At 41.8% G+C, this 144,179-nt stretch overlaps 2 protein-coding genes and 3 long non-coding RNA genes across 8 annotated transcripts; 3 read left to right on the top strand and 2 right to left on the bottom strand.

Moving 5' to 3' along the window:
• The first annotated feature begins 30,614 nt into the window (after positions 1-30,614).
• On the top strand, positions 30,615-45,596 carry LOC114011620 (uncharacterized). 2 transcript variants are annotated; one of them, XR_003553604.2, is made up of 6 exons: positions 30,615-30,753; positions 33,039-33,270; positions 35,540-35,661; positions 35,812-35,924; positions 38,563-39,884; positions 42,355-45,596. It is a non-coding gene; the product is annotated as an uncharacterized LOC114011620 (long non-coding RNA). The 2 variants fall into 2 exon arrangements; XR_008747942.1 differs by lacking the exon at positions 35,812-35,924.
• Positions 45,597-45,635: 39 nt separating this feature from the next.
• Positions 45,636-48,859, bottom strand: LOC129784818 (uncharacterized). Its single transcript, XR_008747930.1, has 3 exons — positions 48,192-48,859; positions 46,720-46,811; positions 45,636-46,057 (listed from the first exon to the last, which is right to left on the bottom strand). It is a non-coding gene; the product is annotated as an uncharacterized LOC129784818 (long non-coding RNA).
• A 135-nt stretch (positions 48,860-48,994) lies between these two features.
• Positions 48,995-56,186, top strand: LOC114011619 (uncharacterized). Its single transcript, XR_003553603.2, has 3 exons — positions 48,995-49,159; positions 54,532-54,736; positions 55,415-56,186. It is a non-coding gene; the product is annotated as an uncharacterized LOC114011619 (long non-coding RNA).
• A 651-nt stretch (positions 56,187-56,837) lies between these two features.
• TRIM24 (tripartite motif containing 24) lies at positions 56,838-121,625 on the top strand. The gene is made up of 19 exons (XM_055807495.1): positions 56,838-57,367; positions 81,081-81,199; positions 88,917-89,064; positions 91,364-91,496; positions 92,794-92,910; positions 94,061-94,175; positions 94,861-95,007; positions 97,808-97,925; positions 101,218-101,483; positions 102,127-102,291; positions 103,860-104,039; positions 106,815-106,947; positions 108,090-108,162; positions 110,140-110,308; positions 110,872-111,185; positions 114,249-114,381; positions 115,775-115,849; positions 117,113-117,262; positions 118,563-121,625. Exons 1-19 carry the CDS (start codon positions 56,983-56,985, stop codon positions 118,770-118,772), a joined length of 3,150 nt encoding a protein of 1,049 aa, XP_055663470.1. The 5' UTR covers positions 56,838-56,982; the 3' UTR covers positions 118,773-121,625.
• Positions 121,626-122,597: 972 nt separating this feature from the next.
• SVOPL (SVOP like) lies at positions 122,598-142,934 on the bottom strand. 3 transcript variants are annotated; one of them, XM_055807496.1, is made up of 15 exons: positions 142,825-142,934; positions 140,017-140,145; positions 138,857-138,948; positions 137,735-137,833; positions 137,189-137,260; positions 136,959-137,083; positions 135,454-135,517; positions 133,839-133,964; positions 132,277-132,405; positions 130,557-130,630; positions 127,788-127,987; positions 126,494-126,605; positions 125,326-125,407; positions 123,717-123,806; positions 122,598-123,361 (listed from the first exon to the last, which is right to left on the bottom strand). In XM_055807496.1, exons 2-15 carry the CDS (start codon positions 140,093-140,095, stop codon positions 123,200-123,202), a joined length of 1,506 nt encoding a protein of 501 aa, XP_055663471.1. In that variant the 5' UTR covers positions 140,096-140,145; positions 142,825-142,934; the 3' UTR covers positions 122,598-123,199. The 3 variants fall into 3 exon arrangements, with proteins under 3 accessions (XP_055663471.1, XP_027639889.1, XP_027639888.1); XM_027784088.2 differs by having other exon boundaries at positions 125,326-125,402; XM_027784087.2 differs by lacking the exon at positions 142,825-142,934 and having other exon boundaries at positions 125,326-125,402; positions 140,017-141,730.
• Positions 142,935-144,179: the final 1,245 nt, after the last annotated feature.

The raw sequence follows: 144,179 nt of genomic DNA, 5'->3' as shown, positions 1-144,179 counted from the left end.
GAAAACACACGTGTATTAACACATACACACACATATGCATGTGTACACAACTCTATAATTCTAGTTTATTTAACCCGTAGACAAAAAGATAACACTTGATGGGTAGTTGCTGAGTGTCAGTAGGACAGCACTCCTCTGCAGGAGTGTTGGCTGGGCATGATGCTGTTACTGCCTGGGTGGGGGGATGGCACAGTGCAGGGGCACCTCCTCTCACTCTGCTCTTCTGTGTTCCCAATCTTGGAAAGTGGTTTTTATTATTATTATTATTTCTCCTTTTTTCCTCTTTTGCATTTTCACCGTATAGGGTTCATATATTCAATGTAAGTTCTTTGTTGTCTTTTTTACAGCTTTTTGCAATGCCCTAAAGCAAGCCCTGGCCAGTTCTCAGGGCTGCATTCATTTACTGCCCATCCTTGACATCTCTATTTGTGCTTTTACCTCTGGAGTTGTCCTGTGTCTGTATTTCCAAGGCCTCTATTGTCATCTGGTGGGTATATTCTCAGAAGCCCCTGTCACAACCTGCTCAAAAACCACTAAAAAGAAAAAAAGACACAAAGCCTCACATATTCATTTGTGTCTTAATCCAGGAAACTTCTACTCAGCTTTAAATGCATGCTGAAGTATCTTTTTCAGGATTTTTTTTTTTTTTTTTGTCACTGGAATGACATCTTTTCTTTTCCTCTTCTTCTATGAAAGGATTTTATCTGATCTTTTCTGTGTTCTTTGTGCCTAGAAGCTTCCACAGGAACCTCTTGTGCTGAGAAACATATGTATACATGACTCAAAACCCATCTGCTTCTCTGTCACCTGAAAGACTTTGCACAGAAAGCTAATGCATAATTTATAGTAGAGATTTCTGTCATGTTTGGAAGTTGTAGCTTTTTTGCCTCAGCTCTTCAAAGGGGAAGATGGTTTTCCTGGACCAAGGAGCTTAAAATCTAGTCTTAGTATTGCAGATACCAATTCACATGCTGAACTTGGGCAACATCTGGTCTGTACCTGGTATGCTGGTCATGCAGTGTCTTGAAGGACGTGTCACTCTGCAGCTCCAGCAATGCATGCTTGACTTCTTGCCTACCTAAATTAAGCCTAAGCCTACAGGTCCCATCTGCCTTTATGGGATGCAGTGAAGACACTCCTTGGCAGTCTGGTCTGCCTGGTACAAGTAACCAGTAATATGAATGGGAATAAAAATTGCCTTCGTGCCTATTTTCAAGACTTCTGTAAGCAGCAGTTTAAATGCAGCCCATTGCTCTAGCGCTTCAAAATGGGCTCCTCATAGCCAGCATAGTCGGGTAAGGAGGCAAGTCCCTGGGGTGAAGGTGCATACCCTGTGCAGTAGAAAATGGCATTCCCATTGCAGTGGCATTGTGTAAGCTATGTGGAACAAATATCATGGGCAAAGTGTATCCGGGAGACAAAAAACTTTAGTTCTGGATTGAAGGATGCAGAGGGGAATTTAGCCTTGTCAAGCCCACTTTCTAAAGGGAGGGTCTTCTAAATTGGCTCTTCCTGCTGTTTCACTCATGGCAACACTGGGAATAGGTGTTAGAGCTGGAAAGAAGGTCCCTAAGACTTTCATCTATGTTAACTACCAATGAATATGTGTCTTCAAAAATAAATATTCAGATATTATGCTCTCTAAGCTAGTGAAATTGTCTTCCTTTTTCAGTACAATATCAAGGATGTTTTCTGTGACTCCTCAGTTTGAAAAGGGAAAAGCTCAATAAACATTAAAATAGGTTTCTATCCTTTATTTAGGATTTTTTGAAAAGCAGCTGCCCAGGGTACCAGACCCACAGTGGGTGAAACTGAGATACAGCCTGGCTATAGGGTTTTGACTCTGACTCCTGCTTTCATTATAAACCTGAAATAGATTAAGTGAAATACTCCCCTGTTGTGTATGTTGTGTGCTGAATAATAAAGTGACATAACATCATGTTTTGAAACCTGAACTTGCTCTTCTGGGAAACAACTGCTTGCAGTGGTGTGGGGACATGCGTGAGGGTGCCTGTGTGCACACATTACCCAGCTGCCTATAAAATCTTCTTTCCAGCAACTTATGGTTCTCTATCTATGTTTTAGCCAATAGCTACAGCATCTTTGCCTTTTGACAGGAGTATTTCTGCTTTAACACTGCCTTACTATGTACCACATGGAATATTTTAATGAAATATGACTAAGTATAGATTTATAATATGTACCATTACACATTTGGAAGTCATTAATCATAGAATCATAGAATGTTGGGGTTGGAAGGGACCTGTTCTGGTTGCAGCTGGGATAGAATTTATTTTCTTCCCAGTAGCTGGTACAGTGCTTTGTTTTGAATTTAGTATGAGAACAACATTGATAACACGCTGATGTTCCAGTTGTTGCTGAGTGGTGCTTATTCTAAGTCAAGGACTTTTCAGTTTCCCATGCTCTGCCAGTGAGGAAGTGCACAAGGAGCCAGGAGGGAGCATAGCTAGAACAGCTGACCCGAACTAGCCAAAGGGGTGTTCCATACCATAGAATATACGTGGTTGGTGTATAAACCGGGGGAAGCTGGCTGGGAGGTGGAGGCTGATTGCTGCTGGGGAACTGGCTGGGCATCGGGCCGTGGGTAGTGAGCAATTGCATTGTGCATCAGTTGTCTTTCTTGGGGTTTATTCCTCTCTCTCTCTTTATCTCCCTTTTCATTATTATTATCATCATCATCTTTTACTTTAATTATTAAACTGTTCTTATCTCAACCCATGGGTTTCACCTTTTCCTGGTTCTCCATCCCATCCCACCAGGGGTGGGGAAGGGGGAGTGGGTGACCGAGTGACTGCATGGTACTTAGCTGCCAGCTGTGGTTAAACCATGACAGGACCTTAAAGATCATCTAGTTTCAACCCCACTGCCATGGGCAGGGAACCTTCCACTAGATCAGGTTGCTTAATCCAACCTGGCTTTGAACACTTGCAGGGCATCCACAGCTTCTTCTCTGGGCAACCTGGTCCAGTGCTTCACTACCCTCATAGTGAAGAATTTCTTCCTTATATCTGATCTAGGTCTACCCTCTTTCGGTTTAAAGCCATTACTCCTTTGCTGCGGGCATTTCGGGCGAGCGGGAGTCAGATTCAAATACTCACAGAGTTCAAGATCTGATCCGTTTATTGTACAAACCAGGTAGACTTTTATAAGGCATTCTATAAGCGTGCAATAATGTGGTTGGCTATTTTACAAGCGTATAATAATATGATTGGTTAACAATTGTTTACTGGGAAGATTTCTGTTTCTGCTTGTTCTGGCATGTAGGCTCCTTTCTGTGGTTTCCCAGCTCCTCTTATCACGTCCCGTTGGCCTTGGTTTTGAGCAAACATCTGCAATTTGCTCCTTTTTCTTCATCCCACTGTTCTGGCCGTAACCTCGTCTTATTTCTTCAGTATTTTTCCACTTGCTTCAGAGTTCAGTATAATCATTCAATACAGCAAGAGCCCCAACACTCCTTGTCCTATCACTACATGCCCTTGTAAAATGTCCCTCTCCAGCTTTCTTGTAGGCCCCCTCTAGGTACTGGAAGGCTGCCATAAGGGCTCCCCAGAGCCTTCTCTTCTCCAGGCTGAACAACCCCAACCCTCTCAGCCTGCCTTCATAGGAGAGGTGCTCCAGCCCTCTGATCATCTTTGTGGCCCTCCTCTGGACTCACTACAGCAGGTTCATTGAGGACCCCAGAGCTGAACACAATACTCCAGGATGGGGTCTCACAAGAATGAAGAAGAGGGGGAGAATCACCTCCCTCAAACTGCTGGCCAGGCTTCTCTTGATGCAGCCCAGGATACAGTTGGCTTTCTGGGCTGCAAAGGCACATTGCAGGGTGATGTTGAGCTTCTCATCCACCAACACCCCCAAGTCTTTCTCCTCAGGGCTACTATCCATCCACTGGCCCGTCCAGCCTGTAACTGTGTTTGTGACTGCCCTAAACTACATACAGGGCCTTGCGCTTGGCCTTGTTGAACTTCATGAGGTTCACATGGGCCCCACCTCTCAAGCCTGTCAAGGTTACTCTGAATGGCATCCCTTCCATCCAGTGTGTTGACTGCTTGGTGTCCTCAGCAAATGTGCTGAGGGTGCACGTGTTCCCATTGTCCCTGCTGCTGACCTGGTCCCAATACTAACCGCTGTGGGATGCCACTCGTCACTAGTCTCCTCTTGGACACTGAGCAGTTAACTGCAACTCTTTGAGTGTGACTATCCAGCCAAATCCTTATCCACAGAGGGATCCGTCCACCAAATCCATGTCTCTCCAGTTTAGAGACAAGGATGTTGTGCGGGACTGTGTCAAATGCTTTGCACAAGCCCAGGTAGATGACAGCAGCTGCTCTTCCCTTATCCACTCATGCTGTAACCCCATTGTAGAAGACCACCACATTTGCCAGGCATGATTTGCCCTTAGTGAAGCCATGTTTGGCTGTCAGCAATCATATCCTTACCTTTCATGTGCCTTAGCATAGTTTCCAGGAGGATCTGCTCCATGATCTTGCCAGGCACAGAGGTGAGACTGACTGGTCTGTAGTTCCCCAGGTCTTCCTTTTTTTCTTTTTTAGAAACCGGGGTTATGTTTCCCCTTTTCCAGTCAGCAGGAATTTCACTGGACTGCTACAACTTCTTAAATATGGATAGTGGCTTAGCAACTTCATCCGCTGGTTCCCTCAGGACCCACATATACATCTCATCAGGTCCCACGGATTTGTGCACCTTCAGATTCCTTAGATGGTCTCGAACCTGATTTTCTCCTACAATGGGTGGTTCTTCATTCCCCCAGTCCCTGTCTTTGTTTTCTGCAGCTTGGGTGGTGTGACTGGAGCACTCGTCGGTGAAGACTGAGGCAAAAAAGTTGTTGAATACCTCAGCCTTCTTCATAGTCTTGGGAACCAGGTCTCCTGTTTCCTTCCAGAGATGGCCCACCTTTTCCCTGCTCTTCCTTTTATTACCAACGTACCCATTGAAGTTTTTCTTGTTGCCCTTGACATCCCAGGCCAGGTTTATCAGGGCTTTAGCTCTCTTCACCTGATCCCTGGCTGCTCACACAATTTCTCTGTATTCCCCCCAGGCTACCTGTCCTTTCTTCCACCCTCTGCAGGGTGGAAGGCACCATCTGCCACCATCCTAAATATGAAGAAGTAGATGTTTCCTTATTAGGTCTTTTTTCTCCCTGCTTCATCTTTGGACCTTTCTAGCAAACTGTAGCATACTAATTTGAGCTTCACCAGACCACAAAATGTTCTAAATCACTTTACCCCATCCCAGGTGATTTTAAGCAAGTCCTAATATCATTGTCAAAATGCTTGGCTGTCACATGTGCCATCCAATGGGATAATAACCACTGAAAATATTGCATCTTATTATATTACTCTACTTACAGTTTTCATGACAGTACAAAAATAATGTTCTCAAGCTCTTGCATGAACATCAAAATGCTATGCTCCCTGTCTTTAATTCATCATTTCTGTTATTGCTCCATTGCTTCCCTTGTTTACCATTGTGTCAGGAAGACTATTTCTGTTTTGGCTGTAGCACACACTGTATTTTACTGATGTTTTCATTAAACACTTAACTGGCATGTTTGACTGGGTGCTTTTCAGAGATGTCTTTTATTGGTGCTTCTTTATTAATTTATTTCTACATGAGATAAGAAACATTCTCTGATGGAGCCGAACAAGAGAGCACAAAGGGGGCATGAAACAGCTCTCTACCGCTGCCCTCAGTCCCTCATGCCCCAGACACAGACCATCATCAAGGTGGGGACAGATCATTGCTGCTGGAAGCAGAGTGCTGTGAGGATTCTTCCTGCATTAATAACTGCTCTGTTGGCTCCCTTTCATTATTCCTTATCTGTGCCTTGTGTACATATATTTTCTGGTGAAGACAATATGGGATATTTTTTTTCTCTGAGAAATGAGCTCTAAAAACTTATGTTTGCCAGATACATGGGAGGGACTGAAACATGTTTCCACTCACGCTGCTCTTCCTGATGCTGGCAGCGGTTCACTGATCCCAGTGGTGGCCTGAGTGGTGGCAGGAATGGCCATAGGAGCTGCAGGAATGGGAGCAAAGAGAGCAGCGGGAGGCTGTGCTTGTCTCATGAACCATCACATCTTGCCTTTCGGAGAACACTCAGCATTAAAAGTGAGGGCACACAGAAATTGAAAGCACTTCAGATAACTTCACAGCTAAAATTACTTATGTCTTTTGAAATGAAGTATGTTGCAGCACTGCACCGATAAATAACCTGTGAAGGCCAAGGCAATACTTGTGCTAGCAAAAGGCAGCCACTGTTTGTCAGTGAAGTCCATCTTTAAAAAAAGTTTTGGGGAGCATTGTCTGCCTCGCCAGCAGTATATCATTAGTATGTGTGGCCAGAAGCATAGGGAGAAAAAGCAAAGGACACAGAGAGAAAAAGCTTCCACCATCTTTGGGTTCTAGAGAGATAAATCATATTACAGAATTCATGACATGTAGCATTGCATTGCTCCTTTTGTATTTCCTTCAGCAGTCAGCAATCATAAACCAGCACACAGCTGCTTTGGATTAATCTGATGCTTTAGTGTCTTTATTTTGCTATGATAAAATGATGTTGCTTTGGCATCATTTCATTGAATGACTGTAACAGATCTGGGCAAATTCTGCTTTGCTTTTTTTTTTCCTGTTCAGAGGCCAAACCGAAAAAGCAAGAGAAAAATGTCTTGGGCCAGAATTTTCTGAAGTTTTCTTTGGCAAAATGAAACCAAAAACCTCATCATGCCAAAACCTTGAATGAACCAAAATGTTTCATTCCACCAAAACTGAATGTTTTGTGTTTTGATTATTCTTGTCTTTTTTTTTTTAATTGAATGACAATTTGAATAAGTTACACAATTTTTTTTGCAAACTGTTGAAATCAAAAGATTCGCCATCTTCAAAAGTCTATTCCTGTATTCTCCTTTTAGCCAAGAATTTAGCAGAATTTAACCTGAATTTACTAATTGTTTCCATTTTTCTTTTGTCAAATACACTGCTTGTGGAAAAACATCCCCCAGTACTTTTGCTGTTGAACTGTTCCTTCAATTTTCTTCTAGCCCTATCAGTAAGATATTCTCCTACTTTTACAGGTTTTCTTTTTCTGATGAAGAATATTTCCATTTTGTTCCTTGATGATCTAAAAGTTCCTGCCATTTGCTCTGTGTCGCTGCTAAGATCCTTCACTAGCCCTGCCTTGTCCCCCCCTGCTTATTTTGTAATAGTTACATGCTAACTGGGGAGCGAGGCAAATTCTGTCTGTGCCTTTGTGGAGCAGATGTTGCTGTCAATAGACTTTCCTCAGAGTCTTGCCTTGATTTTTCTCCCCCCACACCCCCAGCCTTTCCCTTTTCATTAAGGAACATTCAGTTAAAGCACAAGTGTGAAACTGTGCAAGGAGAGATGAATCAAAGTTTTATATTTAGATTGGCATGTTGTACGCTCTTGAAACATGCCTTGCCTTGAGGATGCTCGGCTCTGCCAGGGAAGCCCGCAGTCCTCCAGGCGAGAGTCCATCTCTGCCCAGAAACATTTCTGCTGCTGTTTGCTTGTTCCTTGGCCCAGGAGCTTGGTAATCTGGGTTTTTCCCAAAGTACATGTACTTGTGGGCATAGGCCAGTGTAGTGCATCCAGTGCATTTGGAAGATGTCTGTTTTCTGGGTTTATTATGGAAATAAGAATTCTCACCAAGAATTTCCAATGAACTTCTCTCCAAAACCAGAATCTGAAGTTATTTCCCAAGCTCTGCACAATTGATATCCTTCCATCCATCCATTTTTAATCTTCTGCCTGTCCATTATAAGTATCCAGTAAACAGTGTGATTAAAATGAAATTATTCTAGGAGGATGAATGCTGTTCCCAAGGCTTGTAGTTTGCCCCTTCCAACCCTGAAAAAGTGACCCTTTTGAATGAGGTTTTCTAAGTCTGCTTTGTCTGCAAAAATGAGTTTTAAATATTCCTGTAAAACCTCTTCATTTCCTGTGCCATATGCATGAAAATATACTCTAGTTTGTTGGAGAAAAGGGAAGTTGAGGTTTGAAAAGAATGCTGCATTTATATATAGAGTTAAATAGGCTTGAAAATAATCCTTGTAAAAATTTTATCTACATGACCAAAATTAATCAAGATCTGATTGTTTGAAAACTACAGTATGGTATGTCAGTAATACTTTAACAAGCAAAGTAATCAACTGTTCCTCCTACTGTCTAGAACTGATGAAAGAAAAAGATTCTTATTAATTCTACTTTTAAATGCTTGGGAGCCATGTAAATGCTGGTGAGAGCCAGATGGGTCCCTCGATAGCAAGATTCTTTTATAGGATCATTCCTCATTTCTGCAGCTAATACTTTCCTCCCAAGGGGGAGATTGTCCTCACCAGTCCTATTTCTGGTTGCAACGCCACTGTCAGAGGCTGCAGGAATAGTCGTGGCTGGCATGTCATTCTGGTGGCTGCCATGGGTATTGATGTGACACTGAGACTTAAGCCCACCTCTAGTTGTGGTTTAACCCCAGCTGGCTACAAAGTACCACGCATCTGCTTGCCCTCTCCCCCTCACAGTGCGACGGGCGAGAGGATCGGAAGGGTAAAAGAAAACTTGTGGGTTGAGATAAAGGCAGTTAATAGGTAAAGCAAAAGCTGCGCAGGTAAGCAAAGCGGCCAAAGGAATCCATTCACCACTTCCCATGGGCAGGCAGGTGTTCAGCCATCCCCAGGAAAGCAGGGCTCCGTCACGTGTAACGGTTACTTGGGAAGACAAATGCCATCACTCCAAATGTGTCCCCCCTTCCTCCTTCTTCCCCCAGCTTATATATTCAGCCTGATGTCATATGGTATGGAATATCCCTTTGGCTAGTTCAGGTCAGCTGTCCTGGCTGCGTCCCCTCCCAATTCTTGTGCTCCTTCAGCCCTCTGGCTAGCAAGACCCAAGAAACTAACAAGTCTTTGACTTAGTAGAAACATTATGTAGCAAAAACTAAAAACATCAGTGTGCTGTCAGCATTGTTCTCACACTGAATCCAAAACACAGCACTGCACCAGCTACTAAGAAGAAAATTAACTCTATCCCAGCTGAAACCAGGGCATCTCCAAACCCTCGCTGCTGCTGGGGATGAAACCTCCTGCTGGACTGAGGATCTCCACTTGTGCCTGGTGGCTGGCCTCTTCCTGGCAGCCCAGCAGAAAATAAAGGGGTTCGGGATGGGCTGGCCTGAGGAAGTCTGCTGGACCTCTGAACTTGGTCACCTGGCCAAGTACAGCAGGCTTTTGCTTGGATGAAATCTTTGTCTGTAGCTTAACAAACCTACAAGTTGCCTCATCTCTGATACATTTTAGGTGTAGCTACAACCTTTATGGCTTTTCATGTTTTGGCTTTTTTATGGCAATTTTCTTCCATCTCTGTTTATGTCCAGGATAAACATGTCAGCATCCCTCAGCAGGCCTCCTGCAGAGCTCAGCCTGGTCCCTTAGGATGGACTGACAGAGCCACTTCTTGCAGATCCTCTTACCTAACAACCTGTTGCAGGTTTCTCAGGCATCTTTAAAACCCAGATTCCCAAAGAATCTTTGTACTTTTGATTCAGAGCAGTTGGAATGATGTTGCAAGTGTGTGAGAAAGAGTGAGCCAGGCAACAAGTTGCCTCCTGGGATTTTCGGTCATCAAAACCCTGTTACTTTCTTGTTTTATTTAAAAGTGATTATTTCCACTTGGCTGCTTCTGCAGACTTGAGATTTGACAGATGGGGTTTCCTACTGCCTGAGGGAGCTCGGATCCAGGTATTGTAACTCAGTCTTTGCCCGGGCCAAGGCAAATGCTTCATGCCTAGAGAAAGCTGGTGTCTCTGGGAGTTAGCTACCTTGGACACCTTTGCTCGCGCTTCCAGCAGCACTGCCTACATCCCGGGTCGAGTGCTGGCCTGTGCCTGCATGCACTGACCTGCTACAAAGTCCAGGGATGGGGAAGCTGTGGTCCTTTCTGCTCCTTTTCTGCACCTGAAATGCTTTTATTTGGTGAGGGAATAAAAGTTCCTAGGTAATGCGCTGTTATTAAGCTGCAAGGAGGAGTCTTGTTTGAAGGAGAGAAGGCAGATTTTGGGCTATTTGCCCTTCAAAGGGAGGGATTTCAGGCTTGTGTGTGCCTGCCTGCTGCCAGCAGATTAGCGCCCTAAGAGGTGCACTGGAGCTGCAGTGTGAGCTCTCCCAGGTTTGGCAATTGGCCATAGGCAGAAGCGCCACGAGAGAAGCAGAGTATGGGAATCAGGTCAGCCTGATTAGCAGGAAAAGCCTGTCCAGGGATATAAACATCCATATGGGACAGGCCAGCTGAGCCCCCTGGCTACCCAGAGCTGCCTGCATATCAGCAGCGCAGAGCCTTGCCCTGGATGTCAACCGGAACAAATCCATAGTCGGAAAGTGCCAGATCTTGAGCTAGGGAGCTCAGGAGCGGCAATGCATGGAGGGAGGGATGACTGCAATTAAAGGCTTCAGGAGACAGGAAAAGTGCCAGCTGGGTGTAGGGGGGCTTTCACCAGAATGGCGGTGGGTGCTCCTCTGCAACCAGGGGTGCTGGGATGAGTTGTAGAGCTTTTTTTGGCTAGAAGGATCGGAGCAATGCCTGACCAAGGTTTGACATGGATTACTGAGGATTACATGGAATTTGCAAATGCTTTGGGCAGTGGGAAATTTTGGAAGCTGGGACATTTTGACCAGGACTGCAGGCAGATTAGAGTTGAAATTAGCTGGAAGTTAATGGCTGGAATTTGGCAGAACCACATCATGGTCAGTAAATTCTGGCCCCTGAGGTGCCAGAGGCCCACTGCATAGAAAGGGATCCCAGCTGAGTCTGTGGCAGAGGTTTTATGTTGCCTGGGGGATGTTCAAAGAGCCCTCCTACTACACGTTTCAGAAACCTCTTCCTTTGAGGGTTGCAAGCCTGCCAGTAATAAAAGCTGAATATAGCAGACAGTTGTTAGACAAATTGCTTTGGGATTTTACAGTGATGTGAGACTTTGCTCAAAGAACATAAATTGGGACTAATTTTCCCTGGTGAGGAATGGAGTCAGCCTCAACACATTGCACAAGACCTGCCACCTATTTGGGAAATGCATCCTTTGATTTTTGGCTGCTAGGGGTCTGTAAGGTACCTATAGTAGAGAATGTAATAATAAATGCCACAGCAGAGGAAAGAATAGTACAGTCCGAGCAAAACCACAGTAGCAACTGAGAACTAGAGATGCCTCGTGAGTGACTTTTGTCTAAAGAGGCAATGTTGGCTGTTGACTTGCTGTCTTGGAAACACAAAAACAGCCATACCCTCCCAAACAGTAAATTTAGTAGCAGAACCTCTGTAAAATTGCTGCTGAATTAGGAGAAATCTTATATTATCCTGCAGAGCAGGAAATACTATATCAGAAGGGTGAGAAGACAAGTGTTGGCCAACCTCTGCCATGGTGGTGTTGGGAAACCTGTAGGTGCCATCCCTGAGCACTGCTCTGGGTGAGTGGCACACCCTATCTAAACAAGAGCATCCGTGCTTGGCTAGCAGGCTGCATTTGGGTTGTCCGTTCTGCTTGTTTTGAACAAAAGTCTGGACAACAGCAAAGTTGTTCTCAGAGGTGGAGCATCTTAAAAGTGTGGGCACAGTAATGTGTATGTGTGAATATGCACAGATTTGCTTGTTGTCCATCCAGGAAAAAGGTCATTGCTAGCTATAGACAGGGTGCTGCTTCTGCTCGCCTTTGTCTGTCTGCATCTGCCTTACCTTGCCAGTGGTTATTTGCTTCTGTTGCCCACAAGAAGGAGGCCTGGGATGAGGTTATATAACAAGATATTTATTATTACAAGCCATGTGACAGACCTTCTGTTTGGTTTTCTCTTGCCACATTTCTTCGGCTCCATTTATGTGCAGCCAGGCAGTGTGTCTGCAAACAGTGTGGTTGCCATCTCCGGTGCTTTCTATGTGAGCCACCGCATCCATGCCACAGCTCCATCCCTTGGCCAGGGGAGAAGGGCTGTTCCATACAATACCACATTAGTTGCCGCTTTCTTGGCTGTTTTACTTCACCAGGCTCGACAACACTCTTCCTCCACCCCCAGGCAGACTGGGTGCACAGCAGACCACCAATATTCAAGCCATGGATCCCTGTCTGTGGCTCCTGGCACCCACCAGTGTGGCTGGCCAGGATTTCAGTCTTGCCCTGCCTGCATTGGGTAGGGATGCAGGAAGCTTTGAGGGCCAGCACCTTTTTCTCCCCTGGCAGTACAGCACCTACTGTCTTGGTACACTGCTGAGAACTGTCACAAGGCATGTCATAAACCATCAGGGATGTTTACAGGGCGTTGAAAAGAAAAGCATCCTAACCCAGCCATCCACATACTGTGGTAGCTGTCAGGGACCATTTGGCATAGATGTTGTTTGCTCCAAGGCAGAGTGCCAGTGAGGCAGATCCTGGTTCTGCTTCCTCCCTTTTCATTACCATGTCAGTAAAAATCCACTGAACTGGCTCAAACTCAGCTTTTTTTTTCTTAAGCATTTTACAGGGAATTAGTAATACTAACAGGCTATATGCCTAAAAAGGGACCATACAATTATCTACAGATTCTTGGCATGAGACCACGCTTGTAAATAAATCACAAACAAGGAACTGAGTCTCCTTATAAAAGCACTCCTGTGGTGTTGCAATGATAATTATTGCGATCACAAGGGTAAGATGTTACAGACAAATGAAGCAGTCTAGAAAGTCTGGTGAAGAGGTTAATCGAGATGGTTCACCCTGCTCAAATCACATAAAGTGCAAAGTGGTATAATTAAATTCAAAGTCTCTACAAGCACCAGCGCTATGTTGCGTGAAGTTTTGACATCTCTAGAAACACATGATAGAAGTTTGCTAATGTCACGTGGGAAACTTATAGTAAAACTTAGAGCACAAATCATTAAATTCCAGACTTCAAAGGCAGATGTGTAGTAGATTGGGAGACAACAATATAGCTAGTCCAATCTGGTTTTAAATAAATTTATTTGGGGTCTGTAACTCTCTGGTTTCACAGGCCTCTTATGTAGTCAAAATAATGAACATGGCTTCCTGGGCTCTCACCCTCCTGGCCAGTTGTGGGCAAACTTTTATATGTACCAGGCCTCAGCTGTGGGCTTATTTTTTATTACTTACTTTTTCAAAATAAGTTGAAGTAAATTAATTCAACTTTTCATTCACTCTTCTGTGCTGAAATAGGTGAGGCCATGTTGAAATAAACTGAACTTCTGAAGACCATTGTCACAGTCTCTTTATATCTCTCAAATTTACAAAACAATGTACTCTGTAAGTTAAACTTTTCTTTTATGAGCTCATTAAGAAAGAAACACAACAAACAAGGGCTCTGTCCCCTTTGCACAGACTAGTCTGTTGTGAATTCACTAATTCATCATGTAAGTCATGAGGTTTCTCACTTGCAAGTTCTCCAGTTCATAGCTTGCAACTCACAACTTGTAAATCAACTCATGCACCTATGAACAAAATAGTTTCCTAGCTGGTGGTGACAGCACTCATCCTTCCTCCTCAGTCATTGTTCAATGAGTGCTGAACCTAATGGGCAGATGTTGCCTCAGACTAATTTCACAGCTGTGCTGTGTAATGGCTTTGGCCATGATTATCATTCTCACTGGCATCCCTTTGCACTGCTAAAGTGATGCAGAGAAAACAAACTACTCCTTTATTATTTACTTTACCATTATTTTTTGTTTGCTTATGGAGGCATGGATCTGTTTTACAGTAAAGGGTTAGCTTTTAGATATAGAAAGTAACTTAATTCTATGTGAATGTTGACTATCTTGGGCATAATATTTTTGTAGGTAGCCACACACTGAAGCAGCTTATTTTTCGTCGCAGTAAAAATAATGCCACTGTGTCTGAATGCAGCCTGTTCGTCAGTACCTTCGTGGAACTAAAAGCTCACCTGTAAGGGAAGCAGAGTATGGTATACAAGAAAATACAGTTACAGTATGTGCTACTTATTCATGTGTAAGCAGAGCTTTCAGCCCTTGTGGTATGAGACTGTAACCCAGGCTCACATTCCCAGTGCTGCATGGAAATTAAATAGTTTGAATTTCTCTTCAGTGTGTACCTCTGTCATGAGGATCCTATATGGATTTGTTATTGTTTATGGTGCTTTGAAAATTAAAATGCTAGTTATGCTGATGTCACAACTTTCTTATATGTAAGAAAGTTGTAATTCTTACTATATAACTGATACTTATAAAGACTTTCTACTGTTACAGCTGCCTGCAAAATATTTTAGTGCTCAGCCATAAATGATGAATGTGTGACTGTCTCAAGCTTGTAAAACATTTAAAGATGTGTACTCTAGCTACACGCTACAGGAGTGTGCAAAGCCATTAATAGGCGAGGGAGGAGCAATTTGCTTGTAAAGACTGTGTAGGCTTTGGTATTTAAGATCCCCTCCCCAGTCTGTGAAGTTTCCTTGCCTCAGTAGACTGGTGACCTAAATCTGTTGCAATAGGTGAGCATCTGGGAGTGGAGATGGATGTCACCTTTCTGCAGACAGTAGATATGACTGACACAGCTTGTCAGTGGTTAGAGAGGACCTAACGAAGGGTCAGAGTGATGGTGGATGGGTAAGATCCTCTTTTGCAATCTGTGTAGTCTTCCTGGTGTAACACTCAGATGCTGGCTTGTGGGAAGCTGATGTATGCTCTGTCCCTGCATGAGAGCCAGAGCCATATGCCTGTGCTCACCTGAAGCCCTTCACCATGTGCTGGTTCTCCCTCATCATCTGACCTGGGACTCAAATAAAGTCTGATTTTCACTAGGAAATCACACCTGGGAGCATGAGCTGCTGCTTAGGCAGTGCAGGCAATTTGCATGTTGAGGGCGAGCCAAGGCAGAGTCCTGGCAGGAGTGGAGCCACAGAGTGGTGTCCAGTGTCTGGAATTGTTCTGCAAAGCTCAACTAATGGAGCAACCCTCAACAAGAGGCAGCATAAGAAGGAAAGGTAATTTTATTTTTTATGAACCAGGTATCACTTGTGCATGATCATTAGCCCACGGATTTTACTCGTTCATTTTTCCATACTAAGAAGTGTGAAGATCTGTCTGCACGTGGTCTGCCCAAGATTATTTGTGGTGAAAGAGGACAAGGAAAGCTAGTTATTTAATTCTTATCGTGTCTTCTGGGTTGTTTTTATTGGCAAACACGTGGTTAGTTTTTGAATGTGTTTTTTACAGCTTTGAGAAGTTGACAGTAACTGTGAACTGTCTCTCCCACTGTGCCACCTCTGTGAGTCATTAGGCAAAACTGATTAACTCATTGTTCTTTTGTCTCTTTCTGGATCTAGGCTGTTGTATTCAGGTTGCCCTTTGTTTTTATCAGTGTGGGTGTTCAGAGAAACTGCAGACAGTTGTGCTGGGGACTTACCTACTAATTTAGATGCCATTAACTTCACAGAATTATATGTAGGGCTTCTAGTAGGCTGGGATCTAGATCGGTGATGGGCTATGAACCCAGAAAGCTACAGTAAACAGGCTCTGCCCAAGGGACACGTTTTGGCTGGCACAGAGGGGATGTTCCCTACCAGCGGGGAGGTAGGGCTCAATGGGATGCCATAACTACGGCTGGCTGCATGAGATGGCCGTATGCTCCACACAGGCAAGACCACAGCATGACAGGCTGGGAGTGCTGGACCTTTATGTAATGCCTGTACTGCTGTTGTTGCATGGGACACGGCAGGAAGTTAGGCATCTTCTGGTGGCAGCCACTGGCTCTGGCCTGTGGCATTGCTCCCCTGTGGTGTGCTGCAGCCAAGTGGAGCAGCCACCCAAACCCTCATTGTATCCCCCCAGCACTAACACATGAGCAGCAGTGGGAGCAGCACCTCCTGTGGGGCTGCTGGTTCGTTTTGAAGGACCACTTCCCTGACACTGGTTACACAGTGGTCTTTTCTCCTTCAAGCAGTAGGTTTGGACAGGAGGTTGTTTGCTTTCTCTCCCTGCTGCCCAAGGAAATGTCAGGTCTGGCTGTAGATGGCCCAGACTTGCCTCAGAACAATCAAGTACAGAGGTTCACTGTCTTGTCAAACAGCTGGCACAGTATTATTGCAGAAGGAGGGGAAGGGGCCCTAGCTTCACACCAGGATGGGAAAAGAAAATGGTCATCGGTCATTTCTTCAAGAAGAGACACAGGGATGCAGGTTTCCTAAAAAAATAATCAGTCCTTTGTCATCTCACACTATTCCCAACCATAAAAATAAGATAAATGACGTGTCCTTACTAGGAGGTTGGAGACATTAATTAATGTTTGTGAAGCACTAAGTACTATAGCAATAAATTATGTGGGAGATCCTATGAGGATATTACTAATTGTGTATTCAGGGCAGAATTTGAATAGGATATAGTAAATAAGGCGTGAGGCCATGCATTTAACAATGAGAATAAAACAAGCTAATGAATAGTTGCTCATTAAATGTGTGCTCTCCATGTGCACAGAAAGGCCAAAGGTCCTGTGTAAAAAGGTATATGTTATCCTGCAATTAAAGATTTTACACTGCGTATAAGAGCTACAGGTTTAATTTGTCTGGGAAACTTAAAATCAGGCATTTCCTATCCTCTGAGTATCCAGCTTTGCAACCCTAACACTCTTTGAATGTAGGCTTTTATTGTAATTCAATAGAAATAATTTAAATTTTGTGTTTTCTCTGCTTGTCTCACCACAGCTGGCAGTGAGCTCCTTATCCCATGCTGCCTTGGCCATCTGGAACAGACTAAATGGCCTCCTGAATTGCCTTAAATCCCATCACCAAATCCCATCTTCTGGGCTTATTTTTCCCGTCCACCTTTCTCATAAAAGACTCCAGTCCCATTTCTTGACCAAGCCTGTCTCCATTAAACTTCTGTCCCTGTCAGGTCTTGCCTTTCCTTCTCTTTTTTTCTGTTTTTATACCATATAGACATCAATCTACAAGATGTCAATATATCTGCCTACATTTATTAATACGAGATCATTAGTGATTTAGTATTCTGAAGTTTTCCATGTCAGATTAATTAGTTCAGAGAAGCGTTTAGTCCAGTCTAAATTAGGTTTTAATGAAATAGCAGCAAACTGACTTACTATATATGGAAACTCAGACTGACTGTTCTCTTTCTAAAGAAATCTGAATCGCAGTACTCTGCTGAAAATAGTAAAGACAAATAAAAAGCAGAGAATCAGATCACATTCAATTATCATCCAGAAATGAAAACCAAATTAATATGTTTCAGTTTTGTATTGCAAATGTATTACAAATACAGTCAACAGGAAATAAATATCCAACAGTAAAATGGTTACAGAGCAAATGTAGTACTGACACTGGAAGAGCATTGATTTCAGTGCCTTTGCAGTTGTTTAACATGTAGCAGCTGAATTTCACCCAACATGTTCTGTTTGTGAAACAAAAAATGTAAAGATTTGGAATAAAACAGTGGCATGATGATCTTTCTGATCAGTACTTTAAATAATAACTTTTTAAATATATGGTAGACATAACAAGTAGTGCGGGGGAAGTTTTGACATGGGCATCAGCAGGAGGCAGAGATGGCACTTGGTGTCATTTGCCTTGCGCTTCTGCTTCTAATACGCTTTTACTCTAGTTGTTCTATTGGTGTATCACTTTACAACTTTTCTCCACCATTATTTTATGAGATAATCTTGGGGGTTTTTTCCACAAAATTTAAATAACTAAAGCATGTTGGTTCTTCTCATCACTCTGAATTTTTCAAATTGCCACCAACATGATTTCTCTTTGTTTTGAGTAAGGATGGCACAGTGATGCTATTATCTCTGCCCTTCTGAGCCTCCATGGCTTTGCAAAGATCACAGATCAAACGCTCATATCCTGCATTTTTTCCTGGGACCAGAGAACCACTGATTCTTCAGCCACTCTCCTAATTGTGTTGTAGATGAGATTGTCAACCTGAAAAAGGACGATCCATTCACATATCATGTGAATTCAAAATTCAGTTGTATGGTACTCACTGTATTCTGCAAAATCTTTTTCAAAGAAAGTAACATTAAGACAGCATACAGATGAAATTTAAAGAAAAGAAACCAACCCTTCCCTGCTGACAAGCTAATTTGCATTGCTTTAAGAATTACAGAATGAAGTAAAATTATTTTATTGCTTTCTTTCATCATTATGCCACAGTACTAATTATGCTCCTGGTGTTCGAAAGTCTATAATCTATTTTCTGCCACTGAGTTCCTATTTCTTTATTAACTTAATTCTTTAAACACATGCTTTATGCTTCTAGTAAGGACCTGGTAATAGTCTATCATCTTACAATGACACCAATGGGTAAGCCTCCATCCAGTGCAAAGACAGAAATGGCAGAACAATGACTGTAAAACTGAAACCATAGAAAAATGATTAATATTTTCCAGGATGATCAGCATACGCTGCTACAGAGTGAATGTGAAATCATCACATTTTAATATGGAAAACTGATGAAGTCTAGAGCATAAATAATACAAGTTATGCAAGCATATCTCTGCATGCATATAAGACTGGTGTTTTTCAGTGTATGGAAGGCACTATATGTCCTGAAGGATACTTGCTCTGCATAGACTTCAGTAAGAGTGACCTTTCATTTCAGACACTACTTCCAGGTGACTTCAGAAAGAACTAAGGAATTTAAACCAAGAAATGAGCACATCTGTCTGTTCTGGGAAGTGTTAGCAAACTGCACATAAGCAAGCTTAATAATGAGTTTCAAGGTGCTTCCCAATCACTGCTAGAAAGATATACATGAAATATGACTCTGTTCTTGTTAGGAAAGTATATGGTATACTCTTATATAGATAAATATAAATAAAGTTATTGGCATAGAGAATACACAACTGAGGGATTAACCACCAAGGAGAAACAGCCCGTCATGGGAATCAAGCTCACACACATAAAGGGAGTGCATTATGGCAATTTAGTCCAACGGCCAACTGCAGTATGACTGCAGAAACGTTATGATTTAGTCCTTAAACTAACACTGTCACTTCTCCCCGTGGCTTCTAGGGGGCTTTTGGTGGCTGGAGATTTCTGCACAGCTGTCTCTGAGGCATGCCTAGGACCAGAGCTGTGAAAGGTGATGGCAAAGGGTTTGGCCAGGGAGAAGTGGTGAGTTACTGCAGCTCCTTTCCTGTATTTGAGCAAACGGAGGCAAGCTTGGGACCAGGGCTGGAGGTTAACAAATGCTGAATCCATAGGAAATTCTAGCATTAAGACTCAGGCCCTCCTATTAAGGAATATGTTTATGCTTAAATGAGGTCTCCAAACAAAGGATGCCTGCCATCAGTACACTTGCCTAGCAAAATTTAGTGGTGTGTAGTCACAGGCTTATTTGGAGACACTGTCAGACATGACTTTGCAGTCTTTATTTCCACAGCCATATTTTTCTCTTCATTAACTGATTGCAGGTGCAATTCCTGATAAAGCCAGTGGAAATCATACCCAAATGTCCAGCAACAGAAGCTTATCCCGTTCTCTTGAAGCCAATGTAGCAATTTTCCAAGGTCTTTTAATTAAGAATAATCAGGAAGTTGTTGCTCATGTTTTCAATAAGTTGATGGCAGACAGTTTTATATATAAGAACAAACTCTTCCCCCCCACCCGCACCATCCCCCATTAAAGTACAAAATGTCTGGTACTGACTGAAGCAATGCTCAAGTATGGCAGACAGTGGCAAGATTTTGTTTGAAGAGCTTTGTCACTGTCCTTCCTGCCCTAACCGCTACCCTGTTGAAGTGTTCATCCTCCCCTGCACAAAGACCACTAAGTTAGACAAATTATTGCAGTGATTTTGTCATACAAGCAAGTGCTTTAGGCTAATTTACATAATCAGAATAATTTCTTGGGTTTTCCTACATTTAAAGATATTTTGTTTCTTACTTTCTGTCCTGTTGCTAATTATTTTAAAAGGGGTTTTGTAATAGATAAAAAGATCTGTCACTGAACCAGTCATTTTTCTGGCGTGCTACACTGAGAGTAATGCAATTGCTTAAATAAAAATGGTGCAGCTTTAACATCATAATCTAATCACTCATTTCTTTGCCTTTCATTCTAATAATGTAAGACAAAATGAACTCTTGGTAGATATAGTAATACCCCATAAGTATTTCTATAGGATTTATGTTGTCATTTAATATTATTTCAAAGAAAGCAAGACAAAACGTAATTCTTGCCATTTTGCTCAGTTACTCATTTTGTGATTTTTAGGTTTTCCCACTATCACAGAAAAGAAATGATCAAATTAACCATTTTAACAGGCATTTTCTAGTTGCGCATACCTACCATTCATTTAAATGACTTATGAAATCAATCAAACATTGGGGCCTAGTCTCCTTTCCCTGAATAATGACTTCAAGGAAGATCCACCTCCCTCTCAGGGAAAGAATGGATAGCTGGGAATGCTCAGGGGAATAAAAGGGATTAAAGCACGGCACATAAAAGGCTGAGTAGAGGAGTCTTTGAAAATAAATGCAGGCTTTAACAAAAGATGAGAAAGAAAAGGGTACAGAGGGAGCAGCAGTTGGTGTAGATATGGGCAGTGCATACAGAAGAGGTTGCTGAGGCAATGCATAATACCCTGATGGAAGGGTGAATGCGCTGTAGGTGCAGGGTTGTAGGCAGAAAAAAAAAAAAAAAGATGCATTTTGATAAGGGGCAAGGGATGTGCAGAGGCTGGCTGTGGCTAATGGGGAAATGAAGAGACCTGAAAAGGAACCCAGTCTGGAAAATGACACCAATTATCTCAAAATGAAGTGTTTATATTTCCGCTAGTATGCAATGAGTTATTTTTCACAATCACAAAATGATGAAGGTAAGAAAAAGGGAGCTGAGGCCCATATTAATATTCTTAAAATGACAGAAATGATAACCCTTTTCCTTTATCTTGATCTAACTGAAAATAAAAGGCACCTGATTCCTCATCAATCCGCAGTGAAACAAAAATCGTAATATTGCCTCACAGTTACATGTCTTCTGCCTGGATTTGCATTTGTAGCAAAGTGATGCTGGAAATTCTCTTAGAGCAGGACTGGAGTAGGCTGTAGAATTTCTAGTGAGTGTTTACATCCACTTCTCCAGACAGCAAGCAAACATAGAAATGATCAAAGAAGAAGGTAGGTAAGCTGCTGGCTGTTGTCTTCTTAAGTTAGCATCCTCTGAGTTCAAAAGATAAAGAAATAAAAAATACATTGGTTTTAGTCATTTTCTCAGTTTCTGTTGCCAGTAAGCTATTGATAGGTTAAATGTAATTAAAAAGGAAAACAGCAGAACTTCAGTGAAGTAACAGATTTGCGCTGTTGTAGCTGAAAGAATGATTTGACATGGTTAACATTTTTAATTGTCAGAGCTACAAACTTTATGATATGCTAAAAGATCGTCACTGCCTGACAAATTTCCAGTAATGTATATTCAGCCACCTCCAATTATTCAAGTAGCAGTTGAATCACAAGACTTACTCATGGATATTTGGTATTACCCTCCTTCTGAGATTATGTATTGGACCCAGATCAGTCAAGGATCTTGCCACTGTAGTGGCAATGTTTTTAAGCTCTGTTTTTTCTAGGAGTGTTTGCAATGCACTGAGAAGACCTCGTCTGAGCAGCTGGATATCCTTGGTCCATAAGACTATAAGAATGCCACTCTACTTCTAGAATACATTGTTGAGTTTCAAATATTGTGGTGTTTTCTGAATATAGGATACAAATCTTAAAATAAATGTAGCGGATGGGACTATGTTGATGTGACAGATAGATAGGATAACCAGTGGCAGATACAAGGCTTTTGGATGGCGAAGGGCATCATCAAGGTCCTCTTCTGTGAGTTGGTGTTATACTTTCACCATCCTCACATGAAATTTCAGAGCTTATAGCCATGCCCGAGTCAGTGGCTGCCATCCTTTAGAGTCTCGCAGCCTCTGACCATTACTCCTTGGTCACTAATGCCTTTGAGGTGGACAGGTCTACCACAGGCAAAAAGGTTATGAAGATTTCATCTTCCAAACCTCTTTGCTCCAGTAGTGCTGTGGGTGACATCTGGTAAGATCTCCAAGCCTTTGGTCTCCATGACTTCCTAAATTGAGAGAGGGGCTTTGACAAGTTTCATATTCTCCTGGTCCCAGCCTATTGCAGCTACAACCATATACATTGTAAGGCTTTGCACAACCTCTAAAGGAGATTTATGGATTTCACAGCAGATTTTGGTGCAGGGACTCATGATGTGCATTTTCAACAACTCCAGCCTTGGGCTTGGTGGGGATATGTCTACCTCTGTTCCAAGAAGGGAAAGGTTCATGCTGTTAAGGTTTTGTGGGAAATGCCATATACCCTCTGTTGTTTGATCATAAGGCCATACCCTGACAACAAGGGTGCATCTGCAAGGTTTAATCATGCATTTTCTGCATGTAGACTGGAAGCAGGAAGAGCTTTCAGTCATGTCTCTATCAGACAATGAGCTTTGCACAGCACACACACTTGGCTCCAGCACTCCCAATGATCTCCAGTTATGGGTGTCTTCTCAGCCCTGCACAAACTCCATGGGGATGCAGGTGAGTCTTCCATCTAGATTGACCAATGGGGACTGGTTCCCTTGGGGCTGCACACATGGACCTCTTCTCCCCTCTGGGGGCACTGAGGGACCAAGAAAGCAGTGGTGTACTGGACGTTCTCTGCTCTGTACATGAGGGTACATGGAGCAGAATGAAGTGGGGTAATTAAACAGCAATGCCTTCTTGCAATGCCTGTAATGAGAAGACCAAATAAGAAAAGCTTTTGGAGACATCAATGTGTCATCTTCCCTCTTCTGAGGGAAGGGATGGAGAGTTTCTTCACACCCTAGTGCACCCCATAAGGTGGCTTGCTTCGTCCACTCAGCCCTTAGGGATGTGCAAGCCACCATCCCTTTAGCTTACTCTTATTATGTGGTCTCTAACTTTCTCTGCCCTTGTTGCCCCTCCTCTGGTGGCATGATTGTCTGTGAAGGAAGAAGGCTCTCAGGAAGTCATGACGCTGCCTCCTGTGTCATCAGTGCCACAGGCATCCCGTGCTGGGAGAGCCAGATGGCACCGCAGCCCAGCAGGAAGGGTGATGGTGTGGAGGAGGGGTTGCCTGCTAACAGATCCACAAGCAGCAGCGGGAAGAAAAAGCATCAGGGGTGGGGAAGCTCAATAAAGGCTGCAAAGGCAGAACTACACTTGGTAAGGAAACAGGAGGTTGGGCTGGTTAAGGCCTGGAGGAAGGGAAAGGAGTCCTTCAGCAAGGTAACCCTCCCTCCTGCCATTTCCCTGGTGCGGGGCAAGAGCTTCTCCCGTGCTGCTGCTCCCACCTTGCAATGGGCCAAGGGCACCTGTGGGCCCCACTCCTGCCAGGCCGTCACCCGGGGGGGACAGGCAAAGCAGACATAGGCAAGGCCTGAAGGAAAGGCCCAGGATAGCTGTAAGAAGAGGTGCAGCTAACAGAAACAGACTGTCAGAAGCATTCAAATGACACAGCGGGTGACTGTCAGAAGAACTATAGGCGGCAATGCCCAGTGAGGAGGAGGAGCTGAGCAGGGGCTCGCTGTCTGGCCTCAGATAACTGCATTATCATGACATGTCCACATGTGCAGCTCACCCAGGCCCTAGCAATGAGCCAGGCACTTTTACAGGTTAGAGCTGGGCCATGAGGTTTCTGATGCATGCAGTTCCTCTGCAGGAGATTTTTCCTACAGCTTATGGCTCCAGTGCATTTCAAAACACGATAGTCCCCATGGACAGCCTGGCAAAATCCATCCCTTCTCCACAGCTTTGAGACCAGCGCTTTAATCCCACCAGAAATCTTACAGCTCCCCTGTCCCTTTCCTTCTACTTCAGAGATGTTGTAGTAAAGGGGTGCACAACTGCTCAAGTCAGAACTGGGGCTGATGGTAGAGGAGATGGCTGGCATCTGCTCTGTGGGGGAGAAAGCTGAAGAAGTGTCCTTGGATGTGCTGTCCAGGAGCCTGCTGTGGGACTTGGGGTCAAGGTGCCAAGATTGATGTCCAAGGGCTCACATTCCTCCAGACTCTCCTACATGGGGACACTAGATTCATGGAAACGGAGGGCAGATGCTGGCTCAGTTACATGCTCCCTCCCAAAGACTTTCCCAAGCTCCCTGTACTGGGCATAGGGCCAACTGCTGATTATAGTTACCGGCCTGCAAGACTATCTTCATAGTATAATGCACCACTACAGGCTGGGGTTGACCTGTTGGAAAGAAGCTCTGCAGAGAAGGACCTGGGAGTCCTGGTGGACAGCAAGTTGCCCACGAACCAGCTGTGTACCCATGTGGCCAAGGTGGCCAGCAGGTGAGGGAGGTGATCCTGCCCCTCTGCTCTGCCCTGGTGGGGCCGCACCTGGAGTGCTGTGCCCAGTGCTGGGCTCCCCAGTTCAAGGGAGACAGGGAACTGCTGGGGAGGGTCCAGCAGAGGGCTGCCAAGGTAATTGGGGGACTGGAGCATCTCCCTCGTGGGGAAAGGCTGAGAGAGCTGGGCCTGTGGAGCCTGGAGAGGAGAAGGCTGAGGGGATCCTATCAGTGTCTACTAACATCTTAAGGGTGAGTGCCAGGAGGATGGGGCCAGGCTCTTTTCAGTGGTGCCCAGTGACAGGACAAGGGGCAATGGGCACAAACTCTTACAGGAATTTCCATCTAAATATGAGGAAAAACTTCTTTACCTTGAGGGTAACACACCACCAGAACAGGCTGCCCAGAGAGGCTGTGGGGTCTCCTTCTCTGGAGACATTCAAAACCTGCCTGGATGTGACTGTGCAACCTGCTGTGGGTGAGCCTGCTTTAGCAGGGGGTTGGACCAGATGATCTCCAGAGGTCCCTTCCAACCCTGACCGTGCTGTGCTTCTGTGATTCATCTTTGACTTTTTAAGGCAGCCTTGTTCACCACTTCTTTTGTAGGTGACAGTTGGTGGGAGTTTCTTGGCTTTCTGAGATTCCACTGAGTTAGCTTACCCCTTGAAAAACTCTTCTTTCTCTCATGTCACAGGTTCATGGGAAACACAGGGCTCAGGCTGCAGTTGTCTGAATTTTTTGGCAGGTGGAAGAGGGAGCTTCCAGTGCGGTAGAGGAGAGCAGAATTGTGGGGAAGATAACACAAAAAGAAGAATAACGAAAGACATGTTCAGCAAGGTGATTCAACAACAGAAGGCAGGAAAGATGAGAAGGGAAAGGTTTCAGATCTGAAGTCTAGATGAATGAGGATAAGGTACCAGATAGGCAGACACCACTAAAGTGGTTGAGGACTGGCAGCTGACAGTGAATAGGAAGATGTATGCAGTACTTGATTCTGAAATCTCCTTCTGGCTTTGAAGCCACTCTCCTGGATCTGAGAATCTTCTGGGAAAGCATGTACCTTAGCAACATGCTGGAGGTCCTTGTAGTGGAAAGTCCACACAAGGATGAGGGACCCATGACTCCACTGAGCACTGGAGTGCTGTGGAGTAGAGCTCCTGGTTTGGTGTCATCCAACAGGAATCTATTTTGTGCACACCAGCACCAGTTTGAGAAACTAGCCAACATATGAAAAGTAGGGACAGTCTGGGCATTTGCTTCAAAGCTACCCTATTGCTATGAACCGAATTACTAAGGTAGACAGAATGTGATTTAAAAGTACACAATATGTCTGTTCATGGCCATGATCAAGAATTTATATTAGATGCTGTATTAGTAGTAGTAGTAGTATTTCCTTAAGGGTTCTATTTAAAGGTATACGTTTAAAAAGAAGTAATATGATTACTGGTTATTGTTTCTGGCTTTCTGCAACATGGAGAAAACTAAAAAGAACATTTTCTGAACAGGACAGCTCTGTGATGACACAAGGAACTGCACTCATACTTTGCTCTTCTGCCATGTTGTAAATATTTCAAACCCAAGTAAGTTTCTGTAGTAGCTGATAGATATATTGATTTTGCAAGTATAAATCTTTGAACAATGTCACTTGCATTTTTTTTTTTAAAGACCAAATAAATTGAAAGATCTGCAGCCCTAAGGAAGGGAGGAAATAGTAACCATCTGTGAAACTTTATTTTCACAGTAGTGAATTATTCGCATCTCTATTGCCTAAAGGTTAACTTCTATTGATTTCCTAAACCCTAAAGAATACAGTGTGAGCCTTCAACTTTGCAGATGTCTGAAACTCTGCAGAACTGACATGGATAAGTTCTACCATCTTTAAAATAAGATTTTTTTCTAGCTTTCATATAATAATTTTCTTTCATGTTCTAGTTTTGCTAAGTTTAGCTTGTGGTTGAGTATCTCAAACCACCGCCATATGCGTGGTCAGGGCTAGAACCAAACTTCTCCACCCTTGCTTTGCATCTGCCCCACGTGCACCAGCTGTGGTCTGGAAGCTGTGTAACTGTTTTAGATGAAGGTCAGGGGTTATCAGCTGTGGTATGGTGCCTCTCTACCTCCCAGACTGGCCTGAACCCTAGCATCCCTGAGCACACACTGTTGGGTTTGTTTCCATCGGGTCCCTATGCATGTAGCTGTGCCTTTTGTTAAGCAAACTCTGTCTTCATCAAGATTTCAGACATCTTCTATAGCAGAATATCTCCTTTTACCTATCAGACATGCTACTATTAGTCACGTGGTAGAAATAAGCAGGGCAAACTTGGTTTAGTTCAATCTGTGATGTACTATTCGGGAAACCCCAGAACACAGCAATGTCATCCTTTGTTGATAATATTCAGGAAGTCAGTCTTTACATTCAGAATTTGGATTGCCTATTGATTATTGTACCTATTTGCTGGCTTACTCATAGAAACTAGAGATGAGAAAGATGAATTAACATCTTTTGCTCCCTCAGTGCTGAACCGTTTTATTTGATTCTTACCCTAGCCTAGTTTATCAAAATGATAAATCTAGCTTATCAAAATGTGCATTTCATAAAAAATAGTGCAAGTCTGGAGGGTTCACTGTTAAATATTCTTTGTTGCAATATTTCACATTTTTAAGGGTGAATTTATAGCTGGTCACACTTTTTTTCCCAATGAAGATAGGTTATAAAGTCATATCTGGCAAAAGGGGTTTTTCTATAGCTTCTTCCTTTTGTGGTATGACAGTTATCTGCACCTTGTTCTGAGAACTCGGAGCTGAAAAAGACTAACCAGTAAACATAACCGTAGCAGAGATCTGGGCTGCAAAGCAATGCCCTCATAACCAGAAACTGATAGAAGACAAAATTTTATTAGGAAGCTCCCTGTTACAGCAAGATGAGATGTGTTTTGGGGAACCTTTGAAGCTTAGCTATGTCTGTCCTACAATCTATCACCAATGTGGCTGTGCTGTGAAGAAGTACAATCCCTGGTTGATAGAGCTGTGCTGGTAAAAACCTTTAGTGTGATTCCACTGCATCAGCAAAACTGCAAGAAGGATGTATATAGAAATTTACATGTTTGTGTCACTCCACCACTTTATTGAACTGAAGTCTTTGTCCTCCAGTGTCTCTCAGTAGTCCTTTAAGCAGAAACATGGGTGCCAAGAACAATTATTGTAGCTAAGAAAGTGCTAGAGGTGCAGGGCTATTGAACCGCAGCGAGTGAGGCAGAGCTGCAGAAAAGCTCCTTATTGTTACAGTTTGACGTCTCTCTTCCTCCACATAAGTCTATGCCTTTCTCTGCTCACGCTTCGGTGAGTGTCTCTCCCATAGGCTTAAATTCTGCACCTCAGCAGCCAGGAGGTACAGGTAGTAAATCCTGAATGCAGACAAGGGGTGCTTAAGATCAGGAATCAGCCCTCAGGATGAACTGAGAAGCTGAAGACAGAGATGATGGCTGAAGTCTGCCAAGAGCCAGAAGAGCACAGCAGCATGCCAGATCCTTGCTGGATCAGAGTGTATCAGCCTGGTCAGCATCCAGTAAGGGGGCCCAACTGGGTCTGCAGTGCTGGTTTTGTGGTACAATATCACTGCTAAAGCGATTTTACTACAGAACTCCTCTCAAAACTAGAACAATTTAGTTTTACTACAGAACTCATCTCGAAATTAGACCTGCCAAGCTAATGCAGGGCAGAGCCTTGAAGACAAATAACCATGTGTTTATATAGTGCATTTCTTTTTACCAGCAAACATAAAAAAAAAGCACACTGACTCCAGATTACGATGTCAGAGATACATGAAGAATATCTGTCACTATGACAGGATCATAAATCATTGCGCTGGAATCCTGACATGCCTTTTTTTTGCTGGCAAAGTTGTTCTTTAAAATGGGATATAATTAAGTTGCTTAGAGCCACATATTATCTATTTTAAACCTGTTATTTTTCTTATGTGGAAAATGTCAGATGAAATGTATCAGTTTCATTTAATTTTGTTTTTAAAGCAAGCTAGTTAAAAATAAAGACCACTAATATACCACAGCAATTCAGGATGCTGCTAAGAATTGTCCCATATGAAGAAATTATAAGGAAAATGAACCTGTGAGCAATTGAAACAGTGCTGCACATGCACCAGCACACCATCCTGATGTGGAAGACAGATAAGTAGTAAGAGACCAGTATGGCTGCATCCAGAATTCTCCAGTGACCTGAATATCAAAAAGGAAATCCTACAAAGTGTGAAAGTGAGGGCATGTAAGTGAGTGAGTAATAAAGCAGTAGCACAAACATCTAGGGATAAAACTAGGAAGACTAAGTCACAAAATGAGTTGCAAGTCTTCTGGAGCATAAAAGGGAAGAAAAAGACTTCTATAAATACCAAGAATTTAGGGGAAGAGAAGGGCAGAGGCACAAATAACAGATACTGAGTAGAGTGAAATGTTTTATTGTTTACTTTGCTGCATTCTTCACGTGCACATAAACATTAATGATGGGTACTTAACAACGCTATTTTTTTAACAAGAGGAAAGGACATATGCCAGAATAGGGAAAAAAACAAGTGAAAGAATATTTGAATAAATTAGATGTCCACAAGTCTCTAGAGCTTGCTGAAAATCACTTAATACATACTGAGCTCTCAACTTTGAGAATTCCTGGAAGAGTGGATAAGTCACCAGGGCCTGCAGTAACCATGTAGCCTAAGATGGAAATACAGTCAGGATCACATGTCTGATCTTTGGTAATGATCAGAGATTTGACATTACAATATACATCTTGCAAATTATTTTGAAGAAAACACCCATTCAGTTTAAAGACTTGCTCTTTCTTAATTCTTGCCATCGTGGCACATGGTTTAAAAGGAAAAGGAAAGAAAAAGAAAGGAAAGGAAAGGGAAAGGGAAAGAGAAATTTAATAAGCTTTCTTAAATGTGGCATTCACAGCAGGCTCACATTCTGGCACTGTTAAGAAGTTCTTGGCTGCAGCCCTGGTTTGCAGGGTTATAACCATTTCTGCTTTTAAAAATGGGAAATCAAGAATCTAGGGAAATAGAGAATACTCTGCCTAACTTCAATACCAAGAAAGATAATGGGACAGATTATTGAGAAGTAAATGCATACATGCCATGGGAATAGTAAGGTGATAAGAAACAGCCAAAGTGAATTTGTCAAATTAATCTAGTTTCCTTCTTGAAGAAGGCAACTGGTCCAATAGATAAGGAAAAGCAGTAAAATGACTGTATATTGACCCAAGATGTATCTGAGCTTAAGGTTTTTCACACTGTACTGTATGCTCATAAATGAACTGGGAAAATTTGTCCCATTTGAAATCATTCCTAATTCAATCCACTGTTGATGTAAACCTAACACATGATTGTTGGTAGCTGCACTAGGAGGACATTGAAAAGGAATCTTGCACAGCTCCCAATGGATAGGCTTCTGTACGTTTCAGACTTATAGATGACAGAATTAGAAATAATTATATGCTCATGAACTTGGTAGATGACACCATGTAAAAATTTGCAAAATGTGCTCAGGGACAGAAGTAGATTTCGAAAGTATCTGGATGGGTTCTGAAATCCAACATTAAAAATTTGAACAATTGTAGAGTACATTTGGGAGGATGAAATCAAAAGCACAACCACAGAATGTCACTGCAGAGAAATATCTAATGATTAATGAGGGCCATGAATGAGTCAACAGTGTGATGCTGTTGAGGAACAGACATAAATGTAATTCTAGATTCTCTTGAATTGTCTGCTCAAAACAGTAGATGTAAGACGAGAGATAAGTAGTGTGCTCTTCTTGGCACTGGTGAGGCCTCAGCTAAAATTTTACTCTTATTTTACTTTGAAGCACCATAATTTAAGAAAGATATAGATAAGATGGAAACAATCCAGATAAGATCAAGATCAAGAAGGTAAGAAGTCTGGAAATTTGGATCCATAAAGCAAGGCTGTTTTTTTTTTTTAAATCTAGACAATATAAAGCTATATGTGGTTCAACAGCCTTCAAGTATGTAAAAGTTTATTATAAAGAGGGTAGTGATACTTTTTTTCATGCCCATTAAAGATTTGGGCAGAATGTGAAGGATTTTTTTTAGCTGTACTGTAAGAGGTATTATAGTAACATGTTGTAACTAGTAGAAAACATTATCACTGGAATATACTACCTAAAAAGTTTGTATAATCCCTGATATTAATGTTTTTAGATACAGATCAAAGGAACTGCCATCTACAATTATGAAGACAATTGTGGCCTCTCTTCAAAGTTAGGAGATGGACCAGATGAATACTTTTGTAGTAGGTGGCTGAGATCCCTGGAACCATGACAGAGTGTACAAGTTATTACAAGGTAATCCGTAACAGGCTTTTGCTAAGGAAGCATTTGAAAATTGCATGTGTAGCCCTGGACATATTCATTATGGAAGATTACACAGGTTGTTCTCCGGACTTCTTGAAAAAAAACCAACTTGTTTTCCTTTGGTTTTGTGTGGTGGGTCTTTTTTTTGTGTTTTGTTTTTTGTTTTTTATTCTACCTCACAAAGGTTAAGTACAGCTTTGATTAAAAGTATTGAGGAATAACAGACTATATAACCCCTTGAGAGCCCATCCAAGTCTACATTTCCATGATTCATGTGCAAACTACAGTATTTTTTCCGAGTTATCGAAGAGCTTTGCAAGCACAGGTTAACTATTAAACGAGTTATTCTCCCGGGGCAGTAATGACCTAATCGTTTATGATAGTACTCAAATGAGGAATTAAACAAACATATCCAAAATAAACACAGATCAAATAATCTTTGCCAATGGAAAAGGACAGAATCTTGTTTTTGTGCCAGTGGGTCTGCAAAACAACAGCACAGATACAGACCTCGGTAAAACTAACATGTCAGGACTTCTCAACCTGTGAGAAATCCTGAATTTTAGCAATTGCTTTTATTCAAAATTTTAGAATTTTTTCCAATTTTGAAAATTAGAAAAATGGGAATGGGAGATGGGAATGAGAAAAAATGTAAGTGTTCTGAAAAGACTGGAAATTTCTGAGGGCTTGAATTATAATTTAACATTTCAACATTCAAAACCCAAAATGTTGCAGTCATGGTGTACCACACATATATCTTAGGTAGGGGAACACAGTGAACATAGGAGCCGCAGTCCTCCAGGGGACCTACTAAATGCAAACCAGAATTACAGTGCAAATAAAGCAGCATTCTGCAATATGATTTTTTTTGTGTTGGCTCAAACCAAATCTTTTTAAAATCATAGTCCCAAAGGAAAACTGAGAAAAACTAAGGTTTTCAGAAAATGTGCTCTTTGCTTGAAATTCAAAGCTGTGTAAAACTTCTGACAAACTCTAGTCACTACTTAGTATATAAAAAAAAATCTCAAGAATGTTTTCTAGAGAACTCTGTGGTCATCACAGTGCACTGTGGTGTTGACCCAAATATGACTGTAAACACTCGAAGTACCTGAAGTCACCATCATTATTTTAGGCTAGTAAAAAGATGGTCATAAACCTCAAAGATAAGATCAGGGTCTGGACAAAATATGACTTTCCAGAAATTAAAAAATGTTTAGATTTGGTGTTTATTGATTAGGCCACGCTTCAGTGACTGTCTGCTGGTTCTTTTGTTCTTTTAAAAATATACATGACTTTTGGACACCAGAATAATGATTTCATACTGCGTGAGAACATTCTCTTTTGTAAACAAATACTGGAGCTTGTGAATTTTGCTGTGCAAATGGATAAATACTAACCTAATGGATTTGGCTAGCTTCAGGTCTACCATTAGACACCCTACCCTTGCTGTAGAATAGTAAAACACCGCCTAGGTTCAAAGAACCTGGGACAAACCTGTCAGGTGTCAAGGACAGCCTTAATCCCAAAGTGCAGAGGGACAATTAAACCAAACTACCAAACCTCAGCTCATCTGAGCTTGCTTAGGGCAGCCCTGATGAGGCAGGTTCATTGCTAGCACCGATAAACTGAAGGTGGATGGTTTGGTCTGTGGGCTAGGATGTTGCATATAGCCCCATGCCATATGCCAACAGCCTAAAGTGTCTTAAGCAGCTTAAACAGCTTTAAGCAGCTTTGAAGACTTAGACACTTTAAGCTTATAAAGCAGTTTAAGCTGCTTAAACTGCTTTAGGACTTTAACAAGGTCCCCACAATGCTGCTCCTCACCAGGCGAGGGAAACGAAGCTGGCTGCATGCTGCGGCTTCCTTGCCATGGCCTGGAAGGAAGGAGCCAGGGGCTGGCCACAGCCAGGAGCCTGCGCAGATGCAAATAGCTGGTATTTACATATTTTGGCAATGATGTATAAAATAATGAAAAGTATACTCTCTCCCCTTGGTAGGCTCATTGTTTCTTCCTCTTCTCTAGCTACTTCCCTTTCCCCAGCACCTCCTTCCTGTTTTTCTATTTTTGCTCATTTTGCTCAGGCTCTTTCAGTATCTATTTCCTCTCTAATTAATTCTTGCTAAAGAGATCAGTGGAGTGCTCTTACTGCAGCGATACGCTTTTATGAAGAAAACATGTCTTGATTCAGCCTATTCAGTCCACAGAACTGTGCTGGAGGCAACCATTCATTTGTATCACTACTGTTTAAGCTAAATCTAGAATCTCTTTTCTCAAGAGCAGGGCATGAGTTGACAGAAGCATTGTGGAAAAACACAGCTGCATAATCCTAGAAAGTACCAGTGGCAGCCATTAGATTGTCACCTACAAAAGCGCGTAACCAGACGGGCTGGCATTGTTCACATGAAGGAATACAATGCACTGAAGCTACATCGTGTTCCCTGGTGTGTTGGAGGTTTCAGAAGGGATGTAGGGGGAGGAAGTCTGGGGACAGCTGTCCAGAAATATGGGTAAATATGTCTTCCTACATTGGTAATCTCTCAGAGCTGAAAGGACTTTGTTTTCAGTTTTCACTCTGTCTTTCTGAATTTGAGGTGGGCTGCACAAACCACAGATCGTTCTGTTCTTACCAAAGGATGTAACACCCCCTCCCCCTTACATACAGACAGTGGTGTGCAACTGAGCGGCTGCTCAGTTTAGTGGCAATCATCACCATTTAGTGACAATTCACTCTGCCATGTTAATAACTAGGGCTGTGGTCATGATGTACTAGAGCACCTGAGCTGGATGTGATGTCCTGGCTGCTGAGGACCCACTCAGGCCTACATCATTGTGTTTTTCTCATGTTTGAATTCCCTTTCCAGTTCCTTTAGTAGGAACGTACTGCTCTTCTCTCTCATATCCTTCACCCATTTCCTGGGGTCATAGCCTAAATTTCTCAGGCGTTCTCTCTCCAGAGCCCTCAGCTTAACTGGCCCTGTATTTTTCACAGGCTTATGTAGTCCCATTGCATGTAACTTTGTATACATCACACACTAATCACAATTTAGCTGCGAAATGTAACTGTGAATCTCATACTCAAACAGTGTATTCTAAAGACTTGAGGGTGTAAGCAGGAAGAGGGATCACGGTCAGCCTTACTCACGGCTCTATTTTTTGCTGTTTATCTACGTTATGCATTCCTAGATAATGTTGCATATTACCATAGTGTGTATTGCATGCACAGCATGTCCAATGTGGTGTATTTATACAAGCATCACTTAACATTTTCGTTGAGGCTTGATTTATACCAAATGCTATTTTTTTCCAGTAGCCTGAAAGAATGTTTGTCTCCATTTTATTGAAGAAAATGATTTCTAGCATGATCTTTTATTTTTGAGTGATCAATACATTCTAATCCCTTTTTCCATTTATCTAGCTATCAATTATTACTTCCTTCAAAATGTGTTCTAAAACTCTGCATATGATACCAATAGGATCCATTAGCTTGTAAGTGATTGAATGACTTCTGTTTCTTAAATACTGATTTGATATACTCCCGTCAGGTGACACCACTTGTAGTCAATAGGTTTATTCGTAGTGGAGTATCGGAGCCATTGGAGCATGGTTTCTTTGGGTTCATGCCTTGTGTCTTCAACATCCTCCTGGTAGCCCCAGCTCCTTCTCAAACTCCAGCCGGTTCAGAAGGAGAAAAGGCAGGCTGCCATGGGCTTTGTGGTCAGTAGAACAGTGTTAGCTGATGTGTTCAGGCGGCTCTCAGGCTGGAGAAGGTGGCGAGCTGCACCTGCTATTCCATCAGCTTCAACAGTGATTGGGGTCTCACTCTCCTCTAGGCAGTTGCTCATTTGCATCAATGATTAATGATGGGAATTAATGAGGTTAACTAATGTTAATGATGAGGATGGAAAAATAATCCTTTTGAATTCTGAAAAGCTCTATGTAGTCACTTATTCGTAACATATTTTCTTCCAAATATTTTTCTCTACATCTGAGAATAAAAAGGTCCTGTTTGTGTTACGAGAGTTTGGGTAGCTTCAGATCTGAAGGATTTTTTTTTAAATTTGTAAACCAGAAAACATGTAACACCAGGTATCAGGTCATGTATACAGGCTGCAGTTTGGCAGACATTTATGCATATGCTCAATTTTCAATTGGAACTCACCTTTGGCTTCCAGGAAAATTTGGTGTATGCTAAAATTAACTCTGCTGATTCGAGGCAACAGCAGCACTGCATGTTTGCATGTCTTGGTAAATAACTGTGTGTGCGCCAAAAAAATTTTGTTGACCGCGTTGAACTTAGTGAGGCCACACATCTGTACTGATGCGCCAATGGAAAAAGAAATTTTTCAGAGCTGCTGTTGGACCAAATCACCAAGTGCTGGCAAGCTGTGGGGGCCCTGTTGTTGGGCAGATCACCAGGTGTTGGTCCATCACGGAGGGCTACTGCTCCTATTACTGGCTGCTCACAAAGCAAAAATGTAAGGGACAGCAGACTCACCCTGCCTTCCTTCCCCAGACAGCTGTCCTTAATGAGTCTGTAGGATTACAGCTGACCTTGCCACAGGACAGCATGGGGCTTTATAAGCCAAATTGCCACTTCTTCTCCCCCCTCTATCTTCTTCAGCATCATCTCCCAAACCTTGGCATTCCCACCACTGTTTAATTCTTTTTTTCAATGATGTTGTTTATCTGAAATAAACCGATAGTTTATTTCAACTTGAAAAAAAACCAGCTTTTCTTTAAGTTTGTTCCTTTTTTTATTATTTTTATTTTTTTCAGTTTCAGTGGCTAGCTTCTTTGGCTAATGGATGGTACTGTGGATTGTCATGCCTGTGAATACCATTTCCCTAGATTGCAACACCAGCCCAATTCTTTGGCTCTGCTGGAAGCCATCCTAACAGGTGGGTTAAGGTTAAGATTTTAGGAAGAAAGCCAGCATTTCCACTCTACCAATATTAATTTCACACATTCCCTCTTGCATTCTTGGTTCTGTAATTGGGCTGTGCTTCCATCTCCACCCATATCCTGTCTTGACACACATCCGTCTGCAGATGATGAGGGAATGATGGGTAAGCCAGCCAGCCTGCATGCTGAGTCACCCCAGGAAGGTAGTCCGTCATCCGGCAATTAGGACGGAGAAGAAGGAAGTGTGCCAGCAAAACAGGTGATCTAAGCAATGCATTTCACCACACATGCCAAAATGGATATTACACAATGCTGTGCTATGACACAGAAATGTGGAGAAGAGCGTAAGCATGCATTTCCAAAATGGCCTTCAGAGTAGGAATTAAAGAAAAACCAAAACTCAGCCTATTTCTTTTCAAGGACCACTTTAATACCAAAGATGAATATAGCAATCAGAAATGGACAGAGCAGTGGTATAGTATAACCGTCCCAGTGTTTTTGCTCAATTTTATTTGGCTGTCTTTTCCTGTTCATGGAGGCTTGAAAGCAGGCTCACAGATAAATTTATGAGTATGTGGCAATTATGCTATTTGTTGGATCACACATGCAATAAATGGCTGGGAGTAATGTGCTATTAGCCTAAGCACTAATGTCCTCACTGCCTCTGATGCAGGTACCCGCTGGGTTCTGCTGGTCAGGCAGATGGTAATCACATGTAGAAGCGCCAGTCTCCATCACTCCTTACGATAGGCGGATGCTCAGTTTTGCTGAGTTGCTATCTCCTATTTTGATTTTTTTTTCTCAGGATTTTAGGGCTTTTTCCATTAATATTTTTTTTCCTTCAGTCCTTGAGTGACTGCTACCAACTCAACAATTTCACTTCTGTCCTTGTTTCTACTTTTTTATATATATATCTTGCTTGGTTTAAGTTTATGTGCTGTCACTCATAGCCTAGCAATGTTTTTTCAGTAAGGCAGAGCTGGGGTCACACAGCCAGCCTAGGCCTTGTGTACAAATAGTAAGAGTGTGTGAAAGATCGACCAAAATGGTGGGAGGGAGACTGATCTGTGCTTTCTGTCTGACGTATTTCTAAGCACCTTGCTGCCTTAAAAATGTGGACCTTGCCAGATGGCAAAAGGATTCTGAGAAATAGATACTGATATGAGCACCAGCTGGGGTCAGATGTGCTATGTAACTGATGGTATTGGTGATGATGTTTGTAATTCCAAGCAGAAAAGTCTGGGAAGGATGGACTTCAAAGGGAAAATGACTTAGAAATCAGTGACATGAGGCTGAAAAAGAAACAGTGCTGCATGATATTCTGACTTTGACCATGCACAGATTTATAAGAAAAAAAATGTTCACTGTGAGGATAATTAATCACTGCCACAGGTTGCTCAGAGAGGTTTGGCAGTCTCCATCCTTGGAGGTTGTCCAGACACGACAGGATAAAACCCTGAGCAGCCTGGTCTGAGCTCAGTGTTGACCCTGCATTGAGTGTGGTGGATGGACTAGAGACCTCCTGAGACTTCTTCCAGCTTGGATCATTCAGCGATCCTGTGAATCGAGTTACTGTTGAAGCCAAGGGTAGGTGAGGTGAGAAAATGGTGTTACAAAGGGAGAATTCTCAGCACGATGTTTCCCAGTATGACTGAGTCTGTAAAACTTCGCTGCTGCCATCATGTAAGGTGATCCCATCTCTCTCCAGGTCCTGTCCTGGTGTTCCTAGTCTCTCTCTTGAGCTAGTGCTGGCCCTCGTCCAACATCTCTGTGAGCTGTTTCAGCTCACCAACCTGGCAGCAGCTGATTAGTTTTTTTAAACTGGTTGGCTTTCTGCTGATTTAGTTAGCTGAACTATTTCACTAGGAGACAGATGAGCACCACAGCATGAGGAGGAGGTGGGAACATGTGGTTAAGATTGGAAGGAGTTAAGGCTGGGCAGGGCCCTTTCAGTGGGAGTGAGCCATTAAATTTGCCTTGCTGCTTCATGAAACAATGCGAAATGTCTGCAGCAGCTTCAATACAGGCATAACAACAAAATGCGTAAGCCCAGAAAGGACGCATCATAAAGAAAATAAAAACTCAGAAATAAAAATTCTTTAATGCTAAGACTGATGAAACGTGGAATTATAAAAAGGAACATGAGAGCAGACAAATCAGTGAAAAATAATGTTCAAGGAAAGATCAACAGAAACATATTAAAGGCAGAACACTTGAAACTGAAGCTCCTGCCATGGTAGGAAACCACAGATCTTGTTTACCAAGTTACAAAAATCCTGTGCGGGTAGTTTAAACAGGAAATGGGCTGATCAGAAGCAAAGATAAGGAAACATACAACAGAGACAAAATAGATGGGCAAAGCATTGTAAAGAAGTCAGCACCAAAACTCAGCCCTACCTTGACATGACATTCTGTGAACATGAGATGATGTGACTTCAAACAACAGAAGATTGCCACTAGCTCAGCAGTGATGCAGGTAGCAGCGACAACGCAATGAAAGATAATTTGTTCATAGCAGAAATGCTGAAATCCCACGATGTCACTGCAAAAATGATTTAAAGTCATTTAGTGATTTAAAACGTTGTTGAATAAAACCTGGGGGAAACCGCCCCCCCCCCCCAACTTTCAGTGACGTGAAGTTAACTAACTAACTAACGTGAAGTTGTTAAAATATTTGAATATGACACTGGGAAAGTGTCTCTCTGCCCTGTGCTATAGGGGAGGTCATTTGCAGTGGAATGCCACACAAGATGACATGGATGATGGATGCAAAATTGGAGAACAGCCTCTGGACTCAGGCCCAGAAAACTGGATATTCACACAAAAAAGCATCCTGAAATAACATGCTATGACAGGCTTTGCTCATCACTAGTTTCATTGATATTTTTTTTGTTAAGGTTACTTGACAACAGCTTCTGGAACACCTTGTGGAACTACAGCACTCAGCTTGTCCTCCATCGTCATGGCCTTGCAGAGGGATGGATGGCTGCATATGCGAGTGCATCTAAGTAATAGACCAGTTCACTTTGAACACTGGTGTAAAACAAGGGCACGCTTGCTTTCTGTTTCTGTTTTGCATTATCATACATAGCTGCTATGCAGGCAGCACAAGTAGCAGCCTACCATGGGGTGGATTACACATACCTTGGAAGCATAAACTGTGCTAGTAGCATTGTGTTACTGAGCCATAGACCTGAAAAAAGCTGTGAAGATACATAACCTAGTAAAAAAAAGCAAGAAGCCAAACAGGACACAAAATCAGCCATCAAAGCAAACATCCCTGAAATCTTAATATCAAGCATCAAAGTCATGTTAGAAAACACAAATCCTGGGAAAGTAGAACAGATTGCCTGTCCTGTCCATATCCCACTTCTGAGTAATTAGGAAGGAACTGACAGCAAGGATTGGGAAAGAATTCCACCATTTGTACTCATTTCAGCATATAGAAATGCAAGACATTCAGTCCCAGAATGAAACTTAGATTTTAAAAATTATTATTTACATGTAATTACAATGCTAAAATAGTCCCTGGAAAGTAGAGACATCAAAGATGCTAGAAAACTAGATGCATTGGAAAAAAGTGCCTATGAAAAGTCTGAACACTGGGCTCTATCCTCAGCATAGAGTGGAACAGCCCACCAGCTCACCTTTCACCAGCCAGCAGGGAGCACAGGATGTATTTAGTGTGTGTTCTCGGAATGGCAGCCCCCAAGAATCCCCCACGAAACGATCCTGTGTAGACCCGTGTGTGTGCAGCAGAGGATGTTCATTAGAGATCTTAAGAAGAGCTACCTCACGGGACTGACAGTGATCAATCTCAACCGTGTCCACCAGAAACACCAACAAAGGACAGAAAGGAATGGAAAACACTCATTTCCACTGCATGTCCCAGTCTTGCTATTGGAAGAACACAGTAAGAATAACATAAGTGCTACTGGACAATCAGATACGTTCCCCATAACTGCTTTGTTTTCTCTGTGAAGAAAAAGCCTGCCTTCGCTAGCTTGTTTTGTTAGCTGCCACTGGAGGTAATAGTTGTGAACCTTACTGAAGGGGAGGAAAATAAAGCTTTTGCTCTAGAGATGAAGAGAGCAGCTGATGTCCAGACTAAAGCACTCTGCCAAACACTTCAAGGAGCCAGGGGCCTGTTGCCAAGGCCGTGTGATTGCTGCAGTCATGATAGACTGGGGAGAAAGTCCATGCCAAGAAGAGTTGGCAGGTGTGGGACTCAGGTAGTCATGCCACGGTAGAAATTACGTGATCCCTGATTACAGGGATTTTGCCTTTCATGTATCTTCAAAGATATCTGGAGCCTACTGGCATCGTAAGCAATGATGGTTTATTTCTTATTACCCAGACTGAATTACAGATCTTTAATCAAACCGTGTTGCATTAGAGACAGTTCTGCTGTTTCACCATAAATATTTGGGTGTGCAATCTGGTGTTGATCTGCAAGGTGACCAATATCTATAACATAAGTGGTTATTTTTTGAGTGATCTACCAAGTTGTTTCAGCTTCAGCTTGTTAAGTTTGAGCTTAGATCTGAGCATGTTTTTGAGGTGATGCTGTTGATGTAAGAGGGTACACAGACTCCTGTTACATTGAATAAATTCAGGATATATCATCTCTGCTACAATTCCCAGCCATTTTCTCAGCCAAGTTTTAACACAAAACACTATTTCTGTGCTTTTTTTTTTTTTTTTTTAAAAGTAAAACTCTGCAGTCTGTTTTCAGCTTTCTTCTACTTTTCTCATAAAATCAGACCCACACATAGCCCAGATTTCTCAATGGTATCTGGTGAAGTTTTTCCACCTTCTTGTGCTATATATATTCCTATGTCCTGAGCAGCAGCATGTGTCTGTGTTTTGAGTACAGACTGCTGTTATTTTAGATATCTGCCTCCATGAAGGAGCATCAGTGTTTCTTACATGTGTTCATAATGAGAGTTTATTCACTATTTTCACAGAGGTTTAACCTAATTTCCAAAATGAGGTTGTCCTTGTTCTCCAAGCTCCACAACTATATATATATATATATATATATATATATATATATATATTTTAATTTGGGAGCCTGCCCACCAAAGCCCATATGTATTTATATGTATATAGCAGTTGAAGTGAAGAGACTTATTCAGGAGAGGTTCTTAAATGTGTGCCTTCTTTTTAAGTACCTAGTGAAGATGAGTTTAGTGTGCGTTTACACATTTTTCTGAATGGGGGTGCACTGAAGAACAGGCTTGTTTCCTGGAATCAAAACCTTGACTGAAATGTCACTACCTGGATCACTTGGGGCTTTCAAGGCTGACAGCAGCAAGGGGATATAAACCATAGCCCGCACTTGCCTCACCATAATACAAGCACGCATTGTATGCGTTGCATGTAAACATACAACAGTTCCTGGGGTGAGATCATGCTGTAAAGTATCCAGCCTTTATGCAGCAGAAGCATCAAGATGAAGGCCATGAGTCCCAGAACACAGCTGTGACGAAGCAATATCTATGCTATGACATTCAATTTTGTTATATAATTAGAGCATTCAATTATAGACTGGAAGACATACTTACACCGTATTAGAATACTCTCTGCTATAAATGAGGTTGAGTTAATTCCCTAACAGGCCGGACAGCGATAAGAGGTGGAGATAAGCTCCCAGCACCAACTAGGGACAAAATTAAATAAGTGGCATGCCTGCCTGCCCTGCCAGCTCCCACACCCTGCTCCTACGTCCATGACAGCCAGCTCTGCAGTGAGAGCCCCTGCAGCAGAGAACAACCGGGCAATGGACACTTTTTCTTATTATCTGCTAATAAATGATTTCACCTTTGGATTCCAGCTGCAGCTCTGCCCTTGTGCAAGGCTGTCGGTTGGGTGGAGCAGCTGTAAGCCTTAGGAACAGTTAAGACTGTTCCACAATTTCACTAATTTTCTTGGATTAATATTGGATTAATTTAATCTCTTTGAAAACAGTGACTTTTGATATGAGATCTTGTCTCTCTAGGCTGATCTGGCATGTTCAGCCATAACTCACATGAGCTGGAACATTAAGGCTTGTTTTGAAGAGAGAGGGAATGTGAGCCAAGACACAAACACAGGCCCCTATTTTCCTTTGAAAAATATGATTAGCTTTTCATTTTCCTTTTAGGCAGCATTAGGCTACTCCCTTGAGCAAAAGGTCCTTTATGTTTTGTAGATATTTGGGGAAATTAACTTGGCATTATTGTTCCATAAGTCACTTTCCAAATATTCTAGATACAACGCAGAGATGGAAAGACAGTTTGTGACCAGAGCACACAGACTAGAAACAACGGAGATTAAATGCAAGGGCAGCAGGCACAATGTACAAAACAGATAAATCAGGATGACTGCATAGTTGCATTCTTGTTTTTCCACTGTACTAACTCACAGAGAGCACAAAATAAGCCTGTGTAGAATAGTCATATAAAAAAGGCATGCTGGAAGAAATATTTATGTTGTATTAGCATATTCTCTGCTCTAAATGAGTTTGGGCTAATTACTTATCGGGCCACACAGGGATAAGAAGGGGAGATAAGCTCCTAATATCACATTAGGAAAAATTAATTAAACAGAATAAACATAATTTATTTGATTGTGCTATTTCGTATTTCAATTGCTTGACTTAGCAATCTCAGTAATATTCTTCTTTAACAAATTATTTTCTTAAACAGAAAAAAGAAAAATGAAAACAAGCTGGAAAGATGAATTTCATCATGATACCTCATTTTCATCAGCAGACTTAGAACTGCAAAATAAGCGCAGATTTCTGCTACTTGAGCTAATGGAGTGCCACTACCAGTCACGTGTTATCATCCTCTGAATAAAGCACTCCCAGGAGAGGATCACTGATGTGCACTGGTGAGAAACATGAATCAAGGATTTGCTTCTGGGCTGGGGTGACAAGTAACCAGGTAGATGTATACTCCAGATGCAAGCTAACCTGCTGCATCTCCCCCAGCCTCTCACCATCCTTGTCCTTTGCCTGCACCACTTCATCCCAGACCCAGTGTCCTCCTACAGCAATTCCCAGCTGTGGAGGAGACACGCAAGGATCCCAGCTCCTGATCTCCCAATCTGAATAGGTCTTTGCTCACTTCCAGTATGACATTCTTTGCTCCCAGCCTACTTGGCTGGACTGCCCTAACTCCCCAATCCCTCCTCCTGGCCCTTAGCACAGCTCTGGTATCCAGTATGTCCATGTGAGATTTTCTCCACAGTGCATTTGAACAACTCCATCCTCTGTACTCAGAATTTGAACATTGGGGCTGCTGGGACCAGAGGAAGGCCAACTGCTGCTTTCAGTTTGGGTGCCTAGAGCTCTTAGGGCTCACGGTAGCAGATGCCTATCCATAGCAAATGGGACCTTTAGGAAAGTTTGCTGTTAAAATCAAAGCCATCTTTATTAAATGTGCACCGTAACTTTTCATGCGCTTATTTCATGAGGATAAAACCAACACATCCCTGACACAAATGCTATTTTCTATCAGATTTTAAATCGTTGTACCAAACTTGCAAGATGTAGACTTTGTCATGGAAGACACCAGAATTTTTAAGCACAGCTCATTTTCCCCTACAGTCTGTACGGCACGTCAGACATGTCTGAGTTGTTTTACACTAGTTCCCCTTGAGAATGTGTGTCAAATAAAAAGTCCTGAATTATACAATTTCATATTGTTTAGATAGGACAACTGAGTTGATACATTTAATCTCATAAAAAGCATTGTAATATCTTTAATGACCACTATACAAACTTTCATTCCTTGGAGAAGATAAGGAATGTCCTTGCAAATAAGAAAAATTAGATCCTGCTGTGCCAAGGCCTGTGCTCTAAATAGTTCAAGGTGACCAGTGTACTGCTCAGCCTGTTACATAAAGCAATTTGTAAAGGTCAGTAAAAATTAAAGACAAAATGACAGTTTTTTCAAGAAAAGAGACACAATGATAAGCCCCAAGGACTATGCTGAAATGATGTCCAGTAAAGAAGAAAAGTGTGAGACTAGATTTAGCGGGGCAAAATGGATATACTGTAGAGTAAGCGTTGCTGATGGGTAATATCTTGAGTGGATGGGCTATTCCATCTCTCTGGTGCCCCTAACCTTGTGAGTCAACTGCAAGGATGCTTAATTCAACCTAAACTACAGGAAGATAGGTAGACAGTAGGAGCACAGCCTGGCATGATTGTAGTCATATGCCCTATCCCCTGCAGCCAGTCCACCACACCTCTTTTGCACTGAGCATTTCTAATCAACATAAAAGGACTGGGCCAGAAGGGGGAATCCGGGTGGCCTCACACCTCCATTTGCATCGGCTAAATGCTGAGCAACACCTGGAATGAGACTGTCATAGCCCCCTGGTTTGTACTTTTCCTTCCCTCCTTTGTTCTTTCCTTTTTCACATGTGTTTGCTTTCTGTTTAAGAAGAATCTTCTTGAGATGTTAAAGCTATGTCCTTTGAAGAGCTGCTGTGATGCTGTTAATCGACAGCTTCCAAAAAGCTATGTTAGAGACAGCAGGGCACTGCTGCAATTTCTGTGTTTCCCTGAGACCAACAGACAATGTGCTGTGCTGGAGTTTTTCTAGCAATGAACTTGCTATTCAGAGCCAACACCAGAGTGAGAGGCTGAGTTCCCTTCCCCTGCAGTGCTTGTGCTGTCTTTGTCCCTTGTTCGAATTGCCTGCCTCTCCAGGGAAGGACTGGGCTCTGACAACAGCTCCAGGAGCAGTTCCAGCCCGCCTCAGTGAACTGAACAGCTCTCTTTTCTGAAATAAACCCAACCATAAATTGTCTTTCTTACTATCGCTTTAAGCCTGTTAAACAATGGTGTTTTCCTCACATAGATTCTTAACAGCAAATGGAAACTGGAGGTTTTGTTAAAATGAAAGCCTTACTTCTCTGCATTCCACATTTTAATTCTTTTTTCTCCTTATTTTTTCTGTCTTTAATGAAGTGTTTAAAAGATTTGGTGTGGTTCATGTTGTCATGGCAATAAATAAGCTAAGTTTTATGCATTTGAAACCCCAAACCCTATCCCAAAATGTGTCTAGCAATATAGTTTTGTTATGGTGACACAGAACCTTTAATACATTTGACCCTCTGGGTCTATTTATTGTACTGAAATTTGACTCAGCAAAGTTGAATCCCCTTATATATTCTGCAAGAAAATTCATTGTATGTCTGGATATAAACCAATTCACCTCCTAAGCTGCATAATCAACTCCCATCCTAACATGTCAGTTAGCACTAGTGCAGCTGAATGGAAAAATAAATTGTGATGGCTTTATAGAAATGTACTTAATTTCTATGGGATGCCCGGTGAGTATCAGAACAACAGATGGTGTATTAACTACTGTGTCTATCAATACTCTTTCCTTGTCTTAGGTAATATTTTTATATAAGGGGGTGGCAGCCTACTCTCATTGTATGAAGCAAAATTCTTGAATGGATACCCTGAAGTAACCCTGGGGTTTTTAGCTTGTTTTCACTTGATATTTGGGAAACTGTTCTGTAATGACAAGCTCTGGAACAAAATCTAAAAGAGAGGGTATTTTCTGTGTTTAAAAGGTTTCTCTGTATGACTGCAAATAAGAAAATTATACAAACATCTTATTCTCTAGTTATTCCATATTGCCTAATCAATATGGTTTACTCTTCCGTCTTGCTATATAGTCTTGTGTGCAGATTTTATTGTGTCTTTGTTTTGGTTTTTTTGTATGTATATATATTTATTAACAAACAAACCAGAGAAATCAGCTGTTTAAGGATGTGTTGGAGTGAACCACTCGCTACAGGAACATTATATTTATTTCCACGTTCAGGCTATGGAAGGCTAGCCAGGGGATACTTCTTTTCACCTAAACGGTGTAAGTCCATTGGAAAAGACTTAGGGGTTGGTTAAATAACACTTTTATTTTATTTTTTTTCTTCCCCCCCCCCCCCCCCCCCCCATTTTTGTGCTAAACATTAGAATCTGGGCAAAAGAGCCCATTATCATAAGCCATAAACCAGTTCTTTCCCTGTTTTAAGGGAAATCTGTTTGAAACATGTCTAACGTTTTCAATCTCCAGGTTCCTGGTCCAGCCAAACAGACCAGGGTGTTTCTACCTGGGCTATTCCTTTCTTTTCCTCTTCTCCCCATTGAGTTAAACCATGTTCCCCATGCAACCTGAGACAAAGGACTTGCAACCTGACATACAGCAACATCCTTGGCTGAGCAGATCACAGAGAGAGCTCAAACATCTCAGCACTCTTCGGTTCCAAAACACCAGCTCTTACGGTACCCAAAGTGTAGGTGCACATTTGCCTCGTTTCCCTCCCGCTGCCTGACTGCAGCATCTCCAGGCTCTGCCGTGGTGGTGCTGGCCACAGGACTGCAGCCTGAAGAGGGAAGGAATGAAATACTGCTTTTACCAGAAGACTAACATATGAGAGGTAATTGCTGGTTGCTTGTAAGTCTGAATCACTCCATTTTTACTGGCTTGCAATATCACTAGCAGAGTTTCTTTTTTCCTTTACCTTGTTGAAGTGGAAGAGGCCCTTCCCTTTTATTTGAAACATTGGTTTTCTTCAGCTTCCTGTGTTTTCTCTAAAAGTCCTTAGGCATTTTTCTTAATATAGCCCTGTACCTCAGCTACAGCACATCATAGGTAATCATATAAGAGTGTGGTATATCTGATATGACTACTGCATGATTCTAATCTGACACAATCTTGTAACGCTGTTTGGACGTGATTGCTATATTGCAGTCAGCACAGAGCTGGCACAGTGCTGGCAGGAAAACATAAAGGCTGCAACAAAAACGCATCAAAATTGGGAAGAAGGCAGTCAAGTGTGGCAAAACGTGAGTAAAGAAGTACTGAAATGGAATATTACCAGTCAATGCATTCAGGAAAAAATATTGGAAGGTGAAGACTCCTACTGTCTGCAGATACTGGAAATGCCTATACTACAATGAGATGGATTTTTTTTCCTTTTTGATAGAGGAATGTATGTAGGAAAAATGAGGTAGGAAAGTGAAAGAGAAACATTAACAAATGTACCTGAAACCATGAAAGGTGTTGAGGCATCATATTCCAGTGGCAAGAGCGGGAATTGTTAACTCAAGCTATTTAGCATTCGTATCTGGGCAAATCTGTAGAAAATTACAGAATGGAAAACTTTTGCACTGGCCTATTGGATAACCATGAATAATTTAAAGCAACTTCTATCTTGTCTTCTGCAATTCAGTAGACAACAGACTATGGTGTCATGCAGTTTTATCACAGCTCTCTCCTTTTACCAGAAAATCGTGGCTTTTTTTAAGATACTGTACATTTTTTTCAACCACTCCTATTTTGGTTGTTTAATTTTATCAAGGGAAAAAAGTTGTCTTGGTACTGATACTGTTTGGGTCTGTTTTTACATTAATCCTTCTCAGTTTGTCACTCACCTGTGTGAGCTTCAAGGAGAAGCTAAGAAATAAAACTATGCATTTTGTAAAAGTGAACTAAGTTTTCTTAGTTCTAGTCACTGTACTAGTCACTGCACACCTGTGAGTAGGGGCACTAGGACAGACTGCCAGGAAGTACAACTTGGTCTACTTCTAGCTACTTCAGTGGAGTTATGCTGAGCCATATTTGCTGATAATCTGAATTTTGAGTATCCTTGTCATGTTCTTTTTAATACAGTGTAATCTTTTTAAGAGTACTAACTTGGAATAACTCTGTTTTGGTCAATATCTGAAATGAGAATTGTGTCATTAGCTGTGAGTTGTCTCCCAAGACAAAAATACACCCAGTTTTCGCTTGAGACTAAGAAAACATTTGCAATAATCTCCTTATTTTAACCTTTTACTGGATGACAATAATGACAAACTAGAAACTACTTCTGAGCTCCAGCTTGACTTTAACATTGAGACTATCTGCCTGCCGCATACTTTATGAGACTTCCAATTACAACATGAGACATCTCAGTCTTTGAGGTCCTGCACAACATGCCCATGGGACAGGAAAATGCTATTTTTGTATTAATGCAAGAGTTTAGACTTACTAATTTGCCCAGGGAAGTATGTGATATATATAAAAAAAAGTCAATCCAGTTGTCTTTAATTCCAGAAAATGTCTCTAATGGATGAAACATCACCCTTGATCCTAGCTGAAAAGAAATGATAACTTCAAAAAGCACATCAAAATTCACGATACTGTAGATTACTAAGATATTCTTTTGGGGTATGGCTTGTTTGAAAAGAAGTAAAAGAAATAAATTAGGCATTTAGTTAGTTATATATTGCCCACAGTTCTACAGAGTTGTGAAGAAAACAAATCTGGAGTGCTGCATTGCACAACTTCATAATGCTGCAGTTAGATTTTCCCTTGTATTTACAGACTGATTTATTTTAAAATCTATTCAAGTATTGGAAAAGCATAAACATGCAGCTCCACAGATCTGGAGGTCAGATTTCTGTGACAGTAATACATAGCTTCTGCTTACCAAACCCTCCAAATTAGAGTCAAACTCTGCCTGTGTTACTTACTTTTGATTTAGGATGGAAATACACATGTGAGTGAAGGAGCAGGTTTTGTCACAGTATTAGGTAGCTGCACAGTGCTGACACTGCTCAGATATAAACAAAAACATGTAGTAAGGTACTTATCTAAGAGGGGCAGAATATGGCAACGTTCAGTACGAACATTTCTAATTGAGATAGCAGCGCTTGCATGGTTTCATAGGAAATATAACTGAATCCTGATATACAGCTGTTTTTCTCTCCTCACCAGTAGTTCTGAAGGTTCATACCAATGCAGTTGAAGCCTCATTTTGAGTCTTCTATTAATATTACAAGTTTTAGATAAAGTAAGTCAACAGATAAAAAGCTGGTATCAGTCTTAACCGCTTCAATTTTGCCTGTATGCCAGCATGCAGCATTTTGGGTTCTGCAAATCTCAAGTCCTACTATTTGCCACACCAGCATAAAGGAGAAAGAAAAAATTTTAGCATGTAAACTTTCCTCTCAGATCTGCCAAAGGGACACAGAGAATGGCCTGCCCTGGTCACGTAACACCCTGAATCAGTAGTCATCCATTGATCCACGTGAACCACAGATCTTACAGCTAATCCTTCTTTAGCCCATTGGTATAAGGGACGAAGATAGGTTGACCTTGTAGAAGAACAAGGCTGACTTGGTGGAACTGTTAGTATACAGATAAGCGGCCAAATTTGGCAATGAAACTGCAAGCATGCGAACAGCTCGTGATGAGCAACTGCTTTGCTGCACGTAGGCAAATTCCAAGGCGGAACTTGGGCAGATAAGTGATTGTATATAACCAGCACTTGTGTATGTAATAAATTATCTCATTTCTTCACTGACTTGGGATCCTTGCCTTCATATGCCACACACTGGTACTGAAGGAGTTGGCTGGGGAACTGCAGGGTCTCTCCAGTGATGGCCACTCTGTTGGGGTATCTAATGAGAGAGAGACTGGATGGAGCCAAGAACCACAGGTGTGCATCTCAGCTCAAAATAGAGGAATAGCTCTGTTACCTTATGTATTCTTTTCTAGTTTGTAAAATACTGTTTCTGATCATAGATATAATTCCGAATCACCCCTTTTTTAAAGCAAGAGGAGGCTATGCCTGAGGAGCTGAAACATGGGCATCAGGGTAAAACCAATGCTCTATAACCATGGTGATGGGACAGTACAGTTGCCACTGGCATAGTCATTGACCTTAAAGATTTTCTTTCCAGCGGTCAACAGAAGGATGATAACCCCCTGCCCCACCAAAAAAATGGAACACAAAAACCAGTTGTATTTGTAATTTAGCCGTTCAATGTTCTTGTAGACCATGACTGAACATTTGGGCAGGTAAGGTGGTATCACTTTACCACACACTGTTGACAAGAGTTGTATGTCAAATCGTAACCCCAGGGAAGAATTTCTCTACAGCTGGAAACTGCATGTGGAAAAGTAAAGGCAAAATGAACTTTGTCCGTCTCCCACCCTTCTGCCCCAGATGCTAACCAAACAGAAAGACTTGATAAGGAAATGCTCTTAGATGTTCAGTATTTGCCTAGATCCAGAAATGCCTTGTACTAACTAAGAGTAAAATGTGGGGTTTAGAAGCTGTTTACCTAAAGTTCATATCTATCTATCTATCTATCTATCTAATCTATCTATCTATCTATCTATCTATCTATATCTATTCCCTTTAATTTCATTATCATATAATACCTAAGAATTAATACCATAAATAGTGTTGACAGAATGAAAAAAATTGAGAGGCTTGGGATACCTCATCCCTTAAGTCTTGGGACTTAAACAAGTCAGAGTGCTGCGTTTCCAATTGCAAAGGTGGCTTTCAGAGCTGAGAGGCCAGGTGAGAGCCTTGAACTTTGTGTACAAACAGTCTTGATGTCTGTCCAGGCACAGATGGCCAGAGGGTTCTGAAGGTGTTGTTCCAGGTAATGCAGCCCTGTGTCTGTCCACTGTGGCTTTTAGCCAGGATTGTGACTTGTTTATCCTCTATTTCATTGTCCCATCTTCTTATTCAGGGCTGTTAGAGAAGCTGCATAATAAAACAGAGGAGTTGTTTTGGCTCCAGCTAGTCCTGGTGTCTGTTGTCCAGTGGGGGTTTGGTTTAGTTGTGTGGAAGAGACTTGGGACACAATGAGAGGGGAACTCTAAATAGCTCAGAGGCTTTTTAAGAGGTGAACATTTTATTTACTAGCTAATTGCTACTGCAAATAAAACTTTCAGTAACCAAGATATGGGTAGTGATATCTTTCTGCTAGGAAATTTGTAGCACACTCCTTTGGCTTCAGTTGATGGATTTTGAATTTTCTAACAAGCTTTGCTTCATTGAGAACGAAGTCTGTGAAAGTAGCAACATGTAAAAGCAAACCAACCTTTCCTATTTTCCCTGTATTTCCCTGAACACATGTTGTATTCAGAGTTCTATCTCCAAACAACCTTAGAGAAAGTTTTCTTTTCTGCTGTTTTTTCCCTGTTAGTTCAGCATAGCCAACAGTGAAGACCTTGTTTACATTAAGCAAATGTGCAATGATGCAGCAAAATCAATTTAGTCACACTGATGCAAATCTCTCATACAGATGTAACGCCTGTGTGCAAAGTAGGGCATTTCTGAATATACACAATATTTAAAATGAAGTGAAAGAGATTTTATTCTTCCCAGATGATTCCCTAATGTGCTTCATATAGATGCTCCTGAAAGCCTAAGTTGAAGGAAAGGGACTTTCTAGTCAAAATATAAGGGTTCATTAGGAGTATCATTGGTCGTGAAGCAATATCATGACCTTTAGTTGGCAAGTTGCAGTAGCTTAACAGTTAATTTAATACCTTACAAACAAATACCCTTTACATTTAAACTGAGCATCTTTGACCTTAAAATAATTGGGAAAATAAATATGTGATTGCATAACTGCATTTTACAGTAACTTTTCAGAACATTAGTGAAAATGAATGTATTTTTGGTCCTGGGCTGTTCTTAGCAATTTAATGTGATCTATTGTCAACAAGAGGGAAAACAAACCTCTGACACTTAGTAAGAATAAGTATGAAACAAAATGTACCTTACTGTGGGTATTCAGCCAAAGGTCTATGGGCCAAATATGGCACAGGCTGTGAATGTGTTACTGAAAACTAGGTGGGGTCAGCAAGTGAGGTGACAGTAGGAATACCAGTAATGAGGTAATGACTGTTTTCCTTTGCAGTCTGCAGAACTTTGAGGATTTTTGGTTGGTTTTTTTTCCTGGGTTTTGGGATTTTTAAATAAAAAGACTTTGGAAAATTGTGAAGCTGGAGTAAAAGTAATTTGGTAAATGTCTTTTAGGTGTTTTTTGGGGAAAAAAAAAGATTCCAAATACTTTATGTTGCAGTATAACATTTATTTAACATAGTAATAAATGAATGGCCAAAATCCAAACAAAATATTTTAATTGAAAATATAGTTTTTAATCAAATCCAGACTGTTTGGAAAGCTTGTCTTTATGAAGTATTTTAAAACTGGGGATTTTTTTTCCTAATCCAAATGGAAGAACATTCTGAAACTTGGTGATCTTCTATTAAATGAAATTTTGACTCTTCTTAGAGCTAAAGCCTCACACTAGAAGAATGAAAAAAGATGTCATATGTGGCTTCCTTTCCATGTGCATTCACCTAATACCATCGCTATTGACGCTGAAAGTGACTGGTTTTTTTCCTCCTCCACCCTCTCTGAAAAAGAAAATGAAGTTTAGGGAGTCTCTTTTCAGGAATGAAGTCAGGGTAAAATCTCATCCTGATGGGCTACAGTCTCCCAATGGAGCCAGCTGAGAAACACTGTTCTGTAGGTCCAAATACTCTTTGGACCTCTCCAGAAACATACATCAACAGGAGTTGGCAGTGCTTCATTTTTCCTAACAGCAGCACTAATGCTAACAAGAACCCGAGTAGGAAACCCTCATCAGACAAAGAGACAGAGGCAAGGGAAGTGCTTACGCAGGTAGGGAGCCAAACACTCAATTATTACTGCATTTCAAATCCACAGGTGTTACAGCTATACCCCCTACTTTGTAATTCCTGAGATTACTGAGATTTATCAACAGAAACTGTGGCCCCCACTGGATAATTTCTGAGTTCCTTGAAATGAGTCTAATACCCAACAAGGTTACTTGTGCTGCTGCAGAAAGGTATTTCTGGCCTTTTACGTGTTAGAAAGAAACTGGATGTGACGGATTTGGAGCTGCCCTGTGATAATTTAGGAATATGGTCTGTTGACCTGATTACTTGGATGAACGTCTGAATTTAACTCATCAGGAGTTGGCTTGCAGCTGCACTCTTAAATTATTGCTGGGCCGGTCTGTACTTGCAACCCTGGGGTGCCCTACTTCCACTGAGGCTGCACAGCCGGCAAGCACCGAGACCTGGAAGGGGGAAGAGATTCGGTTTTGAACCACAGTATTTCTGCAAAGGCAGTCCTAGCATCCTGCTCATCCCTAGGAGAGACGTAGGTCTCCAATGGTCTATTGGGGATTAGAGATGGGACCTGTAACCAATAAAACAATCGGATAGACCATTGTTAGGGGACATTAACCAGGATGTTTTTATCTAACACTGGGTATTCAGAACTGGTATGTTGCGTCGACCCTTAGGCAAGCCCCTTTTCCATGAAAGGGAACCTAATGGGATGTCGCCCAGGGTTAATTTACAAAAGCGCGGTGACTTCTCTGAACATGAAACTAATGGGAAGCTGTAAAGTGGTAGTGTTATTGCATAGTTTACAGTGGAGGCATGTTGGGTGGAGCACTGGAAACATTACAGGGTGGCTGGCCCACTCCAGGGTGTTGGACCCAGCCTCACCTGTGGTGAGCTTCCAGCTGAGACCAAGCTGGTCAAGTGAACCACCTCTTCTTGACTATGAAAGAAGAGTGCCAGTGGTTATTTGCCAGGTCCTGAAGAACTATTTGACTTGGGTAAATAGCATATATAACGGAAGAAAAGGTTTTGTGTGTGTGTGCACGCGCATGTGCGCGCGTATGCGTGTGTGTGTTGGGTGAGTGAAGTACAGAAAACAGAAAGTGGAAAATCCTAAGAAAATTACTTGAACCAGGTTTCTCTCTCTTGGCTGAGAGGACAAGTAGGTAGCTACTATAGCTTTATGGGTTCTTGATAGTGGAGTGCAAAAAGGCAGCCTACAGGCCTAAGCCATATTCTAGATTAATTCCTAATTCAGCCATCATAGCTAGGGAGTCACTATGTCAATTCACTGCTTATTCCAGCTGTTTTGGTGTGTAAATGTCTCCTTCTTCGCTGTTGCCAGAAAAATTAATATATTACATCTTCCTAACTGTGAATTTCTAATGTATCCATCTTGCCCCCAGTGAACATCTTTTCTATTTAATGGATTTCACTCAATGGCAAAACCAAGAATATATTAAGACATCCATTTGTCAAGAGAAGCCAGATTAGTAAATGCTATATATTCTGGGGCAGATCCTCACAGTGACTGCTTCATGTTGCTGGTAGTGAATTCTGGCCAAAAAGCAGCTATATCTACCTCTTGGATGACAACAGTGGCAAAAGCATTTTTTAATGATACAGACAGAGTGCTGAGTCTCCTCCACCACTTCCTTCACTGTTGCCACATGAAGGATAAAACTGAGCTGTCTGAATCACACTGCAAGCCGTGTGGCTTTGTTTTGGTCTATGAAAATACTTCCAAGAGAGACTTTAGTGTCACATGGCTGTTTTAGGAGGAGGAAATGCACATGCTGATGTTTAGGAGTAATCCAGGAAGAGTTGCATCTTGTAAGGCCGAGTGACTGACTACTAGAAAATCTAGAAATACAGGCAGAAGACAAACTGAGCTAGACACAGAAGGAAGAAATCAGAGTCAGCAAGTAAATGCTGAGTGCAAGGAGCTCCTAGTTACGAGCCTTCTGTTGAGAAGTTCTGCTGGGCCGTTGGCAGCCATTCCTTCTGCTGCTGGAATTTCTGAATGATAACTTTTTTGTGGAGTATGTTGCAGGAATCTAGTTTACAAATAGCAAAGATCTAGACTGTGGTCACAAAGTGTATATCTAAACAGAAGGCAAAATGTTGGAGGAATAATACTGCTTCTGGAATTTGCTTTAATTGGGGATGTCCAGAAGCAGCAGAGGATTTAGTAAAACTCACATATTGTGAACAGAAGTAACAAGTAGCATAGAAAGCTCTTGAAATCTTATATGAGTGTGGAAAAGGGAAGGAGAGATGAAGTAATCTCAGCTTCTGATTGTTTCCCGCAGCTAGTCAACATCATTTCCATGCTTTATAAGCTGACTCTTTACCTGCTTGTCACCATCTTCATTCTTTCTCCATTGGTTTGTCTCATCCCAGTGAAACACTGGAGAACCCAACATGTCTTCTCCTGACAGAAACTAGACAAAACCAGCAGCTGTTTTCAGACTGAAGACAGTCCAGCACGTATCGGCCATGGTGGGTTTGTCTGCATCACCTTTTACAAGCGGCCCCAAGCCAGCTCTGCCTGGGGTCCCTGTGGGCCAGACGCGGGGTAGCTGTGGTCCTGAAGCAGTGCACCCAGGTAAGTATAATGGGGTGCAGCATCTTTCATGGGTTGTTTTCACGTTTTGTCTGAGCAATGCAGTTACATATAAAAGCTTTTCCTTCACTCTCTTGTCTTCATATACGCAACAGCTGGTTATCTCTGGACGGTTATTTCTGTGCCTCCCTATGCTTTCTCCTCCTGTCCTGAGTAATCCTAATATGATGCCACTAACAGGAGGGAGGGCAGGGCTATAAATTCAAATTCAAATTGTGCAAGTTCAAACATTTATTTTAAATCAGATGCTGTTCAGATGCCCTGCGACTACAGATTTTAACGCACAGTTTGAGTGAGCTTTGCAAACATCCCAAGCAAACAAACTTTGCAGGAAACATAATTGTATCATTTTACTAATCTCTGGGACACTGGCTCATGGGGATCCTCATTTCCAACAAAGTGTCTGTTCAGATCCTTTGGAGGGTGATCTTTATACCATTAGATAATATCTCTGTTCTCCTGTGTTAATACCAATTGCAGAAACAGCTTATACTAATTACAGAAACCATCTAGTTTAATAATCTTATGACTTGCTATTGATCATATTTGCTATTAAAATTGATCAAACATAATTCAGTTATCGCTTGTTCCCCCATAGACCTATTCTAACGGCATTTTTGATGCTTTTTCACTTTATGGAACCTGTACCTTCCTCCTTAGCTTTGATTCCTGAACCCGTTTCATCATTAACACTTACATGCTCTCCGCATGTTAGCTCCCGTCACAAGGAATTGTTAGAACATCACCGCAGGGTGTTGGATAACCAAGCCACTGTGTGTGGGATCAGAGAAAGAGGATGCCAGGGCTCTACCCTACCACTTGGTGACTCTCAGCAAAGGGAGAGAGGCAGCTGGACTGGCAGGCAGAAGGTGTGCTTCAGGAAACTGCTTCTGGTGACATTTTTTCCCTATGCGTTGGCATGTCAAGAGTTGAGAAGGCATGGCTTGTCCCCTCTGTTTGATATTCTTAAGCAGGGAATGACATTTACCTCTTTAAACAGTTTCTCATTGCAAAGCCAAATCCACTTCCCCACCACCACCCCAAAACAACCTGTAGCATAGTTCTCCTGTTAATCACGGTAAATTGTGGATGTGAGGCACGCTGAACCATGACAGTGCTCCCGTACGCAGTTGTTCTGTGCACTGAAGAAATAAATTTTTCATCATGTACGGCTTTTATATGCTCCTAGTTATTATGGGTCCGATTTTAGGGTCTTGATGGGATTACAAGGAAGTGGGAAGCACTCTGCCTGCTCTGGGATTTTAAGTGCAGACATCCGGAATATTCTGAGGAGCTTTGAATATTCTAAGGTTTACGATTGAGCTGTGACCAATGTGTCAGCAGTGCTTCATGGCTGCACGCGTGCTTGAGCTAAAGTGTTCAGTTTAATAAAATGTTGCATCTGGACGAGAATTTACTTTTCCATCGCACTTTTTTGATTTTACCCATCGCCAACTGGCTTCCATCGGGTCATGTAGCATAGATGTGATCTGCCAAACTGAACGCGGGCCACAATTTACGCACACAGGCACCCGTACACTGCGCGAGGGCGCAGGGCAAGCCCTTGGGCGACCTGCCACGGGGGCGAAGGCCCCTCACCTGGCCGGGCCCAGCTGCCGCACGCTGCCGGCCGCCGCGGGCCGGACCGCCTGCCCGGACGACAGCGCGGCCGTCGGGGCGGAGGCCCGGAGGCCCCGGGGCTCCAGCGAGGCTGACAGGGAGCCGCTAACGCCGTGCGTGGGGGCCGGCGCGGCGCAGAGCCCCGGCCACTGCATGCCCTGCGGGGCCCCGAGGCTGCCCCGCCAGACAGCCCCCGACAACCGCCCGGGGAGGGGGCGGGGCCTCTCGGGGCGGGGCCTCCTGGGGCGGGGCTTCCGCCGGCGGCCGTCTGGTTCCTGTGGGGGCGGGGTGGGAGAAGCTCTCACTGCACGTACGCGGGGGGCGTGGCCCCGAAGGGGGCGTGACGGGGCAGGGCGGGGCGGCGGGCCCGGGACAGCGGGCGGAGCGGCGGGGGGGGGCGGGGCGCAGCGTGGCGAGGGGCGGGCCGCGGGCGGCCGTTGGCCGTGTGGCGCGGCGGGGCAGCCTCCTCCCGGGGCAGGCACACAAACACCGCGGGCCGCGCGGGGCGGGGGTCGGCGCGGCGGAGGCGCGGGCGGGAAGCGGCGGGGGCAGCGGGACCGCCCCGCCTCCCCTCCCTTCGGCGTTCCGGCAGCGGCCGGCGCAGGACAATGGAAGAGGCGGCGGCGGCGGCGGTAGTAGCGGCGGGGGTGGCGGCGGGGGCGGCGGCGCCCTGCCCGGCGGATCGAACGGGGGCGGCGACGCTGAGCGGGGAGAACGAGGCCGAGAGCCGGCAGGGCCCGGCGGAGCGCGGCGGGGAGGTGGCCCCGCTCAACCTGTTGGACACTTGCGGCGTGTGCGGGCAGCCGATCCAGAGCCGGCGGCCCAAGCTGCTGCCCTGCCTCCACTCGGTTTGCCTCCGCTGCCTGCCGCAGCCCGACCGCTACCTCATGCTGCCCCCCGCCATCCCCTCCTCGGCCGCCGGCACCCCGAAGGAACCGCAGCCGCCGGCGCCTCCCTCCTCGCCCGTCTCTTCGCCTCTGCACTGCACGCCCGGTAAGTGGCCCTTCTGCCGCCAGCCCCCTCGCCCCGCCCGGCCCGCGGCCCCCCGTAGCCGGGGGTGCCGCTCCTCCGCCCCGCGGCCCCCCCGCCCGCCCCCCGCGGCCTGGGGCGGTGGGAGCGGCGCGGCGGAGCCGGGTGCCGTGGGCGGGGTGCAGGTGCCGGGGCACCAGCCTGCCAGGGCGGGCTGCGCTCGCTGCTCGCCAGCGCCGGGGCTGGCGGGGGACTGTGGGCTGGTTTTGTTTGTTTGTTTCATTTTTATTGTTTTTCAAATTTCCCACCTCGGAAGGGAAGGCAGTAAATGCACTTTCCCAGGGCCTCTGGATAGAGAGGAGCGGTGAGAACCGTCCCGTCCCCTCCCCCCCCCGCCCCGGCGCCGGGCCCGTCTCGGGGGCCGCGGGCGGCCCGGGCAGCCTCCCGCCCTCGGGGTGCCCGTGGCGCTTGGCGCCCAGCGGGGCTTGCTTTTTCCTCTTGCGGGCGGGTGGCTTTAATACTGGGTGGTACGAAGGAAGAAAAACGTAGAGAGATAAAGGACTTCTTTTGGTTTGGTTTTTTTTGTTGTTGTTTTTTTTTTTTTTAGCGCTGTTTCTCGGCCGGCAGCCTGGGCTCACCTGGAGGGGAGCCCCGCAGGTGCCGCCTCCCTGGGCGGTGACAGGTGCGGGGGAGCGATAACACTTGCCTGTGTGACAGGCGGCCTGGGCGGACCTATTAATTAATAAATTAACGTAAAACTTACTTGTTTAATAGTTGTGCTGAAGGGGGAATGCCGCGGGGAAGTTTTGGTAAGCTCATGTGCTGACATAGCAGCTGATGTCGATGTGTTTAAAGAAATACATCTTGCTGTAGAAGATGTGTAAATAAACTCTTGCAATCTGAAAGTACTTCCCTAATGTTTTTCTTTTTTCCTGGCCCGTTTAGGTGTAGGGGGTCACTTAATTTTGTTAAAAGCAGCTCCATCTTAGAAAAAGGTGCAAACAAGCATCCTCTAGTGGAAATGTGTACAGATCCTGGAGACGCTTAATAGAATAGAGAAGTTTGGTGGAAATTGAGCTTCTCCATAGGTATTATGTGGAGGCTGCGCTTACTGGATATGTAGCGGGGCTCAAGTGAAGGATTCTACAGGAAAAAAGGTTGGCCATTCTTAAGCAAGTATTGCCCGTTGACCTTTTAAATACATTTAGGAAAGCTTTACCATCCCACCAGCAGTTCTGACCAGAAAGATTACAGCTTGACTACACAGTGCTTGCAGTAATTTGTAAAGGAACACCTTGAGAGAAAGAACTGTTTGGGACAATTAGAGAGACAGCCTTGGCTCAGAATATCTGAGAAGCTCCTGAGTATGTTGTTAGCAGGATATGCTGAGCCGCTTCATCTGCATAGATGTCCGTGTTATTTATTCAGTCGTTAATTTTAGCATGTAACTTATGTAGTGGCCAGACTGCCTAGTCAGAAGTCCCAGAATGGGAAAATCTGTAAAATCCAAAGCCAGTACATTTAAGCTTGGTTGATTGAGGAGATATTGGTCATACATCTACAAGTGTAACTGTGAAGTTCTGCAGGGGAGCAACAGAAAAAGCACAAGCTTTGGTGTTTGATAAGATATTTGAAGATGCGATACTTGGAAATGAGAAAGGGGGCAGAGATGCAGCTAGCTCAAGGGTTGCAATGTGGACTGAGACAACATAATCATCATCATCATGCAAGTTTTGAGGTCATGAACAGCATAGCTCAATTCCCAAACGTTCTGTTTAAATATAGCAGAAATAGGGGTCTGTAGTAGAGTAAGGAATGAGATACATCATAAGAATGAAAAGATCAATGCTATTCAAACATCTGCTTGAGAGGACAAATAATAGATGAAAGAATGAATCATAGCAACAGTAAACTTTTAGCTCTGTTCCCTCCTTTTATGACTCTGTGAGTTGGTTCTGTGTGAATGAATGATACAATGTATATTCCTCCTTGTTCTACAAATGTAGATGTACTGGTTTTTTTGGCGACATTATTTTTACAGTCAACTTTCCTTTCAAGTTATTGTCATGCTTCCACACTACCATCCACTGTCCAATAGGAAGAAGAAACTTGTATAGGTCTCACACTTTCTCTGACATGTTCTTTAAATCTCTTCTTGTCATGGTTTTGGCCCAGTTAAAATCGTAGTGGCTGTGTACTGGCTAGCTAAGGGGTAACTTGATGATGTGCATTAGCTGCCGTTTTCCAGCAGATAGAAAAAACTTGTAAACTTAAGTTAGGATTCAAAGAAAAAAAAATGTGTCGGTGTCTAAAGCTGATTATATTGAGGAAAAATGTTATGGCTGGAGGAGTTCTTAAATTCTCAGAAGATGGAAGGAAGGTCAGAACAGTGCAAATCTGTTGTCTCTTCTGGGAATATGCTGTGCAAAATGTTTGAGGCATGACTTGAAGAAATAAACTGAAGAGTATAAGCTTAGAAAGTTGGATAGTAAATGCCTCTCATGAGGTAGATTATAAGATTATTGTTACTAAACTGAAGAAAAAAACAGCAAGGAAGCTATTTGTGCTGGAAGGAATGTCCAAGGTAAGGAACACAATGGAATCATAAACTATGAAAAGCTCCTGGAAGATAAGCACACAGAGTGCTTAGCACATGTGCTGAGCAGTAAGATGCTGCAGAAAATGAAGCCTGAACAAAGATTGGTAGAAGGGAATCTTGTCTCCTACAAAGGAAAGGGTGTGATTTGAAAAATGTTTCACTGAGCTCACCTTGAGGAGTGTTGTGCTAATATCAAAATCAACTGAGAAACAGGTAGCTAAAGAGGAACTGAGTTTCAAGTATAATCTGGATATGCTTTTTGTCTTCAGTTAACTGTTTCGAAGCAGAAACAGTCTTTTGCTTTACTAGAACAATGCATACCTTTATCTTCCAACATACAAACAAGTTTACTTGGGAGAATGTTGATGCTCTTTCTGTAAAGATAGTAACAACTAATAAAGGAGTGCTGTGAAATTTTTTTAACACTTAAGGATCTAGAGTGAATTAAGAATTCAAGTGTTGCTCACTTGAATATGAGGTTCAGCATGGATAATGTCTTGACATTTGTCTTTGCCATGTGGAGGAGTTTCTGTGGTAGATGCCAATCAGTATTCCTCCTACAAAGGTAGGCTGGTGGTAAGGCCAGTTGGCATGAATGTACTCTATACTGCCACATGAATTCAGTTTTGAAATAAAATAATTTCTATAGAAAATAAAACCTGGTGTTTCTGATCTCTCTACCATTCCTGTAGTTTAAGGTGTTGCAGAATCAGCTGTGGGCCAGACTTCCATCGTCTTAGCACTGGGGGACTTGCTGCTTGTTTTCTGAATGTCCGATAGCAAGTCACTTGATGCAGGTGTTACTTTTTTTGTTGCATTGCCAAAAAAATGGGTTGTCAGGTGCAGAATGTTACGACTGCAGGGAATGCTGCAAGAGCGGGTTTGTAAATGTGACATTAGCTTGTGAGCAAACATCTGCAGATGCTGCTACTAAGCATCTCAGCTATGTGTGTTTTCTTTTTGTTTCTCAAATGGCCATTCTTTACTGCTTCATTGTGCAAGTTGTAACTGGTGCATACAAGAAGGCTGTTACTAGAAATCCACCATTTGCCCAAATTTTGTGCTGGGTGGCACTTTAGTGACTAGTTGAGTAGTAGCCTATACTTAGTTAAAGGACAGCATTCATAATGTGGGAGTGTGGACATCACAGTCCTCTTGTGGAGTTTTTGAATGTGAAATGTACGTGAAAACTGGAAATCTATAGATTGAGGTTCTATTCCTGTTCAAAACTATTTAAGTTGCAAACATCCTTGTTTGTTCTTTAGCACCAATTTGTACATGAAATAGATTGGGAACTGGTGTGGGGGAAAACTTGTGAATGCAAATACATAGCAAAGTTTTATGTAGTTATCATGATTAAATCTTACTAGTGTCAATACCAAAAATAGAGGGATTTTTTTTCCTATGTTTTGACTATAGACGAACCTACTAGCAAACAAATCTGTAGGAAGCTGTTAAAAGCATGTAATGCTCAGGCACTCCCAGGATATAAATTCTTGGGGAGTGTCCAGACTAACAACTCAAATATGTTCAATACTTGCTGTTAATTACAGAATAAATACTTCAGAATTACTAAATAAGGATTTCAATGATGTTTGTTTCATATTTCAGCTTATTAATGTCCAGAAATATTTGTTTACCAGTACAGTTTGGAGGTCTATAAGGCATGGAATGAAGACCTAACCCTTGATATCCCCTCTTGTATGCGGGTAGCATCTGCTGTTTTATTATGTCCCACAGTCAGTCCAGATAACTTTAAACTCTCTCAGACTCTTATCTGATATTGATATCTGGACTTTCCAATGTCATCGCTTTATTTGACCTTGAAAATACAGCTTCTGGAATTAACTTAAAGTTTCTTATTTCTCTGTATGTAACATATTCTTTCCCTCTTTCAGTTTGATAATGATTACAATCCTTGTTTGTTATTTTGAAGGATATAAAAGGTTCTTTGAGGCTTCTTATGAAGATAAATTTTTCTTCCAGATCATAGTAGTCAACAGACTTAATTTTTTTTTAAATCTACCTGCTACATACAATTATTTCCATTTCATCTTTCATATTGCCACTTGCTTAAAGTGAATTCTATCTTTGCCATTGCAAGGAGTCCATATTTTATTTATATGAGTATACACTCACAGCTGCACATATGTAGTCGCATCTATGCATTGTTTCACAAGTCTTGATAGCACCACAGCAGAAATAACAACTAAATTGTTTAACTTCTAACAAACTTAAGGACATGTGGGAGTGCTGATATTTGAAAAGAATGTTATAGAAATATGTATAGGAAAGATATGCCTAGTTTTCATATTGTTTTTAATCTGTGCTTGCTTTGAATTGAAAACTCCCAGAGATTGTGTATGTGAAAAACATCTAGCATTGTTACAGGTGAAATACAATATTATTGTTTTGTTAGCCTGTAATGGACATACCTTTTGGCTAAAAAGTTGTGAAACTAGTAAAACCTTGAAATATTAATCTGGACAAGGTTCTTATTTTTCTAACTGTAGCACCCTTCTTTTAGAAAAAGGTATACTTTCAAGATACATATGTTGGGATAGGATATTAATTGTACAAGTGCAGTTTGAAGTAGAGGATATATTTGCCAAAAATTCCTGCATTCTTTTCTACCAGGAATTCCACAAAAATCTGTAGAGGTACCTGTGTGGCTTTTATTAAGGTGGACAACTACACGATGCTGGAAGACTCATTAATCATACTTTCTTTGATATATGATTAATACAAGCATCTAATATATGCTTATTATCTTATATATCTACAAAGTAGCATTTTGAGGGTAGATTAGATTCATTTACATTCCTGCTTCTTTCACCAACAGAAAGGTGGAGCTGAAGCAATCAGAAACATTGGATGAGTGTTAAAAACAACTTGCAGTGATGTAGCCAGGTTCATTTGAATTAGAAGTCTTTCAGAAGTTAGGCTGTCAAAGTTATAAAAATAGCTGAACTGTTCTGTGATTTTTTTTTAAGTGAAGATTTAAATCCTCAGAGGCCAACCTGTTCTGTTACAAAATTGTCTTATAATGTCGCTGGTAAGCAAATGGTACTTTTAATAATGGAAAGGAATCCTAGATTGTAATGTAATGGGAGAGGAAATATATACAAATGTATTAAAAATTCTTAGATATATATCTAGTTGAAAGTACATTGGGTTGTTTTAATGCATATGATAGAGATCTCTTAAGAAAATAACTTGTCAGAAGAGCAAGGGAGAATAGTGGTGCATCTCTTCATCAAGCGGCAAGTCGAGGGAGGAGTGCGCTCTTTGGGCTAGGTCATTCATAGGAGAGAAATGTGCTGAAAAGCTACTAGGCTGTGCAGCAGGCTTTTAAGTTGGCCTGCTGACTTCCGTGAGTACTACAAAGTGGCCACATTCACTCACTTTCACCCAGTTTATTAAATTTAAGAAGTGAATTTTGTTGTAACACTTGATTCTGAATGTAGTGGTGTTAAAGAAGCTGGTCTTTTGTAAAGGAAAAGCTTTCTGCCAGGGTTGTGTGAGTTTATGTTAACATGCTGTAGGTGGAATTTCCATGTTATTTAGTGGAATTTCCCAGTAATAGCAAACTTGCGGAGCTGGTATTTTGCCCATTATATCTAATTTACAAGACAGGGGAAAACCAAAACAAATTTGAAGTGAATTTTAATGTGAATGTATTTCAGTATGAATAACTGACAGTTTATGAAAAATCTGTTATTTCTGGAATTGGTAACTTAGACTATAAGAAGATTTTTACAATAAGATTAAACAATACAGTATTCTTTCACTGCTTTCCTAACAATAATATATTGGTCCAGGCTTCAGGTGAATATGGCCCTGTAGCTTGCATTGTGGACCTATGCAGATGATCCAGCTGAACAGAATACTAGTAAAATCTCCTACTGGACTTACTATTTCTTATTTAAATTTTATCTGCTGTAAAAGTTTAATGATGCATTCTTTTTTATTGGGTTAATGTAAGGGTCACAGGAGAATCATTTTCATAGAAAAATTCCAGTGATGCTGTTAAAATTTACCTTAGCAATTTGGTAGCTACAGTAGTTTAGTGTTTAAGCTACATGCTTGCAGCTCAAAGGTGCTTTGAAGATGTCAGTGTCATAGTTGAACTGACAAAGTATCTACTTTTTTTTTCTAGTGGTCAAAGAGAATGTATAAAACCATAAATGTTTACCATCAAAGAACACATGAAACAGTTGTGTGAAGTAACTAAGGAAATCACACCATTCTTAACAAGAAATGGTCTTGTAAAGTCAGGTATGAAACCAAAGGTTGAGCCAAGGGGTGTTCCTAATTACTTGATATTGTCCCTCCAGTGCCTCAAGTAAATGCTTTTCTGAAGCTTTTATGTGGGAGAAGGCTGTATTACCTTGCATATGATAGAGGACTGGTGTTGAACAAGCTTTCTAGTTATTTTTGAAGTTTATTGGTGGGCTATGGAAAAGAGGAGGATCGTAAGCAAGGCTCGGCTGTTTGAACTGCACTCATGGCTTCTGAAGTCCATTGTTTCTAACAAGCATTTGGGTCATGGGCACAACCTCATTTCAAGAAATAAATCTGCAACTCCAGTGCTAAACCCTCTGTAAGTGGGAGTACGTGGACAAGAGAACTGAGCCTATAGCTTTCTGACTGTAGAAAGATTCCTGCTTCTGATTAATAAGTAAGTTGCCACAGGCAACCTTTTTTTAAAAAATGGTAGGTTCCCCTTTCTACTGCTAGTTCCTCAAGTGAATATAGTGCAATTTGAATAAAACTAGACTGTAGCTGAAATACCCTTTGAGCTAAAATGTTTACATATTTTTGAAATGGGACTCTGTATTTTCCCAGTGAGCTGACACATCTGTACTGTACATAGTGAAAAAGAAACAGGACTGTCAATGTAAATGGTGACTTGGAAAACCCCCCATATATTTTTCTAGGATGTCTACTTGAGGTCAGAAAGCATGCAATAAACTTAGTTCACTTAATATGCTTCATTCATGTTTGGGCATCTGCTATGGAGTCAGAACATGGTTAAGGATGTGTGGAGGTGAAGTTTGTTGAGCTAATGCTGTAAGCCAGCCTAACAGAAGTTCATGTTACACTTGGGCTGCTGCTGAACTTGCTGTCATGTTACTTCTAACACTGCTGGCTAGGGGAGGGAACACTGGCAGCTGTGCAGGGAATGAGTAGGTGGGAATAAAGAGAGGTAGAGAGCTGCAGACTACTGGAGCTGGAGATTAAGACATTTTAAAGTGGGAGCAAGGTTCTAATTTTAAATGCAAGGTACAGTGCCTTGATAAAACAATCCAGCATCAGAGCTCTGTTACTAGAAATGAGCAGTATGCAAGATTGGCCTGCACAGCAAAAGTGTGAATTGAAACGTAACATTTTTTTCAACCTGGACTCTGCTTTAAAATGAGTAAACTACTTACTGAAGTAATGAAGGAGTGTAAATTACATGCCCTCCTAGTCAGTTGGTTTAAAGAGAAGTGGATGTAGTTTGAATCATCTTTGCAAAAATTATGTGACTTGTAACTATTGTTTCAACAGTTTTCAAGTAAAAGTCAGAATTCATAGCATTGCCCAGCCCCATAGTGGTAAATTAGGGTAGCGGGCAACTGGTCAGTCAGAAGCTGAGATAAAGACAGTCTATTTAGCAGGCAAACTTTGTTGAATAGATTTAGACCCATGTAATGATTTGTAGTGTCTGGTAGCAGGACCTCGGTAATGGTTAAATGTCCTGGGAACTTTGCTGCCTTGAAGATTTCATACTTTGGGGTTAGATTTAGCTCTTTTGAGTGTTTATAGATTCCCAGTTTCCAGCATTAACCTTTGCTTGCTGAAGCAGTTGTTTTTCAGCCCTCCGATAAAAAGATCGGCAGCATCCAAACCCCCTTGCTTTCTAACCTTGCTGAAGTGGGGAGCTAGGTGCAGCTGGGTAAGGAGTCAGATATAATAAAACTCAGTAACAGCGGGGTATTCTTTACTGCAGCACGGGGGATAGCTCCACCATAAGTGCTCCAACAATATGGCAAACCTTTAGAGACTATATGCCATAAACTTATACATATTCATAAGATTTCTGAGAATGCATTTACATATACATGAGATTTTATTGAACTCATGGGCATATGCAAATGCATGGTCCACATGTGCAGCAGTCTTCCTTGCTGGTCTTTGGATGGTCATCAGGGTCTTCAGGTGAAAGCTTGCAATCTTCTTTACTGTGCCCATTGATTGACGTTTATTTCTGCAAACTCAGCTGTGGGATCAGTAGACCATATCCTCTGAGGCTATTGTTGCCATTCTCTTGTCTACATGGCCCTGTGTATTGTTTTCAAGATTGAGTTGTATACCATGAGAGTATCTGGGTACCCCCCCTTATCTTACACCTCTCCCTTATCTTTTGTTCAACTAAGGTACTTACAACATCTTCCTTGTTTCTGGGGCCTTAATCCTTTTACCTCAGTAGCTCTGTTACTTGCTTTTGTCTTGTTTGGGTGGGGGTCTTTCACTGCATGTAAGCAGCTGTTGTGTTGTTCAGCCCATGAACTGTTGAGTTTACCAACGAGATCAGGGGTCCTCAAACTTTTTAACCAGGGGGCCAGCACATGGATGAAGTGGCAGGCCGGTGGGGGGGGGGGGTGGGGGGTGGCAGGGGGGTTCTGTAAATACCGGGGGCTGGATTGAGGACCCTGGGGGGCCGTATCTGGCCCACGGGCCGTAGTTTGAGGATCCCCGAACTAGAGGCTACTTGGCCTTCAATAGTTCTGTTCTCTCTTCCCATCGCTAGTAGTGAGAGGGGACTAGAAGAGTGTAACCTGCTGGCTAGCAAATCTTTGAAACCCCCAAAATAATTTAAATACTTCCATTTTTAGTTTAATCAAATGTTAAAGGCACTTAATCTCCTTTGAGAAGCTCTATTTAACTTTTCCTCACTCCCTTCTCTATACAAGAAATCAAATGTAGATTCAGAGCTCATGCTTTAAATCTTGCCCAAGTATTACCTCAAAATAGATACATAGAATTCTTTCCTGGGATAAACATAGGTGTAGTTTGCCTCCTATTGTCTACCTGAATGTGAGTCCAGAGATACTAGCAGCTCTTTCTTCCAGTACTACACTCCAAGTTGTAAAATAGAATGGTTATTCCCTGCTTCATAGCAAAGGCAGAATCCGATGTTGTGGAAGTATTTGGAAGAGCCTGACGTGGAACGTATGGGAAGGCCTGTGGTCTTCCCACATGTAACAGTGAAGATTACACAAACAAACAAAAAATCCTAGTAACAGGGTCTTATTTTACATTTATTTGCCTGAACTTTTATTTGTATCGTAAGAATGACCTGCAAGAATTGCTCTTATCACTCAATAAATGTGTGTTGTGTAGGCTGTGGGGACTGGCACCATCAGTAAAATTGTGTGTATCTTGATGGCCCGAGCAGACTTAACCGATTCAACTGCCAATTTGGACACTTGGCTTTTTTTCTTTGAAATGGACTTATAACTGAGACCAAATACAACTTGGAAGAAAAGTCACAGTTTTAGCTCGTATTTCTTCTAGATTATTATCATTGCTGTTTAAACTCAATGGGGCCAAATATCTAGTCTCAAAATAGTCATTCCAGAAGCTGTTTTGGTGAAATAAGACTTTTTTATATGGGCATCCCAAATGGATTGAATTGACAGTCCTCTTCCCTCCATTCCACCCTTTGTGCAAGAGCTGAATGTAGTCTGGATTCCTTAAGAAGCTAAATGCTATTTTTACATCCTTTCTAAGGTCCGTTTAGCCGCAGTATTATTGTATTGTGTTCCAATCTGACTCCATTTATTGTGTGTGTTGTGGGATTTTTTTCCTGCTCCCAGTTCTGTTGGGATGAGACCAGATTTAGCAAGGTTTTCTTTGGCTGTCTTTTGACTGATTTAATTTTTTGAGAATACATTGTAGGTGCTATGAGCTGCAGGATGTCTGACTTCAAACCTTTGCCAAAATAGCTGCTGTTCTGCCCTAAAGTTGTGGTTGGTTTTTATTTTTTTCATTTGCCATTATGCCAGCCTAGTAGGTTAAGAAACTCGATGCCATGTTTGAAGCCTTGTGGATATTCCTTAAAAGTAAAGTAGGAATAGAAGTATAATCCTAGCTCATTCCCAAACTGGTATTGAAGGCAAGATGTAATCTTTCCAGAACTTTATCATCTAAACTAGTATATGACCAGTCTTTCCAGGCAATATGGCATAAGAAGGTAGAAGGAGATCAAGTAAATCTAAAGGACAGGTAAATGATGCTTATCAAGACCAGTTTTGGTAGAAGACTCATTTCCTTAAAGCTTCATTCTTAGTACAGAAAGCGTCATGCTGGGAAGGCACCTTTGAAGGAACTCTTCTCTGGTTTGGGGAAAATTAGGGAAAGCATAGGAAGACTAGATTTCTTCAGTGGATGTTCATGTCAGCCAACAGGGTCTATCTAGCTCATGGTTTAGTTATCTACTGCAGCAAGAGAGAGTATCAGGAGATATGTAATGGGAACACAAGCAGTATCACTGCCTCTGTAACCTGCTGTTTTCTGAGAGCTGTAGGGCAGCTGTTTGAAATCGCTGTCATTCTTACTTGATCAATCAGTGCATCCCTTCAACCCAGAAGGAATATGTTCTATTAGTTACATTCAGTAATTTTCATATTAATGCAATGTCAGAGTAGAAGGAACAATGCTGCTTCTTAATTAATGCTGGTTCTTGGAAGCTGTATAGTCTATGTGGATCTCACAGTGCAGATACTGCTCCAACTTTTTGTAGTCTCACGGTTATGTGGGAACTGGAAAAATCTGGTCACCTTGCTTTTTAAACCCTTACAGAAGTGCTGTGGGATACTGGGAACACATAAGAGAGGAATATAAAGTGAGTTGACTTTTTATTTCTGTACATCCTGTACACCTGAAAGTTTGATGCTTGTAACTTGCAGATAACTTGGAGGGTATTCTCCTCTCTAATTATTTGGTTTAGAATACTGGGGGAATTCTTGCAATTAAACTGGATGCCCAATAGTGGCAAAGAGTATTACTGTACTTAAAAACATCCATTTCTCTCCAGTATGATTCATCTGACCAGGTGTAGACATCTACTTTTAGGATGAGATGACTCATGACCTAACTATATTACCTAGGATTGTATTGACTATGAATGGAACTTCATGTAAATGAACACTAAGATGAATCCCACTAAAGATATTAAAATTTGGCAACACTGCAAGGAAACTTTATCCATCTTTCAAATGCCAAGTTTAACTTTAGGGACTCACTTCATTATAATAGATCAGTATTATTTTTCTGCTGCCATTAAGAGTTACTCTTTCATAGCTGCAAAAATTCATGTGACAAGCTTTAGCATTAAACAGCTTTTGAACATAAAAAAAGTAGTCAGAGTAGACTTGATTTGGGAATCTTGGGGTTGTTTTGCTCAAAAAATTCAAATGGCTTAAATCTTTGCTTTTTTTATTCCAATAATAATGACTTGCAGAGCACTCAGACCTATCTGATGGATACTACAGGAAATAATACAAAAAAAAAGGTGCTACTTGACTCATATATCAGACTGGGAATTTTCATTAAATACTGTGTCCTTCATTGTCTTGGTCCCTGTCAACAGCAAGCTTTAAAAAAAAATAAAATTGAGAAATCCTTAAAATATTTCCAGGTTAATAATGAAAGTGTTTGTTACATATAGACTTGATTTCAGCACAGATTAGAAATGTACCTTCATAAACATTCAGAATTTATTGATGAAGACATTCAATTTATCTTTTTTACTGTTGGGGATCTAAGTCCTGGGCATTGTACTTGTATGGTAAATGTGCTATTATAATATTGTCATTGAAGAATATATTGAAGAGATACTAATTAGCCAAAAATCTATTTTTTTATCAGATTGCCCTTTCTCTTTCTTCTCTCCACCCCCTCAATAAACATAATTACTTAAAGGCAGAATCTATTATTCTACATTAGCATATTATTTCTATGTACTCTTGAACATCCATTCCTTGCATATATAATTTATGGATAAAGTTGATGGAGTCTTCCATCATACTTGTTTGGTGCATCACTGTAAGCTATATTTTGAGATAGTTTGAAGGAAACATAATAGAGGTATCGATGACTTCTGAACTCTAAGTCTGTCCTTGAGGAGAACATCAAAATAGGTATCTATATAGCAGAATACAGATGGGTGCAGCAAATACTGCAGTGATCAAATTGATGACTCTGAATATGGACACTGACGTGATTTTAACTCACTTTTGGAGCTGCAGACTGCAGTTTGTTTGGGTACTGCATAAGAGGTCTTCTGTGTTCCTTGGTTGTGATTTCAAATTCCTGGTGGAAAATACAATAGCAAAGATATGTGGAATAGAGTAGACAGGTAAGTTAAGATTCAGCTGTCCAAACTGGAGTATCTTCTGCTACTTCTGAATTTCTGTGATGCCTGTGATATTAAAAAAAGGCCTGGCAGATGGACTGCACAAACCACAGGAGATCTATTTCCTTCTGGAATAGTAGCTGGAAGCCAAGCAGGGTATCCTCTTCAAATTAGGTATGTCTGTTTAGGCACTTGAATTGCTTGCCTGAGGCTAGTGGCTTGAAAAATGAGGGCCAAGAGGCTAGTTTCCCATGTTCTGAGAGGTAGTTTTCAGTTATTGAGTGGTGATCATATTGAGAATGGGAGGAGACTTGTAAAAGAACAGATTGCAAGGGTGTTTTTGAGCACTTCAAGAGAGGGTGTAACATGAGCTTTGCTGAAGGCCTTGAATTGCATAAGCATTCCTGTTTTGGATGAGTTTTCCTGAAATACTCTGATTAACCTGTTACCTACTGTTGTTCCCACTACAGCTTCCAACTTGATTCTCTTAATGTGGTCCAGATTCTTAAAGTTATTTTGCAAGGCTTTTTTTACCTTCACATCTGCTCAGTGTTGATGGAACATGATGGTGTCTAGGGCTAAGTGGAGGAAGTGGGTGAAACAGTGAAGAGTGTCACGTGCTGGAGTATGTTTTTCATCTTTTCAACACAGGTTTAAAAAGAACTAGCTCCTTCAGTGTCTTCCAGAAAGGCTTGGCTCTTTGGCTTGTGACTGGCTCCAACTGCCCCAATGATGATCTCCTTACCTACTTTTCTATAACTTATCTTTTCTAATAATAAATGCATTGTACTGCAGCTACTGAACTGTCAGCTGATAGCAGGTGAGAAGTCCAAAAGATGAAAACTAGAGTATGAAATTTCTTGCTATAAAGGTATGACTGCTGTCTGTGTCATGCTCACAACTCTAAGGCACAGGGTTCACCTCCTTAGAGATTCTGGCAGCAGAGATTCTGGCAACAGACATTTTTTACCCTGGTGTTTTTTTGGTTGGTTTTGTTTTTGTTTTTTGAAAGAGTAATTACAACATGCTAAAATGCTGTTATTCAGAGAGAAAGGTATTCATGCTAATGTGCTGCTATTCAGGGAGAAGAGTATTAATTTCCTTGTTCCAGAAGCACATGGATACAATGGACTTGAGCACTGTTGGCAGGATCCTCGAGTGTCTGCGAAATAGTGTTTTGGTAGAATGTATGAATCTAGACAGCATTAAACCTACTTTCAAAATGCTAGCAATTGAAAATTAAATATTTGGCTGCTTAGGGAAAACGATGCAAGAATATCACTGAATCTTAAAAATCCTTGCATCTTGTATGCTTGATTACATATGTTGGAAATACTTGAAAGAATGTATTTTAATTTTGATGAAAGAAATGCTTATCACAGCAGTGACAATTGGCATAATTGTTGACAGCTTCTGCATCATTGCTTAAGCATGTTCATTGCAAGGGAGTGAGGTTTTTTGTTCTTCATCTTGTACTTAAATATTGTCTATCCCACAATAACAGTGTTTCCCTTTGTTACCATTATGAGACTTAAAATTGTGTTGTTGAAGGAAATGCGTTGGACAGTCTTGGACGTGAACATAAACTCTCCTTTCAGAATTTCTTGAGGTATTCAGAAGTGGCTGGAGAGTCAGCCCTTGTGAAACTTACAGTTCATGAAGTCTAATAGGCAGTACCTGAAATGTTTGAAGACTGGGCACATACAGCAAAAACAATGAACCATTTCACAGAACAGCTGAAATATTTTAATTCAGCTCTGCAGTGCTTTCCAAGAAAGTCAATGCACTGCAGCATAAAAACTGGCCTGTAACACTCTTCCAGAGGGGGGATTATATCTAGTAGTCTTTGTCTAGTTTTCATCTATTTACATTTTAAAGGGTGGTAAACAAAGCATTCAGATTTTAATAAACTTAGCAGCTAGATTGCTGGTGGCTTTGAATGCTTACATTTTGGCAGTAGGTGCCAGTTTCCTTTTGAGATGTGCTTGCTTGTTGGTTTAACCTATCTCCCCTCCACTAGCAGCAGCAGGCTGTCAGAACTAGATAGGAGCAGCTTTTTCTGGAACAAACTGGTTTGAAGAAGTTGCCAATTTTGCAGCACCAGTATTGGCTTAATGAGAAACAAGAGGAAAGCAGTAATTATTTTTAAAATTGATTCAGACATTATTGCACAGGATCTTGCCTCTTGAATTATGTTTTCTAAGTGTTTGTTTTTAATAGGAAAAACATGACCTGTGTAAATATAGCCAGTTTACCGTCAACCCCATGCATGTTAATGAAAAACCTTGCATGTATTAATGGTGTCTATATACACATCGGGAGGAGAAAAGATTGTAGGTCACAATCGAAATGCCCTAATTTTCTGTGTAGTTATGCAAAAAATCTTATTGCTGGTACTGTCTTCAGTCTCTGACATACCTTCTATTAATGTTAACTAGCCTGTCCATTTTTAAAAAAGAATTAACTGTTTGTGTGACTTGCTGTTAGTATTTTCTGTTCTGAAATCTGTATAGTTAAAATTTCAAACAAGACTTCTGTAAAACCAAGGAAAACTGCATTATGAAAGCCTAATTAATTTATTCTGTAATGACTGTGTCATTTTAGGTAAAATTAGTTGCTTCCAAGGACTCTATTTATTAAAGAGAGCTGTTTTTCACTAAACTAGTGGGTTTTTGACCAGTCTGTACTGAGGAAAGGGAACCCTTAAGCTCTCCATTTTTAGTAAAGCACTTTGCATCTACAAACAAAACAGCCCTTTTGGACCTAGAGATGATTATTCAGTGGCTTTATGAAATTGGCTCTGAAACCTGTTTGCTACAGTGAAGACACAAATGAGCTGAAACTGGGGCAGACCAGAGCAGTCACCTCCTATTGTCTTGGGATGCTTCAGTAGTCTGGAATGTACTCCCAGGATATTGAGAACTGAGCTGGAAATAATACAGTATATGCTGTAAATCCACTGGTCTGAATGGCTTGAGACAGCACTGCTGTGGATGCAGCATGTAACTTGTGAGGAAGAATAAGAATGCGCCCTGGTTCCCCCTACACATCTAAAATGCAGGCTAGTGTTCTTTGAAGAGACACATGCATTGTGAGCCTGTAGCCAGTGAGAACTGTTAAGGTGGAAACTAATTCTTTTCTCCATTTAATCCTTGTCATATTCCCTATTTTGGCTCATTGCATGGCAGCATAAATCTTTGTGTTAGCATGGGTTAGAAATGAATGGGAGGGGGAGCCAGCATTGTTATGGGCCTGGTTCAAGCAAGGTCTGAATGTAAGGGTCCACAGCTGCTTAATTTTTATATGAATGAGAGCTGCTTCTAAAAAGGGTGGAGGTCTTCCCCCTCTACTCCTACTTGAGAGCCATGTGCTTTTAATCCAGCTCACTATACAGCTGCATGAACAACTATCCTGGCACAAAGGAGTAGATGAAAATGTAGGATCTTATCACTTACCATCCCCATGATAATCATGATGGTGAGTATGGAACTTCTCCCAGGTTAAGTAATATGTTTTCGCCTGCCTGCTGGAGACTCTGGAAATGCATGCTCCATTAAAAAAAGTAATAAATCTTATGGGACTATTTTGACAAAAATAAACCCTGACACTTGAGAACTTCGTTCATCTGAGAAAGAACAAACAAGTAAGATTTTTAAAAGCATACTTACTGCAGTGATTTTATATCAGACACAAATGGACACATTGGAAATACTGTTGTCAAAACTCCATGGACTGCCCACCTAGACTTAGGTTCTCCCTCAGATTGCTTGAGTATGCAGAGACAGGAGGAGAAACAGTTTCAAGCCTCTCTTCCTTCTTGATAGACAATGGATTTCTTTGGTTTATACCTTTGAATGAAGATATTTATGTAACAATTGGTTATTAAAAGAGAGAAAACTATGCAATTCTTGTTAGGACTCTTATATGTGAAAATTTCAGTCCATGTAAAATGGATCTGTTCTCAGAGAAAATCGTTCTAATGCGTGTTATCTTATCCCTTGCAGTTTTGCCCTTTTGAAGATTCAATAAGTGATAAGGCTTTAGAGGAACCTTAGCTACTTCTAAAAATACATAGGGTGTTGGGGTTTTTTTTGTGCTCCCTACTTCTCAGATTTTTTTTCTTTTTTTTGGTTTGTATCCACTAAACCTTGCCGTGCTTCAGGCCCTAACATACTGAAATTTTCAATTATTTTGCAAATGAATCCTGTGGGGTTTTCTTCCTCGCCCTGCATTTGCCCCATTGTGACAGGCATTACAGGGCTGGAAGAAGTTGATTGCATTTGATGTGAATAATATGGATGACAGAACCAGAAAACCTTCCTACCACTAGAGAAAACGAGGTTCTGTAGGAGTAAATATTCTAAATTGATAGGAAGGACGGCAAATCAGCTGGCAACTACTGAAGCTTGACAAAAGGTTGAAAGGGAAACAGGGTTTGAAACAAACAGGCAATTGGGGAAGGGTAAGTCCTGTGAAAAACGGGACATCTGGCTGAAGGTCCCAGGTTAACTACTCCTATAGCTGCTCTAAGTGTGTTGGAGTCCCTGCTGGATCCTCTGGTGTTTGTTTCCTTTAAACTGCAGGATGTATACGATAGCAGGTGATGCTACTTCAGGCAATTTTAGGAAAATATAAGGTTGCCCAATTCCCCATCCCCCACACACTAGGAGGAGTAGGAAAAGTAGCTTGATCTCAACTTGTTTCCTCTTGTAAGTAATACTAGATCTGGTTTTCTCAAATATTCCCTGTGTCTCCAGAGTGTACTGCAACATCTGAAAGGAAATGACATTAAAAATACCAAGCGTCAACTCTTTATGTCTGGCAGGTTGCTATCATAGCAAGACTTCTTGCAGAGAAGCTTCAGGAAAGAAAATTGCTGTTTGCTAAAAAATAACTTGGTCTTAGAAGCCTCCTGACTATATTGTTCAATTCAAACACAATTATCTCAAACCTCTTTAGAGCTGATTGGGTCAAGAATTAGTTGTGCAAAGAACATTAATGTAGAATTAGAGGTCTTCCTTACCCCTTGTTTAATTGGGATAAACAGCCTCAGCATCCAGGAATGTACTTAACCTGAACAGTGTTCACCAAAATGCTAATCTGAATCTGATGTTGTTTCTGATGCTGCTGCATTATAATTGCTCTGACAATGTTTGATTAAATATAGTCTTTTTTTGTCTTTTGTTAAAATACTAGTTTTGGGCTGACTTGGTAATGTACTTGAAATATATATATTTCGTATAGCAAATATCAATTACAGAAATAATTTTAAGCATTGAAATTTCATTGTATTATTCCACAGGGTGTGGGGTTTTAACATTCTGTGCTGCAGCTTTCTGGATCTTCTCTTTGGCCTCATTTCTTAAAAAAAAATCCCAACTGTTGGTATTTGGGGGAAAGGGGAGAATGAACAGCAAAGCAGGGGGATTTTTTTTTCTTTCCCCTTTAAAGTGATAATGTAGTTTTGTTGACATAGTATGCTTCTCCTTAGTTTCATCAAAGGATGCATTATTTTCTCTACCAGTTTCTATAAGGAAATCAACTGAGTGGCTTTTAACATCTTGCTACTCAGAATCTGAATCTTCTAAAACAGACCATAGTATAATACCTAAGGTTCTCAGCCTTGAAAGCAGTGAAGTAAATTGCATCACAATTCAGGAAGCGGGTGTCTTGAAACAAGAGGAAGGTAGTATTGGCAATAAGATTAAGCATGGTTAGAAAGGTATTGCAAGATCGCTTCCAAACCTTAACACTTAAAAAAAAACCCCAGTTTGATTCATTATAACACTAGGAAAGTATCTTGCAGAGGGACTAGATGGAGGAAATGTTAATTAATTCAGAGGTTAATTTAGGAATTGCATTCTCTGCATGCTTAAGGAACAGTTTAAAATAATTAAATGTTAATGTTCATTGGTACACCTTTTTTCCTCATAGAAGTGAATACATACATGGAAAGTAGTAAGAAAATGCTGGGGCTATGTTAACTTGCCTTTGTATTGAATTCCTTCGTCCTGCATGTTACTGTAACACTGAAATATAAGCAAAAATGTCTTACAAAATACTGTTGTCTTTTTGGTTGTTCAAAAAAAGTTAGTTAATTGCTACAGCACCAGTGGTGTTAGCAAAAAGCTTGTATGTGTGCTCCTATGTTTGCTTCAGCCATCTGTCTTGATATTATTGGTTAGTTATGGCTTTAAACCAGCCTGCCTCTTTATTCACCAAAAGAAGGCAAACTCCTCTTTTAGGTCTGTTAGGAGGCTGGGGGGAGCAGTAATCCTTCTGTGCAGTGTTGTGTTTTGTTACTGCCATAGGACCTAGGAGGGGATACTTGTCCTTGGTCTGAGTTAAGCCTTTGTACTGGAAAACTGGATGAAGAAAAAAGGGTTTCAGACTATGTGATTCCTTTATCAAATCATCACTGTACATACAAAATATTGTAAATAATATGATTCGAGATAGGAATAATCTATTAAAACTGAAGTAATTAATATACTGTTATTTATTGTACACTTTTCATTTTTTTATTGTTGGTACCAGAAGACTGGCATGCATCTACTGGAGTTTTACTCTTTTAAATAAAATTTCTGTTAAGATACTGTAGTATATGGTGTCATCCAGCAGACTAGTTTGAAGACAATGACACTCTCTCAGTACTCTTCCAAGTGTTTTTTACTTGGGAAAAGGAAGAAGCATGAGATCTGTATAGCTAGCAATATTCTAAACTGGATTAGACCTCCAAAGTGGTACAGATGCTGTAATTGGCATGAAGTTATATATTCTCTGCATCTCTTTAAGGTTGCAACATGACAGGGCACTATCTTCTCCACATAAAACCTGCAAAGTTATATACAAATCAGTATCTCTTTCAGATGTATTTCATTTATCTTATCAAGATAGAATTCTAGTGTAAAGCATTTAGTCTTAAAAAAACCAAAACAAATGCCCCAAACTGACAAACAAAATACCCAAGCAAAAAAACCCAACAACCCAAGGCCGTTAAGTTCTGTCCAGGACCATTGAGGTCTGTCTTGAGGGCCAGTGTGTGGTCAGCTAACCTTGGCTGGCTGCCAGACACCCACCAAGCTGCTCTCTCCCTCTTGCCTCTCAACAGGACAGATAAAGACAAGGAAATTATTTATCAGTTACCATCATGGGCAAAACAGTTTCAACATGAGGAAGTTCAATAATGTTGGAGGGTAAGATCGAAACACAAAAATAAAAATAAACTTTCCGCCTCATATCCCTCTTCAACTTCATTCCTGGCTTTGCCTCCTCCCCTACTTGAGCAAGGATGTGGAATGGGAGTTGTAGTCAGTTCATACCAGTTCCTTTCTGCTGTTTCATCCTCCATCTACTTGTTCCCTGCTCCAGTGTGGGGCCCTTCCCATGGGATACAGTCCTTCAAGACTTTCTCCAGTGTGGATCTTCTCCATGGGGTACAGTCCTTCAGGAACAGGCTGCTCCAGTATGGTTCCCCTACTGGCCACAGTTTCTGCCAAAAAACCTGCTCCTATGTAGGTACCCCTCTGTGGCTTGTAGCTCCTGCCAGGAACTTGTTCTGGCATGGGCTTTCCACTGACTGCAGCTTCCTTCAAGGCATATCCACAGGCTGCAGCGTGGGTATCTGCACTGATGAGATCTTCCACTGGCTGTGGGGGTACAATCTCTTTTGTCATGGCCTTCTTCATGGGCTGCTGGGGAATCACTGCTCCGGCACCTGGGGTACCTCCTCTCCCTCCTTCACTGACCTGGGCTGTTTCTTCCACATTTTTCTTACTCTCTCCCACCTGCTGGTCCACAACATTTTTTTACCCTCTCTTAAACATGCACGCATAGGTCCAGGCAGCATCACTGATGAATTCAGCTTTGGCCAGAATTCAACAAGCTGATTCCATCTTGGAGCTGGCTGGAGTCGGCTCTGACGTGGGGCCAGCTCCTGGTGCCTTCTCACAGAGGACACCCCTGCAGCTTCCCCCTTGTCCCTCGTTACTAAAAGCTGGACATGTAAACCCAATGCACCATGTTACTGGACCAGGTCTTATTCTAAAAGAAGACTTGGCACGTGACAAAAATTAAATGTTTTGTGTCATCTTCAGAAACAGATGCTGAATAAATCCAGTAACTTTTCTGCACCCAATATTTCTTGTTTATAACTCTCTGCAGTCTGGTGTTTACAGGTGTGTGCTTGTAGGGTTGTGCTGATGCATTTTAGGCTATAAGCAACATAATTAACACGAACTGACTTAAATCCCATCAGATCTGCAATAGTTGACAATTGTCTAATTTGTATTGGATGAATGGCTGAAAACTTTTTGTGGCCTGTGTATAGTTTTATCATGTTATACAAAAAGCTGCATTCTGTTACTAGTATTGCAAAGTAAGAATTACTTGAAAATTACTATTTCTAAATAAAACTTTAGTACTTAATTATGACAGTTGAGCCTGATGTCAGTAGAAATGCTAATGTAGGAACAGAGATGTTTGTCTGTGAGCTTTGCTTAGTTAGAGCACGTGTCTTTACTTGAAGATAATCAGTGTTCTCTTTTAAACTGTGAATACCTTGTTTTTGTATTTATCTGTTTTCCACTTAATTTTGAAATACTCATTGTTCTTCCTCTTCTGCTTCTCTTTGCAGAGGAAGCTCTGAATTCTGGGTCCGTGTTTTCAGTTCAAGCTGTTTGTAAACTCAGACTAATAAAACTGATCTGTTTGAGTGGTTCCATGTTTAATCTTCAGTGATGGGGTTGGCCCCTTCCCATCGTGCTGCTTCTCATGTTACTTGTCGTGTTGCTTCAGTGTAAGCAGTAGTGCATTTGGTCAGGGAAGCAGATTGGGGGCTGCAGGTGAAGCTTGAGAGAGCAGGAGAAATACATCCACACCTGAATCAGTTTGCCAGTCTCATCCTCTGTCTGTACTGGGCTCCCCAAAACAGGCAAAGACCAACTCAGTCACTCGTGCTGGCCCAGTGCACTGTACTTTGTTGGGGTCAAGAACAAGCGGTGGTGGAACAGAAGGTGGCTTGATATTGACGCTGTTGAAAAATGTAAAAAATAGTCTTTTTTAGTAAGTATGTAGCTTGACAATTGTAAATTGATTTGCTTAATAAAAGGAGAAATTCAGTACATGGGAGTTCTATTAACTACCTGATGTACGAGGATTGGATTTCTTCATTATCCTTCATGACAATGATATAAAAAAATGTTACAAGATTTTTAGCCAAAATATAGAATTTGTATATCAAAGGAAACTGCACAAGTATGTATTGATGTGCAGACTAGCAAAATGGCAATTGTAATAAAACCAAGCCAAATATCATAGCCTTTCACATAAAAGTGAAATGCCTTCCACACAAATGGAAAACTGCTGGCTAAATTTCCAGAATGAAGAGCTGCTTTGTAGTGTGTTGGCCAGTTAATTCTCTAGCATGTATTGGAAGAAAATTATGAAAGAATTATCTAAATCTTATATGAAGCACTTACAGTAAGGAATTAAGTTCTTCTGCAGAAAGTGAAATATTTAATAGTTTCTGTGCTTCTACACTTTATTGTAAAAGTGAAACAGGAACAGAATTAAGCCCACACTGGTTTAGTTAAACATGCAAGTGCTGAATTACATACTGGTGTTATATTCATTGGATTAAATGGTGCCTCTGATCTTTTTTAAGGCCCTAAAATCATGCCTCCTCTAAAATTCCAGCGGTAGGTCTAGAATTTATCTCAGTGGGGACTCATGTGACCATGCTACTGTAGGCTTTGCAGGATGACTTCCACGTCCTAAGTGATTATTTCAGCCCTACTTAGTTTCAGTTCCTTTCTGTTTTCAGTGGTAATGATTGTGATAATTTTTTTTTAAAGCAAAATGTTAATGCCTAGCATGTCAGAGATTTTTCTTGCATGATAAACAAGTATCAGTGCTAATAAGGCATACCGTTTTCTGCAGCTAGGAAAGGTGGCTACTTTATGATGTTTATATAGATATTTTCTATTTCAGTCTAGTATGCTCACTGTTGAGCCCCAAGTTTTGAACTTGTCTTTGTCTTTTTATTCTTTTGAGAAAACTATTAATTTTTTAAACCTTTGTGTTATTGGTTCTCGGCACTTTCTTCAACCTGCAGTCTAAGTATGCTATTGTCTTAGGATTGTTCCCCAGTGTGTCTTGCAGAGGACAGGAGGGAGGGGACCTTGCTTATTTATTCCTGTCTTTCTTGCTTGCTTTCCCTTGCTTAGTGTGAAGGCAGTCATGATGTTAATACAGGTCCGTTCATCCTCTGTACAACTTACCTCACTGATTTTGAATTTATTACGTTTCAGCTTCTTGTATTACATAGTTGGAAGTGAGTCATGTCACACTGCTGGTGTGTATGCGTGTGTGTATAATACCACTCAATATCACTAATTAATCCCAACACTAATAAATGTTTACTTTAATCCATTCTATAGCAACAAATTGTCAATGGGAATACATTCCCTTTAAAGAAAAGGAATTAATTTTCTGTAAGATGAAGGCAAATCCTTCATAGGATTGAAACAAAAGGTGCTTGAGCTTGTTTGAAGGAGTACATAATCAGGGAATAACAGGTAAAGGTTACTTCAGTGATAAATGAGAATTAGCTTCTTTTTTCTCACACCTTATTGACAGGACAGTATTAAAACATCCTTTCAAAGTACTTATCCTTGCAAGCTGTTTTTGATGTTGTTTGATATATATATTTTATTTTTTCTTTCCCCTCCCAGTCGGTGTTATCCGCTGTCCAATTTGTGGTCAGGAATGTGCAGAGAGACACATCATAGATAACTTTTTTGTGAAGGATACCACAGAGGTTCCCAGTAGCACGGTAGAGAAATCAAATCAGGTAAGTGCATTAACATGTAATCAAGTTAACACCTTTTGGATGAGTATGCATATCCTTGGCTTCCTGCTGTGTAGCCTTTTCGCTGTTCATATGCAGAAAAAGACTCCAAGTACTTAGTCATCACATGGGGTAGCTACTCTAGAAAATCAGTTTCAACCAATGAAAATTCATGTGAAGATGATGTTATCTTATTCTGAACTATTTAAAATGTTGATATAAAATTGCATTGTGATAGCAAAAGATAAAGGTAAGGAATAGGTGTTAGAATGGGAATTTCTATACTTTGGACAGGGCACTTGAAGCACTCTTTTTAAGCAGAGACCTGAACAACACTGTCAAGAGATCTCAGTGTAAAACGTAATCCTCTAGTTAACTTTATTTTTCTTATCTCAGCACTGACAAAACATGGCACTTAATAGCTGGAGAGCAGTTACTAAGCAAGAGGCTCAAACTTCTAGTTGGGGAAGACAGTATATTGTAGGAGTTTCTTGTTTGTTTTTTTTTCTGTAGGCTGCCTCTTCTTCCTTTTGCAATCAAGTAATAGCCACTTCATAAACCAAAACCTGCTTATCTGGAAGAATAGAAATACTGGAGTTTTTTCCTTATGATGGTTTTTCAGGAGGAAAGTACTAGTGTGGAAACAGTACCAGATGAATAATCACAGCTGCGTAGGACCACAGTTTAGCAGAGTCTGGTATCAGAATATTGCATGTCTTCATTTTTAGCTGGTAAGAGAGTATCTCAGGTATCTCTTTACTAATAAACTTTGTATTAAACTCCAGGAACTTACTGTGAATAATTCAGCCTCTTTATATGTTCCTGCATTCTTCATAATAACAGTATGAAAAGGTTGCTGCCAATGTGGCTTGCATTTGAACTTGTCCGTTAACATTTGAATGGTGGTCTCTTTTTATTTTGAAAATACGTTTTGTTTTTTTTTTCAGTTTCCTCTTTTAGGGACCTGTATCATTGGCTTTTGATCCATTTGTTTTGGGGCAGCTTCTTAGAGGTCTTTTATTGTGTAGTCTGCTTGTTTCAAAGCTTAGCTGAAATTTGTGTTTACATATATGAATGGATATGTCTCTCCAGAACAGATTAAGGTACCCACGCAGGTTTGTGATATCAGCTCAATGACTATTAAAGACATATGTTGTCATCATCTCTGGGAAGGGGGAATTAAGTTATGTCTTAAAAACCACTAAACCATGTTTAGCTTATAAGGGATTTTGCAACTGGATTTCTGAGAAATTATAGACCTTACCAGAAACCGAAATTTAGTTGGGAGTCTCTGGAAGTATAAGCAGTGTTCTCTTAATGCGGGACAGTTTGAAGTTTGGGGTTTTTGTGTTTGTGTGGGTTGGTTTTTTTTGTTTGTTTGTTTGTTTGGTCTTTTTCCCCTTGGTGTTGCAGGGAAACATCTGAGTTTTGGAGATGGTTGTGAGATTTACACAAAGTCTCTCAATACTCTGCTAGTAAGATTAAGTGAATAGTCCCTGTTGCATAGAAAATTTGATCATAAACTTTTTAGTGACTTTAAAATTAGGAAGAGAAACAAGATAACAAGTAACTTTGCTATGTAGAAGCAGTCCAGAATTTCTCTAGGGGCCTGTGCCATAACCTCTGCTTAGATATATGAAAGTCCTCTAAGATACTGCTTTGGTGAGTCATGATAGAAGTAGAATTATTTTTCCTGGGTTTAGTGACAAAGTTGGTTTTTTTTTTGCTTCCTCCCACATTTTTTCTGCTTTCTGTGAAAGTGGGGAATTGAGGCCTTTGAGACTTGGGTAAGGAACTGAAAATTCAGGAAGGGACCTTTATATTATTGAGGTTCACCATAATCATGTTCAAATTGAGTGTACTTCAATGGGTTATAGGCTATCAAAAGTTGGAATATCCACCAAACTCTGTGATGCCAGGATAAGTCAGGTGCTTCCTTGGAATTGAGGAAGGTGTCTTTTTTGTTTACTACTGAGTCCTGATCTGCTGGAGAGAGATACAGGGAAATTCTGTGTATTTCAGCAGCTGGTTTGGAGTCATCCACTGTTGAGTGGTGTGAGCAAATGTCAGGAACGTTCTTCAAAGCATTTTGTGTTTCCTTAAGTTCCCGTCTCAGACATCCATCTTACTTTCTATTCCATATTTGTTTCTCTCTCTCCCTAAGAAAAACCAGCAGGCTTGCAGTCAGAAAGCACATCGGTTCTTCAGCTAGGTTCCCTGGCTGAACTCGGGCTACATTCTGCAGCAGTTGATGGCAGACCAGCAGACATTGCTGAACCGGCAAAGTAGTACATTCACGTGCTTTTCTGCTGGCTTGCTTTTTTTTTTTAAATGGAACTATATGTTTTGTTAGATGCCTGAAGTGAGCGTGTATCTTACCTCTTGGAAATGAATGCTATGCAGTTCAGTTTTGTTTGAACAGATTTATTTTGGTATGATAGTGAAGCTTTTTGGACATTCCTTTGTAGTTTGACATTGGACCATAAAAAAAAAAAAAAAAAGTTATACCATTCTGTAAAGCTGTCTGTTGTGGAACAGTAAACTTAATAAGTTAAACAGATCAGTGTCCTGTTCAAGGGGGGATATTATGAGGTTTAAGGATGATACATGCATCTAATTGGCCTGTTTTGTTTTGTCTTTGAAGAGTAAAGAAAGAAAAATTGCCAGTAGCAAGATGGGCAACAGATCAGAGGAATTAAAGTAGAAAAGACACTGAGGTTTGTAGGAAATACTGGATCAGAGATCATCCAAATTCTGTCAAGAACTTTGGCTGTTTTATAGAAATTTTCTACTGAGATGGTTAGTTTGGCTTTGATAGTCTGGCAGCTTTTGCAGAATGTTTTAGAAATTAGACTTAGCAGCAAGCCATGGGTTCTGTGCAAGTGATGTTGTGGCTTAGTCCATATCTATGACTAGCCTGTATATGTTTGTTGTCAGGAAGGACTGGGTTTTTTCAGTTCGAGAGACTCAAAAAACTCAATGTTTGATTGTTTCAGATGTAAAATGGTAATAATGCTATTATAATTTTTAGCATACTGAATTAAAACTTTACAAGTGAATGACGTATCATGGAGCCTGGCATTGTGGCCTGAGAAGTATAACTGGGACCCATTAAAGTGCCATCCATCTGTCTAAACTCCTGCTTACCTTATCCGAGTCTTATTTTGGCAGTTCAGTATCTTACTTAGCTGTGCTTTCTAGCAATGACTACTGAAAACTTCAGGAGCAAAAAGGTAAGCATAAAGAAAGCATAAAACTCCCTAGTATGTGTTCCACAAGGGCTTTCCTAGCTAGCATTAAAGAGAACATTAAAGAATTTGCGCTAGCTATTAGTGTAGGAAGCTTTCCAGAAGAGAAAGAGACTAATGGGAAATGCAGTTGTGGTCTTCCTATAAGTAATGATTGTAGGTTGTGGGCAGCTAGGACATAAATACTTCAAAAGAACAGATTCTTTATAATTTTTTTCACATTATGATTTATTGGAAGACTTGCAAAAATTATTGGATGCTAAAGAGAACTTTGCAAATAAAAATTAATTATACTTAATTCATAAGAGTGAGCAGAAAGGAGTTTCAAACCCAAGACATTACTGAAGCAAATGCTGAATTTGAATAAGACTAAAGGGTAGACAAGAGAGGAAAATTTAGGAACTTAACAGAAGAAAATTGTTTAATGTGCATGCAAAGCCATGAAAGTAAAAATGAGAAGTTTGAGATGGATGCAGAACAGAAGATCGTAGTGATAACGTTGATGTTGCTGCAGCATATTGAGCCAGTAGTGCATTTTAGTCTAGGTCCTTATTCTCATAGCTTCTGTGTCCAAAAAAGAACATGCATAAAAATATTTTTGATAGTAAGAACACTTGCTGTATCTTTACCAGGATCTTTACTGACCTGAGAGTATTAAATGTTGTAGTAGGAATGAAGAACAGTTGGACTTTATGTGAGATATTGGGAATGTAGTAACAAAAGGCCTGATACTAGATCTGGATACGAAGACGGCAAGTCTGACTGGCATAATAGAGTGATTAATAAGGACAATTTAGAACAAAAAGTTTCTCTAGTTTAGTATGGTGCCAGAGTAGCCACTATGTATTCTTGCAAAGAACAACTAGTGTGCTGAATAGCTTATGGAGGCTGTAGCTGTGGCCAAAAGGTGTTTGAAAGCCACTGGTTTAGGGATGTGGGTGATGGACTCCAGAAGAGTCACAATATGGTTTTGTTGTGCTTCAAAGAGAGCCAGCTGTTGATGAGATGTTGGGGAAAGGAGGAGATGTTGATCAGGGGTCGTGCGTTTTGAGGTATGAGCATGTGGTTCATATTTACAGTTACATATAGGTGTGAATGTCCCAAAAGACAGGTGCTGGCTTTTATGCTTTTGTATGTGCCAAGAGGTGGATGTACAACTATTAACATTGCTGGTTTTTGGATCCAACAGGGGAAGACATTGCATCTAATTTACACTGGTGAAGTTTGGAATGTTAGTTCACTGAATATTCCTCTGGACTAATTTGCTCTCTTCCTTTGAAACTCAAGAAACCTTTGCTTGCTTATTTAATCTTTTTAATACTCTATTTAATTGGAAGAGTGGTTGGTTACTACAGTAGCAGAAAAGACAGTTCTATTACCTCAACTCTTGCATATAAATCTGTTTCTGAGTAAATATACAAGCTTTCACAGCAGAAAAAGTAGTACTTACCTGCAACATGCTGAGTAATCTCAGCTTTCATTAAATTTGAATGAAGGCTGAATGAACAGTTCCCGGGGTTATAAATACTAAAACTAGTAACTGAATTAAATATAATTACATGGGAAACTCAATTAAAAATAAATATCTGTCTAACCAGAATAAAGGCTTACAGGTTAACTAGGGAGAGTTTTCTTTGAAATCGCTGAAGCACTGCCTGTGTGAGTCACAGAAATAAAGACTGAAATAGGTTTTGTAGGAGTACACCAAATATTTGTAGTAATTGTACCTCCATGTACTTTAGCTATATGACTTACTCTAATACCTAGGAGTTCTAGCAAAATCCAAGTTATCTTTGAAAATGCATATTTCAAACAAGAATTAAGTAGAAGCAAATCTAGCTAGTTTCTACCTAGAAGGCATGGCTATTTTGACAGCATGAGTTATGGTGTCTATGAAAAATTTTAGAGATCTATCTCTCTCCTACTTGATGGCTTTGGAAAGTATAAAGATAGAATATGTGTTTTTGGGACTACAAAGGAGAAGTTTCAGTTCACTTGGCAGCACCTGATTATTGGTTATTGAATCACAATCTTAATCTCATTCCAACTCTAGCAGGTCAAACCAGCTGAAAAAGAACCCTAAATCATATTGAAAAAAGAAAACAGACTAAGATCTTTGAATCTGGGAGGAATGAATTCCAGAAATCCTTTGAAATTACTTATATGCCCTGGCATGTTTATCTGCCTAAGGTGACCTGGAAAGGCTGGTGGTTGTGTGGCACTTTTTATTTTATTGGGTTGATGCCTTTTTCCTTTTAATTTTTTATTTTTTTGTGTGTATGTGTGTGTCTTTGTTTTGCTTCTTTGACTTAAAGAAAGCCTGGAAGACTTTTTTGTTGTTGTGTTTTCCTTTGCTTATTTTGTCTTCACTGTTGTTTTTTTTACACTAGAAAAACAAATACCTCGTCTCTTATTCTCCACTCTAAGTTGTGAAAACACCTCTGGGTATCTGGGAGCGTAGCACAGTCTTACCTCTCTGGCAACAAGACTGATTTTCAAACTTCTTTCTCGTCCTGCAGTATTTCACTGCCCAGTCAGCAGCGCTGATGTAACTGATCTTTGGATTACAGTGATGTAATCAATCCAGTTTTACACCACAGTCTTGCAGACAGTTGCATTGGCACACCTGAGGAGGAGACAGTTGGAAAAGGAGAAGGGAGGGAATTTCTCTCATGATAGTTTCTGCCAGAGAAAATACGACATTGACATAATGCTTCAGTGCTACTTGCTTGCTCTATTTTTTTTTTTTCAAGAAACTATGCTTAGCAAAAGAATACTTTTTTTTTTCAAAATGAAATGAAGGTTTAAAAGCAAGTAAAAAAAATTCAATTTCCTGATTACAATTCACTTCCTTTAATTGCTTTACTTCCATTTTCTTGACTTTTTATGGTGTCTGGACTTGGATATTTCTCCCCAGTCAACTAGTCTGTATAGGACTAGAATTTTTATTGTTGATAGAAGAGGTGAAAGAAAAAGAAAAGCCAAACAGAAGATAAAAAATATTTAAGAATATTTTTAAGAATAGAACTTTCAGGCCTCCTTTTCGTAAAGAAAAGAAAAAGGGGCACAAGCCCAACTTCTTCCCCTTTGCAGGTCACTTTTAGTGAAAAGAACTGCTTCAAACTGCATGTGACAAACAAGAGGGGTCAACAACCCTTGTGTTGTAACTTCATTTCTCAGAAGATACTTGCTTTGAGAGGTAATGTGATCCAGAAGAATAAGCACAGCACTGGGAATCTGCAACTCCTATGTCCAAATTCCAGTTCTGTCAGTAACTTGCTATGTGGCCTAAGGCAAGTTTTGTGCTCATTTTCCTCTTTTTTTGGAAGGGAAAAGTGGGCCATAGTTCTACATATATATTCTCTATCTGCATAGGATGTAAATATTTGCTTCCTCTTTAACTTGATCTGTATTTATCTTGTGTGGGTACCAAAGTTAGATTATTTTTTTTAAATCAAACGGAAAAATAAAATAACATCTAAAATTTTCTCCTTGTTGCTCTTGCTAGCAGAATTCTATAACTATAATCTGTAGGATACAGCAATTTTCAGATATTTTAAGGCTTTTGTTTGCAGCAATGCTAAATGTTGACGATGGATGGTGGTTGCCTAAACAGACATCTATGTAAGGCTGTTCAGTATTTTTACCACCCAAACCCCCTTGAAGGTATGACTACAGAGGCATTGTAAAGGAGGATTTAAAAATGAAAGTAGTGTTTTGAACATGTGGTGTTGTTCATCATTCCTAGTTTTCAACCTGTTGTTCAGATTGTGGATCCATAGGAATTTTTTCTTGTGTGTGTATTGACTCTGTGCAGAGAGGTTTTGGTCTGCTGTCACGTTTGTTTTGCTTTATTTATTTTTTTTCTAGATCTCTTGGGTGTAGTCCAAAGAGCCCCAGGAGTTAACAGGCCACAGCTTGAAAATTACTAAACATTGATCGCAAAGTTCCAGGGTAGCTTTACTGATGAGCTTAACTAGAATGTTACCTTTAAGTGGTGATACAGAGGTTCTTGAAAAGAAGCTGTTCAGTACTGTGTGTTCCTCCAGAAACACGGAGCTGGTGAACAGGAGCTAAAATTAAAGCTTCTGTGTGAACTGAGGGAGGCTTCTAAAATCAGAGCAGTGCTGGTAGTTTTCTGTCTTTAGTAAATATTTTACAAAAGCATATTGTAGATAGTAAACATTATATAGCTTCCAAGCATGCAGTGTTGGGCAGAAAGTAACGGTTTGACTTTTATCATGTCAGGTAACAGTTTTAGAGTAACACTGACAAAATGACCACTTTCTTTGAAAAGTCACGTTCAGTTTCTTTTATGCAGTTATTTATAGCCTTCTTGTACCTTAGGCAATTTTCCATTCTCACTTCACTGTTTTCTGAAAACTCTAAATGTGCACTGATGGTATATGAACAATAGCTTGTACGTATATTCCACATTTATTTTAACAGCTACCTTTTCTTCCTCACGTTAGGTCTGCACAAGCTGTGAAGACAATGCAGAAGCTAATGGGTTTTGTGTGGAATGTGTAGAATGGTTATGCAAGACCTGCATCAGAGCTCACCAGAGGGTTAAATTCACGAAGGATCATACTGTGAGACAGAAAGAGGAGGTATCTCCAGGTAACACACTTGATTTATAATTTGAGAAAGAATGTGTGTCTGCATTGGAAAAATGTATTAGACTACCACATTTCTTTTTAAAGTGATAAATTTCAAAAATTGCATTCCTTAATCATAGTAAATATAAAAGGACAGATTCGTTCTGATATAATCCTTTGGTACATATGAATTAGTGGAACCATGTTATTTTTCTGGGTGGTAACGGGTATGTTTTAATAGTTTCCTGTCTCCCAGTCACTTGTTTCAACTTCATTGCTGAAGGCTGCAAACGTTTGAACAAAATCTGGTGTTTCTTTGGCTGCTGCCCATCTAAGTGGATCTCTTAAGTGATCTAGCTGACAAAAGAGAAAACTTTATTTTAAGCATTAGATGCATTAGAACGTAACTATGGAAAATGGAGACTTTGTCACGGCTGGGGGTATGACAGCTGGTTTTTTGATCAGGAGTGCTGCATAGTGGTAAAAACCCCTACAGACTGATATTTCATAAGATTTCTATGCAAAGTTTTAAACCAATAAATACACATAGATTTTTCTTTCACCTGGAATGATTGCAAATTGCTGTCTAGACTTTAGAGATCAGCTGCAGAAATATACTGCTTTTATGCATTTGGCTCCTCCAGGTTTTTTTTAGAGGTCAAACAGATGTTTTATATTAACTTTTTTGTATACTGTAGGAAAAGGAACACTAATAGGTTATATTTTTTCAGCACTCTGATAATAAAGCATCTCTGTTACTAATGAAGAGTGCCAGAATTCATGTTTTAGCTAAGCATATTTTAAGTTTGAAATATTTTGCCTTAGCAATCAAAGAGAAGTATGTTATGAACTGGGGTGTTTTTTCTTAGTAGGATCTATGATAATTCAGGTTGGAAGGGACCTTGGGAGATCATCTAGTCCAGCCTCCTGCTTAAAGCAGTCAGCTCTGAGGTCAGATCAAGTTGCTCAGGGCTTTAACCATTTGGGCCTTGAGAATCAACAAGGATGGATGTGGTGTGCAGTACAGCCTCTCTGAGAAATCTTGACTATTCTCATGGTAAAAAAGGTTGTACTTTTATTAACTGAGAACTGCTTTTGTTTCAGTTTATGCCCATTGTGTCTTGTCTTTTTAATGATACTGTAGGGCAATTATAAACATAGGATGCTGACAAACGTTCTACCGGTCCTAATAAGTCTCTTGGACTTGCACGATTTATCTTGGAAATATATACGTTATTTTAATAAACTGTTATATATTATTGTAAATGGATGTATTCTAAATTTATTTTCATTCCACCATATCTAGTCCTGTGAGTTTTATATATAATGTGGGCTTTCGTTTCTGTAATCTTTATTGCTCAAAGGGTAGCTTCCAGTATGATACTTTGGAGATATACACTATGTTCTGTATCCCACTTTCAGATGTGGTTAATCAAAAATGAGTACTGAGTGTACTTTCAAGAGAGGACAATAGTAGTAGGTAGAAGTGTCTGACTGTTAGGCTGAACATGACTTGATGGTAGGGATGCTCTCTGCACATTCAGGCCTCTGCGGAGTCTGCTGGTCAGTTTCAAAGAATTTTGACTGAAGGATACAGTTCTGAAAAGAACTTCTTGCAGGTTTCATGAAAATAAGTAAATTAATGGGTATAGAAAAGAGAACTTGCTGATCTGCAGTGAAGGATGGGCTGCAGTGTGAAGCTGGTTTTCATTACAGACTAATGTAATACTCATGAACTCACTGCCCAGTCTAACTTAGAAGAAATTAGGCTTTGTTGGTGAAATTGTTTAAAGAACAGATTTCACTTTTATCATCTGGTGGTGTTTCCTATGCTCTTCTGTGTTTGCTCACTAGAAACTGAAGTGAGACCTCTCACCCTGAAGGGACATTAGTAAAGTTCTGGTTAGTATAGTCTGTATGTTTTACAGTTTTGAGTGCCTGTGGCTTGACATCCTCAAACCCCCTTTCACCCATTTGACTGAGAAAGACAGAGCAATGAATTAAGTCAGCAATATCCTCATTTCCATTTAAGAAAGGAACTTGCTGATTGTGCAGCATCTTTTGCAACTGCAACAGTACTGACTCTCCTTTTGTAAATAGTTTTGTGGGGCTGTAATAAGTTATGGTAAAATAGGCTCTAGACATTTTCCCCGAGAGAGGGTGTTAGCTCCATGCTTGATCAAGTGAGACAGTGCAGTTTTTGCTTGGAACTGTTACATTTTTTATTAGTGGCCTAGCAGCATCTACGTGAGGAGAAACAGGAGAATGCAGATCTTTAATAATTTCAGGGGACTGAGATGACATCTTTCTTTATTCAACAGAGGCAGTTGGTGTGACCAGTCAGCGACCTGTGTTTTGTCCTTACCACAAAAAGGAGCAGCTGAAGTTGTATTGTGAAACCTGTGACAAGTTGACCTGCCGAGACTGTCAGTTACTAGAACACAAAGAGCACAGGTATCAATACAAAGTGTATGCTTTATGCAACTCACAGGAAGACAGCTTGAAGCTGATTGTAGCTCTAGCTGTATAGAATACAGTCAGGTGAAGAGAGTGCAAAATAAAATTTCTTGCTCAGAAATTAAGCCCACAGAAAAACAGAATTGTATCCAAAAAAGGTATGGCTGATGAGTATGTGGTAGTTCAGAGTAAAACCTAAGTCTTCCACTTGTTAGTCTGGTGGCTTAGGCACAAGACCTTTCTTTACTGTCACGTTGTTTGGATAGAATTTGTTGCTGTGCAGCTCTTCAGAGAGTCCTTAGAAAGCACAGGGGCTGTGTTATGCAACGGTACACTTATGTGTAAATTCTCCGTTTGTCCTTCAACAAGATGATTACATAACAGAACATTAACAAACAATTTCAGAACAGAGCAAATGGGCATTTTTTCTGTGAAGAGCCCTTTAAAAGGAACAGTAGACCTAAATTTGGCTGTACTATACTTTGACAACACTATTTACAACACTCAAATCTTTGAGTTGCTGTTCTTTGATCATCTCTTACTGGCCACAGAAGTTGAAAAGCAGGATTATATACAACTTCTGAGTACAAGACAATAATCTTGCTGGTTAATGCATATGGTAGGGGGCTGGGACAGAGGTACTCAAGTTAAATATTAATATGCTCGCTATACCTGATGCAACCACCCAAAGAACTTGCTTGCCTGACCAGGTCAACATCAACAGGCAGAGAAGTGTTAGCCAGGTGCTCCTTGGAACAGGCTAAACCTTGCTCTGGCAGAATTGCAGTCTTTCTCTTCAATTCTCCTTTTCGTAGGATTTATAACCATTTTAGAATGTGCCACCTCTTTTTTTTTCTCAAATTGATGATGATTTCAGTTCCTTGATTTAAAATGTTGCTGACTTCTACTGACTCAGCAATATCGCTTCTTCTATTTCTACATCCTTATCTTGCACAAATAGCTTACATGCACTTTCACTTACAAAGTGATGACTACAGCACAACATTAATTTTTCTTTTGCTAAATGCGGGCTATGGTCATGCGATGTCCCTTCATGTTATGAAAACCATAAATTCTAAAAAAATTTCTAAAATTACTATATACTTTATACTATAAATTCAAATATGTTATAAATAAAATATATTGGCACTTGCTGACACATGCTTCCATGATGACAGTCAAATTTTGGACTTAAGCAGGATCTTTGTTCAATAAAAGAAGGCTTTTGTAAGGCACTCTGCTTTAGCAAGTATATCACACCTTTTGCATGTATAAATACTGTTTTTTACTGCAGATACCAGTTTATAGAAGAAGCTTTTCAGAACCAGAAAGTGATCATCGAGACCCTAATCACCAAATTGATGGAGAAGACTAAGTACATAAAATATACAGGAAAGCAGATCCAAAACAGGTATGTATCAGATTCTGGGGTTGAAACTGACAGAGAGGGCGACTTTGTATACACTGAAATTTCTTGAAATGTTTAGATTAGTGCATTTTGTATCTCCTTTTATACTTCCAGAAGGATAAATTCTAAAATCTGCAGTTTGCTGAAGTGACTGCTGCCTGTTTAATGAACTTGGTTGTGTTAGGTAACTCTTTTGCTCAGCCTGTGGGCTTAATGGGCGGTAATATCTTGGGTGCAAGAAAACAGCTTGGGCAATAGAGACTGTAGAAGGCAGTCATATTCTTCCCCACCATCAGCACACTTATTTTCTTAGTGTAGAACCCTCTAAGAAAGCGAAAGGTTATGACTCATGTTTTCATAATGCTTGTGAGACATATTTGAAGATTTATGTAATACTTTTATGCTTGGGGCTTTATTCACTCAGTACTACAAACCTAGGAGAAAAATAAGTCTGTAAAATGTGTGCTGCAGTAGGTCTTTGTAACTGCTCCTTCAGCAGAGTTCAAAGGCAGGAAGGTTCAACACAGTATGGGATGCTGAGTGCAACTTGAACTCTTCCTCTGTCTTTGCTTGTCTTTGAGGGTGGTAGAGACGTAAAAAAAACCAGCAGGCGCCCTTCTCTTCTTTTGCTGCATCTAAGTGGTTATTCTCCCTTGTGTCTTAGCAGTAGTGGGTTTCACAGTATAGATTATGCTTTGCTGTTACACATTTGAGCACTGCTGTTGAAATAGCTAAATTAGAAGATCTTTTTATTGTTTTTTGTTTCTGGAGTGCCATTCTGCTTTAGATGGAAAGTACACTTAAACAGTTTTGATTGCCACAGACCATTCCAGAAAGGTGCCAATTAAAAATCAAGAATTTCAATTACAAAGAGCTTTTAATTTTTTTCAGATGTCAGTAGTTTTACAGACTTATGGCATTAGAATTTGCCACCAGTTAATTAATTTTATAGTAGGTCACTGTTACTTGCTCTTTCTGTTTCTCTCAGTAGTTTTCCTTACTATAAGTGTCTGATGGTATATGTATTAATTGGTGCATATGACCAAGAAATATTGTAGTCTTAGCTACAGAGTAGAGGGTGGGTTTTTTTATACTGTTGGGAGGGTGAGTTTGTGAGCTAAAAACCATTATTTTCTATACTGTCTACTTACAGAATTCTTGAAGTGAATCAGAATCAAAAGCAGGTGGAACAGGATATTAAAGTTGCCATATTTACACTGATGGTAGAAATAAATAAAAAGGGAAAAGCTCTCCTGCATCAGTTGGAGGTAATTTCATTTCAATCATAAGAGACAAAATATGTCAATCTTAATATTTTTTTGTGTGGATTCACATTAAAATAAAATCCATTTCTAGCATTAACCACCTGTGCATGTCCTGTCAGAATTCCAAAGTGGAGAGATGTCCCACAAACCATTCCAGCAAGTGGGATTTTAGTGGGGGAGGGTTTGGTTTTGGGGGAGTTGTTGTTTTGTTTATAATAATCATCTGTGTTCCCTGCTTTGTGAATCAGGGCTGTCTCTGAGCCAAGTTTCTTTCTCCATGCTTTTGCAAGTCATAATTCTGTGTGTCATGTATGAAAAGTGTTTCCATCAGAATTTTTCATAAATTCAGTAATCCAATAGCAAATCAAAGGAGAGAATTGTCTGGAATGGATAACTGGAAAAATATTACCTCCAATTGTGTTTTAAAAAGTGTATGTGTGTATAGAGAGGGGCATATTTATGTATATGAAAATGTGTCATAAGAGAAAATAGGAATCTGCACAGAAAGTCCTGACATCTTGAATAAATGTATACTGACGTTTCTGTTTGATAGCTGCAGTCAGGGGGCAAGAGTGCTTTTTAGAAGAGCTAAGTGAAACCACTTGATCATTGTGAATTACAGATATGGAAGCTATGTCTGTTAACTGTAAATTGAACACTTTGACTGGAACTGCTTTTCTACTTGCAGACTCTGGCAAAAGAGCATCGGATGAAACTTCTGCAGCAGCAACAGGAAGTGGCAGGTCTCTCTAAACAGCTGGAACATGTCATGAATTTTTCCAAATGGGCAGTTTCCAGTGGGAGCAGCACCGCACTACTGTACAGCAAACGCTTGGTAAGGTTAGGAAGGTAGCTCTCCATTTACTTAAAGACTACAGTTAAGGCAGATACACATGCACATGCTTGTCAGTAATAGTAGGGAATTAGACTTTTTAATGACTTTCTACTAACTGTAATATTTGTATATAATTTTTCATGGTTTTCTCTTAAACATAAATACAGAATGTTTCTAATAGTTCAGCTTTCTGGTCATGATTCATACAGCTCTATGTTCATGACCATAGAATTGCTGTAGATCTGCAGAAGTAGCAACAACTTTTGTCTGAAGTGAAAACCGTGAAGCTGTGAAACACTAGGAGAAATGTTGTGTGTCTTACGTCATCACTGAGGTTCTTTTCAGTACTTGTTACAGCTGCTGAGTTCAGAGAAGGATGGTATTTATATATTGTAAAATCTGATATCCAGCACATTAATGTAAAAAATAATGTATTGCTTTGTTCTGTCATGCTTCTTTCCCACTAACAGTCTTCAAAAACTGATAAAAATTAAGTTGAGGCTTTTGATTTTTCATGCAAACAGTTATGACGCTAAATGTTTCAATGCTATAATGACCCTTAAGATCTCAGTGCATGTGCTCTCACTAAGCTGACTGCTCATGATGAACAGAAATCCTAAAAGACTTAAGATAAAAAACAAACAAAAAGCTGACCATGATTTGCCCAGAGATTACTAGGTTGTACAAACCTGATGACGGAAATCTGTGGCAATATTGAGGAAAGACACTAGATCATTTTTTCCAGTTCCTATAACTGGATCACAAAGCTTTTTCTTTATTTTCTCATTGATTAGTTGAGAACCCACTGGGGGATGGGTTTGTTGGTTTGGGGGTTTGTTGTTGTGTTTTGGTGGTGGTGTTTCTTTTTTTTAATACTCATTAAAATGCTGTAGGCTAGAGCAGATGCTGGTATATTATTTGGTTTTAGTGGTGGTGTTTCTTTTTTTTATACCCATTAAAATGCTGTAGGCTAGAGCAGATACTGGTATATTACTTGGTTTTATCAACTTCAAGTAGTTAAATTCATTGTCCCGCCTTATGCTGCCTCAGCAATTCAGATTTTTTAATTGAATAGAGAAAAAGGGTATCAAACTGAGTCATGTTGTTTATAATTGCTTAGTGTTGCTGCAAGGACTTCTGCTATGTAAGAAAACAAGTTATATGTTGCAGCATCTTAATTTTCTAAATTATCATCATACAGTTGAAGAAAAAGATCATCTAGCCCATAAAGCCTCAGCAGATGAGAAATATGTTTCAAAAGAACAGCTGAGCTTTAGGCAGCTGATTTTTTGCTGAAAGTAGGTGCTGCCTGGGAGTTGAGTAGCTAACCTGTCTGTGGACATCTGGGAAATCTGTTCCTGAATAGTGATGCATAGAGGAGCATGTGAGACTTTTGCTCCAGCATATTCAACCACTTGAAACTAGGAAGGAGGAATGCTCAGCAGACTTAAATGCAGACTTACAGCCAGGAGGCTGTGTCAACTTCAGGGAAATAGCACACTAAACTGTTTGCAGAAAGACATCGGTTTCCCAGCCTCGTCTTCTAGCACAAACATAACACCAGTAGCTACCACTATTACTGATAGTCTAGTCATGAATTTATCTACAATATATGTGTGTGCACAATAGGAGAAATATATGGAACGAACTATGACAAGAACTGTGTGCAACTGGTATTGGTGACAGGACAAGTGACTAGAATTTCTGTAGTGTAGTATATATGATTCCGGTAGTGTATGCAGAAATCCCAGGAAATCTATATTCAAAATATTAGTGCACTTAAAATTTTCCATGTCCATTAAAAAAACCTTAAGTCTAAATGTTTTTTGTATCTGATCTAAAACTGACCTGCCTAAAATTGAAAGAAGAAATGCATAAACTGGAAGCTCTTACAAAACTGGTGTAAAAGATAACTAGTGTCATTTTAAAGGGGTAAGATGATTTTGCCAATATGTCTCTTGACCTTTTCCTGGAAGTAATCTGTTATTCAAGAAGAAAAGTATTGCAGTCTTATAAATTTTTTCTCTATCTGCTCTGTGTTATTCTAAAATTAGTGCCTGTGTTAGATTTTTCTTACGAAACAACTGCAAGAAAATATTTTCTTTCTAGGAACTAGATAAATACTGAGCATTTGGTAGAACATTTTGCTTGTGTGATGTAATCGTAGTCCAGTGCTTTGGAACCAAGGAGTTGTAAGAGTCTGAAAATATCTTTGAATCTGAGAGTTTTCAAAGACAAAGTTTATAAAATCTATTCTTTGACTCTCAAAGAAAACTTAAATTTAATAAAAGGGAAAATTTCCTGTGATGATACTTGTTCCCAAAAGGATGAGATACTTTTATTTGAAAGAAAAATGAAAGAACTAACATAGGTTTGGGGGGATACAGCAATGGTTATGTGAATCAGTAAGAAGAAACTTCACTTGCAAGTCGTTCAAGTCATTCAATGTAATGACCAAATTTGTAGAAGGATATGTATTTCTACAGTAGAGGAGAAAAAATGATTTTTTTTTTGGCAGTAGTTGATTGCATTTTAAAGCTATTTTAGGAATAAGGGAAAGATGTTAAGAATACCTTTTTTATTTGTACCTTGGACAAATGTCTCTATCTTGCACCTCAGTTCTCTGGGGGCTCATTCAGAGCTTTCTGTTGTTTTCTAGGGGGTGGGTGGAGTGTCTGCTTTTTTGTTGTTGTTATGGTTTTGTGTTGTGGGGGTTTTTTTCCAAGACCTCTTATGCTGTTTTGGTACGTGGCTCCAGCCTCAGAGGAAAAAAAAAAATCTTTGTTTGTTTCTGTTCTAGATTACATATCGACTACGGTATCTTCTCCGAGCAAGGTGTGATGCTTCACCAGTGACTAACAATACCATCCAGTTTCACTGTGATCCTAGCTTCTGGGCTCAAAATATTTTCAATCTAGGTATGATAAAACTTTATTAGCCCTTTGGCATCCTTATCCTATTTGGGAAGCAGCTTTCTTTTTGTGACAATAAGTAGCCTTCACACTATTCATTTCTTGGTTTACTTTGTTAGATTTATTTCCTTACCTGCAGAAGACATTTGAAGAGTGTTGTATGGGAAAAAGTATTACTTATGAATACTTATGATAAAGTATTAACAAACTTACCTTGCTTGAATGGCATATGTGATGGTCAAAATAGCAGCTTTCAGTTTCCTGGGCAATACACATGTCCTCTGCCTTCTGAAACAAGGAACATAATCTATAACTCTACTTCACATCTTAAGAAAGGATTCCAGAAGTCAGTCTCATTCTGCATCTTCCAGCTCTTTCTTCTACTTCAGCCTCATCTTCCCGAGCTGAAACCCATAGCAGCAGCAGCAGCATATGTTCAAGAGCCCCGATTTGCTCCCTTATGCTGAATAATAAGCCTTGGAGGACTGAGATGAAAGGAAAGAGAGAATGATGAAGAAGAATAGGGAAGAGAACACTACTTTTTGACAGTTTCCTGGCTTTTAGATTGCCTTTCCTGAAGTTGTGGGGTGGAATTCAGGAGAAAGCATGTTTTTAGCAGAGTTGCAAATGTACTTCATCTTCATTATCCTAAGAGGTTTTGATCTAGTCTCCAAACTGGTCTTCACATTTATCTTAACAGCTGCAAGTTGCTAGGGTTTTATGATACTGATGAATCCCAGAACCTGGAAACTTTTCAGGTAGCCTGCTTGTGTGATTGCCTGAAAGCCTGAGTTTAATGGAGATAAGCATCCTAGGAACTCATCAGCTTAAGAGCAGGAATTAAAGCTTTGGGGTCTTTTTGAGGATTTTTACTGCTGTCATGCTTCCTTTCATTCTCCACTGTTACTTTGATTTGAGTTTTTCTGTCATCTGTAGAATGCTTTGCAGGATACCTGTGGGACGACTACTGCCTTTCATCAGAAAGTGCAGTGAGCTCTACAAATGTACAGAGAGGTGCAAATGCACATTTCTCTACAAAGGCAGTGAAAGAAAGCATTGTGGCAGTGCTTTAAGGCCAGCAAGCACCTTTCCCCATACACCAGGACATTACATGGTTAGCAAGGAAATTCTCCAAGTTCCTGCTTTGTAAATAATTTTCTTTGGGAAAGGAATCTAAAGTGAATCTCTTGTTCCCAGACATTAACTGTCAGGCTGTGCGGTGATAACTGTGAACTGCTGATGAACTGAGACCACGCTTGTCAAGAGAGGTCTTTTTCTTGTGTTTGGTTTTGGGGCTCTTTTTTGTTTATTTAATGAGCTGCCTAAATGTGTTCCCTTAAATTCTGAAAAGTGCTGCAATAAAAATGGCACCTATATCAATCAGCATAGGAGTGCTTGTAATTAAGTGATGGATAAAACCAGAATACATTTATCTGTCTGGTTTCAGAAATCACAGCCTTTATGCTGTTACATTTGTGATCAGACATGTTCAGTTTCTGTAGATGAACCAGACTGAAGAACCACTAAAGTCTGAGTAAAGAAACAGATTACTTTGGGAATGGCTTGAATTCTAGTTAGGCTGCCTGTTGTTGACAATATGATTAACATCTCTATACTAATAGGATAATTGTCTTATGGATTTCAGAATGTATTTAAGAAAAATCACAACATTTCAACTGTTTTAATTCCACAAATTCTATGATAGCCCACAGTTTTCTAGAATAATGGAAGGGAATCATTCTCTGTAGTACCTTTGGGTAAGTAGCTATACCACAGATGTTAAATCTGGAAATATTTTTGCAATTGTAATTAGACTTGGAGAGAACAGAATAGAAGTGCTGTATGGGTTTGATAGTTGAGTGTAGTACAGTCAATACCGTTCTTTTTCAAAGTAACTCCTTTTCTAGAGAAAGAAAATAAAACAGATCCATCTTGACTGTAGTGAAATAAAAAATACAACTGTATAGGGGAAACAGTATTATTCATTTGCATTTTTCTTTGCTCACTTTATGGGAAACATTGACTAGACCTGTTACAGGATTAATGAAAGGTATTAGGCAATAGGTTGGTAGGTATTTTCCATTTTGTTTAGCATATTTAATATTTTTGTTAATGACTGATGTGGTAGAACCTTAATTAAAGTGTATGCAACACCAAAATTACCAAGTGTCAATATGAAAACAGTATTGTTGATGTTAGCTTTCTGCCCTGCTCTGCGCTACAGTAAATTGGCTGGCCTAGACTCCCTCTGTGCCTGTGTCTAGATAGGGACTAGAGTCATGCTACTTGTATAGCTTCTCAGCTCTTGAGATGAAAAAGAGGACTATAAAATGCAAGAAGTTTTCTTGTTCAGATAATCTACCCCAAAATGAGCCAGGCTAAACTGCACAGGATCCACAGAAACTGATGAATATGAGAAGTGGCATAGGGTGATTTCAAGTTCTGCTGTAATAGGGATTGTCAAATTGTCATGTGGCGTTGCCCACCTCGTGAAATGAACTCTCCTGGGAAGCAGCCTTAAATGTCTGGGAGAGAAGAGAGTATGAGGTGTCTATCTCCCACTGTATTGAAAAGCTGTTGTGCAACCTTTTACAGAACACTGGAATTTTTGTAACTCTTGGTCTTGGACCACAACTTTCCCTACTTCACTCCATTTTAAGCGTCTTTGTCTGTTCCTGTACAAACAATATGCTATTCCACTGAATCAAATCAACTCTCTTCTAGTTGGAATTCATGTTTCTTGGATGAGGTAGCCTGAATTTTACCTGAGTTTCATGTAATCACACTATATATCTCTTCAGATAAAATCTCTCACCCAGCATTAATCTCTAAAAATTAACTGTCCAGTCAAATTTCCTTCTAAGTCAGTGGAGAGAGAGAAAGCATCTCCTGGACGTGCCCATCACATCCTAGAATTGGTGGGGTGTGACAACTGAGAGTATCATTTCAGTATTCCACGATGTTGACTCAGAGGCCAGAAGGAATCACAGTACCTTTAAGTTTTATGATACAGTTAAAACTTTTTATCAAATGATTGGCTCAGGATACTCTGTCCCATTGAAACTTTGTTCCCGTGCTCTTCTGGAAGCTATAGAGAAGGCTACAGCACAAGACAGTTTGCTATAAAATGCAACCGTTTTCTTTCAGGCGAACAAAATAAATGGAGTCTCTATCTCCCATTTATCCATTCTTTACATTACAGTAATGAATGATGACTACATGATATAAAAGGAACTAACTGTGAAAAATAGCATTTCTGTTAACTGCTGTATTCTGGTATTGATTTTGTTTAAACTAGGTTCTTTAGTAATTGAAGATAAAGAAACCCCACCACATATGCCCAAGAGCCCTGTGATGGAAACAAACTTACAGCCACCAGGCAGTTTACCTTCAAACCAGCTGTCGAAGTTCCCAACGCAGATAAGCTTAGCTCAGCTCCGACTCCAGCATATGCAGCAACAGGTTATGGCTCAGAGGCAGCAAGCTCAACGCAGAGCAGGTCCAGTAAGTTTACCAAATCCAAGAATGCCAGGAGCCATGCAGCAGCCTCCTGCTTCTCATCAGGTAGGTTATGACTATTTCCAGAGAAGACTCTTTTTTCCATGGCATTGAAGGAAAAAGTAAAGAAAGATAAGAACAAAAGAAGAAGTTAAATCTAGATCCATAACTTCAGACAGCATCACCTTCAGCACATGTCTATGTAAATGGGTTGGGTAACATTTTCTTTGCTGAGAACTGAATGGGCATTTTAAACTTGTCTGGTAAAATGTGTGGTAGCACTTAGCCTGTTTTTGTTCGTAAAAAAAATCATATGGAATCCAACCATATATAGTACTGAGCTATACTTTGTATTTTCGCCAAATGATTAAAAAGTGAATCTGCTATTAATTTTCTTCCAAGGCTTTTTTTGCATAAAACTCTGTTATTCTGCTATGTAACTTTCAAAGTTGGAGATACTCTCACTGGCTCCTGTGATGTAGCTGCATTTATTATACTAGAATAATTCAAAACCATCTACCAGGTTTTGTTTTTAACATTGAAAATCAATGTGTAGTGTGATCATTCAGATAAATGGTATGATCCTATTAGTTTGCATCTGATTTGTTAAAGAGTTTCAGAAGTTTAAAAGGCTACTTGGAGTTGGTAAAAATTTCTGGAACATTGAATAGATGTCAGCTAACTTGTAGAATTGTTTGTTTTCATGCAGGCACCTCCGCGCTTGATTCATTTTCAGAATCATAGCTCCAAGTCCAATGGTTCATCTCTTCCTGCACAACAAATGAGATTTCCCCAAAATCAGAACCTACCACGGCAAGCAATAAAGCCCAACCCATTGCAAATGGCATTCTTGGCACAGCAAGCTATAAAACAGGTAAAGCTTCTTTCCTTTTTTCACTTGCCTGTAGAAAAAAAAATCAAATGTGCTTTTTATCATCTTACTTTTATATTATGTTTCTAGAGTGCTTTTCAATTAGAACAGAGACTGCGTTTTTCTCTATGACAAGATACCCACGGTTTTCTTAATGAGATAACTGTCAAGTTTCTTTCAGTTTGACAGTTCTAAGCAGCTGAAGCATTATGGAAGTGAGCCACTGTGCGTACTGTGTAGGTGTTTCTTTCCTTTGTTTGCTATTACTGTGATTTCTGGCTGCTTGTGCAAAACTTAATATGGCCATGGTCTGCACGCTACAATCAGTGAATAGACAAAATAGAAAATCCCACTATTTAGCTTGATGTTACTGACTTCACTAGGAACCAGGTAAAAGCTTGACTAAAAAGCTGTAGCTGCCACCATTCTCTAGAGTATGCCAAATCTGAACTTTTGCAGATGAGGAGAGAAAAGAAAGTCCACAACTGTGGGACCTCTGCTGTGTAAGACTGATCAATACCCAGCTAATCAGCAGTTGAAATGGGGCAGAAGAAGCAAAAGTGTCATATGTTTTCTGGATGTTCAGGAAGGCAAATCTTCATTAAAGAGCATATTAACACATGAGGAGTTAGGTATGTGGAAGGAAAGAGAAAACCATGTCACTAGAGGTAAGCAGGCCAGAATCAAATGAATCTGATCTGTGACCTGAGAAGCAGAGTAACACCTTTCATGTTTGCAATGCTTATGATGTCAGAGAACTAATTCCAACTAAATTGAAGCAAGCAGTACAGTATCTAAGAGAACCTGTAGTGACAAAAACTAAGTCATTTCTATTCTGTGCCTCTGAAAAGAAGATTGGCCTGTCTGCAAGCCTTTCTTTCAAGTATTTTCATTATCTAGTAATTTCTTTCTGAAGCTAGAAACCAGTAAATAGAATGACTGACTAAAAAGGATTTTAGCAGAGTCAAATTTTGCCTGTGGTTGCCATGAAATTCCATTAAAGTCATTGAAAACTGCATATGTCTAAATGAGAAAGAAATTTAGTCTGACTTGACTGTGCACTTCATATCATGGTGTTAAGCGTATATGTGGGTGGAGATCCAGCCAGCATTTCAAATTCTTAATCACTTTAAGTTGTTAAGGGAAGCACAACATGAAATACTTGATGCCATCCAAGTGACACTATAGCTATTTACTTAATAAGGCACTGGAGCAGTTGTGCATTCAGCCTATTATCTGTAATGCTTTTATTTCACTAAAACTGTTACATTTCTCCCACAACACTGTCGATGCAGCATAAAATATTAATAGACACTTAACATTGAGATACAGCTTTGAATTCACGTTCATTTCTTCTGTGAATAGTTTTCAACTACTTGTCATCTCCCTTTGTCTTTTAAGATTGGTTCTTGAAATCAGATAACTTCAGAGTAAATCAGGATTCAGCTTCCTGAACCAAGCTGCTTGTTTAACTGCTGAGTTAGAACTGGTATATGCAATTGATGTGATCTGTTGAAAAAAAAACCCCAAACAACAATGCTGAATTGTGGATTATCGTCTTTTCTTTTTAGTGGCAGATTGGTAGTGGACAAACTTCAACTGCGCTTTCAACTGCAAGCAGCACAACATCTACTCCATCCAGCCCCACAGTCACGAGTGCTGTAGGATGTGATGGGAAGACATACGGTCCCCCTGTGATAGATTTGAGTTCTCCAGTGGGTAGCTCCTACAATCTACCATCTCTTCCTGATGTAAGTGTAACATAAGAACAGTTTTATGGATTCTATTTGAAGTAAGTCTTAATGTTTGTAAGAAGTAGAAACATTTGACTGAAATTCTTGCTCTGCTTGTCAGAGTGAGGCAGTTCCAGAAAACAGCGATGCAGGATTACCTACGTGTTTCCGGCAATATTCAGAACTCTTCTGGGAGACAGCAGTTAGGACAACTAAGAAAAATAACTTTGCAGGTTGAAATTGTAATTGGACTTGTTTGCTTGGATGCAGTATATTTGTCCCCCGCCCCCCATAACGATGCTAAAAAAATGCGTTAGCTTAGCTTTCTTTTACCAGTGTGCATAGATAGCACTGGTTTGCTGATGTTATTTTTATATCTTTCCCTTTTGCTACTTTTTTCTTCATGTTATCTTCTAACATGCCTGTGAGCCAGTGATAGAAGGAACATCATAAGATCATCTTTCCTTAAGCTTCTAAACTTCTTTTCATAGTTTCTTCTGATTGGTGTTTGTCAGAGATCCACATTAGAGCTGCTGAGTTTTAATTATTTGGCTTCATTCTTTCAAATAACTGCCAAGCCTATTTTTGTGGTCTAAGGTTTTGTAGGTATCTGAAACGTCATGGTTTTCTAGTCATAACTTGCTGTTAACTCCTTGTGTCTCCTAGCTGTCTTGTTCTCACCAATAAACTCACAGATAAGCGTTGTATTTTCTAAGAGTACATACAGTACAGAATCACAGTATCTGTCAGGCTTAAAAGGTGAACTACACAGCGCGATCATAAAACTATGTGAGACATTTTAGCATACTGATTTTTGTGCACAGTATTGTGAACTCTTCTACTTCTATATGGTTGTTTGTGCTATTAAGATACATGGCCCAAATCCCTGTAGATATGCTGACCTAGCAGAGACTTCTGCATCCACTTCAGCTAAGTCTAGCTTTTAAATAGAAATTTCAGTGGCCAATGAAGTTGATACCAGTGGATTTTTGAGGCATCTGGTAATTGAGAAAACTGATAGCAAGGTGACCTATTTTCTTACCATAAATCTCATATATATTGCAAAAAACCCTAACATTTAAAAAGGTCATTTCTCTTTATCAAACCAGAATGTGTAATTTTTACAGAAAGTTAGAATGGTAAATTGGGAGCCCGACAGTTCAGTTGTCTGGCCTGGGCTGTGGGTGGAAAGAGCAAGTGTTGGTTTGCTGTTTGCATTTTGAGTCAATATGCATAGCACCTGCCCAGAATGTATGTGGGACAGAAAGAACTGTCACAGAACGGTCAGGGTTGGAAGGGACCTCTGCAGATCATCTGGTCCAACCCCCTGCTAAAGCAGGCTCACCCACAGCAGGTTGCACAGTCACATCCAGGCAGGTTTTGAATGTCTCCAGAGAAGGAGACCCCACAGTCTCTCTGCAGAGCCTGTTCTGGTGGTGTGTTACCCTCAAGGTAAAGAAGTTTTTCCTCATGGAAACTTCCTTTGTTGCAGTTTGTGCCCGTTGCCCCTTGCCCTGTCACTGGGCACCACTGAAAAGAGCCTGGCCCCATCCTCCTGGCACTCGCCCTTAAGATATTAGTAGACACTGATAGGATCCCCTCAGCCTTCTCCTCTCCAGGCTCCACAGGCCCAGCTCTCTCAGCCTTTCCCCACGAGGGAGATGCTCCAGTCCCCCAATTACCTTGGCAGCCCTCTGCTGGACCCTCCCCAGCAGTTCCCTGTCTCCCTTGAACTGGGGAGCCCAGCACTGGGCACAGCACTCCAGGTGCGGCCCCACCAGGGCAGAGCAGAGGGGCAGGATCACCTCCCTCACCTGCTGGCCACGCTCCTCCTGATGCACCCCGGGGTCCCACTGGCCACCTTGGGCACACGGGCACACGGCTGGCTCGTGGGCAACTTGCTGTCCACCAGGACTCCCAGGTCCTTCTCCGCAGAGCCGCCTCCCAGCAGGTCAGCCCCAGCTTGTGCTGGTGCGTGGGGCTGTTCCTCCCTGGGGGCAGGACCCTGAACTTGCCTTTGGTGAACTCCATCAGGTTCCTCTCTGCCCAACGCTCCAGCCTGTCCAGGTCTCGCTGAATGGCAGCGCAGCCCCTGGTGTATCACCTGTATCACCTGCTCCTCCCAGCTCTGTATCTTCAGCAAACTTGCTGAGGGCACGCTCTGTCCCTTCATCCAGGTCATGCACAAGTAAGTTGAGCAGGACCGGACCCAGTGCTGATCCCCGGGGAACACCACTGGCTACAGACTTCTGTGCTGCTGGTCCAGCCCTCTGAGCTCTGCCATTCAGACAGTTCTCAGCCCAGCTCGCTGCCCACTCATTTAATCCACACTTCCTGAGCTCATGTATAAGGATGTCCTTTGAGGTTTTTTCCAGTCCTGTCAAACACTGGTGGATTAAGGTATATTGCTTTTATAGAGTGTATATATAGAGTATATGAACATGTCAAAAGAAAGTGTGGAGATAAGAATTCATCTCTTACTTCAATGTGTGAAAGCTACCTGTCTGATGTAAGCCTTCTCTGTAGCTGATGGAGAAAAATTGGCACTTACAGAATCATCTGATCTTAAAATGAAGCACTAGATTTGGGCATTTCTTTTCTTTTTAGAGAAAGTAAGATGATCTGTTTTAAAGTAACGGCCTCAATTTTTGGGTGGCTAAAGTTAGGCGGAATGCCTTTTGGTTTTTATCTTCAAAATAACAGTATGGCAGAGGCATGGAGTGGGATTTTGTTGTGGGGTTTTTTTCCCCCCTCTCAACACTAACTGCTTCCCCTCTCTTCCCCGTGTTTTAGATTGATTGTTCAGGAAACATCACACTGGATAACGTAAGGAAGGATGGCACGGCAGAGCAGAATCAGCCAAAACCCCCTTTGAACAGAACTGTGCAGTCACCAAATTCATCGGTACCATCACCAGGCCTCTCAGGTAATTGGAATGTGGTGCAATTTTCTGTTAAGTATTATAATAGAATAATCTAATGCAGCCATTTAAACAATGATATCAGAATTAGTTACTTGTATTTTATATTGAAGACAAGAAATATGAAAATGAAGGCAAAGTTGTAGAAATCCTCGTAGGAGGTAAAGAGACTATTTTAGCATTGTGAACAAAAGGTAAGTGCCCAGATCTTAAAAAAAACATGGAGGGAAAAACAGCAGATTTCAGCAAATTGCATAGAAATCCATAGAAAAACGGCAATCTTAGGGGTACTCCAAATGAAAACCTAGAAGCTGTGGTAAGAGGCAAGTATTTAAAAAGCAAGACAGGATGTAACAGGAGACAGTGGCTACAAATGGTGACTTGGGAAGTTCACTTTGGACATTAGAAAATTTTTTTCACTGGAAGGGTAGAGCAGCACTGACAGAACTTGACCAGAGAAGTTACTGTTATGTGTAGCTAAATGTGGTAGACTTGAAGGACCCAGGGGATTCCTGTCACCGTGCCTGGTGGCAATCAGCAGCTGCTCCTTACTCCCATTTCCTGATCTGATCTGTAGTGAGGCTATGCTCATGTAGTGAACATGAATTCCCAATAAGCACTCGTGTAACGTTCATGTACTTGCATGGCATTCACACACTTGGGCAGATTAGCTGAGACAGGAGGATAATGCATTCACAGACAGCCCACTCTGGTTTCTCAGGACCAGTGCTCAGCAAAGATGTCCTTCACAAGTCTTTCAGCTATCTTGTCCCCAGACCTTTGGTCTCTCTCATACCTGGTCCCAGACTTCCTACTTGCTGGCTCATCTGGCTTAAAGTTTCCTAGCAGATCTCCTAGAATGTAATAAGGTAAGACAAAACAAACTGCAGCAATCAGGTGGAGTGGTCAGCCAGGCAAAGGTACTGACCCGTCAGCCTGCTTACATGCAGTGCGCCCTTTTTTAGTCCTCTCCTTCCCCCTATTATCCCATGCTTCTCATCCTCTCATAAATTTGTTTAAATGAGATATGGGTTAAATAAATGACACTGCAGGAGAAATTTTCCCCAAAACCTGTTTGAGTTCTCTGAGTCAAATCTCAGACGTGGCACAGAACTGTGTTTTGTTCTAATCTGATTCTTCTATCCTAGGAGGAGTCAGTGTGACAAACATACACCCTCCAATTCGTTCACCCAGTGCCTCCAGTGTTGGGAGCAGAGAGAGGTAAGGAAAGAGTGGGAGAGAAGAAAATGTAACTTCCACCTCCATACAACATGCCTCAATCTCTTCTCTCATTAATGCATATAGAAGTCAATTTGCCTCACTGACCTGGTTTTGGCTGGGATAGAGTTAATTTTCTTCCCAGTAGCTGGTACAGTTCTGTGTTTTGGGTTTAGTGTGAGAATATTGTTGATAACACACTGATGTTTTAGTTATTGCTGAGTAGTGCTTACTCTTAAGGACTTTTCAGTTTCCCATGCTCTGCCAGTGAGCAGGTGCACAAGAAGCTGGGGGGGGACACAGCCAGGACAGCTGACCTGAACTAGCCGAAGGGATATTCCATACCATAGAACATTATGCTCAGCATTTATAAACTGGGGGGAGCTGGCTGGGCGCAGCCAATTCCTGCTTTGGGACTGGCTGGGTATCGGTCAGTGGGTGGTGAGCAGTTGTATCGTGCATCACTTGGGGGGTTATTTCCCCTTCCTCGGGTTTTATTCCTCTCTCTCCCTCTCCTCTTCATTACAATTCTTGTTATTATTTTTACTTTATTTCAGTTATTAAACTGTTCTTATGTATACCCACGGGTTTTACCACCTTCTGATTCTCTCTCCCATCCCAGCCGGGGGGAGGAGGTCATGGGGAAGTGAGCAAGCAGTTGTGTGGTACTGAGTTGCTGGCTGGGGTTAAACCATGACACTCACCACCTCTGTTAACAGGCCAGGCCTGATGGTTATTACAGCACTCCTTGCATTCAAAAAGTATTAATTTAATTTGTAATGTATTACTAGCACATTTTAAAATGTTTTAACTCTGTAAATGATGGCTAAGTTGGTGTTATTAAAAGTATGCCAATTCTAAATTAGGTTTCAAATTTGGAAAAATCAGCTAAAGGAAAAAGTTGCATGTTGAAAGTCCTCCTGGAACTATAAATGACTTCAGATTTAAGAAACTAATGTTACAAAGAAAGTTATTAAGAATTTTCTGCCATAATACAGTTAGTTAAGTGAGCACTAGATAACTACTGTAAGTCTACACAAATGTTTTTTATCCCTTAGTGATGGAATATTAATGAACAAATAGATTTACACCGTGTTGTTTGAAGAGTGCAGATCCATTAATGTGTTCCAATAAATTAGAGCATGCATCTGACATGAGATTAATTTTTCATGCAGAGAAAAATCAGATGACATCCATCCTACTTTAATTGGAAATGCAGATGCTTTTTAATATAGAATACCCTTTGCTCTACTCCATTTATGTGGTAAATTCTGTGAAGGAGTCTTATGAAATGATTAAATATTTGAAGAGTCTTTTACTTGCATTTAGAAAATGATTCTATCTGCTACTGCTTGAATTTTATTAGATCTAAAATTCTTTGTTATTATGAAAAAAAAAATAAGGTGGCATTTTTGAGGTTGATTGTCCATTCTCATCCTACTATGACTAAACACATGATGCAAGACAGATCTAGTTCTAAAAGTAGGGCCATAGTTTAGGCAGACCTGCAAGGCTGTGAGAAACTCTTCCAAGAAACTTTAAATATGTGTTTTATCTAGCTTGTTCTATTGTGCAGTTTGCAATGATCAGTTCAGCTCTGGAGAAACACTGACCTTCCCCGAAATACAACTGCGTCTCCTCCAAAGTGGGTTGATGTTCACTAGCAGTGCTTTTTTGTCTATGACGTAAAAGAAATGGAGATTATCTCCAAATCTTGCAGTAACGGGAAGTCAAACCATGAATAATTCTCTAGTTCTGGAACTGCACCATTAAAATTTTCCCTTTTTGTAATGCCTTTAATTTGTAATGTAAATAAACTTGGATGTTGTACTCTGTAATAGTAATACTGTAGTGCTCAGGATTCAAAGCAGCAAAATGGATTAGCATCCTGAGGTGTTGGAAAGCATCAGTGTACAAAAGGTGTCCAGGTTTGACTCTTATTATTTTCCATTTTTTCCTGCCTCTTTCTGTCCTTTACAGTTCTGGCTCCTCCAGCAGGCCACCAGGAGCTGATTCTACACACAAAGTCCCGGTTGTTATGTTGGAGCCGATCAGAATTAAACAGGAATCAAGTGCACCAAATGAGAACTTTGATTTCCCAATTGTTATAGTGAAGCAAGAAACGGATGAGGAATCCAGGCCTCGAAATGTAATATTAACAGTTATAAAGATCTCCTTTCTATTTGGAGGGTATTTTGCATTTATGAGGAATAAAATAATTTATTCATAATCTGTTTATTAATAATCCCCTGTTCTTCAGGGGAAAACTATAAAGCTAAGTAAAAAGAAGAGGTGAAAGTCAAAATCAAACTAGCTCTTCTGCCAGTTCAAATAATTAACTGGTGCAATCACGCTGCTTTTATCCATTGAAAACCTAGGCAGGCAGGAAATAGCTTGTAAACATCATATTTTCGTGTGGTGCTAGGAAGTGTTTCTAATCATCGTGCAGTAATACACTTAAATAAGGTCGCTAGACTTTGGGGGCACCACAGATTAGGTTTTTAATTAGTAGAGCAGTAAATAGCCTTTCATAGCTAATTTCTTGTGGTTAGTTATCTGATGTTATAGTATGATAGTAATTTTTGCATGCATGTTACAAACTTGTATGGCTGCTTGCATGTAAGTTTGTTATTCTGGTCAGTTTACTTGTTGTTGGGGTCATGTAAATGTGCATAAACATTACAGCCTGGCTTCCTTCGTTTCTTGTTACAGGCCACCTTTTCAAGAAGCATACTTACTTCGTTGCTGTTAGATAGCAATCATAATTCCACTTCTGATGAAGCGGTCGTAAGAACAGATGCACCAGACAGCACAGATGATCAGCCAGGGATACTGCAGGAGAACACACCCAGTGGGAAGACAGGGTGGATAGGACCCTCCCACATTGGGGAGGGCAGAAAAGAGGATGATCCCAATGAAGATTGGTGTGCAGTATGTCAAAATGGAGGGGAGCTCCTTTGCTGTGAGAAGTGTCCCAAAGTGTTCCATCTTTCTTGTCATGTCCCTACATTGATGAGCTTTCCAAGGTAATTATGACCCCTTTAATTCCATCTAAACTTGCATTAAAAGACATAAGCTTTGCATTGGAAAACCCAGTACAAGAAGTGTCAGTCTCAAAGGAAGCAGTATCGTCTTTGAAGTCTTGAATCCAGAAGTTTTATTAACTGGTGAAAATTGGAATTTATATTGAAACTTCAGTTTAACTTTGTTGTGACTGCAAATCTATAATAAAATTCTTCACTAGTTTGACAATTAAGCGAGATCACTTAAATCTAGGGCATCTATTATTAAAACTGGGCCACAGAATTACCAATCTGTCATAAAATTTTTTAAGAGTGACAGAAAGGTTTTACATAACAATAATGATAATGATAATAGAAATATCTAAGCTAATATCATATTAAATATATTATTTACTATAGTGCTAAACATGACTATACTCCAAGCATCAGATGTAGTGACTGACGTCTTCTAGTAACATCTCCTTCGATGCTGAAACAAGCAGTAGGCTTTCTTGATTGGCTGTTACAAAACAACTACTCAGTTTCTTGAGTTTCAAAATAAAGTCTTAAAATAGGTTGTGGTTATAAGCATTACTGACATTTGCTTCTGGAATTAGTGTCTTTGATTAAAATAAATGGCATTTAGCAATGTTCCAACTTGGAAATGCCATGCAATAAGCTTATTAGTATTAAAGGATAAAAACATCTGTCATAACATGCTCATTGTTTAATGCTTTTATAAATATTAGCTTTACTTATTAAATATCAGCATAGTTTGCTGATGTAATATTTGGGTAACAACTTAGTTTCATACATTTATCATCTCTGTGCTACTCTGAACTAGCATACTTCCACAAGTATACCTGCTCTTTTAAATGTCACTTGAAATGGCATTTCAATGCCATAATTTTATGCCGCTATTCAATGGCATAAAATGTTGTTCTTACCTTTTGAAACTTTAGAGTTGATATTTTTTAAAAAAGTAAAGGTTGACTATGTTACAGCTTTGAGCCATAAGCAAAACTCAGTAAAGTTACAGTAAACACGTAAACATTTATGCCTTTCTGACAAGACAAAAAAAAATCTTTAAGCAGGTAGATAAATATGTATTTACAAGTCTTTGTTTTTATTAAAATTAAAGCTTCAAGAATTAAGTCTTTAAAATGTCTCTTTTTTACTGGATTGTTCTGTGGAAGCTGAAATGACGATGTCTAGGGGCAAGGGAGCCAAAACCAACTTTTCTGACAAGTGTTCAGATCTGTAAGCATACATATTAATTAATACAAGTGCGTGTTTTCCTGGGCTTCAGAACGACAATTAGCTTGTTTCCTCCTGGCTTCATATGTATGAGGTTTTTGTTCTCATCTTTGTGGATTGGTTTGGGTTTTTTTTTCAGCTGTAGCTGTCTGCTTAACAAACTTTGGTCTCTTAGCATTAGTTCCTTCAAACACACAAAATAATTCCTTTTTTGTTACGTCAGCAATGTCAGGCTACTTCTTTCATAATTGCTTTTTGTTCTTGCTTCAGGTGAATAAAACGATTTCATAGAATCATAGAATGGGTTGGGTTGGAAGGGACCTTTTGTCCAACCCCCTGCAATGAGCAGGGATGTCTTCAACTAGATCAGGTTGCTCAAAGCACCATCCAACCTGACTTTGAATGTTTCCAGAGATGGAGCATCTGCAGCGTCTCTGGGCAACTTGTTCCAGTGTTTCACTACTCTCATTATAAAAGATTTCTTCCTTATATCTAGCCTGAATCTACCTTCCTTTAATTTAAAACTATTACCCCTTGTCCTATCACTGTTTCCCTATAGATTCACAAGGTCACTGCATCTTTTTTTCTTCACTCCAACCCACCACACTCTTCCTGATTCTTGGATATTTAAATACGTCATTCCTCCATCATTCCTGTGTTTCTTATTTTCTTCTGTCGTAAGATCTTTAGATCATGGCCTGTATCAATTTTTGTATGTCTACTACATCATTTCTGTGATACTAGTCCGAGCACAGGGGTGAAGCTGTCATATAAGTAACTTCATCAAGTTAAGACATTAGAGGGTGTAAGTCTCTGAGGTAAAATGCCCTTTAACCACTACTGTATGCTAAAACTAGCACATGGTGGAAGTCTTGGGATTACTCTGAATAAAAAACAATAAGATTTTTTTTTCTTTTAACTTTAAAGGTCTTCAGCCTTACTATCGAGATGAATTAAAAGGCGCTGCAGAAACTATTTCCCATTTACAAAGATGTTATTATAACACACCTCTGAGTAAACACATGCAGTTAGATCGCCTAACTGGTTATTGCTGAATTCTTTCTGCAGTCTCAGAAGTACAATTCAGCCCTCTTGTGGTTATCTGCAGCCATGCAAGTTGCTTTGTTTGTGGAGAACTATATTAAAAACATGGACTCTTCATACATTTTTCAAAACTGGGACGTTCACAAATTGTAATAGAGAATCAGTGACTGTAGCTTGCAGAAATAATTTTTTCATAATATTAATGCTGTCATTTAAATTTATAGGATTTTCCTAGACCAGCTGATATTATCAGGCACATCTGGAAGTTTTAGGGACTAAAGAATTTCCAGTTTTCAAAAAAAAATCTTGTCTAGGGTGATCTATGTAGAGCAGTAATATGTTGTAGATCAAGCTTGTAGAAAGAATATATAGTTCTTGCCATATCAGATTAACACTTTTCCTTCTGTTTGGCCTATATGATTCCTTCAGTCTGTAGATAGGAAACAGAGCTCTTAATACTGCTTTGCTTGAATCCTGTATGCTCAAGTGGAACAGTTCAGTACTGACAAAGATAAACACCATCTGTCTATTATGAAAAACCATTTTTTCTGTTATGACATCACTGATGATGCCTGTGGCATTAAAAAGGAAACAAAGTTCTAATAAAGCTTTTTTTACCAGCAGTCTCTGCCTTTTGTAGTGTTTAAAAAACCAGCAAGGACAAAGCAATGCAAGGCAGAAAAAAATCACCCCACAAATGAGGAACTGACCCAGAAATGTGTTGAAAGCCTTTTATCAAGAGCGTGCTACGCCACTGAGGTCAATGTGTCTGTTTGTCTTCTTTAGCGGAGAGTGGATTTGTACGTTCTGTCGGGATTTGTCCAAGCCAGAAGTTGAATATGACTGTGATAAACCTGCTCAGAGCTCTGAAAAAAGAAAATTGGAAGACACTGTGGGTTTGGCACCGATAGACCGTAGGGTAAGGCTAACATGAGTACTGTCTTGCTGCCTCTTGTATTCTGAAATGTATGCATCTTTTAAAAAGTGATGGCAAAAAAGGAGAATTAAACTCTTTAAATAAGCTCAGAGATCATAACAGCTTTCATGCTGAACAACACATGCTTGGATGTCTGAAAAGTGGTTGTGATCTGGGACTGTGTTCTAGGAATTGCCAAGTGCTGTTCCTAACAGAGCTCTGGTACACAGTCACATTGCATTGAGAATTTTTTTCTTTGTGCTTTCCAAATTTGACATAGATTGATGTTATCAACTAATGGTTTTAGTCTTTAAAGCACTTTATCAACATCCTTTTAAAAAATCAAGGTGGTTCTTTCTCAGTGAAGATATACAGAGATGCAATACTGATCCTGCAGAGATTAACACAAGTCTCTGGGAATAACTGCTATCCTTCGGCAGCTTTGAATGTTCCTGGTGGACAAGCTACAAAGCAAACAGTGGATCCCCAATTCTTGTCTTTCCCTAAAAATTAAAAGAAAAAATGGTGCCTTTGAGCAGACAGTTGAACTGCTTGACAGAATCATTTGGAATCTTGGCAGTTTTGGAGGGGGTTTTTGCCTTTTTTGATTTTTCTTATTTCTTCGTAGTTATTATTATTCAAAACTTTTTTAAAGCAGTTTTGAGCTGTATTGGAAACTTTCAGCAGTGTATTACTTGGCTTCAGTTGGCAACTTGTGTAAATACACTGAAATTATTGTCTTATTTGGGGTCTTAGTCTATCTGTAGAACCATTATTTACAAGTGCTGCTATCTGAAAGGAAAAAAGCTAGCTCTGTGCGTATTTTGCTTTAAATGTAAGCTATGAAAATGTAAGTCCTGTAAATACTCTGATAAAGGATCAGCAAGCTTAAAATCACACAAAAACTATTTTTAAAATCTCTTTCGAGGCCTAAGATCTGGTTTAATATATTTGAATACACAAAGAAAAGATACACCTTCCCACTGCTAAGAAAAAGCACTGTAGGCTTTGCAGTTATCAGAGTGGTTATACCCAGATCAGGAAAAATATTATTGCTGTCTCTGAATATTTGTAAAGCACTAAGAGCCACGCATGCTTTTTTATTCCCTGGAATGTATGCTGGGCTCAGCAAATGCTGAATAACACTGTTAGTAACTTATGAGGTTTCATAGCATGCATTTGAGAGTTGATAATGATGCATCTATTGCAGAGAAGGAATGCTGTAGGCCACTAGTTATGACTGTTAATCTTGCTTCCAAATACAGTTTCTGTGCTCACTTTTCTGCTTATGGCCTGAGGGAGTACTGAGCATCTGTTTCATATTTTCTGTAGTTTATTTCAGAACAAATCGTGTAGGATTCTCTAATTACTTGGGTATATATTTTTCTTGACACAGAAGTGCGAAAGACTGCTGCTCTACCTCTACTGTCATGAAATGAGTCTTGCTTTTCAAGATCCAGTTCCTCTCACAGTATGTACCTCACTTTCCATTTTATGTTAGTAGCATAATTGGCATGTTTCTAATGGCATTTTAATGTCCTATCACAGTGCGTTATCAGAAGTCAAGTTTCCCAGACATTAACCATATTAAACATGTTCAATTTTATTGAAACTATCTGAAGGGGAGTTAAAAGTTGAAGCATTACGTGAGAAGGGGATTAACTATGAAAATTCCCTAAGAAAGAGACACAAAAAGTGAGTTCTAACACTGTCTGCTGGTCTCACAATGCTGAGTGATACTACTAAAAAGGTGAATTGGGATGCATTTGGGTTTTTTAGAAATTACCTGATTTTGAGTATTAGGGTGCTCCACAGTAGTAATATGAAATTGAATTTCTTACTATTAACGTGAAATTTATTAGCTTAAAATGGCAAACAATACCTGGGTACTTTAGAAGTCCAAGGATGCACAGAAGAGTTACCTGTGTGATCAGACGAAAAGTACCTCTTTTATGTTCTTCAAGACAAGTCAATGTGAAAAGAATTCATTAATAAATAACGTGCTCCTATACACCATTTCTACTCCATTTGAATAATAATTTTTCCAAAAAACATTCCACAGAGTCTGATAATAAGAAATGGCACAAGAGATTGATTAATCACATGATGGTCATGTATTACTAAGTGCAGGTATTATAGCATTTATCTTAAAATGTGAATCTAGTTAAAAAATACTATCATTGGCTATCGTATCATATTTTCTAATTTTTAATTATTTCTAAAGAAGGAATAAACCTTAATCCTACAACCACAATTTGAGTGCCGAAGTCATTGTTATCACTGAGATTTTCCACCGTTTCCAAGGACATATTTCATGACCAAAATTCTTTTTGAGCAACCCATGTACCATCTTTCTTTGAGTGGGTTACCAAAGTTATCATACGGTAGTCTTGAGAGTGAAACTTAATAGTTGTCTCATTTGACTACGTCCAAAAATAATGTCCAAATCATTTGCTCTATCGTATGTAGTCAATGTAGGTGGGGTTTTTCATTTGTCTTTATTTTATTTTAAAATAGGCATTGGGAGGAGTATATTTTTACCAGCAAAACTAGGATGTCACTGTTACTCCAGGAACTGTTTGCATGTATGTTGAAAGTACAATTGTTATATCTTACAATTGTGCTTTGAAGATGAGACTAAACCTTGCCTTCTTCCTCAGAGCTAAAGGTTTGTAAAACAATAAGTAACAATGATCATGACTGCATTTGTTAAAAAAATTTATTCTCCATTTAGGTTCCTGATTACTACAAAATAATCAAAAAGCCTATGGACTTGTCAACCATCAAGAAGAGACTTGAAGTGACCAATTCATTCTACACAAAGCCAGAAGATTTTGTGGCTGATTTCAGACTGATTTTCCAAAACTGTGCTGAATTTAATGAGGTTAGAAAAGTAGATACTTTTACCAGGTTTTGTAGGCTTAGTTGCTTTCCAGAAAATTGCAGTGGGGGTACAACTTACAACACGATTTATTGTGTTAAACTTACTTTGATGATGAGACTGCAGTGAAAACAGAGATCACATTTGAAACTACTGTGGTGTTAGATGACTATGCAGTGGAGATAGAAGGAAGGAGGATTGTAACAAACGTGGTTGTCAAGCCTTGCATTGGAACAGGCTGCCCAGGGAAGTGGTTGAGTCACCATCCCTGGAGGTATTTAGAAGACGTGTAGATGTGGTGCTTAGGGGCATGGTTAGTGGTGGACCTGGCAGCGCTAAGTTACCATTCGGGCTTGATGATCTTAAAGGTCTTTTCCAACCTAAACAATTCTACGATTCTACGTTAGCTGAATGGCAGGACAGCAGCTAAAGAATAAGAAAATTGTTTATCATAGAAGTTAATGGTGGGCATTTGATTTAAAAATTGGTTTAGTCCTTCTTGCCTCAGATCTTAAATTCAGCGGGACTTTTATTCTGGGAAGGTTGTCCTCACCCTTATGATTTCTAGTTGCATGTTGAGTGATTGCTATTATTCCTCACTGCACATAAGGAACACATGGTGAAAAAGGGATGCAGGTACTGAGTGGACCACAAAATGAGAGAAAATTATTTTGGGAATAAAGGCTTCTCTAAGTGATTTCAATGAGGTTCTCATGCAGTCACCCTTGACAGCTGGGAATACTTCCTGTCATGGTGATCTCTGCTTCAGGAAACTGATCAGCCGTGGTGGCTATGAAAGACTTTAGGACTCGGTAGTCTTCCAGGCTACAGTCATCAGCTATCCTGGTAATATTTTCACCGTAATTAAAAGGTCTGTAAGCTTGAGAAATTCTAACATTTCCAGCAGTTATTCCAAAACATTTTAACAGACTGAAGGCACACCTATATGTTTCAGAGCATAACCCAACTTCTGTTTCTGGGTTTATTTTTTTCAGTCAGGATTCAAGGGGGTTTAGAATCTCTTTATATAGCTTTCAGAACCCAGGCAGTTGCCTTTTGCAGTTGTCTTCTGTGATGATCCATCAGAGAGAACAGTCATTGGGGGTGTTGGCCAAAAGATCTGTCCTCATCCTCTGTTTTGCAGGCCTGTGCTCTTTGGGAAGGTGTGTTCCACAGGTGCCATCCTTACTGCTGATTGTCTTGGGGTTTTTTTATGTAGTTTGTAGAAGTACCTAAAAGACCTGATGTGATCTAAGTATAAACCTATGTTGTGATGCATTGATGTTGTTAATTCACCCAACAGCCTGATTCAGAAGTGGCTAATGCCGGCATGAAACTTGAAGCGTACTTTGAAGAACTTCTAAGCAACCTTTATCCTGAAAGAAAGTTCCCCGTACAACCCAACTGCCAGAGTGAAAAAGATAATCCAGAACTTACTGATGATTCAGATGATGACTTTGTACAACCCCGGAAAAAACGTCTCAAAGGAGAAGAACGTCAGTTGCTTAAATGAACTGCATGTGTTACTACAGAACACTTTTTAAAAACTAAGAGTATTTATCACTGTTAATTGTGAAAAGGGGAAAAAATAATGACTGCTTTGACTTCTAGGTTTGTGGATATTTACTGGACTTTCTACCCCTTATCTGAAACACAAATTTAATGGAGACCAAGGCAGGTGGAGAGCTTCTCTGAAGTTCCAAACTTTCATCATACTTCTGAACAGCACAGAAATTGCCATTTGCGTGGGGTGACAGCTGTTTAACTTTACTTTGAGGAAGAAAAGAAGTTTGTATAGAATTGAACTTCAAAACATTACATGGGTTCAACATGTGGCTTTCTGAGTTTGAAGAAAATGTGATCGCACCAGACTTTTAATTTTACCAAAGGCATGTGGCTGGCCATAATTTGATTTCTTTGTACTGTATTTAACACAAGCCATGAAAACAGATGGTGTAATGTTATTGTCCTGCAATACTGACTGGTACAATGAAAGTGCAGTTGCCCCCAAAGAAGTTATTGGTAATTTCAAAATGTAAGGGAGAGTGTATTAAAAATAACTTAAAAAAAAGAAAAAAGAAAAAAGAAAGGAATTTCTTTGAGAGTTTTTAATGGAGGAAGTAAAGGACAGAATACTTTGGTTTGTGCCATTTTTCTCACCAGCACCAGCAAGGAACAATGGTATTCTTGTACTATTTCGTTTAAGAGGTGTCTTAAGTTTAATGTACCTCTATTTAATGAAGTTGATGGCAAAGTCTCGAGGGCAAAAACATTTGCTTGCAGCTATCAGTCAGTCTTTGTGTATGTTTAGAGAAAGGAAAAAAAGCATCCTTTCCATCCACAAGCTCTTGTTTTTTCAAATTGTTAAATAGGTCATTGCCAGAATGTAACCAGCATAGTTATTCACTTGGAAGTACATGAGTTTGAAGAGGAGGAGAAAAAAGAAAGATACTGCTTTTCAACCCTTCGTCTGTCCCTGTTAAAATCACCAGAAGGTGAGGGAAAATTACCTTTGTTGGTTTTTTTCTCTCCCTACTTTCCAGAAGCATTGACAACAATATAGATGGTTGTATCTGCCCTCAGAGAGTGCAGTTAGAGAAGTACTTGTGTATGGTTGCTTCAGCTGTTGGTTTATACCCTTCATTTACGTAATCTTAAATGAATACTGAGTTCTGGGGAGAGCAGGCAGTCTTTGGATTAATTGAGCTCTGATGGTGCCAGAATTTTGCAGATGGAATTGTGAAGACACAAGCCTGCTTTTGACTTAGCACTTTTGACATAGCACTGATGTGGTGCTGTGGATAGATCATTGAAGACACTAGGTACAAGTGCTGCTTGTGCCTCCCTGCTGTGTACATATGCACTCAGAAAAAGCCCCTTTTTTTTTGCCTTTCACCAGATGAGATACTATCCACCTGCCTTTGTCATAGGGTGGCACTGCACACTTAAATGTAGCGGACACTTCAAAAGAACACTCAGTTGTGTCTGCAGCAGGCCTTTGATGTAACTTTTGAATGCCATGATCATGTGGCTGATTTTTAAGCTGTCCAGAGTAATCATTTCTTTTCTTATTTTTCTTCTTTTTTTTTTTTTTTATGGAGTGGGGGTGGGGGGTTGGGAGGGCATAGTGGAAAGTTTTGTGGAAAGTTTTTATTACCTCAAGAAAGTTGCTTGTAGCAGGAGTTTTACCATCCCAGAGTACCAGAAAAAAAAGGGAGAGAGATGAAGCAGCAGAAGAGGGTGGTGAGGGAGACCATTCTAACAAAACAGGTGTGATCAATACACACTACAGTAGCACAGATTTAAGAAATAAGAAGCACGGCCATTGCGATATTTGAAGTCTTAAATATCTAGGAATGCCTAGGAGTCCTAGATACCCTGTCACCAACTTAACAGTGCTTCCAGAGGAAGGTGCTGTGTGTTTCTCTGTACTGTAAGTTGCAAGCACAGATTTTTTAGGAGGCTTAGTGCATTTAGAGGTGAAGTTAGACACCTATACAGCTTCACAGTCAAGTTGTTCTCCCAGTGGAAAAATACTGGGGACAGGAGTTGGAGATGTACTCTTGCAGTTCAGTTACTTACCTGTCTGCTGTAAACTGTTTGTTTAAAAATGTCTGTTTAAATAATCCGCTGGAAAAGTTTGACTCGACTTCTCATTTTGTGGTCCTGAATATCATCCTAAAAATCATCAGAAATTGTCACTGCAATGAATTTTGAGATGTTAATTTTAACTACTTTAATGGAGATGGTGTACACACAAATAGTTGAGGAATGCTATTTTGTTTTTAAAGGAAAGTACTATATTCTTTCAAACTGCTATGGCAAAGACCATATCTACGTTGTGTATTTCCCCCCCTTTGCCTCAGTCCACTGTTTGGAGGGTGGTGGCTGTTTTCCTGTTTGTGTGTGTGTACTACTAGTAGTAGTCTTCATCTCACTTCACGAGACATGTAGAAAGCATCTATTAATTGAATCATAAGAAAAGGAAAGTCCTTGAGAAATTTACCATTTCCCTATATAAATCATAGCTCTTACACTGTTCAGTTGCAATTTTTAATAATGGAAATGGTATGGAGAAGCAATCAACATCAAATGCAGCTGACAGGAAATGACAGATTCCAAAGGTTTATTTTTCTTCCCTACCCAATCCAACATCAAACACTTGCTTTCATTTTACTTGCTAAAAAGGGGAAAGAAAAAAAAACCACACATAAAATTAGTAACATGCACATGAAAAACAACAGAAATGGATACAGGGGAAAATAGTATGCATTGGATATGTCCAAAAGGTCTCGCCTCCAATAGGCAATCCCTGTGACTCTGAGAGTAGACTAATGCTGTCTTAATAAACTGAAACAAGAGCAGATATGCTTTTAAAATGTCATTGTCTAGCTTTCACAAAAAGTTACTTACATATTTCTTTTTATTTAGTTGGTTCATTTAGACCTAGTTTTAAAGAACACATCTATTGCCTGGAGCCTTAGGACTAAATATTGCCATGTTAAAAGAACTCTCACATCATGTATGTAAATTCTTGTACGGGTTGAATGACTGTACCGTGTGAGACCCTTGGACAATACGTTCAACAGTTTTTGCTGCATTTTTTTTATTTTTCCATCCTTTGGACTTCTGCATGTAAAGGAGAGCAGCTGGAGCTTATAATGCTTGTTTGTAGCAGGGAGGATAATAATGCTGTCGAGTTAAGTCCCCAGGAAAAGGGGAGATCTCATTAAGGAATCATTACACTCCCATTTATCTCGACCATTGTTAGCCAAAATTAATCCAACTGGAGTTGAACCAAAACTTTCCTTTTATGTCTAAAGCAGTTTTAATGAAGTGTCTTGCTTAGTAATTACTGTAAATTCAACCATTTGAAGGCCTAAGTGGTGCTCTGCCCTCTGTGCATGGGGTTGAATTTCACTCACAAGGAAAGAATAAGTTGCCTTGTCCATTTCCTTACTTAAACTTTGATTATTCCGCCCCCGTCTTTTATGAAATACCATATACACATTTTAAATGACATAAAAACATAAACGATAAGCATTTCTAAAAGACAACCATTTAAAGAAGCAGGCAATTATTAATATGTTCCTTTACTGAAACCCTAAGTTTAACTGTCCCATGCACCTTGGGGAAACCTTAGAAGATGTGACCCAATGAAGTGTGTTAACTGTGCATGTGTGTGTGTGTGTATATATATGTAATATGTGTGCTTGTATAGATGCTTTTTTGAAAGTCTGGTTCTGAAGGCCACATAAAAGTTTGATCAAACATCTGTCTTGCTCTAGGCTGCTAAAGAATGTGGATTATCTAGCCCATCGTCTTCTGCTTTATACAGGTAAGGCTGCAGAACAACAGGCAGTGCGATGTGGACAGGCTGCGTGCATAACGTGAAAATTTCCCTGCTGGTATATCTGAATCTAGAATCACAGAACTGCTCACCACCTCCTGTAATTAAAGTAGTGCAGCTTGTCTGTGGGAGACTGACTGGATTTAAACTTTCCCCCTTAATCTTTGTGCTTAGTGTTTTGCCTGATTGCTTTATAGGAAATGGTAGCCACAGAGGCTTAGCTAAGGAACGGATGCAGCTGGGGCTTTTGTCTTGAATGTGATGGAGAAATGGCTTTAGTAGTTTAAGGTCTTGTATGTACCTGCTGTCCTCTCCCTGCAGCACGGGCAGACCACAGTGTGTGCCTGCAAAGCAGCAGCTCCAGGGCAGGACGGGGGATATTAGCAAAGGGGCTTACATGAGCTGAAGCTTAGCACGCTCGCATGGGCTGGTTTGTTCTGATATGAGAAATGAGCTGGGTCACTGGGATAACAGCACTTTAAGCTGCTGCAACAGCACGTTCCTGTGCTTGCCTGTCAGGCCTTATTCTGGCTTATGAACCCTCGGGAGAGGTTGGTTTGGATTCTGGCTGAGTCATCATCTACTAGTTTCTAAACAGCGTTTCGATACACAGGAGCTCCTGGAGGGGTAATACCAACCTGCAGTGCCCTGCCCTTGGTCTCGATGGGCAGCGTGAACGCTGAGATCGCACAGACAATGCACACAGAGGAGAAAAGACACAGGGCCCCAATGAAAGAAGCACTCATAAGAACCTGCAAGCAAAAGAACAGTTCAAACATCAGTTCAGTGGCATGGGGGAGGCTGGCAGTTAACGGGGAAATAAAGTGCGCAAAGGGTCACAAACACCTGAGAGTCTTGACAATAGAAAAACAATGTCTTGTCAATTCTAAGAGCTTTCAGAAAATAACAAATACAAGCAAGCTCAGCTTTGGGATTAAATTTATGCAGAGCTACATCTGGCAAAGACTGCTAAGTACTCTGTACCAAGTTGGGAGGGGGAAATTGATTGTGTCCCCCCCCTTTTTTTGGTGAACTTCAGGGGTACCTCTCTGTGTATTTGATAGCAATGATCAGCACATTGTTCAACAGTATCAAGCGTGGTCTTACTTGTGATATAAATGGGGCCACCATAGCTCCAACACGGCACAGTGACCCACTTGTTCCCACCCCCAGTGCTCGCATCGTGGTGGGATAAACCTAAAATAGTCCAGAAAGAAATCTAATTAGTACAACAATCTATGATACTTGTCTTTATTTTTTTTTCTTTTTTCTTTCAAATTTTTCTTCAGAAAGACTCATTACATTATCAAGAGCAGCTAGCCAGTGGGATAAGACATGAATAGAAACAAAGACTTCTTTTTGTCTCATTTGTGCCATTAAAATCTGCCAATTTTTACCCCAAATAAAGTTTTAGGGCAAGTCAATCAAAGCTGGATGGGACTCCCCTGCTGTTTGCTTACCACCCCTACTACTGCCTTCCTCCCAGCTGTGCTGAGCAGCTCACACCAAAGTCACAGAGGATGGGCTGAGTGCTAAAGGAAGAATTCAATTTATATTGACAGGCCCTGTATCTGGCAAGTAAGAATAAAGGATATTGTCTGCAGTCTTCAAGACTGCCTATTCATTTGTATCAGCGGCACTCGTATTTAGAAGGAGGAAAAAGGAAAACAGATCCCAGTAAGAAATCTCCAGGCTTAGAAGAATGGGCTTTGTGTATTTTCTTTTTCACATCTCCCAAATTCCTGTGCCAATAAAACACTTAAGTATGTGTTTTGCTTAACTTTAATTGTCCTGTTACTATCAGTAGATTTTAGCAAGTATACTCATGTAAGCCTTTGTTTAAATATTTTACTGGGCCAAGCCAGTGGAGGTAAGGTAATTCAAGAAGAATCCAGGCTTGCAGCCAGAAAAGGGATTTCCAAGCTTGGTTTTGATCACCGATTAAATTGTGAGTAGTATTGTTTATGATATGGCTGTTGCAGCAATGGTCTTTACATCAACAGCATCCAGTTCAGGACTATTAAGACACTTGGATTTATTCAGGCCTAGTGCATGCTTAAATAATATAGTGTACTATTAAAAGAAGCCAATACAGGGAGCTACTTCTGTTTGCTTTTTATCACTTTACTCAATCTTCAAGGCAATACAATTAACTTCACACAATTGTTTAAAGAAAGAACCACCAAAACCCCCAGCAATGCATACTTAACCCACAGAACTCATGGGTCCAAAGCTGTATGAAGGACAAGCGCTCTGAAGGATTAAAAAACTATTTGCAGACAGAGCACATCAATTTCTATTAAGTAAGTCAAAAAAATCAAATATAACCACATATACTACCTCATAGTACTACATCAGTCCCTTAAGTGCTGGAAAAGGTTCATTTCAGCGGTAGCCTATTTTCTAACTGCAGGGGTTGGGGAGAGGGAAGATTGTGGGTTTTATAAGATGCTGGTACACAGCATCCTCAAAGCCAACATTTTGTAGTATCTGACCAACAGGTGGCTCAGCAGGACATTCCTCTTCCATCTGCTCTTGACATCTCCAACTAATTTTCTCATTCCTTCTCTGACCTTGCATATAAAACCGTGGCCAGGAAGCCAAAGCTACTTAGTTCAAGAAAGGGGACTTAACTAGTCAATAAATATGGCAGCATTCCTTGGCAAATGACCTTTCATGCCCCAGAGCAGCTTAACGTACTTTCAGGAGGACTCACCTCTGCTGTGTAAATGTAGATGGTGTTGAAGTTTGCTGAAACCAAGGCGCGCAGCATGAAGAGAAACCCAGTCACGCCTGTGCTGGAGAGAAAACCATGTGGAGCAAAGGGTTAGTATCACTGAATGGTGATCAGCAGAGTGGCAACCTAGTACGCGCTCTATGCTAAGGCTTTACCAGCTTAATATAAGGGAAAATATAAAGAAAGGTTCATTGCTGACAAGTCTTTCCTTAGTTCGTTGGCAAGGCACATTTGACTACAATCTATTGCACGTTAGGTTTCCTCCGGGCCACTGAAGGGGGAACGATCTGTATAGGACTGTAGTGGCTCAGCTCGTGCCCTCAGCATTGCAGTCGTCTGACTCCCAGCCCAGCCCTCGCTTTCGGTTCCTCTATAAATCCATTGCAAGCACATATGATGGCCAGGCTCAGTTTCAGGGAAAACTGCAAATAATAATAGCAGTACAGAGGCCAGTGCCTTACTGAGTAACTGTAAGCTTCCTTAATTCAGTTTAACGACTGTTTGCAGCCTCCCGCTCCAGCAGCCAAGCATGGCAGCCAGCCTCTGGGACCAGCGGCCCACAGGGCAGGCAGCAGGGTGTACACGGCTGGCCAGCAGCAATCAGGCTACCAGACAGTTTAGAGGAAACTTCAACTTGAAGCCATTCCGATTTTCAGGAACCATTAAGCTCTGCCAGCTTGAGAGGGTCTTTCATACCCCTCTCGACACTCAGGGCAACCTTTCTCTTGGTGCCTTGAACTCCTTTTGAAGTGCCCAACTCTACAAGTTAGAGGCGATATACGTAACATTGCCAAAAAACAAAACAACAACAAAAAAACAGGGGGGGTGGGGAAGCAAAGGAAAAATATGTCGTCTTTCTGGTGGATCTTATTCACATGATTTTTAGTTTTCTAGGCTGTGCTAGAAAGCAGCTTGTTGTATGCTTCAGGGAAGCCATGTGGGCTCAGTAACACAAGCGAGCCCCTCTGCATCCTGCTGCACCATGGCATCTCCTCCCGCTGCTTTCCCAGGAAGAGGAGGGAACCAGTCAGAGGGTTTTTTTCAGATGTACAGGAATTACTGGCCTGACTGGTGACATGAGAATACCATAGGTACTGCCCTCAGCATTACATGCCCACAACAAGACCCACATACTGATCCAGACTACCTTGAGGTGCAGATGTTGAGGAGTAGAAAGAATAGGGCTGTACATCCCATGGTGATACACAGGCTCAGTCGTCTTCCGAGGAAATTGATGCCAAGAACATTCAAAGGATTTACTGGAGATGAAAAGGAAAACCATAAAATGTTAGCTAACTGCCATGGTTGTCTGTCTTGATAGACCTTACAAAGCATGCCTAGAAATTACCTCTCTGCATTCCCAGCACCAGCCCAATGCTCTATAAAATGGACAAACACTATAATTCTCTTCCTGTACCCAAACCCTGTAGTTTTCCCCATGCCCCTTTTCAGTTTGTCCTTCCCCTCAGAGGATGGAGCCTGTCCTTTGCTGAACTTGCCCTGCTGTACTAGGGCAGGACACTAATGCCTGTCCTGAGCCATGCGAAGAAGGCACCCACTGGGTGAGCACCGCAGACCTGGGTGGTTTTGGCCCCTCTGGCCACAGCCCAGACAAATCCTGGGGCCCCGAGCATGCCCCACTGAGTTCCCCCATGAGCTGGGAGGCACCTGGGGGTCCGCTGGGCTGGTCCCAGCCTGGCTGCACCTGCAGGACCCAACACCCAGTCGCTTTATAGCTCAGTTGCCAAGACATGAACCAGGGCGAACATCCACCTCGCTGCGGCAATACGAGACATGCACAGAGCGCCAGGCTCTTTCAGCGTGCCATGTGGGTGCCTGTGGGCCGTCCTGCCGTGCCCCAGCACTCCCGGGCAGGCTGCACCAGGAAGCATTTTGGTTTGCTGTGGGTTCCCTGGGCGCTTAGCTGTCCTTTGCTGTAGTGCTCAGCACAGGACCTGCTCCTGAGGCCACCACCTCTTGGAAAACAGGGCACTTGGGTGGTGCATTCAATTACATCAATCTATTTGCAGTCCTTGGTTATTTCTGACTTCAAAACCTGCATGTCTGGGGATTTGGGAAGCTGACTTGGTTTCACTGTTAGGAGAAATTTCCCCTGGAGTTTAACCAAGACTGTTGGTACATACTAACTGCAGAGGAGGTCTGTGGCCCTGCTGTTGGAAGGACCCGTGCTGAAGGAAGGACTCTGATGCGTCTGAATTATTCACCTGGGGAGCAACGCCCTCCCTTGCCCCTTGCCACCAGCTAATGGCCTGTGTCCCAGACCGTCATCTGAAGAGCTTGTGCCTGGCAGTTGCCAGCAATGCTGAGGACATTTCGACCCCTGGCACTTCACTAAGTGTATGCACAGCTAAAAGCTTTGCAGTGAGTATTGGCTGGCTCTAAGAAGGGAATGGCAGGGCAGGGAGGGGAGAAGAGGTTACATGCGATCTCTCCAACTGTGCTGATGATCATGGTCTGGTAGGCGGCTGGCCCAAACAAGTGGCAATGGCAGGGGCTGTGGCTCTCAGGGTCATCACCAGAGTCCTGCAGCTGTGGTGCAGTGGAGCCACAGACGAGGTCCCGCTCCAGTAACTCAGCGCTGGCCAAGATGACGCCGTAATATGCGAAAGCTATGCCAAGCCTGCGGGTGGGAACACTGCAGTGAGCAGCAGCAATGACAGGGAAGGTGAGGAAAATGAAATACAGCAGGTTTTGGGTGCACTGGGACCCCTGCTGCACACACCAGCTCTGTGTGATGGACCACCTTAGCTGGATCCCAGCAGTGACTCAGGTACCCACCAGGTCACCGGTCACTCCACCCATGGCACACCACCACCACCTACACCCATGCACTGCTCTTCCCTGGGGGACTCCATTCCAGCTCATAGTTTATCTTTGTATCGGGTTTGCATGGAAGGTTTTTGGCAGAGAGGGGCTACAGGGGTGACTTCTGTGAGAAGCTGCGAGAAGCCTCTTCTGTGTCTGATGGAGCCAATGCCGGCCAGCTCCAAGACCATCAGTGATGGTGGCAGTGCCTCTGGGATAACATATTTAAGAAGAGGAAAGAGTTGCTGCACAAAAGAAAGGAGTGAGACTATGCGAGAGCAACAACATTGTAGACACCAAGGACTACGGAAGGGCAGGGGGTGCTCCAGGCATTGGGGCAGAGCTTTCCCTGCAGCCCGTGGTGAAGCCCACGGTGAGGCAGCTGTGCCCCTGCAGCCCATGGAGGCCCACGGTGGAGCAGATCCCCACCTGCAGCCCATGGAGGACCCCGCACCAGAGCAGGTGGATGCCCAAAGGAGGCTGTGACCCCATGGGAAGCCCACACTGGAGCAGGCTCCTGGCAGGACCTGTGGCCCCATGGAGAGAGAAGCCCAGGTTAGAGCAGGTTTGCTGGCAGGACTTGTGACCCCACGGGGGACCCATGCTGGAGCAGTGTGTGGAGAACTGCAACCTGTGGGAAAGAATCATGCTGGAGAAGTTCATGGAGAGCTGTCTCCTGTAGGAGGGACCTCACACTAGAGCAGGGGAAGAGTGTGAGGCATTGTCCCCCTGAGGAAGAAGGAGCAGCAGAAACAACGTGTGATGAACCAACCACAACCCCCATTCCCTGTCCCCCTGTGCTGCTGGCAGGGTGGAGGTAGAGAAAATCAGGAGTAAAACTAAGCCCAGGAAAAAGGGGGGTGAGGGGGTGGGGAAGGTGTTTGTAAGATTTCTCATTATCCTACTCTGATTTGATTGGTAATAAATTAATTTTTCCCCAAGTCAAGTCTCATTTGCCTGAGTCAGTAATTGGTGAGTGATTCCTCCCTGCCCTTAACCCACGAGCCTTTACTTATATTTTCTCTCCCCTGTCCAGCTGAGGAGGGCAGTGACAGAGCAGCTTTGGTGGGCACCTGGCATCCAGCCAGGGCCAACCCACCACCTTTTTGCTTGCCCCTTAGTGCTGTTTCTTGCTCTGCAGCAGGTGACGGGCTGTGGTCACGCTGGGGAGAGCTTGCCCCTTCGGTCCCTTCCCTCACACAGGGCTGATAACAGAGACATTTCCAAACCACCCCTTTCCCAGGGGATCAGGGAGTCTCAGTGTCAGGCCCTGATGCTTGCAGCTCACATGAAGCAACTGTCCAGGGTTTTTTTTTAGTCCTTATCCTTTCTGCCCAGGGATTTTCAGAAGTTTTCATTAACTGGCTGGAGAGGCTCCCATCACACCCTGGCTGGCTGTCAAGAACACAGCATTGGTGATGGCAGCCTGGCTATGTCATTATCAAGTAATTCAGCATATGCCTAATCATAAGCAGGCCGAGAAGTAATTTTCACTTTTTTATCCCCTGGCAGTTTCAGAAATGAGCAGCAGAATTTGGGCTAGGAAACAAGCTGCCCGGGGAGGTGGGGGATGCTTGGGACATAGGAGGTGGGAATGCAAACCCAAGAACAGGCCAGTAACTCCTGGGAGGACTAGGAGAGAAAGGAGGATAAAAAAAATAAGATATTTCATAACACACAAGTTGAGGGGAAAAAAACAAAAAAATCAAGGCCTGACTTAGCAACATTTTGGGTCAATGAGTTCCCACGGACCTATTATTTATACATTTCCACTCCAGACAGCAAAGCCAATGAAACATATATTACCCTTGCATACAGCAACCAGGAACATTGCATATGAAACCCATCTCTCTTCAATCTTAATTTTCTCCAGCCAGCAGCACTGCTAACAGTTAATGAGTTTCTGTTGAAGCCCTATTTCACTGATGCATTGGCTGGCAGGCAAAGGTGGTGCACTTCTCCTCTTGGGAAGAACAAGTTTACACCAAGAAGGGAATTGGAGCTGCGAGCACATCACTGGTGCATGCTGCAGGCAGGCACGGGCGTTCTGCAGCCCTCACCTGGCCCACACCCCACCTCCCCTGAGCCACCCTGCCCTGAGGAAGGACTTACGGTGTCCTGCACCATCCTGGCTGTCCAGCCCTTTTCTGCCTACATTGACACTGACTGACATAGGGTCTGTGGTCAGGACAAGCCTAAAGATCACAACAGCCCAACCCATGCCCACGTAGTCCCCCTCCAGCTGCAGGGATCTTCAGTTGCCTCCTGAGGCAGAAGTGGTGCCCTGTAGTAGCAGAGTCAGTGGGAGACTTCTGCTCCCTGCACACGTTCAACTAAGAGAATGAGCTGACAAGCAAGATAAAAAACAAAAAGACTTTTTTTACCATATGATCCATATCTGCAAAGTGGTTCTGAGGTATTTGGGGTGGATGAGGTCCTTGAATCTTCCTCTTCTTTCCTGCAAATAGTTTGATAGAAATAGAATTTTTAAAAAAGTATCATTTATGTAAGGGTGAGCGTTCTGCAGTAGCAGCTGGCACCCCAGGCCCCCAGTGGCAGAGACAGACTGACAGATGGTGCAACACAGCACTCCATCCGCCTTCGGGAGAGGAAAGCCACTCTTCCCAAAGGATGCCCACGAGAGGATGTGGTGCAAAGGAAGAAGAGAACACCCTGAGCACTCCTGGCCTGCACAGGACCCCCTCAGCTCCCAGCAGACTGGCCCCAGCATGACCATCACAGTGCTGGAGGGTCCCTGTTTGCTGCTGGGCGGCCAGCACTGCTGGGGCTGCTGGCAGCTCCCGCTGCCCCATGAGCAGGGGAGAGGTGCCCAGCATCCCCTGCTCTGCCTGTGGGAGTCAGTTTGTGGCCACGTCTTGCTGAGAGGCCTGAAACGCCAGTGAGCAGAGACGAGCAGGCACTGCAGGGCCCTGCCTGCCCTGCTGCTCCCTGAGAGCCAGCAGCATCCCGCCAGCAAGGGGAGATGAGTTCATAGGGATGGTTTGGGTTGCCTTTACTTTTATTTTCCTCATCATTGGTTAAGCCTGAGAGGGTGCACAACTAACTAAAACCCTTCCCACAGCCAATGCGGGTCCATTACATAAATTCAATGAAACTACAGGGAAGCTTTAATCCTAACTAATTCCAATACAATAGCACCATCTTGCATGAATTGCTAAGGACAATGCTTGGTGCCTGTGGGATTGAATAAGCAGCAAAGAGGTCCAGGAAAGGGGCTTAAAAGAGCTGGAGAATAATTTTGAGGCCCCGGACAACAGTGTTGTTCAGTCTTCCTCTCTTGGGGGTCAAAAAAGCCACCTTAACAAGTCCTCCCACCCTGCAGTCAGCAGGGCCCGGACTGGGGGTAAAAGGGAGAAGCCTGGGGGGGGATGTGTGTGTGTGTCCTGGTCCCCTGCCCCTCTCCTGCCCCACCTGCAACACTCACACATGCTTTTGGGCATTTTGGTCCAGTAGCAACCAACTCCTGAGCTGCTCAGCTGCTTACAGGTGGAAATGGTGGTAGCTGTGAAATGGCCTCTCCTGCCTTGACCTTCTTCTGCTGGTCTGTGGCTCCACACTCGGGGACCTGAGGTGCTGGGACCTAGCAGACAAGCCCAGCCAGGGGCTGGGAGAAGCCTCTGGGAGCGGTGGGTTGACTTCATGGCAGGGACCCTTGCAGCCTGATGGGTCACATACCTGAGAGGGAGCCTGAGGAGCAAATCCCAGGTCTTACAGCACAGGGGACACCCCTTGGGGGTGGATGGGCAATAAGGAAGAACATGCTTTGCTGGGAGCACTTTTTGTGGTAAAGGAAGCAAATATTTTCTCAGCACATTATTTTTCTGAGCAAACACAAAGAATGTGAAAAAAAAGCAGAAAACTCAATTCCATTTTGAGGTCCAAGATTACTGTCTTTCCAAAAGAAAAAAATATATCTTTATCATCACATTCAGTAGCTGAAAATAGTTTGGAAAGAAACCAGGCAAGGAGGGGGAGAGAGACAGAACAAGACGTGCTTGGGAGTCCCGCTCCTTCCCCAAACCCCAGATGCCAGCAGCCCTGCCTGGGACAGAGGGGCCAGGCAGTGCCATGGGCTTGGCTTACCTTGGCGGGCTCCCTCAGCACCCCCTCGGGCATCACTGCCCCGTTGGTCTTGGCTATCCTCTGCAGCGTGACCAGGGCAGCTGCCACATTTCCTGTGGACACGTTGTACCGCGCCGACTCTGGGATGAACTGAAAGCAGAAAGCCTTTCTGTGCCTCTCTGTCCATGCAACCCTACCCAACAGCTTCCCATCACACCGAGGAGCCCGGCCAGGTTAGCACGGGGCACTGCCTGAGCTGCAGCAGCCTTTTGCCTGCTCCCCTCCCCAGCCGTGCCCTGGGACATTCCTGCGTGTCCCAGCTCCCCACACCCCATGCTGGGGGGACTCACCCTGCCCAACAAACCCATTTCTTGGTACAGATCCCAGGGGTCTGCTGCTGAGCCATCTGTGGCAAGTGGTTGTGAGACTTGGAAGCCAAAGACACAGGTTTAACAAAAACAAGCCTTAACTGAAATTCTAAAATGGGATTGGGGCACGTGGCACTCACTCAAGCAAAAGCTTTGGAAGAATCAACAAGGCCATTAAAGAAAAGGAAGAAATGTATGAAATGTAGGATCTAAATCACTCATCACTATCATTTGCAACATTCAACCACACCTGGTGTTCTTTTAAAATAAAATGCCTTTTTATTAAAAGGTGGCTCTATCAAATTACAAACCATTAAATCTGTATCATCGAAATATGAATTTAAGACTTGCTTTCTAAAGGCACGTATGCTGACTGTGTCTTTTTTTACTTCTGGACTAAAAGCTTTTGCTACCTATTTTTTTTCCTGGCAAAAATAATCAGGGAAACCAAACATCAAAGTTATGCGAGTGGACATTCACAGCAAACTTGCATTTGACTGCCCAGGTAACACCCCAGGTGGACTCGTGCATTTGTCCAGCTGCAGGAAGGGCACTAACATCTGCACGGCTTGCACCAGCCACAGCTTAGCACTGCAGTGCCCACGAACACTGTAAGTAGGGATTTTCCACATCACTCCCCACAAATAAGACAGTCGTCATGTCCAAGGCTGATACTTCTTAAGCATGAGTAAACCTGGGGAAGCCAGGGTTGACCCTGACACCCATTTGCCCTGTCAGCACTTCAGTGAAGGCTTCTTTCCTCAGTCCTAGCAAATGTAAAATCTGAAGAGGGTGTGCTATGGCTAGAACCAGTCTGGAGATATTATTTGTGAGTTTTTGCACACCCTGCCTAGACCATCTTCCTCTCAATGCCTGGCCCATCACCACAGTCCCCTGGGTACCGCTGGCAGCCTGAACACTGGAGTCTGGGGTGCTGGAGGGCTACAGTGGGGCAGCAAAGCCAGCGGCTTTGCAAAGCGAAGTAAAGCCAAGCCGCCTCCTGCAGGGTGACATCTTCCCACCAGCTGGCCTGCAGCTCCCCCCAGGCCATCAGGACCTTCCCAAGCCCCCTGGGTGAGAGGGCTGTGGTGGTGAAAGGAGGACACAAAGACTACCCCAGGCTTGCAGGGGGTGGAGGGTGATGCCTTTTGGTGCCTGGGGAGACGCCACGTTGGTGGCAGTGCAGCAGGGAGCAAGGAGAGTAGCTCTTCTTACCTTGAACACCAGTATGAGAAGAATTCCGGGGATGGACGCAGTTCTGATCAGCCACCGCCAGCCAATGGTTGGGTTCACCACCGATGCCAGGCCAATGATTAACAAGGATCCTGCCAACCAAAACACCTTTCCAAGAAAAAGGAAGTGGTTAAAACATGAACACATGACAGCATTTTTTTTTCTTTTCTTCCCTTCCACTCTAGTTCCATGGATAAGTGGGGATCTGTGCTGGAGAGCACTGTGGTTCAAACTGAGCCATCCTTACGGTGGTCAATCTGAGAAGCTGAGCTTGGGTTGAAGGAAAGAGGGAAAGACAGACAAGGATATGGGAGAGGATGGCTGAAGACAGTCTTAATCAGCTTCAGATGAAAACAGGTAACTAGCTGTGGCTACCATTGTAATTAAAGCCACTTCTTTTGTCCTTCCAGTCACTTCTCTGCCAATGTTCACACTCATGAATTTTCCTCTTGCCTAAAACTCTGTGGGGAAGCAGCAGATTTACAAGCACTGAAGGCAAAACCAAGCCACATTTCCACTGCAAGAAGTTGGTGGGTCTCCAGTGGACTCAACGCCAATTTATACCACCAGAGAATCAGGCCCCCGATCTGCAAGTCCATTCCTCCCTGAAGTTCACTTGTTGCCATCAGGAGATGTGCCCCTTTCTGGGGGACCACCCAAGGGAGCTCAGCCAACACAAAGCACAAACAAATACATAAAAGCCACAGAAAATTCATGAATAATCTGCAGGCAGAAATAACAAATGTCTGGGGAGAAATACAAGACTGTTTTTCTTTATAAACCTTTGTGTTTCTGACAACACTTTGGTAACAAAGCCCTGGGATCAAACAGGCAATATTACTTTTTATTAAAAAGTAGTATTTTATTTTTATTAAAAAACAAATTAACCCTGCCACTAAGACCATTTACAAACACTTTTGGTTCAACAGTCAGATGAATTAATGTGCTCAATGAGACCTCCACAGATCATTTGCACATGAAGCAAGTGCCCATTGCAGAGATCTGGAGCAAGCAACAACCAGAGTCACGCTTGCTGTGGTTTTTGCCCAGCAAGCAGGCACAACCCTCCCAGCACGTCTCAGGCTGAGTTTGGGGCTATCATGCTAGCCCTATCCTGCTCGAAGCCCCGAGCCAGCCCTGAGCAGGGACAGGAGAGGGCACAGATTATAACCTCATCTGGGAGTCCCCTCATTAACCATTTGTTCTCACCAGGGGTCCAAAGAGAGGAGGGAATGAGCCCAGGGCTGGAGGAGGCTGGAGGTGCCGTTAGCTCCAGTGCCTGCCGGCCCATCAGCACCGGCCCCGCTGAAGTGGGTATCACCGTTATTGATACAGCAACTGAGAGACTGGGTGTCAGCCATCACTCAAATTCCCCATGCAACGTTTGGAACATCCAATTATTTGAGGAGATATCGCCTCTTTTCTAAAGACGGCTGCCTGTGCACATCTTTAATAATGCAGATTACTTGCTCAGACCCAGACAGGTGTGAATAGTCTGGGAGAAAGACTGATGTGCTGGAGACCCAGCTTCCAGACAGCAGCGGGGCAAATCTCCTGGGACTTGGGACTAAAAGAAACAGTAATGTGTCATTCTTACCTGAGATAACGGTAACATGTATCCTCGGTATTTGCTGGGCAAAAATTCTGTTTTTATGATAAGCCTAGCAAAAAAGGGAAAAAAATGCAGAAATACAGCAATAATTAGAATTTTCATACTCATCAAGTAGCAGTTCAGCTCAGCTCAGCCGGTGCTGGATGTCGCTGCCTGTAGACCACCCGCCTGCCACCACCGAGCACCCAGCGACAGGGGATCCCTGCTCAACACACTTCCCACTCGGGCAGGCACCAAACCACCTGCAAGGGAGATGCACAGCATGAATCCCATCCAGGCCATGGCTGTGGGACACAGGCAGGTAAACACTGCAGTCTATGCACCAGGAAACCTATGGAAAGGTCTTTTGAGGTGATTGAGGTGTCAGCACAGGCATAGGGCATGTTTGTAGAAATGAACAATTTTTAGTGATTTTTTTCCATTAAACAGTCTGCTCCATTTTTTATCAAATGATTGGATAGCCCCTGGGGGAGGGCATGGCACTGGCATCTCTCAAGCTCCCAGGTGTGAATTGTACTTCCTTGGCAAGAAAGAGGGGTGGGGAGAGGCCCATGTTGGCTCCTGCTATCTCAGCTATTGAAGTGTTTTATAAATGCAGTTTCCCTCCATCCTCATTAGACTCATTAGCAAACACCATGCCCAGGGAATGACCCACACACACACGAGGCAAGCAACACCAGGAGCTCAGCAGATGCGTGACCCTGGCACAGGATGCCTTCTCCTCCCAACGGCATCTGTCTCCCTCCTGTCCTTCGCTCCAGCAAAGGGCTCTTGGGTCAATGCAACTGGTTTGAGGCTTTCCTGTGTGGGCAGCAACCAGGTTTCAAGAACAATGGAAGCTGCTGAAACGTTGCATTTGTTTCCCTGAGAGGGTCAAAAGAAATAACTTATTTTGCCAGGCTCCTAGTGAAGTGATTGTTAACGCTGTTAATTTCTCCTCCCCCTGCTCCACGTCTCCCTTTCCACTGCAACAGAGCAAAAAGTTTCATTTAAATGGGAACATTCTACATCAGTTCAAGAAGAATTTGCTACTTAAGCAGAATTGTGTGACTTTTTTACGAGGAAGCAGCCTTTGCTCATCTGTTACCTGTCTAATTGCTTTTATAATATATGTGCTTAATAATCCCTCTGTCACCTGCTTAACATAAACCAGCTGTCCCCTCTGTTCCAGGGGCTGGGGGTCCTTGGGAACTGCAATTTAGGTTGATTGACCAGGATTCAGTGAAATTACAGAACATGTTGTTGTAAGGCGATGTGGGAACTCGCTCTCCTTTCCACTTCCAGCCCCCACAGAGGCCCCTTCCCTGCCGACTCCCTTGGGTGGCAGCACAGCCACAGCTTATCAGGCTCAGCACAAGGGGAACGGTCCGCCACGGCCAGCCAAAATGAGCTGAAGGGCCTTTCTCGCTGTAACCCCCACCACGGTGCCCGTGGGTGCCTCCGTTAACCTCCCAGTGAAGGCTGGCTCGCACCACAGGGCACGGCCTTACCCTTGCGCATGGCCTGACACGCCACCTCCTACCATGGCCCGCAGGAACACGAACCAGATGTAGGATGGGGCAAACGAGGTCAGCAAGGAGAAGTAGGCTGCCCAGAGGAATGAGAGCAGCAGAATCTGCAACGGGGGAAAAAGCAGGGTATTCAAACCAGTGGCTCAGCCAGGTGCAAGGCTCCTGTGGGGCTCGGGAAGGGGACGTGCAGCCCCCCAGCGCTCACTCACCTTCCAGCGGCCATACCTGTCGGCCAGGAGTCCGAGCACTATGCTGAAGACCATGTAGCCAAAAAACACCACCTAAGGGGAATTGAAATGCAGCTGTGGAGGGCCCACAGCTGGTTCTGCCCACAGCAGAACTGGGCAGCTCTGCTCTTTGAACTGCGGGTGGGCTGAATGCTCTCTAAACAGCAGGATGAAGTGCAGTGCCCAGAACCATGAGTGAGGTGTCTTGCAGGGGTCGTCTTCCTCCACGTAGACACTCACTGCTTCAACCCTCAAAGCTTGGGGTTGGATGGCAAGGACTTAAAAATAAAAATATGGAAGTGGGGGCTTGTTTTGGCATTACAGTTCTGGGCACGGACCACATGCTCATGTCAGCTCGCTTTCTAGGTTTCTGCAGTTGTGGTACTGTCCTTGTCCCTGAGAGGAGGGACAAATCCCTGAGAATTTATTCGGTCCACTGGGAAATGTACTTTACAAAGCCTGAGGCAGTGCCCCTGACAATGACCACATGGTGGATGACCTGCATGAGGGAGAAGACAAGTCACTCACCGTTGTCACTAAAGCCACCTGCCAGTCTTGAAGCTGCCACTCACATCGGATGAGAGGGGACACAACAGCTATTAGCATGATCTCCATGGCTTCAGCCACCTTCGGGAACGAGTGTGCACATTAGCAAAAAGGGAAGCCACAAGAAGTCCACAGAGAAAAGTCCCTCAGTCCTACCAAGCCTGCAGCTGTGGCAGTCCCACCATACCAAAACAGCCCTGTGAAGCCATGGTGCCTCCATAGTGGTCTGAGCCTGTGCCTGATCTGGAAGATGTGAGCACTTGGAAGCAGGGAGAGGAAGTGAGAAAGGTGGCCCTTGAGAGCAGGTATCTAGGAAGGCTGGAAAGGCTCAGCCTTTGCAGAAGAGAATCTTACCCAGCTGTGTTAGTGGAAGATCTTTAACTGTATTTGGAAACCAAGCTGCTTGGTTAGGTACCTGGCTGTGATTTCAGGCATCTGACATGAAGATGACCTCTCAAAACTGCCTTTATTAAAAACTTCATTGCTGCATTTGTTTGCCCCAAAAGCCAGCCTCAGTTAAGAAATGAACCTATCATTTACACACAGCTGGAGGCTTTTACATCTCAGCTGCAGTGATGCTCATGTACATGTCTCCATTGCATCTTTACCTCAGCCTGGCCTCAGTCTTTTGACCCAGTTCCCACACCAGATGCATCATTAACCCAAGACCCTGGCAGTTAGGAAATTTTTCAGGTAGCTGAAGGTGAGAGGACGGCAGCCCTTCTGTGCCAGATTGCACAGGGTTTGGGTGCCCTGGGGATGGCATAAAAAGTGCTGTCAGGAGGCTGAATGTAACTCTCAGGCACTACTGAAGACATGCCTTCAGCGCTGCCTGGTGGGACAGGGCTTCAAGGCAGGGGTCAGGCCAGGGTGCTCTGGGCCAACCTGCTCAGCTTTGCCCTGAAATAGGTCTGATATCTATTGTGGCTGATATCTATTTTGGCCGAAGATGAAACAGCAGAAATTCTGCTTGAGGAGGTATGTATATGCAAAAAAATATGGACTGCAATATGTGCTCATGGTGCTTATGGTTGTTACCGCACAGTAATAAGGAAAATGAGAAGAGGGTTTTTGGGGCCGGTGCAGATAGCTGCAGACACCTACCCCCGTGCTGCCCATGATCAGAAAAAGCATAATGTGGAACCTCCCAAACCCGATGGTTTCCACAGCTTCTTCCACTGTAAATGTCTTCTGCCCTGAACACCAAAGGGAAAAAGATACAAAACATGTCAGCAGTCAAATTTTACCCCCTCTTTATTAAATGTCAAAGATTTTCATGCTACTGTGGGACTGCACCAGGAAATAAGCTGGAAACATCTACCAGTGTGTGTCCACTAACCAGCCCCTGGGCACGCCGGTGGCTGGGCATGTCAGAGGGTTGCTGAAGCAGCAGCCAGTGGGGAAGAGAGCGGGCTGGGCATGGAGGAAGGGCAGCCTTGTACTGAGCTACCCCTGCTGCCTTAGAAACCCATGGCTTGGACTGCATCTGGGCAATGGTCTGCTCCTTTCCCTTGCCCAAACTGCTGTGAGGCTCAGTCCCTTTGCATCCCTGGAGTGCAGGTTCGCTCCCAGTGTGAGCTGGGGGCTGCCCCAGCCCCAGGCCCTGCAAGGCGAGCACAGCCAGGAGCTCTGGGCTCAGTTTCACCTCCTAAGCCTTTATTCCTGAACTTCCCCACACACCCCCCACCCCATTTCAGAAACAAGCAAAGCATCTCAAGATCAGGGCTAGGACAGTTTTATAAACAGACCTGGCAGAAAGCTTCTAGTATGTGTACACTTTCAAACTCTTAATTAGGTAAAGCCAGAGCTGCATAAATTTTTATGTCAGGCCCAACTAAGTCAGCTCAAACCTCTCAACATTACCTCTGAAATGGAACAGAACTTACTCAGAATTTCAGGAGAAAATTTCTTTTTTTTTTTTTTTTTTTTCAAATGTAGGCTTTTTTTTTTTGCTTTTCTACAAAGTTTTTCACTTTCAAATGCTTTTGAAATAGAAAATGTATCCAAATTAAAGAAAGTCATTGAATTGCCAATATAATAAACTGTTCACACAAAGCAGAGACCTGAGAAAAAACAACTCAGATGGCTCTTCCCACTACCATAGGTAGCGGCCACCAGCCTGGTAGCTGCAATGGGAGAGGAGCAGTTTGAAGCTGACAATTGTGACTCCGTGGACCAAGGTGTTAGGTAGCTGGAGTGGGGACCCTCCCTCTACCCCAGCTAAATGAGGACCCAGTTTTCTAGTCCCACCAATATAAACCCACCTTTTGGAGTTTCTTGTCTCTCCATGTGGATTTCCTCCAAGCCAATAACATTTTCTGCCTCTTTCATTGCAGCAGCCATCTCATCTCCTGCTGGGGTCCACACTTACGTTGAGCAAGGCTGGGATTTAACTGTGAAACCTCTGGACAGTCACAAAGGCATCTAGGCAATAAGCCCATAAAGCAACTTCCCATGCTGGAGTGGAAAGATTCAGATATGCTTAAACACGAGTTTGGTTCAGGCAGCTACTGGACCATGTCGTCGTCCATAGAGGTTTTGGTGAAAAATACATAAAAACTTCACAAGTTAATTTAGTTGAGCTGACACAGAGGTCAGTCATCACATTGCACTGGCAGCTTTTATAGACAGTCCATGGACTGCCTTGCAAAAGACTTGAAACCCACTGACACAAGAGTGTGTGATGACTTCCCTAGCCTGGGGGTGAGTGAAATGCAGAGGCAACCAAAAGATGCTCCATCTCCATGACATGACTGGCAGCAGGTTGCTCTTGTTGGAGGCAGAAATTACTACCCCTTGGAAACTGGGGCTGAGTGGGTGGCAGAGGTGCCACGCTCTGTAATTGCTCAGCATTAAGGGAGCATCCACTGAGGCAGAGCCAGCAGGTAGGAGCAGCTGTGCTGAGGAACATGGTGGCCCCAGCCTGCTCCCCTAACCCAGGCTGCCCTGGGATGGCATGGCTAGCAAGAGGCAAGCATCAAACTCCTCCTCACCCATCCTGCACCCTGCCAGCATAGCGCTTCCCACTGCACACCTGATCCTCTGCCTCACCCCCCGCTGTGTTGATCCCCATCCTCTCAGGTCAGCAAGAAACACAGCCAAGCATTCTGGATTGCAACAGGGGAGAAATGGCTTCTTCCACCTCTGTTTCTGGTTTCCAGCATTAGATCCCTTGGCCTGATTACAGTTACTTTTCCTGGTCGGAAAAGCTCATCTTAATCCCAGGGCAGGAAATAAGCACACTGCTTGCCTTAAACCACAAGATTTCCTGCAGAGTACATGCTCTGGGATGGAGGGCTCAACCCATCTCCAATGTGGTGACACCCTGTCCTTTGATCACCTCCCTTCAGGGCTGCTGGACTTGGCCCTGGCATCATTCATGGCCACTCAGCAGTGACTAGGGAGCCTGCAACAGGGTGAGAGTTTGAAGGAATTAATGACCAAGAGCATCTAATGAAAGATACAGAATCCCAGCTGGGATAGAACGCAGCACAAACACAGAAAGCATGGAGTTACAGTAGCCCCAGGCTGGATACCCTGAAAGTGTTATACTGAGGTACAGTTATAAGGAGGTCATTAAATGCTAATGGCAGATAGTTGGCCAGGTCACATACACAGACCTTTACTGTTACAGATCATTACAGTCCAGCATCCAAGAGGACGCGTAGGATATTGCTTACAACTGTCTCTCAACAGTGTCCTTGGAGACAGCAATAGCTGCCAGCAGCACACAGTTCCATGAGCTGACCATGGTGGCCACCAGCTGGGGACCATTTCCAAGTGCAACCGGCTCAGGATTGACCAAGCAACAAAACAAGGTGCTTGGAAGAGCCTACGATAAGAGGTAATGCTCTACTGTGTGGCTGAATCGCAAAGGACTTTGCAATAACAATATCTAGGGACTATTTTTCTCCCTTTCTGTCCCCTTATGATTAGGGACCTGCAAACACATTCTGCCCTAAGCTGGTGCATCACACGTGTCCAGTTAAACAGCTGCTCTTGTCCTAAGCCTGCGGTGGGCACAGCCCAGGGCACTGGCAGGCTGGGCTGGGGCATGCCCAGGATCAACCCCTGGGCTCTTTGCCCACCCATCCTGATGCTGGGATACTCTGCAAATTTTTGCTGAGAGGCACTAGAGCATTTCACACTGGAGCTCACCCACCCTGGGCCACATGCCACCATTCTGGGAAGTGCTGCAGCCCTTCCAGAAAAGGGGACGAAACCCCAATCCCTGGCATTGCTGTGCAGAAACTCCAGTGAGGCTCAGGTGCCCAAGCATAAGGGTGCAGTGCCACTTCTGCCACCCCGCAGCAGCCAAAACAACCCCAGAGATGTCAGGATGGTGGACAGCACCTATGGGAGACCCACACTGCTCTCAAACAGCAGCTGGTGGGCAGGCTTTTACCTTCTCTAGCATTGCAAGTAACACCAGAAATCTGTGCAGGCACCTGCACCTCCCTCTGTTCAGTATTGGGACAGCTGGAGCAAAATTCACTCATCCATAAGCAGACAAGAAGCTACTCTTCAGGTAAGTCCCTGGCACTCTACTCTCTGCTCTGACATTTATGTTCAAGAGGGAGAGATTTAGATACAACACTTCAGTAAACCTCCTAATGATTCCTGCCAAATCCAGCGTTTGCTCATCCCAAACCTCTGCAGCCCTGTTTGCCTTGATGGAGCAGGTGTGCCTATCACCCTCTTCAGGAGTCATAGGTTTCCCGGTATTTGTAAATCCCACTGAAAATACTAAATTCCAATTACATGAGTCAAAAGAACAACAGTGACAAAGTTGCTGCTGGCAAGGAAAATAGTGATCCTCTGTCTGAAGGCAGCAACCAAGACTGCAGTGAAACTGCTGCTGGGACCCAGCAGAAGGATGCTGTGACCCCACACTGGAAGGCTGCCAGGCCACCAAGGGCACACAACACTCAGTGCTTTGCATGTGACCAGCTGGGAATCTTGTCAGCAAAGTCAGAGAGCTTCTGCATGTCACATATGAATGATTAGATAGTCCCACTATCAAACCAAGTCTTGATTGATTTTTTTTTTTTTTTTGAGTGAAGGTTTCTTACCTCTGCAGTGTCTCAGGCACAGAGGAGCAGACCTTTCTTCTTTTCTGATTGATTCTTTCCCTTCTGTTATTTTCTTCTTACAGTGTTGACAGTGCTGCGTGTTTGGGATCCAGGTTTCCTCTTTGCTGGTCACAGGCGGGTCCCTCTCCACGTGCCTCTACCCACAGAAGTGCGTGCTGCAAGCAGGGTGCTCCAGTGCTGACCCCACCCCTGTGCTGGTCTCACAGCACCCACAGGTCCTCCACAAGGCCTGCCCACCACGGGTGATGGCGTTTGCTCAGCACTTCTTGTGGGGACAGCCCCAGGGAGACAGAGGGAGGGTGCTGGGGAGACATTCCTATTGCAACACCAGCTGGCAGGTTTCAGGGGCAGGTCCCGCAGCACCGATGCCCGTGTAAGGCACCTTTGCCATCCCCTGCAAAGCCATGAGCAGTGCCTGGGTGCTGCAGCCACCAGCTCCCCTTAGGTCAGATGAAGCCAACTCAGGTGACAGCACCACAAAAAACACGAGCCCTGTTTATCTGCTTCGTCCTTGTAGATTTCCTGACCAAGTAACCAAACTGCGGGAAGCATTCCCAGCTGAACTGCTACCGTGATCCTGACCTTACTGTGTAGTGAATCTCAGCACTACAGGTTGTGTTGGCCAGTGAATCTGAGCTACCACAGGTATGTGCTTTTGCCTAGGAGTGCATATGTCAACCTTCAATACTGAAGTGTGTTGGCATCAGTGAAGGCCAGCAAAGATGCCACGATGTTTTTTTTTCTCTCTCTCACGAGGGTTCACAAAATCCCTGCTTTGAAATACATACACTGAGCCAGCAGCAATGCTGCAATAGTTTTATCAAAACATGTAACTCCCATGCCAAATCTCATGCTTCCAAGCATCAGGAAGACATTTGCTACCAGCCAGCATATGCTATTTCACAGCCTTATTTTACATCTTCTTCTTAATAATATCTATTATTCAGCTACAGCTGTTACTGGCATCTGCTGAAAGAGATGCATGACCTAGGCTACCAGATCCATACCATTATGTTGTCATTGCAAAAACTCAGACAGCATGCATGCAATCACACAAGGGTGCAGATGTTTCAGCATTCCAGCTTCCCAGCACGGAAGGGGAAAAATCACCAAAATACCAGCAAAATTCTCGGCCACAGAGATGTGCTTTCAGGCCCAGGTGTTTGGGATTGAACAAAGCCTGTTACAAAGTCTAGGTATATTACTTTTTTTTTAACTACCTCATGATATTTAGTTATTTGTTACAGAAATGCAAAGACTGTTTAGACTGAAGCATGAATGGAAATGTCAACATGTGAAACTTCCAGGAGAAACAAAAGAGTTAGGGCAAGAAG

This window comes from Falco peregrinus, chromosome 6 (assembly GCF_023634155.1).
Source record: "Falco peregrinus isolate bFalPer1 chromosome 6, bFalPer1.pri, whole genome shotgun sequence".
NCBI lineage: Eukaryota > Metazoa > Chordata > Aves > Falconiformes > Falconidae > Falco > Falco peregrinus.
Note: the sequence above shows the minus strand (reverse complement) of the source record. Positions and strands in the feature narration are given on the sequence as shown.

What these genes read in the sequence shown, in the direction of transcription:
- TRIM24 (XM_055807495.1), top strand. Translation starts at nt 56,983, where the DNA reads ATGGAAGAGGCGGCGGCGGCGGCGGTAGTAGCGGCGGGGGTGGCGGCG. An exon ending in GAAAGAGGAGGTATCTCCAG is followed by an intron (nt 89,065 to 91,363) that starts GTAACACACTTG and finishes TTTATTCAACAG; the next exon opens with AGGCAGTTGGTGTGACCAGT. An exon ending in CACAGCAAGCTATAAAACAG is followed by an intron (nt 102,292 to 103,859) that starts GTAAAGCTTCTT and finishes TTTTCTTTTTAG; the next exon opens with TGGCAGATTGGTAGTGGACA.
- SVOPL (XM_027784088.2), bottom strand. Translation starts at nt 140,095, where the DNA reads ATGGCTGCTGCAATGAAAGAGGCAGAAAATGTTATTGGCTTGGAGGAA. An exon ending in ACAGGTATGGCCGCTGGAAG is followed by an intron (nt 137,084 to 137,188) that starts GTGAGTGAGCGC and finishes CCCCCGTTGCAG; the next exon opens with ATTCTGCTGCTCTCATTCCT. An exon ending in TTGCAGATATGGATCATATG is followed by an intron (nt 127,988 to 130,556) that starts GTAAAAAAAGTC and finishes TCCCACCCGCAG; the next exon opens with GCTTGGCATAGCTTTCGCAT.